The following is a 144,179-nucleotide window of genomic DNA, read 5'->3' on the forward strand; positions in this document are numbered from 1 at the left end:
TTTTCTTTTCTTTTCTTTTCTTTTCTTTTCTTTTCTTTTCTTTTCTTTTTAACAGGCAGAGTGGATAGTGAGAGAAAGAGACAGAGAGAAAGGTCTTCCTTTGCCGTTGGTTCACCCTCCAATGGCCGCTGCAGCCGGCGTGCTATGGCCAGCGCACCGCGCTGATCCGATGGCAGGAGCCAGGTACTTCTCCTGGTCTCCCATGGGGTGCAGGGCCCAAGCACTTGGACCATCCTCCACTGCACTCCCTGGCCACAGCAGAGAGCTGGCCTGGAAGAGGGGCAACCGGGACAGAATCCGGTGCCCCGACCGGGACTAGAACCCGGTGTGCCGGCACCGCAAGGCGGAGGATTAGCCTAGTGAGCTGCGGCGCTGGCCAAGAATTTGTTTTCAAAAGCAAGGGAGCAGGGCCTAGTCTGCAGAGGGCAGCTCAGAGCCCCTGGACCATGATGGAAGCTCTCTATTTACCATGTTCAGCAAGGTCTCCTCTCCCTTCCTCCCTGTCCCCAAGGACACTTAACGTATCATCAGTCTCCTTATTCCAGGCTCTGGCCAGGTCTGCTCAGCACCTTGGAAGCCCCCAGGGTGTGGCACAGCTTTCTGGCACTGATGTTCCAGTTGTCCATTCCCCACTGCACTTCACGCAGCCCACGTCGGTACTGTGGCCACCCGTGGACCACTTCCAGCCAGGCTGTCCCCTTCATCCCTCTGCCCGGAGTGCCCTTGTCCCCATATCCTGCCTGTTGTGGTCCAGCTCCTCTGCCAGGCATTACCCTAAAGGCTTGCTCTTCAAGAATCTGTTTCCAGTTCCCCCGGTCACGAAGCATGGGCTTTTTCCCTGGGGTCACACAGCAAATCTCTCGATTTCAGCCCGTTTCTTTCTCTGCCTTGTCACAGCCTGGGCTGGCAGCCTGTGTCCTCCTCAAGCCTGGGAATGTGGGTCCTTATTCTGTCACTTAGCACAGTGTCTCGCACTTGGCCAACGCTCAATCTCTCTTAAAAATAAACACACCAAACTGGAACGGTTCCGTTGACATTTAATTCGATTAAGATATTAAAGCTCATTTTAGTAAACTTGTTTTGGGAATGAATGCGTAGGAAATTCTACCTCAACCTCAATTCTACCTGCCCCCACCTCGATGACAATCTAATTTCACTGTCATCTGTACCGCAATGACTTCTAAACTTGTTATTAGTATCACTGAGGAAAGACCATTTCGTCTGATGATTGTGTCTGAGGAAACGCTTAATTATTAAAGTCCACACTGATAATTAGGAAACCCTGTGATTTTGCGATGGGGCAGGCACTACCATGCACATAGGCCTCCATTACTTAGAGAGGAGCCATCTCTAAGTGCGCTCAAGTGAAACCTACCACATCAAATAGTGCCCGCTCACCAAGCTACGCTGTGTCATTAGAGATGTAGGACTGTGGGACGAAGCTCCTCCCGTGGCCTGTGATGATGTGTTTTGCCGGGTTAGTGGCTGGTTTGGCTTTGCCCTCCCCTAGGCCTTGCTGGGTTTGAGGCAGACAGAATCAGCCATTTCCAAGTGTGTGTGTGTGTGTGTGTGTGTGTGTGTGTTTGAGGGGAAGGAGGCCTGGTTTAGCTCAGGCCAAGAAGGATTTTCTAAAAGGACCACTTACAGATAAAATAAATCTTGGCGGGGATTGACAGCAGAGGCTGGGCCAGGGCACCAGGGAACCTTGACAGACTGGGGCGAGAAGGAGAAAGCCCTCATTCAGAGTCTAAGGACCCCTCCCAGTGGGAGACTGCTTCTCTCCAACCAGGCCGTGCCCTTCTGCCCTTGACTGTGAATTCTTGCCAAAGCCGGCAGAAGAGTTCATGCAAACCTTCCAGGCCCTTGGATGGTCTGGACTCTCCTAGCCCCCCACCTGGAGCTAGATTTCAGAAAGGGATGGAGCCTTGATGTCTCCTGTGCTCAGCACCTGGGCCTGGCTTCCCTCTGCTCCCAACCCACTCACCCGGGCTGGCTCCACTGACGCCGCCTCCGGGGCGCACTGCCTGCACAGGCGCTGGGCGCTGAATAACTCTTTCAGGATAGTCCTGCTGATGGACTGGGAAAGGAAGCAGCTACAGCCGGGGTCTGCGAGAGCCTTGCCTCCCCCAACAGGAGCTCTGACTCACAGCCTGTTTGGCACTGCTCGGTTCTCTCTGGCTTCCTGACTCTCCCTCTCTCTAATGTAAAAAACCTCCATGGCAGATGTTTTAAAACAATGCTCATAACCATGACGCTGTAATCCACCATCCTCTCTTTGCACCATAGAAACATTTTTAAGTGTTTTTGCAGACTTACTCTGTTGGAGAATCCCATTTTTAGGGCAGGCTCTTGGGGTGGTCCTCCCTGGGGCTGGGAGGGGCTGGGAGCAAGATGGGACTCGCACAAGGGCCTGCGGAGGTCTGGCAGGGCACAGGCGCACGAGGTGGAGGGTGGGCGTGCAGCTAGGGGATTTTACGCCCACCCGCTTTTGGAGGGGAATAGTGGGGTCTGAAGGAATTCGCTGCGGACCAGCAGAAGGGGCTTGGTGCGCAAGGCCGAGTGGCCAAGGCGGACGGAAGGGCCGGCGCACCGTGCACCGAGATGGGCAGCGCCAGCTTCCCAGGCGCAGTGGGCAGAGCTGGGCCGCGCCGGGTGACAGCGGGGGTGGGGTCCCCCGGGGCCGGGGCGGGGCGGCCGCGGCGGGGCGGGCCGGGCCGGGGGCGGGGCGGGGCGGGGCGGGGCGGGGCTCGGCTCCTGCGCCTTCTCGCAGGCTGCGGCGGCCGCGGGAGAGACGTCCACGGCGGCGGCGGCGGAGCGGGCGGCCGAGCAGGGCGGCGGCGACTCGCGGTGAGCGCGGCGCGGAGGGCGGCTGTGGGGGGGTGGTCTTCCGGCCGAGGGGCTCTGCGGCGCGGGGCGGGCCGGTCCCTGACCAACCTTGCCGAGCCTCCCTGGCTTCGACGCCCTTGCAGCCTGCGGGGAGGGAGGGAGCGCGCAACACCGGTCCCGAGCCCTTCCCGGCGGTCCGCGGCCAGAGGTCTGACTGTGCGCGCCACTGCCGCTCTCCTGGAGGACGGCTTCCCGACGGCGTTGCTTCCCCAGAGCGCCCCCTCGCCCCTCCACACTGCCCCCCTCACCCCATTAACCCAGGTAGCTGCTTTCCCTTTCCCACCGCCAGGGGCCCGGCTCCCCACCACTCCCTTTTGGCCCTCCCCAGTCGGTGCACACCTGGGCTCTCGGCTGCCACCTGCCCCGGACGCCCTCAGCCAGCCGGCCAGCTGCTGGCCCAGGACCCTGCCTCCTCGGTTCCCAGAACCCAGAACCTGAGCCCTGAGCTTCTGGAACAATTTGACCCACTTCCCAGAAGGCTGGTCTCAGGCCAGCTGTGCTTTTTGGTGGAGACACCTGTCCCTTTTGCCAGTGGAAGGTCCCAGATGAGAAGCCGCTGTCACAATGGGCCAGCTGGTCCCTGAGTCCTCCTCCAAGCGACCCTGACTTTCTGGCCAGTGTTCCCAGAGACCAGGGCCAGAGGCTTTGTCATTTAAGGCCTCCAAGGTTGCTTCCCCACCTCACCCCACCCCCGACCCTGGTGATCCCTAGAATTTCCAAGCCACTGTGTTGGGGCAGAGGGTTTGGTGCTGATGGGACCACCTTTCTGGGTTCTGGTCCTCGCTTTAGTGCCAGGTCTCCAGGGAACCCAGGGGTAGGGTCCAGCCACTGGAGCTCAGGCCCTCCATCCCTCCCACAGCCCTGTGGCCCTCCCTCCTTGTCCTGCCGGAAACTTTCCCCTCTGTCACCATCTCTAGCCTCTGGATGAGGTCTGTGCCATCTGCATAGCATCCAATCCCCAGTGCAGCTGGGCTGGGACCAGATAGGGCAGGGGCTTGCGCTGGGCCGCAGGAGGAGGGCGGCCCCGAGCCAGATCTGGGCCTGGGGGCTGGGGGTATTAGGGTGGATGGTTGCTGGCTTTCATGGAGCTCCGAATGGGCTTTGAGGGCTGGCTCTGCAGCAGAGAGGAGGCAGAACAGGGGCTGTTTTTCCTGCGTGTTTCTGACTGTCTTGTGTTGCTATGGTGACAGTTTTGCCTCCCTTCGTCCTCCTGACTCTTCTGGGAGCTGGTTTTTATTGGTCTGTTGTCCTGTCTTTTATGGCTCTAATTTCTCCTCTCTACTTGCTCCGAAATAAACAGTCATAAACATGGGCGCTGGGCCCAGGCTGGGGGCTGGCAGGGCTTCACCTCCTGCTGGCCCCGGGCTCCTGGGAAGGGAGAGTAGGGCAGCCAGGCTGGACCACACTCCCTCCAGCTCGCAGCTTTGCGAAAGGACTGGAGCATCCCAGGCCAGGGCACGCAGCGGGTAGCACACCTCCTCCGTGCTGAGAATGGATCCCAAGTGTGGCTGGCAGGGAGCTCGGCGGGTGATTTCCTTCTGTCGTCACAGAAGCGCTGTGGGCAGGGACTGTCCCCATGGTGCAGATGAGGAAACGCAGCCCAGAGCAAGTGAGCGTTTTCACCAGGGCTGCCCTGGCTTTAGCACCATAGTCAGCCCTCCGTTGTCAAATGAATGGACAGGTGATGGAGCTGGCAGACACACGCTGACCTGCTGGACTTCCCACCCTGCCAGGCTCTCTGCTCCTGCTCGCAGAGAGCCCACAGGGCCTTATTTGGTCTAGCCCCCTAAACTCACCCTCCAAGAGGCTCATGGGCAAGGCCCCCGGCATCCCCACCTCTTGTGTGTGCCGGGGGACAGCAGTGGAAGTGAGCTGCCGGGGAATTAGGGATTGTTTCTCAAGTCGTTCCTGCACCCTTGACAGTAGCTGTTGGGGACCCACGCTGAAAGCAGAGTAAAGCCACTTGTGACTTCCTGTTTTCACGCAGCACCAAGAAGAATTGAGTTTGCTCGTACTCCCAGGGCCTAGCTGCAACCGGATGAGCAGGACACCAAGCACCCAGCAGCAACCTTCCTCCCCGAGCCAGCCTTGGACAAGGAGTTCAGAGCTCTCCAGGGCCACGGGGTCACCCACTGTCAGCTGTCAGGGACACGCATGACGCTGGTCCTCTCTTGCTGGTTATTTTTCCCTTTGTAGAGCTCTTCTCTTCCAACTGCCCTTTCTCTCCCTTCAGGTTGCTATACCTTGGTTTGATAAGTGAGCGGGAAAAAAAAATGACAGTAGCATGAAAACCCAGGGAATCAGCAGCCTCATTGTCAGATGTGGGCCCTGGGCAAGTCAGTTTACTCTTGTGGGCCTCAGTTTCCCGGTCTTTAAAATGGAGCTGACAGCATGTGGCTATTGATAGCATTTGATTGTTCTTTTGGGATGCAGTGGAGTACCCTGCAGGGAAGAGCTATGAATGGTCAAAAGGCTAAACCCATGATGTCTTTGTCCTTGTGTTAAAGAGATCCCTGAACCACTGTCCCGGGCATGAGAGCTGGGTTAGGAAAAATTAAGCCTTAAAGTCTCATGGTCAGAGGCATTTTCTGAAGTCATCTTGCCCAGCTTTGATGTCAAACCAGGTCCTGCTTGCTCTTGGTGCCGTAGAACACAGTCTTGTTGCTGCCTTGGCTGGCCTGTCAGTGACCTAAAATGGTTGTAAGCTCACGGTTACAGAGCACCTGTTCTGTACCAAATGCAGTTAGGGGTATGGGGATGACAAAATGAACCCTGTTCCTACTTTCAAAGAATGCAGTGTGGTGGGAGAGACAGATGTGGAAAGAGATCCTTGTAATGCAGTTGGAGGGGTGGTGTGATGGGTGATGTGACACCTAGAGATGGCCGCTTGACTGGGTCGCTAGGTAGCATGAAATCAGCCAGTCTGTGTGTTGTGACTGCAATATAATTGTGCTTCCAGTGCCCCTTGGGAGGACTGTAGTCTGGTCCTCACAGCAATGGGCTGGTTGCCAGAGTCCCTCATTCAGCTCCCATGAATGGAGGGGTGAGATGTGTCAGGGAGCCAGTCCTGGCTTCCTTGCTGAGTGTTGACGCTCGCCCCCATGGTGGCCTCTGTCTGGTTCCTACCCAGGTCTTGGTGAAAGTTCGCTCCTGGATCTGCATGAGTGGCCTGACAAGGCAACATGGTGATGGGAAGAAAGTGGGTTTGCTTTCTGACGTATATTCAGACTCCCCTATTGCTGCGTCCTACCTAGGGGATCCTAAAGCTGTCTCTTACCTCTTTGAATCTCAATTCTAGTGACTGTAAAATTGTAATAGTTCTATTACTTTCTAGGAATTAAGTGATCTTATGTATTTATAGGCCTGGCACGGTGCCCACATCACAGTAGACTTGCTCTTATTTAGTTATATTGATTAGAAAGAAGTTCCCAGTTACTAGGCCTCTGGGTCCTCTTAGAACTGTGGTAGAGTGCTGTTTGGGTGCGTTTTGGCTTTAGAGAGCCATTCATTATCTGGGAAGCTAAAAATTGCCCCTGCTCAGGCTCTGAGTGTTGGTGGTTAATCCTCGAGTTATCTCTCACCAGATAAGTAGTTTGTCTTCTGCTGTAGCACAGTCATGCTCAAATCTCCAACACTTTTGTTCTCTCAAAGGAGACCAAATTGGAAATAGCAAAAGACAACCCAAGTTTCAGAAACATATTTTAATCTGTGAGAACACTTCAAACTGAATGCCCCATACTTTTTTATTCTGGATGTGTTTAGCTTCCTTTCGTTTTAACATTGCCAAATATATGTATATACATTTCCTCAAATAAGCACTATAACTCTGCAACAGAAATAATATTTTCCCCATTTTATAGTTAAGGAATCTGGGAAGGTAAAGTCACTCACATTGTTTCTGCCAGCTAATGAGTGCCAGGGCCAGAATTTAAAACCAGGTCCTGCTTGTTCTTGGTGCCATAGAACAGTCTTGTCATTGCCTTGGCTGGCATGCCAGTGACCTAAAATTGTTGCGTTGGGAGAATGCAAACAGATTTTAATAGGGGTGGAACTGGTCAGTGTTGTAACCCAGACTCATAGTAAATATTTAGAGACTTTACTGAGGTTTTCCTCTTGGCACAGCATTAACGAGGCTCTCTGCTGTTGGCTGAGGTTTTATTCCTGTAAGTGTTGAACCGAAGAGTTTGACGTGTCTGAATTAAGAGAAAACATTTGGTGGTGTTAGGAGTAGAGTAGTGTCTTTCACAAGAATGGGTGGTTGGTTGGTGATTGACATAAACTGAACCTTTGGACAGGTGAAGATTTGCTAATTGAATTTATGAATCGAAAGCATGACAGGTACTTCTTAGGCATACAGAGACAGGAGAAGCAATGATGCCAGAACATGTGGGTGGATGACCCTTCGAATGGAGTGGTGATGTGAATTTGGTCTGTCAGTATCACTCATGTCTAGGAAGATGGTGGGCATATTGAAAAGCAATTATCAGATTGCTCCCTAGCCTTGCTCAGGTAATTTCAAAGCCTAATTTCCCTGGTTTAACAACCTTGTTGCCTCTGCGGATCCAAGTGCTGACAGCGGGTGCCATGTTGGCCATAGCGTGTTTACCAGGTGCAGCCTAGCCTGCAAACAGATGCGTTTCTATTTGCCATTATCTCAGGGCCTGAGTCTGGTGTCTGCTTATTTAATGACTTCACTTTCTAATAAAAATTCTGCATGGCATAGATAATTAGATTTTTTGAAATGAAGCTGGGGAAATGGAATGCCCCCAAAGAATTTAATTGCAGTTTTATGATGGATCAAGCATAAAAATGGGACTGTTCATTCATTTAATGATCATGTACAAGGTGGGTACTTGCCATATCCCAGCATGTGAGGATAGAGTGATCGAAGTGGCACTGTTCCTATCCTCAAGTGGCTCCCAGCCCACAGGGGAAGCAGAGGAGACAACACATGCCCCATGGAACTTGCCAGCATCATACAGAGTGCATGTGTGTGGTGGGGCGGGAGCGAGGAACCTCAATGTCATTGTTTGAGCTCTTAAGACAACAGAACCCAGTTCTTTCCACATGGATGCTATCTGTAGAGCACACCTGACGTGTTGCATGGGGAAGGAACATGGAACAGAGAATCGCGTGTCCTAGAAGGTTGACCACCTGGACCTAGCACTCAGCTGTGCTGCTCAGTTGCGGGGTGGGGCAGGAGCACGGCTCTGTGCTTCCCTTCAGAAAGGCTGGAATGGGAAGGTTGGATGTGATGACTTCAAGGCCTTTCCATGCCTAGCCTGATGATTCTAGTAAGCCCTCTGAGTGACATTACTCTGAGTGACAGGTGAAGAAGCCAAACCTGGGAACCTGAGCAGCCTGAGCTGTGAGCGAGCTGGGGATGGGCAGAGTCCTGGGGGTTCTCAAGGAATCCTATCAGAGAAGGGAAGAACCCTGCTCTCCTTCCCAGAGAGGGCACCGCTTTCTGATTGTGCATCCTGATGGGTGAATGAGAGTCTGAGCTGATGGCAACAGGGAGAGACGAGAAGGGACCCAGGAGCAGAGCACAGGCACCAGCCGACTCCCTGTTCCAGAACCTCCACTGATGTCAGTGTGGTGCCCTGCTTGCTGCACTGTGCTATTTTGAGTTAATGTCCTTTAAAAAAAATCATAGGGTTTGGTGGCTCCCGGGTTTTAAAATAAATTAAAATGCACATTTTATGACAGTGAGGAATGGTGACCAACACACACCTACTCTGACACCCTTCAAGTTCTCATTCCCATTTGCACCCAGACGCAAGCCCTTCTGTGGCAATGAGGAAGCGGCATCCCAGTGACCTGTGTAGAGGCGCTGTGCACTGCAGTGCGGGGAGGACAATCAGAGAGCCCAGAAGACTCAGGCTCTTAGGGCAGTGCTCCCTACTGCCATGCAGCCTGGGCTCTGGCTCGCCATGGTCTCCTCTCTCCGAGTCCTGTGTTCCCCTCGGTAAAATGTGGGCAGCAGCCCCAACTGAGCATAATAGTAAGCACTTGATACCCATGTTTAGCAATCATCTGAAGAGCTTTTGAAACAGACAGTCCCCATTGTCTGGATGGGGAGGCTGAGGTCCAGAGGTGTTCAGGAACCTACATACCGTCACTCATTGAGAAAGCGGCAGAGCTGGTGCCTGCAGCTGTGTCTGTGTGCATCAAAGCCTGGTCTCTCCCTACCACCTACACCATAAGAGCCCTGCACAGATGAGGAGTGTGGAATAAATATACACGTGTCTTGGGTAAAAATCATCCCAAAGAGCTTATACATTCATGTGAGCTAGAGGTCCCCCAATGCCTTAACATTGGAAAAATGGATATAGAATGTCAGTGGTGTTTGATTGCTTCCCTGATCAGACGGACTGACTCCCTTCAGGATGTGCTTTGCTCAGCCCCCTCTGTCAGAGGAGGCACCCAGCAGTGATGAACTGGGCCTAGTTCTCAAATCCTTTTCCCTGGGACAGCTTGCAGTCATGGGGTCTGAAGAGAACTATGTCCTCAGCTAACAGAATGAGGATGAACACTTCCTGTCTAACCTCTGTTCTCCAGAGACTGAGGGAGATTAGATAGATGTGTGGATGGATGGATGGGTGGATGGGAGGGAGGGAGGGCGAGGAGGGCAAGGAGGGAGAGGGGAGGAGGGAGGAAAGAAAGAAGGAGGGAGAAGGGAGAAGAGGAGGAGAGAAGAGTTATAGAGACCAAGAGCAGTGGCTTTTCCAAGGCTGGGATTAGAAAAGTCCCTCTGACTCTTTGGAATCTAGAGGAGTGACATGCATGCATGGAAGTTCTTGAAGACAGGTTTAGAACCAAACAGAACCTGGCTTGGGATCTTGGCTCTTCCCCTGGACAAATTCCTTCTGCCTGCTAAGTTTCCAGATTTGTGAGCTACAGTTAATCATGTTTGTGTCTCAGAAATACTGTGAGGGATAAATGAACTAAATATATAACAGCCTCCCATGTTGCCTGATCTTTAAATGAAAATTTAAAATTGGAAGGTTTTTGCTGTGTCCTTTAGCTTCCTCTTTATATGTGGCTCTGCATGAGAAATGACCTGAAACTTCTTTTTCTGATGACACATTCCTGAACTGCCCCCTGATAAAGCCCCAAAAAGTCCATTTCTCTGGACTTCTGTTTCTAGCTTGTGAGCTGTCATTTTATACCCCACATGAACTCAACTGTGTTACTTACTGGATTGTAACAAGGATAATTTTTCCATCAACATCACGCATGACACAGACCATGTGGTTGGTTTCCTCACCCTAAGTCTTTTTCTTGTCTTCTAAATATGTGCTTTTTTTTTTCTTTTTCTTTTCTGGAGTGTTGAGGTTTCAAATCTGCATCTTTGAATACCTTCCAAAGGATTGAATGGGGTCATAAATTATTTTCTCACTCACATACATTCTCTGATTTTTTTGAGTCCCTAGAATCCAAAAACCTGTGAAAATAGAAAGTTTTTGTCATGACTCTCCTGGAAGTGAAAGCTGGTCTAATCATCCATGAGACTATTTATAGCTCGTGTTTGTCCCACACAGGATGAATGAATGCTTCAGCACAAAGATAAGTGCCCCGGACACTCCTGGGGGTGTGCATGTGATGTGATTTAGGCACTTTGATGCTCTCCTAAAACATAAAAAATTTTGAATTTGAAAGCACCTCTGATCCAAGGGTTTCAAAGAAGGGTGTGTGGGTCCCTACTACAAAAAATTGAAAGGAATCGCAGTGTCCCTTAGGGTGGGAAAAGCAGAGGTGAGTGGCCCCCATTGAATATTGGACGTGTGAGGCCATGATTCACCTCCTGCAATCAGACACCTTAATGGGCAGGTTTATATTTGTTAAGTAATATGAAATGAATTAAATGAGCAGACTGGGAGCAAAAACAAAACAAGAAAGCCTTTGAAAATGCGGGTTCCAAAGTTTTGTTGGAACAAAGCCATTAGAAAACAAAATAAACAAAAAACCCCCAACTTCTTTGGAAGTAAAAATAAGCTGGGAATTTTTGATTGAGTGTGAGTTCTAATCAAGAGGGGACTTTTCAACCTGACTCAACATTTTACCCTTAGGAGGAGGAGGAACCAGGGCGTGAAGAGAGCGTGGAAGTGAAAAGCCCCAGTGGAGCGTGAGAAAGGTCTTGGCTCTCGACCTGATAAGTGAGCTTGGGCCTGTCACTTCCCTTCCGTGACCCCCCAGGAGCGAGTTCCAAAGTAAAATGCCTTCTTCCTTTGTCTCTCTGAGAGTCCAGAACTCCCGAGAGAAGGTGGGAGTTGATGCGCTCTCATAGGCTCTGTCTTGCCCCAGGCTGACTCACAGAGGGGTGGGAGACATCTTCAGGTGCTCGGCGTTGGCTTCCTCCGGGCCCTTCCTTTCTTTCTTTTGCACCACTGATCTGTCCTTGGCTTCAGCTGGTTTGTGGGCCCCGGTGCCTCCACTGCCGTCCACACTGCTGATGCCAGGGAGGGCTCCTGGCTGCTTGACCAAGTGTGGCTGTGGCAGGTGACCCAGCTCCCACAGTGATGGGAATCCCAGCAGTTGTCCTACGGCTAGGCATTGTCAAGGGGGTATCAGAGGGGAGGGTTGGGTGTTCACTGTCTCGCTGTTGGAGAGCACAGACCCATTGCAAGCTGTGCCCAAGGAAATGGAGGAGTCCCTTGTCTGGTGTTTTAGTGGACGAGGTTATGAAGTAAGAGGGGACTTCAAAAAGTTTGTGGAAAATGCATGTCGTGAAAAAAAAACTGTGCATGAATTTAAAAATATTTTTGCACAAAAATGAACTTATCTTTACATTGTCTTTTTTCCATGAACGTTTGAGATATCCTCATGGACATGTGTAGGTAAAGGAGATGGGAATCATTCCCTCTCTCTCCTCCCCACCCCACCTCTCTCTCTTTCTCTCTTTGTCTTTTGAGTCTGTGCTTAATGTATCGTAAAGGTGACCTGTGCCCCATTTGAAATTGAGCATTTCCCTCACACCCGTTGTGGTTGATGGAGTCGGTGGTGCTACCTTGTGGTGGTGGTGGTGGTGGGGTGCTGATCTGCGCCCCTGGAGAATCGACTCACTTAGCAGCAGCTCCACATAGAATCCACCGCTGGAGACAGAAATCGACGTGAGGCCCTTGGTCTGCACAAATTGTTGGAGCTGCCTGGCAGGTGTAATATGGTGCCCCTCTGGGCCTGGGAGGTGCAGGACCCTCTGGGGAGGCCTGATTTGGGTGGGATGTGTGTTTGGTGCAGTGGTGAAGGTGCCGCTTAAGACGCCCGAGTCTCACATTGGAGTTTCTGGGTTCCTGCCCCACCTCCAGGTCCTGACTCCAGCGTCCTGCTAAGGCAGACCCTGGAGGGCAGCAGGTGACGACTCAAGTAGGTCCCTGCCACTCACCTGGGATACCCGGATTGAGTTCGCTGCTCTTGGCTTCTGCCGGGTCCAGTTCCAGCCATTGTGGGCACTTGGAGAGTGAACTAATGTATAGGTGCACTCTGTGTGTCTCTCATGTAAATAACAGATTAGAATTGGACTTGTGTGAGCGGTGTGAGAATGCCTGGCACGTATATGGATGTGTGTGTGAAAGTACATGGTGGTGCCGTGCAGGTGGGTCAGTGTATGTAGTATGTATATGCTTGGTGTGTGTGTGTGTGTGTGTGTGTGTGAGCATAGGTGTGTGCCCGCGTGCATGTGTATAAGGGAGGCATTTTTGTTAAGATCCAGAGAGGTGCTGTCAATGGCAGGCCCCCACCAGGGGCTTTCTGGACAAGGCTCTGCTTCAGGCCTCCCCTGGCTTTTGTACATCTTATGAATGCAGCTGACTACTCAAGTGGCCCTGCCGGCTAAGGACTTTTTGTCTTTCAGGGACCAGTGAACACTGAGAGAGGCCATTCTGAAGTTAAGCAGCAGGAAGCAACTGTGTTTCTGCTTCAGGAACACAGAGCTCGGTACAAGTCTTCTTCTACACATAACTCAGAAAAACCCTCAAGTCATTTGAGTACACTGCTCCAAAATAAGTGAACGAAAACCTAATGCAGGCTTAAAAAAAAAATAAAGGATGAGAATCCAGAAAGGTTTATCTGACGGTCAGCTGGCGGGGTGTGTGTGTGTGTGTGTGTGTGTGTGAGAAATGGTTATGAGGAAGAATGGAAGAGAAGGGAGAAGCACAGAGGGAGGAACCAGCTCACGGCTGCCTCAGCCCCCAAGGAATCCCAGCGTGCCCTGACTTTGCCATGTTTATACCACATTCACGTTCTTTGAGGTGAAACCCTGCCAGCGCTGGGGCTTTGCAGAGGGTGTGGGGAAGCAGGGGCCAGAAGTGGGGACCAGGAACCGCGGCTCAGTTCTGCTTCCCGAGTTGCTGAGTATCAGGAAATGAGCACAGACAGCCAGCGCTGTCCTGGGCTTGGAGCGTGGCTCTGCCTGCGATGCCTGCCGGCCTGACCTTTTGCAAGCCCCATTGCCCTGTCTTAGCCTCAGTCCCTCTGTCTGTAGCTCATAGATCGACTAGGTGGTGTCTAACATGATTCCTGGGCTGTGAGGCAAGCATGGCCCTACGCTCCAGGCCTGGAAGCTCGAGTGAGTTGGAGAAGCCATCTGATGTGCAGCTACGCTGGGCAAGAGCCCTCGTGCCCATGGGTGCGCAGTGGGGTTTCCTCCTGCTCGACTGGGACCAAGTGTGTGAGCTCTAGCAGTGTGGAATGAAGCACTGTGTGCATCTCCCCACCACCTTGAGTGAGTCCCCATGCGCAGTCACCTGCTACTAAGGTAGTGGCTTGTGTAAATTTATCTGTTAGCCCTCAGCTTCAGGAAATAGTTTGAGTAGCTCATATAAACTAAAATAGCTATGGTGAGTTTGTTGTTTTGTGGTGTATGCATGCAAGTTATTTTTTTTTCTAACCTGGTGATTTAAAGGTTGTGCAGTCCTGATGTGGCCCCTGACTTTCCAAAATAGTCCTACATTTTCAACTAGATTAATAGCAGTAATTGTGCTTTTCAGCGTGTATTTAGCACCTTTTAATTCTAACTATTGTGTTAGTTTTTTGTGTATGTTGTCCACTCCACAGGCAGCCTTACAAGAGAGATATTTTTATTCTTTCCTTTTTTTTTAAAGATAAACACACTGAAGCTAAGAAAGCTTTTAAAACTTACTTTAAGACATAGGATTGCAATCGGGGCACCAGGACGCGGCTGAGGTCTGACTCCAAAAGTCCTACTCATTCCCATACCACAGGCTCATGCTGCTTCCAGGCCACAATTTTATTATTTTAGCAAAATAAAATCCTTTTTCCTGCCATGACTGGAGTTTGTAAGCCTGGGAAAATATAATCACAGCTTCATTGCTTTGCCTTTTTCCAGAATGGAATCTGAGGATTCTCCTTCCCTAAATGTGAACTTCATGTAAATAGCATCTTATATTTCTACTTAACAAACTGTTTTTAAGGGTTTATTTTATTTACTTGAGAGGCAGAGTTACAGAGAGAGAAAGGGTAGGGGGGTGGGGAGAGACAGAGAAGTCTTCCATCAGATGTTCACTCCCCTGCCAAGGCTGGGCCAGACCAAAGCCAGGAGCTTCTTCTGGGTCCCCCATGTGGGTACAGGGACCCAAGCACTTGGGCCATCTTCTGCTGCTTTCCCAAGTGCATTAGCAGGGAGCTGGACTGGAGGTGGAGCAGCCCAGACTCAAACTGGTGCTCATATGGGATGCCGGCGTTGCCTGCTGTGCTGCAGTGCTGACCCCTGCTTAACAAACTGTTACCAGATGCTTCCAAAATGCCAGACAATGTTCTAGGAAGTTTCACATGTGCCATTGAATGGGATAAGATATAGCAGTCTCCATTATGTGGAGGAGATAAAGCTAAAACTCAGAGAGTTGTGGTTATCTACCCCACGGCACGGTTTGCTTTGTGAGTCGAGGTTTCTCATGGCTTCGTCTGAGCATGAGATCAGTTTCAGCTGACCTGCAGATTCCCACCTGAATTCGCTTGGCTTCCCCAGCTTCTCTCTCCTGTCCTAACTCAAGACAGCAGTTGTGGAGAAAGGCACGCTTCCTCTTGTCTTTTCCCTTGTTGTGCTGGCCTGCACCAGCGTTGGCTAATGTTGCTGCCCTAGACCCTGTTTTTAGTTTCACACCTCATCGTAGATCTGAAAATCTTATGCAATAGCCTCATATTGCAGAAGAGAAGGTTTAGTGGTGTGATTTACCCAACGTCATACCGAGCTGCATCTTCCTTTCAAAATTTCTTTACCTGCACAGATCCTTTGAAACTCACTTCTAGGATTTCATTCTCTTGAAACGCTTCCCTAAGTCCCTAGTAAATCCTTCCGTGTATCCATTAATCCCCCATTTATCCGGCCATCCACCCACCCACCCACCCATATACCATCCATCCATCCATCCATATACCCATCTATACATCCACCCACCCATCCATCCATCCATCCACCCACCCGTGAGGGATGGGTGGGGGGATGGTAGGGGAAAGAGCTCCTATTTTTAGTAGGACCTTACCAGAAGGCACAGAGCCAAGGATGCAAAAGAAGATGAGCCATGGGGATACTCAGGGGAACCATGCTGCAGGCAAAGGCTCAGCAAGTGCCAGGCCAGGGCAGAGTGTGCCTCGCCTTGGAAGGACCGCGAGGAGGCCAGGAGCTAGAGCCTAGTGGTCAGCTGGCCAGTGGTAGGCGATGAAGTCAGGCAGCCCTCGCAGGCTGGCTGTGCTTTCCACATCTCTGGTGCTCCCTCGGACTGGGTGCTGTGTCCAGTTCAGGGTCAGTCTGTCCCCACATAAGCTTGTGCACCATCAGCCTAGGCCTGGGCTTGTCCTTAATCCCCACATCCCCAGCACTTTCACAAGGCCTGGGGTAGATAGAGGGAGAGCACAGCTTTTATCAACACCGCTGCTCCCTTTTTGTCCGTCTTCTTTTAAGGCACAGGTCCTGATTTGAAGCATGGGAGTTCTGGAGGACTGCCTGCCTTAAATCACCAGTTAGCTGCTTCCTTCTTGGACAACCCCCAGCTGTGGATGCTGTGGGAAGAATCAGGTGCTCGAAAAGGTGGAAGGGAAGGTGGTGGAGGGGAGAGCGTCCTTTGAGTCCCGAGGAAGGCGGCCTCTCCAGAATCCTCTGGGATTAGCAACCCGGCTGCCTCTGTGCTGGGTCTGGTGTTTATAAAGAGTGACCACAGGAAGAACAGGCAGGCTCTCGAGAAACCCTCAGAGCGTGGTGGGATTTCTGCCAGGACTTTCCACGTGCCAATGTGCTGACTCACGGGGGAGCCCGGGTGCCCACAAGACCTGGAAGGCTTAGTCCCTGGAGGTCCTTTCAGAAAGAAAAGCACCGTCTCCCTGGCGGGGTGTTTTGCTCCACAGAGCGGAACGCCCATTTCCCGCGAGGCCCCCATCTGTTCTGATGCAGGAAGCAAACTTAAGGCAGGCAGACGGGCTGTGGAAAGTGAAAGAGGAGGGCTGAAGGGGCACTTGGCCTCTGGTGACCGCCAAGGTCAGGGCTCCCACTTTCCTATGCCCCCCAGTCTGCCTCCTACACCCCTAGGGCAAAAGGAAGCTTCTAGCAACTTGCACCAATTTAAAGTAGTAGGTGTCAGCTGGTGCAGCAGCTCAGTAGGCTGGATTTAAATGCATGTTGCGGCTTTTAAAGAGCAGATATTTTTAAATGATTTATTTATTTATTTATTTGAAAGACAAAGTTGCAGAGAGACCGAGAGAGAGCAAGATCCTCCACCTGCTGGTTCACTCCCCAGATGGCCACAATAGCTGGTGCTGGGCCAGGCTGAAGCCTAGAGCCTGGAACTACATCTGGGTCTCCCACCTGGGTGGCAGGGACCCACACACTATCATCTGCTGCCTTCTCAGGCACATTAGAAGAGAGCTGGATCGGAAGTGGAGCAACTAGAACCATTGTCATATGGCATGCCAATGTCATCAGCGGTGGCTTTTTACCTGCTGGGCCACAGCACAGGCCCCAGAGCAGATATGTCTACAAATTCATGATATTTCATATTAAAAGTATAGATATTAAATGCTGTGTCCACAAACAACCTGCTTAAAGCTAGCCAGTAGCCTCCTGGGGCCTTCAACTCCTCGTCCGTTCATGGATCTCATCCACTTTGCTGCCTTCCCTGCCTGTCCAGGCTATTTTGAGTGACAAGCTTTGAAAGCAAGGTGAAAGCTCTGTGCAGACTGCAGGGTGTGAATACAACGCCTGTGAGGGACCGCTGATCACAGGGGCACCTGGCGAGAGATTTGGGAGGAGGTCTGCCGTTTGCTTGCAACTCAGTTTCTATCAGCTTTGCTCTGCCTGATCTGTCCCCAGTTGCATGTTTGCACTTTCTGTCAGTTTTCAGAACAATGTACTTGGTTTTCTGTTAATACCCCGTCTCTGCCACTCAGTGCAAAGCTACCAAATCATACTCATGTGTTTCTTTACCTGATTGCAGCGGGGTGATCATTTTATTTAGTTGGTACTACAGTCATGGAAGGAAAAGGCCGGGACTGTTGCTCAAGATTGGAGAACTCCTAGTGCTGAATATAAAACAGCATCTAGGAGTAGATAGGGGGAGGGAGGTGACAGGAGCCAGGCGAGGTCGAATCAGGGTGGGAAACCGATGGTGTGCCTTGTGGTGGAAAGCCACACGCAGGGTGCCAACTGCCCCAGCCACCACCTCCCTCCCCCACCGCCACACCGAAGAAGCTGTTGAACATTCAGCTTTCTGCTGAAAAGCACAGCAGCCCCCAAACGCCCTCCACACTCTGATCTGTCAGCAGGCTGGGGCAGACAGCAGAGAGCCCCCCTGGAGTGTGTCTAAATTAATGATCAAGGTGACTCACTGGCCTCCATTGAAAGGAGTGTTTCTAAAAAGGGAAAGTCAAAGGGAAAGCAGGGAATACAGCAAAGAAAAGGAACACCAAGGTTTGAACTGAAAACAATAGGAGCCAAAAAAAATGGAATTAGTCACTTGAGTCAGAGCCTGCGAGCCTTGGTCTTGAACCGCCATTACCTCCCTGACCATGCCTTAAGACCAGGCACTTTTATGTCTGAAATTCATTGTGAAATAGCACAGCCTTTGATGGCTGCCACTTCCGGTGCCCATCCACGGATGGGAGGGGGCTTGCTGGCGTCTTTGCCATGGAGTTTTCCAGAACTGCTGTACTGGGCCCCGGAAGCCGTCCATCTCATGGCCAGAGAGAAGCAGCCGCCTGTCCTGAGTGTGGCCCCATGGGGCTTCTCAGCCTCGGGGTGCAGCCAGCAGCCCCTTGGTTTAATGGAGATGGAGGCTCTGTCTTGGTTCTGCATTGCTTCTGTCGTTTTCTTGTTCTTTGGTTACATCATCCCTGGTATCAAAAACTGGCCCAGAGATCAAAGAAACCCTTGAGATGTGCTAGTTTTCATCCACCTGCAGCTTCCAGAAGAGACTTTCTGGGGAGGGGAGTCAGGCTCAGTTTTCATCGCAGCAGCTGTGATAATGCGTGCCATTGTGCTCCATTTATTCCATCTCTTAGCTGCTTGATTCTGGGCCATAGCTTCATCACTCTGGGGTCTCAGGCACCTCCTCCCTAAATGGGTATAATTCCTTCTTAGCTCACATAATGCCTGTGAGTAGGAAGTCACTTAATCTGAGACATGGGGGGTATCAGTCAGTTGTGCTGCAGTGTGTGAGAACTCACCCCGCATCTCAGCGCTGGGCAGCGCCGAGCATCTCACGTCTGTCACATGATGTCGTGGCCCTGCTTCCTTCTCTCCCTGAGTCCTGGGCTGAGGGGGCTGCTCCTTCTTGGACTGTGTTACAATTTTGATAGGAGAGAGTGAGAAAAGTGGCAGAATCTTTTTTTTTAAAGATTTATTTATTTTCTTAAAAGTCAGAGTTACACAGAGAAGGAGAGGCAGAGAGAGAGAGAGAGAGAGAGAGAGAGAGAGAGAGAGGGAGGGAGAAAGAGAGATATTTTCTGTCCACTGGTTCACTCCCCAATTTGCTGCGATGACTGGAGCTGTGCTGATCTGAAGCCAGAAGCCAGGGGTTTAGTCCATGTCTTCTCACATGGGTGCAGGGGCCCAAGGACTTGGGCCATCCTCTACTGCTTTCCCAGGCCATAGCAGAGAGCTAGATTGGAAGTGGGAGCAGCCAGGACTCGAACTGGAGCCCATATGGGATACCAGCACTGCAGGCAGAAGCTTTACCCGCTACACCACAGCATCGGCCCCGTGGCAGAATCTTGAGGCCTTCTTGCAGCTTGTGCTCAATGTGACATTCTTTATTCTACTTGCATTCTCTTTGTAAAACAGTCAAATCTTGGATTGTACATCAGTTGCATCCTCTTATATCGATTGCATCTGTCGCTCCCCCTCTTCGTGGAGGAACGACACTAAACCCTGCCTAGGCTTCGTATCCGAGTCACGGCACCATTATGTCGCTCCCCGTCTTCGTGGAGGAACGACACAGGACCCTGCGCTGTTCTTTCGTCTGCTCGGCCCTCCCCGGGTTTGCTGCTGGTCCTTCCCGGGTTGGCTGCTGGTCCTTCCCGGGTTGGCTACCATCCCTTCCACCTCCGTGGAAGGGCGGTTCCCCCTGCCACATTCCCCACTTCCGCGGGGGAGCGGCACACCGCCGGCCGGCTCTCTCGGGGGCTGCACAGGTGTTCCTTCAGATAGATGTTCCCCTTAGATGTTCCTGGTGCATGTTGTCTCTCTCCTCCTTTATAGTCCTCTTCCACCAATCCCAACTCTGCTACCCACACGCCGAGTACGCTGCCCTCCTCCAATCAGGAGCAGGTCCTGCTGTTTATTAGTTGAACTGGAGGCAGCTGTGTAGAAGCTGTTTCCCTTCTCAGCGCCATATTGTGGGAAAGCAGATGCATAGAATAAGTCTTAATTCCAGTAACTTAGTCTAGTTCGAGTTGCTCCCAGTTGCTCCCCACATGCATCGAAGAGGAGGTGATACGTGTACAGGTACAAGACACTGCCAAGCCTGCCTAATCTTTTATAATTCAGAAAACAGTGCAGTCGAACCCAGTACTCTAAGTCCATTAAATATGAAGTGTTAGTAGAATAATATTTGATGGCATACTAGGAACTGAGCTTATATCTGGTGTCTATAGTTTAGTGAGAATGTCACAGCTCCATGTGATAGAAAAAATTGTGTGTCAGTTGCCCCTATATTTTAAGGGTACAAGCTAGCACTCTGGGTAGTGGTAGGTATTCAACACATATGGGTTGTTATGGAGAAAGAAGAGACCACAGCAGTGTCAACACACTTGGAACCCAGGGGTCAGATGTGGTCAGCACTTCCTGTCCACAGGATGGACTGCATTTGTTTAGGTTACATTGTTGCTGACATGCACCGTGCAGTTGGTCCTATGTGGTTGCAGTATGTAGACATTTGTTTCTTGTCCACATTTCCTGAACAATATAGTATAATAACTATTTGCAGAGCATTTACATTATTAGATACAAGTAAAGTAGACACGATTTAAAATGTACAGCAAGGCATGCATGGATTATATGCAAACACTATATCATTTTCTCTAAGGGACTTGAACATCCAGGGAGTTGGGTATTTGCAGAGGCCCTGGGACCCATCCCCAGTGGATACTCGGGAATAACTGTCTAATTAATGTCTTTACAGTCTATTTAAGATTAGAAAATTTGGCAAAGCATGTATTTCAACTATCGAGAGATAAATAACCTATTCTTCTTTTTAATATTTACTTATTTATTTAATAGAGTTAGAGAGACAGAGAGAGAGATAGAATCTTCCATCCATTAGTTCACTCTCCAAATGCGTGCAGCAGCTGCAGATGGGCCATTCTGAAGCCAGGAACTTCTTCCGGGTCTCCTACCTGGGTGCAGAAACCTAAGCACTTGGGCCATCTTCTGCTGATTTCCCAGGTACATTAGTAGGGAGCAGGACTGGAAGTGTAGCAGCTGGGACTCCAACTGGCACCCATATGTGATCCTGGCACTGCAGGCAGCAGCATTACCTGCTACGCCATAATGCCAGCCCATCAACATGTTGTTTTCAGTTCACATCTCTGAAGCCTTCTCCCCACTTATGCTGGAACTCATATCATCACCTGGGAGAACTCCAGGGATACAAGCTGATTCAGGGTTGCCAGCATAGGTGATGATCAGTGTCCCTGACAGGCACAGTGATAACATGCCACTTTGGACCATTGTTGCGTCTTTCTTTGGGACTGCCCAAAACACTATTCTTCATATCTCTCTTATTATTATTGTTGTCCCTACTCTGTCTTCCTGGGAGCAATAATAACCTCTTCAATTTGGAGAAAAGACAACCCAGGCACCAGGAGGCCAGGGCAAGGCCAAAAGTCGCACACTGGATATGGCAGATGCTGTACTCCTAAGGGAGTTGACAAGACCACCCAGGCCACCCTCCTGCACTCAGCACTGTGAGGCTTGGGTCAAGTTGCTCAATCTCTCTGTGCCTTGTTATTCACATCTCTAGAAGGGGAAAGCAAGTAGCATTTCCTCACAAGGATGCTGTGAATGTTTAGTAAGGTGGGGTGACACAGGTACAGTGTTTGGACCCTGGTGGGCAGGGGTACCTGCTGGACTTCCTGTGGGACAGAACTTCTAGTCAGTTTGGGCCACAAGCCTGCAACTGCTGTGATGATGGCTCAGGCAGGAGTTTCTCAGCCAATGTTTGTGTGAAGCCCAAAGAGCATCCAAGGACCCACTGATTGACTGTCTGTCCCACACCTCTGGGTTGTGCCTCACGTGATTGGTCAGGCAGAGCCAGTCTGCTGGAGGACCAGAGGTCTCTGCATTGGAGGGATCTCAGGAAACACATCTGTGTCCCACTTAACAAGGAGGGCTTCCAAGACAGAGACAAGTGCCTGGCCTTGGCAGGTGACCCACGGAGCAGGAGTCACCTTCCCCACGTCTAAACCCTTTGCAGACCATCATGCACCACCTTTATGTACTTCACCCTCAGCCCCCTTCAGATAAGGATGTAACAGGTGAGTGCGACCTGCACTATGAACTTGAAAATAATAGCACATCGTTCTGCTTTTTAAAAAGTATGTATTTTCATCCACTTGAAAGGCAGAAGGTGAGAGAGAGAGAGAGAGAGAGAGAGAGATATCTCTATCCACTGGTTCACTCCCCAAATATCCATAATAGTCAGGCCTGGGGCAAGCTGATGCTAGGAGCTCAGAACTCCATCAGTGTTTCCCATGTGGGTGGGTGGGCGGTAGGAGCCCAAGCACTTGAGTCATCACCTGCTGTCCCCCAGGGTGCATGAGCTGGAAGCCGAATGGAAAGTGAAGTAGCTGGGACTTGAGCTGGTGCTTGAATGTGGGATGCACGTGCTCCAAGCAGTAGCTTAGCCTGCTGCACCACAGTGCTGTGGCTGAGGTTTACCTTTTTTCTCACACATTTAAATCCCTGGCACAAGTGGGAAACATGCTGTGTGTAGTTCTGAGATGTGCCTTGTTCAGGGGCAGAGAGAGGCTGATTTCAGGGTTGCTGCCCACCTGTCGTGTCTGCCTCCATCTTCACGGGAGTGAAGGGCACATCTCAGAGAGGCTGATTTCAGGGTTGCTGTCCACCTGTCGTGTCTGCCTCCATCTTCACGGGAGTGAAGGGCACATCTCAGAGAGGCTGATTTCAGGGTTGCTGCCCACCTGTCATGTCTGCCTCCATCTTCACGGGAGTCCTGCTGCTGAGACTTTACTGTTTATGTCCAGTGCGTGGGAAGCAGAGTGAAGACTCCGGGGCATGAGCACTTGGCACGGGGTGTAGTGCAGGTAAGAGGAGGAGCGGGATCGGAACTCCAAGAGGCTGTGGTACAGGTGATTTTAGTCCTTGCTGCAATCAGGTAACTGACAAATGGCAGGACCAGGCCTTAGGCAGAGTCACTTAGATTTCAGAGCCTACCCCAGCCCTGCTTCAAATCCAGTGAGTCATTTAGCATTTGAATTTATGTGTTCATTTCTCTGCTTCATATCACCTGAGATGATAGAGAGCAGCTGAATATCCACTCACTCATTTGCATTACCACAATTAGTGGCTATGGAAGGGAGTTGAAGACTGTACCAGGTGTGCTTTCATTGCCCAAGCACATGAACACATCCCCTGTTACCTGTATATGCACCTGTTAGTCTGGGTTCTTCAGAAAGAAAGAACCAAGTAGGGACCCGTCTAGATAGAGAGACAGCTATAGGATGAGATTTATCGAAGCAGTTAACTCCTATGGTTATGGAGGCTCACAAGTCCCCAGATCTGCAGTTGGCAAGCTGGAGACTCGGGAGGGGCCATGGTGTAAGTCTCATCAAATCCAATTCCAGATGCAGAAGAAAACCATGCCCCAGCTTGGAGACAGTCATGTGGAGAGAGCAAGTTCTCCCTTACCGCACCTCTTATACTATTCAGCCATCAGCAGATTGGAAGATGTACACCACATTGGGAAGTTCAATCTCCTTTGCTCAGTCGATCAATCCAAGTGTTAATCCCATTTACAGACACCCTCAGAAACACACAATAATGTTTAAACAGTATCTGGGCACCCGCAGCCTGGTCAAATTGACATATGAAATTAATCATCACAGAGGCCATTTGAATTTTTAAAATTTATTCATTTGAGAGACTACCAGAGAGAGTGAAACAGATGGACACAGAGTGAGCACTTCTGTCTGCTGCCTTCCCTCCCCAAATGCCTGCACTAGCCTGGAGCTAGGAACTCAGAGGAGTTCTCTCTGTGGGTGGCAGGAACCCAGTTATTTGAGCTATTACCTGCAGCCAGGATCTGCCTTAGCAGGAAGCTGGAATTTGGAGGCAGAGGTGAGCACTGACCCTAGGCATTGTGACTTGGGCTGTGGGTGTCCCAACCAGCAGCTGAAACAGCAGGTCAGTGCTCACTCCGACAGGGGCATCTTAATGAATGTCAGCAGAATCAAGGAAACTGGCAAGTTACAGTGTAACTACACATGTTACGCGTAACCAGCACCACACATAGATCCTTTGCTCTTACAGGGAGGCCTGTGTCCTGTGTTATAGCCACATGGAAATGGTGATATTTGTATGGCCCACAGAAGAGAGGGATGAAGCTGCTTGTGGACACATGATCCTGGCTTGGGGACACTAGACACTCTGATCCCATCAGTTGCCCCTCTACCCTGAGGGCATTAACTAATGCACCCTTGCTGCATGTTGGAAAAATCTGATTTAAAACAAGCTGTCCGTCTTACAGGTGAGAATACTGAGGCCCAAAGAGAGAAAAACTAGAGCAACTTTGTTGTCATCCGACATCTTCCTGCACACTCTGACTATACTTCACAGCCTGTCTTACCATTGTGATAACTTACAGTGTCTGAATTATTCATTGGACATTCATCACAAATTGTCAGAGAAAGCTGAAGAATGTGTGTGTGTGTGTGTGTGCATGTGTACGCACACATGATCTCTTTCTAATTAGGTTATAAATTTTCTGAGGACAGGACCTTTATCATATTCTCTTTCTGTTCCCTTTAAATTACTGAGTATATCCGATTGGGCTTTTGTATGTATTAAAATATAAGTGAATACTCATTCACTGTAAATCTTTTAAAAGAAACGATAGCAGCCTCCTCTTGCTTCCAGAGTCCTTTTTTCTAGAAAAGATTTGCTCATGTCCTTGGCTGTCAATGGTCTCTGCTTGGTCTCAACTTCCAGGGCATTTTCTTGTTGTGTCATAGAGCTTGTCTCCTTTCCTCCTTGTTTGGAGTTGTAGGCGAATGTTGCCCATCTCTCTTTCCAGTTATGTGACAGCCTTGAAAGCAGAGCACGTGTGCTTCATGCAGGGAAGTGGCGTTTACTTAGCAGGCATGCGATTCCATTTCGGCATGACCTGAGGGTCTGCTACGCATCGGCTCCTGCACCAGCTCTGGCACTGAAGGAGCTGGTTTAGATGTCGGCAGCAGCTGTATGTGGTGGCTACTGCAAATTAGCTTCTGCTATTCTGGGAGGCAACTGAGGCCCAAAGAGAAGAGGTACCTGGTTCAAGTCTGTTACTCAGGTTGCAGATGCTACCATGTTGCCTAGGATACTAGGATACTCCCTCGCTTACCTCTACTCATGTTGTGGAATAGCTACACAAGCCAAGGGTCAGTGAGTTGAGTGACGTAAAGGCTGACAAATGGCAAGGGTCTTTCATTTGTGGTACCGGCCAGTGGTTGTGAAAATATTCTGATACTGAGAAAAATGAGGTTCTCAAGGGAAAAACAAGGCTCTCAAGGGTTCTATCTGCCACCAGCCTGTTGTGTCGGAGTGTCTGCAGGTCCCACTGAAATACAACTTGGAGATACACAAATCCTCTCAGGTCCCAAGGCTGCTCGCCTGCTTTCTAACACTGTGAAAATGGCAACTTATATGTTTGCATTTTTTATGTTAATCCATTTTCTTGTTGAGTCTTATAATCTTACAGAGAACACGATCCACAGCTGACCTCTGGGAGGCTGGGCCGTTGTGCTTCCTTGTGATTTGCAGGTGGGGGAGGTGGCAGGGCTATGTGCATCCCACTTTATTTTTCTGCCCTACTTTCTTATTTCCCATAGCAATAATTGACCCCCTTCCATGCTAAAGATCACCCCACCACCACCAAAGGTAGAAGAAAGCATGCACAGTGATGTTGGAATTATCTTCTATGTGATTATCTAAGTGTGGTCTCCACGGAAGTTAGTTCTGGAGCCCAGTTAATTCCTGACTTTAATCAGCCCAGAAGCCCATAATCATGCCTCTGAACTTGGTAATGGCAGTCTCTTCTCAGGCCTCCTGGAAGGAAATACACTGAGAGGAACCTTTTGATGGATAACAGTAGTTAGGCACAACAGTCATGTGCTGGGTGCCTCTCCAGCAGTGTGCTGGGCTCTGGATGGCAGGAGAATGAGACAGGCAAAATCCACGGAGCAGTGGTCATCCAGGGCCAGCACACAGCAAGGTCGGCCCTCCCTGGGTCTTCCAGGTGCTCACCACAGTGTGTGTACCAGGCTGCCGTGATAATGCCCTTTTTGTCAATGTAAACAGAGCCTTCTGTCACCCAGCCCAGGGACATTTGAGAGAGTCTTTCAGATGCCCATCCTAGCTTCCCCATGTCTGGGTGGACACAGCAACTAGGTGGGGTGTTTGGCTCTGCCCTGTATCTTCTCTCTACCTCGGGTCAAACTCTGGCAGCGCCCTTTGCCACATCCAGGTCTGCAGGCAGATGAACTTGACTTTCAGCCATCAAACACCAGCCCAGTATGCACACCAGAAAGGGATGGCTGCTACTCATTCTACCTGGAGCACCGTGCTGTGGAGAGTCCTTTCTAAGAGAGCACTGGTCCTGGCAGGCAGTGTTCAGATAACATTCAGTCATTTCTTCGCTCAGCGGAGAAAATACTTTGACAAGCCTGCATCTGCAGGATATGGTTGTGAGCAAGACTGGTGTGGGCCCAGCCTCATTGTGGGCAGAGGCAGAGCGAGGATATTGTCTTTGTCATATTTTAGAACAAATAAAGGTGCAAAAAAAAATGTGAGATGTAAACAGAACTGTAGAGGGAATGTTTATACACAGTTATTTACCAATTTTGCTGCATTGTGTTTGTGTTTTGACTGTGTGTCTTCGTTTTAAAAGCCATAGCTGTACATTGAAATCTCTTGAAACTTCCTTGGCTGTTGGGGCACAGTGTGACTCTGCTTTTTGGTGCTTCTTTCTTGGTATCCCATAATCCAGGTGGGCTTTTGCATTTTAAGATGGTGAGGAAGATTGTATCTGCAGGCCTCAGCGTCTGCAGCTCCCCGTCTCCCCATGTCTATAAGCTGCCTTTCACTGTGACTAAATGCATTGTTTGAGCTACAGTTCAAAGATTGTTATTGACTCAACCCACTCAGATGTGCATTGGATACATGCCTATACATATTGAGTGACTTTATGCCTTCATGGCTGTAGACACTAGGGGGTATGACACATCAGTGGATTGTGATAGACAAATGTAGATTATAATAACTTTGATTGTATTAAGGTAGAACTGATAGCAATAATACTATCATGACAATAACTTTAAGATAAAAGGAACAGAGTAATATTTACATCTGTATTATAATCATGAGTATATTTATTATTTCTGTATAATATTCATAAATAAGAGTCATAACTTTAAGGTAAAGGTAACAAAGAAAATGGTATTACCTTCCAGTGTATTAAAAGTCAAAAGATGGATGAGAATAAATGCAGTAGAGAAAAGGGGCTTTTCTGAGAGGTGAGGGTGCTGATTTAAAGGTTGCTCAGGATGGTTCTCATGTTAAAGGAGACCTTTGAGATATCCACTATTAAAAGGTGAGGGCATGAGCATACACACTTCTGGGGGAAATGTGTTGCAGGCAGAGGGAAAGGCCTGGGTGACTAACGTGTGTGAGGACGAGCAAAGCAGGCCAATGTGGTGGACCCCGGAGGACAAAGGAAGAGGAGTGGATGCCGTCAGAGGGATCCTGGGCAGGGGAGGCCTTTGGCTTTAGTCCTGGTGAATGACAGCTCCTGGACAGAGGAGGCTCATGATGGGGCACAGGTTTGAGTGGCATCACTATGGCTGCTGACTGGACAGTTGACTGAAGGGGGCAGGGATGGCATCAGGGAGGTGGGCACGTGGACTCCCTGGACTGAGGGGTAGGGTGTGGAGGGACACTGGCTGTATTTTCAAGGTAAAGCCCAGAGAATTTCCTGATGGATTGGGTGTGTGGTGGGAAATAATGAGGAGGATGAGATGACTCAATGTTTTGGTCCTAAGAAACTGGAAGGGTGGAATTGTCATTAAATGAGATGAGAAAGTCCACGGGTGACAAAGGAAGGGGAAGAACATGCGTTCATTTTGGGGCCGTTTGATGTTGGAGTTAGGCATCCAAGTGATGATGAGCAGTAGAGCACTGGTATGGCAAGCAAGGGTGAGGTCAAAGTGAATATGAACTTGGGAGTTGTCAAAATACAGATGATTGTAAAGCTGCGAAACTAAGGCAAGATCACTAAGGGTGTGATTCCAGAAAGAGCAGAGAAGCTGAGAGGCTGATTCCTGAAGAATACTGATGCTCAGAGTTTGGAAAAGAGAAGAGATCAACTGCAGGGCAAGGAAGGAGCAGCTGCAAACTAGGAGGAAAAATAAGAGACTGTTCACCTAGGGATTGAGTAGACTTTGTAGAGGGGATGATGATGCAGTTGTGTCAACTCTTGCTAAAGGACTTAGTAAAGATGAAGATGGGGGTTGACCAGGGCAGGAGTTATTGTGCCCCCACTGTGACCCCCTCGCCCACCCAGCTTGCCCCCTCTGGGTGCTGTGTTGCCATGTTCTGTTGTTGGGGCTGTGCCCACCATCCTGCAAATAGACTCGCTGGTGCATTTATGTGACCTTGACGAGCACCCACCATGTGTCCAGAACTCGTATAGTCTATGGTGACGAACACGGTGCATAGAATCTGCTGCAGAGGAAGAGAGTGATGGAGCTGTGGCGCCTTTACAAAGACACCTGCTCTGGGGGTCGAGGTTGAGTCCATAGTTGAAGTGGTCTTTGAACTTGGTCTGGAAGGACAGATGGGATTTGAAAGTAAGGAGGTGGATTGGAGACAGCATTTTGCATAGAGGCAAAAATTCAAGCAAGGTATACAGGTGAGAAGGATGGGAAGGTGGTGCTTGGCAGGGAGTGAAGGCTGAGGAGGAGGAGGTGTGGAGGACAAGGGATTTGGGCCAGGGACTTGATGAAGAAAGCCTCAGAAATGCGAGACTGGGCTTTATTTCTTAGTCAGTGGGGGGCCAATGAAGGGCTTTGAGCCATGGGATAATAGCTGTGCTGTTTCAGGAAGAGTCCTGCTAACCATGTGTGCAAAACTGTCCCCTTGAAAGTTACCAGGGCCTTAAATTCATGCAGTGGCCGTGGAGCAAAGAGGGTGGGACGTGAGACACTGCAGGTGCAGGACTCACAGGCCACCACACTCAGGAGTGAAGCGGACATGGTGCGGAGCTGGGGCTGTGGACCCTTCCTGAAAACCATATGATCCTCCTGATCTGCAGGGCTCTCAACCATCACGCGCGCCCGCCACTGCCACCCCACCCCGCCCTCTGCCAAACTCCTGTGTACTCCAAGCTTTGCCTTGTTAACCGCATGAAACCCACTTATTTTTGGCGCTCTGTAATTAACACAGTCCCTGCTGTGTTAAGAAACCGGAGCACCCTGGGCATTTCCGGACTCCCCACGTGCGCCCTGCCTGCTGCAGAGGCTCTCATGAAGACCTGAGAGCTGGCACCTCTGGGTCCCCACTTGCCTCCCCTCTCTGATTTCCTCTTGCTTCTGCCCCCGATTAGTCAGATGCAGCATTGTTGGGAGTTTTGGAGCAAAAGCAGCTTTCAAGGCCCAGCAAGCGCAACATACCCGGCTAGCAGCATTGTAGCAAAGGCCAAGTGGCCAGATGGGGCTCTCTGCTCCGCCTCCAGCCCACACCGCTCATTTTCCCTGGAAGAGCAGCCCGAGGAGCATGACCATGGTGCCAGGGCATGGAAACCCTCTCCGTGCCCTGCGATTCTCTCAGCCTGTGGCCCCAGGGCTGGCTGGGACAGAGCAGGTAATGGCCCCCCGGGGATCCTCACTAATTTCAGTGCCGTGGGGGAAGGGCCTGGCCTGCAGCCAGCCCAGCATCCCAATTCCTGTGGCAGTGCAGGGGGAAGCGCCTTTGTGGCTGGCAGGGCTGGCTTCCTCCTGAATCTGCCCATAAAAGGATAAAAGTGCTGCTATCTGGTCGGCAGTGGGTAGGATGGCTGATGATAAATTTTTTAAAAGTGTGGATTTTCTCCTCCCCCCACCCCGTTTTGTAAAGATCTGTGTGCGGGAGTGCTGGCTTTCACACCGTTTGCCGCCCGCATGTGCTAACAGATGGAGTCAGCCTCATCTTTTATCCGGTGTTGCAGAAGATAAAACTGAAACTGGATGAGATGCTGCCTCTTCAATTTAAGAGAGGGGAAAAAAAAAAGAAATAAAAACGCTTTTAAAGGGAAGCCCTTATGGTAGGAAGGAGTGGGCCAAAACGTTGTCTGGCTTTGCTCAAAAGACGACAAACAGCAGAACAGTTTCAAAGCGGTTTTTCTCCCTCCCCTTCTTTGCCATCTCCAAAATATATGATCTCTCTGCGAGAAGTAGGCCAAGCTTGAAGGCTATCATGAATTATATATCAAGGGACATCATAACCCAGGAGGCTTGAACCAGTGCCCCACGGTTTAAATTCCGCAGACATTTTTCTTCACGGTGGCTGCCATTTGTCACTGCTCTCCTCCTGACAGTGGCAAGTGCACAAGGCCATGTGGTGTTTAAAAAAGGTGATGGTGCTGTGGCTGGCACCAGCCCCACCCTGAAGGGCGCTGGCACGCTCCCACACCCCAGGGACCTGGGTCGGCAGCCTGTGTCCACTTGCATTGCCTTATTTTGGCAAGAGGTAAGGCCCTGAGAGTGAGGGCTGATTGAGAATGGGAAGCTGAAACCAGCTGGGCACAGCTACGAGCCTTGGATGGCAAAGGCCCTGCCCTTCCATTTGAGCATCGAATGGGTTTTGCCTCCCCGTGTTTGCTCCGCATTCGGGAAGGGCTTTGTGAAAATCGTCCTTTCTCTGAGGTTGCACACATTCATTGGGTATTTAGGTGTGTTTGGGGGTCTTGGCATTTTGCCTCCATGCCAGCGTTGCACAGTTCGGAAAGTTGGCCCAGGGCACACATGCTGGGGACAGCTGTTCCCAGGGCAGTGACAGCTATGGCTGCCGGAAGTGGACTCTGCTGCCCCCAGCACCTGCCGCCCAGTTCAGTCTCCTGAGGTGGCCGCTGCCCAGGTCCCAGTTCTCCTTGTACTGCCCTGAGAGAAGCCACATTTCTTAGGCAGTGTGGGCTTCTCATCTTTTTAATCTTTAATGATCCTGTCACCAATTGTCTCTCCTGATTCCTGGAACACTTCCAGGGGCTTGGGGGTACATGATGTGTTTCTCATTTGAGTGATGACTTAACCAACAGAATGGAGAAGTAACTTGGCCGAGGCCAGTGGTCCTGGAGCAGCAGTGCACTGTGGGAACAGATATGGATAGAGCTGTGGATACACACACGATGTAAAGGCCAAATATGACAGCATCACCCAGTCGTGCACAAAGAATAAGAGGTAGAGCCCTGGGCTCCCATTCACAGTGTAGGTGCACGTGTGAGGACTGCCGGCTCTCGGTGGTCCACTCAGCTTCTACCTCACAAGATAGTCCTGGCTTCTCTTCCCTCACCTCCCACGCCACCCCCTCATCATAGACTCCCGCCACACCCGATGACGCATCACTCCTCACGTCAGGATTTGGTCACTTCTGTCCTTTTTACTACCCTGTGCCCTGTGTCTGAACGCAGTGCGCTTCCACTGGTGCTGTTTGCCTGGCTAACCCCACTGTGTGGGTTCCAGACTCAGAAGCCTTTTTGCAGCCAGCTGCCCTGATGGGGTGTCTGCGTCAGCCTGAGCTTCCCACTGTAGCAGTTGCCGCATTTATTTAATTGTGTTTTCCTGCACTCATGTAATCTAGGAGCTCATGAGCTGTTAGCACCAGGGCTGAGCTGAACGGTGCTCTCAGACTCTTCCTCCCCCACGTGATGACAGGAGGCCAGTGAGAATCTGCAGGACAGGCCTCGGTGACGTCATTCCTCTGCCTAAACGCCACTCCCCATCAAGGACCCACCCCGCCTGACTGTGCTGTGAGCTGTAGGTGTGTGGCTGCCTCCAGAACCCAGGACGAGGTCAGAACCACTGCCCCAGTCACCGCTGGCTGACTGATGTGCTCAACTGACATGCCGATGACGGAGATGGATTTCTAGGGTCTGGGGAGCTGATCTCGTGCTGAGTCTCCCCAGTCCCTGGTGGGGAAGCAGGTCATTTTGGGAACAGGAGCACAGGACTCAGACTCGGGCACCCTGTGCCACGAATGAGCCCTGTGGTCTCCAAGCAGCCATCTGAGCACTCTGGGCCTGTGTGTCTGCATCAGGAACGTGAGGGGCCTGGTGCAGTGAGAAGGTATTCTGATTATTCTGAGGATGAAGGTTTCTTTTCTCAAGTGCCTGTTCTATAAAGGTTATGCATAAATATGGGCCTCCGCTAGTATGAAACCACTCAAGCCTGCAATCCAATAAATTGGGCGATTATTAATAATATGCTGAAATGGCTACGCCACTGCCCATTGTTCTAGTCCAGTCAGGCTTTGCAAACACGAGCTGCAGACTTGCTGGCTTAAACAAGAGATTTCTGGAGGCTAGAAGGCCAAGATCATGGCACAGGCAGAGCTGTGTCTGCTGAGGGCCTGTGTCCTGGTTTGCCAGTGGCTGATGTCTCACTCTGTCCTCTCATGGTAGAGGGGATGCAGGGGAACATTGCTGTTTGCACGAAGGCCCAGCCTCAGGGTCTACTTTCTCCCAAGATCACTCCTCCTAGTACCATCCCACGGGGACTTTGGGCTTCAGCAAGTGACTTTGAGGTAATCGTTTGGTCCCTGGATTGCTGCTTTAGACATGACAGTTTAAGTCAGAGAAAACAAAAGAAACTGCTTTAAGGCAAGAGCCCCAGAATCAGAGAAATCGATTCACTGTTCAGCCAAGCACATTCCTTTGCTTCTGTTAGCCTGGGCCTGACTTGACCCACCCTGCCAGGATGTGCTGCGAGGACAGAATGGGAGATGAGGTTCAGAGAGGGCAGGGCCTGGCCAAGGGCAGAGCTGGCTGTAGCATGCGGTGGCTTGGACATTTCTTTCTCAGAAGCTGTCCTGCTTCCATCCTGTGGCCCTGGGAACCCCCTGGAGTTGTAACCAGTATAGTGTGAGCAGCACTGTCTGGGGAGGGACTGCAGAGGCCGCAACGGAAACTTCTCTTGGACTGGACCCAGATACCCTGAACGCTGCGCTTGATGGGACAGTGAGCATCTCAATACCAGGCCTGGGTGGGCCCCGCACCCCTCATCCACAAAAAGAAGGGGTGGGGAGGCGCTCGCTCAGGTGGCCTGCTGCTCCGGCACTCCATGAGTCTAATTCATAGTGGAAAGAGCCGTCATCCTTCGACGAGGAAGAACAAATCCTCCTCACCACTCTGCTTCAGTTCTGGCGCCTTTATAGCACCCCAGGTCCTGCCACATCTGGGCTCAGCTGAGCCCTTGGGCCTTTAATTAGAGGGCTTTGCGAGTCAAGGGGTTGTGGTCCAATGCAGCTCTTCAGGGAGACCCCTCACCTATTCCTTTATTTGAGATCAGCTGCCTGTCCCAGTGAGAGGACCAGAATGGGGCGTCCCACAGGACACTTCCAGGAAAGCTTGTGGTTAAGCTCCACTCGCCCCAGGCCCGGAGGCTCAGGGACCACGGGCAAGTGGCAGGTCATTGCCTTTATTCCTGGGAGTGTCTGAATTGTGCCAAGCCGCAGCTCACTAGGCTAATCCTCCACCTGCGGCGCCGGCACCCCGGGTTCTAGTCCCAGTTGGGGCACCGGTTCTGTCCCAGTTGCTCCTCTTCCAGTCCAGCTCTCTGCTTTGTCCCGGGAAGGCAGTGGAGGATGGCCCAGGTCCTTGGGCCCTGCACCCGCTTGGGTGACCAGGGGGAAGCACCTGGCTCCTGGCTTCGGATCGGCGCAGTGCCTGCCATGGCGGCCATTGTGGGGTGAACTACCAGAAGGAAGACCTTTCTCTCTGTCTTTCTCTCTCACTGTCTAACTCTGCCTGTCAAAAAAATTTAAAAACTAAATAAATAAAAAAATAAATTGCGCCAGCCTCTGCCGAGCTCTGCTGTGGTTGCCCGTGCTTGCCGCAACAGCGTGTTTCTTACCCAACACGGTTTCTGCTTCCCCACTTCGGGTGGTTTGTGCTAAATGCGTTGGCAATCCCAAGTGGTTCAGGGAATAAAAGGATTGTCTCAAAAAAAGAAAAAAAGTGGTTTTGAATGTGTGGAAAGCAAGGCTGCCTGCTGTGTCTTTTTAACAGTCGTCTCCCAGAGGAGTGCTTGAAAACCTCACCTTTCAAGATGTTTCAACTTCTACTAGAAAGTGACTGAGGAACATGGCTCTCCTTGGCGCTGGGGTTGGCTGCGCTGGTGGTATTTGTCTAACCCGAGACTCCACGGCTGCGACTTCACACCATTCCTCCTTGCTACGCGCCCAGAGGTGGTGAAATCCCACTCGTCAGTGCGTCGCGGTGGGGGTGTGCACACACTGGAGCAGGGGCCTGCTGGAGACATGCATCATGACTGTTGATAAACCCGTTTGTGTTTGACAAACCATGACGAGCACCTCTTGGTGCCTGGCAGTGCGTTAGGGTGAGCGCCGTCCTGTGCCTCACATAGGCGCTATCAGCCGGAGCGTGCTTTGCCATTGTCTGCACCGAGTGACCTTCCAGGGGTCCTGCAAATGGACCTCAGTCCTCTTTGCGTTCCTTCTGGGCTCTCTTGAGCATCTTCCATCAGGATTTCTCAGCCTCAGCCTTCCTGGTATTTTGGACAGAATGGGTCTTTGTTATCAGGAGCTGTGCTTCACACTGTAGGACAGGAGCAGCGTCCCGGCCCATTGCACCTGACACACCTCAGCTGTGACAACCCAAGATGCCTGTACATTTCCCAGAGGGCCCTTCTGTCCTTTTCACGTGAGGGAACTTAGGGCCAGGAGGAAGCTTGCCCAGGCTGAATGGTCACCTGGGGGTAGAGCTATAGCCACATTCCAAATCTCTTGTCTTCCTAATCCCGTTTCCTCCTCAGTGATGCATTGCTAAATGCTTAATAAATGAGATAAAAGAGAATGATCACATTAGGAGCATGTGCCAGTTCCCAAGGCGTGAGTACTCCCACTGTGGCTGGTTTCCAGGCACTTAGACGACCTCACTGAATGTGAAGTTGGGAAGACATATGGACAGTTGGCTCTGGGGAGATGGTGCTGGCTGGTCCTGGTACCACTGGGCTCATGTGTGCTGCTGTCCACACGGTGGTCTTGCCCTCTCCACGGCCACCTTGTGCCGTGGGAGAAGCATTAGCTCAGGAAGCATTTCTGATCACCTCTCTGGATGACTATAGCAGTTATAGTAGAGTGTTCTCTCTTCAGTTATGTGATAATTTCTCTTGGCAGTCTTTGCACTGAGGAGTTACAGCTCTGGTCTTGGAGCAGAGACCCTAGGGAGTGCACCCTAGTGCAGGATCTCCTGGGCTCCTCAAGCCCTGAGCAGTGACCCAGTCCTGTTGCTCAGCATCAGGATGTTGGCTGAGAGGTGCTTGGGAAGCATCAGAGTGGTGAAGGCCAGTGGGCTGCGGCAGAACGGTCTTGGCTAGAATTTTAGTCCAGACGTGAGCTGTGACTACTGGGAACTGCCGCAGTAATCCCGTTCTCACTGCTGATGTCGAGAGCAGACGAGCCATGGTGGGCTCGAGTTTCAGCTACCTGCCTGCTGGCATACCTGGCCGCTTGCTGGATTGGCTGGCTGTCAAAATGGTGTAAACTCATCAAGCCGGAGGGCTCAGTGTGTCTTGACTTTTTCACCTTGGCCTTGGTTCAGCCGAGGTGCTCCTTGTCATCCTGACTGTGGTCTGGCACTAGTCCTGGCAGCACCTGCGACTGAGGGAAGAGCCCTCAGCTGCTTTTCAGGAGATCTGGGTCCTCGTTCTGCCTTTGGTGCCGTCTCATTGCATAATCTTGGAGGGTTTGGTATGACTGGAATATGGGGAGCCTGGGAAAGGGCTGGGGAGCATGGTATAGCATGTAGCATTTTGAATTTATCTTGAAGGTAGTAGGAAGGGCTCAGAAGGGTTCGGCAAACAAGCCGTATGGTCAGATGTGTGCTTTAGAAAGTTCTTTCTGCACAGTGCAGAGCCATGCCCCGGGCAGGGTGAAACTAGTTAAGAGGTTGGCAACAGTCTGGTCAAGAAAGGAAGGAGCAGCCCATGGATGCTAAACACTGAGGGACCCCACTAGTGCTTTGGAGGCTTCACACAAGGGTGAGATCAGTGTGGGCTGCAGTATTGGGGTTGTCGGAGGGCTTCGTGGAGGAAGGGGTCCTTGAGGCTGGCCTTGAAGGACGGTAGACCACATCCAGGCTGCAGGACAGAGCAAGCCAACCGACAGGAAGCTGCAGACAGACACATTTGGGCTTAGGCGGAAAGATTGTGTGAAGGTTGAGTCTTGATAACTTTGGGCTCATCTATGGAGGGACTTGAGCGCTTGGCTTAGGAGCACGGGTTTTGTTGGAAGGCGGTGGATCTCACAGGCAAAGAGCATCTTCCTGTTGTCAGGTTCTCTGCGAATCTTGCTTTCTTCCAGCCTCCTGTCCGGTGCTGCCACTTCCCCTCTTCCTGTGGCAAGGCGTGGGGTGCCTGGGGCCCTGGAGAGGGTGTGCCCTGTGCTGTGGGAAGGCAGAGTCCCTTTGCATCTTGAGCAGGAAAGCTGAATGCTGATCAGATGACTTCTGATTTGCCTCGCAGCAGGGAGCCCAGAACCAGAGCAGCTGTGCTATTGTTGTCTGCAGCCCATCGCTGGGTTTGTCTGCGCAGGCCAGGGGTGACTGCTGTCAGCATCCTCGATAAGCCGGCTCCCAGCTGTCACAGGTATGTTCACAGTCATTCCTTGTCCTGTTGCCTCTGACTCTGTCCCCCTTGCTCAGAACACGGCGGGCTCCTGTTTCCTTCCACGCCTGCTTTGTGTAAGTGTCTGGCCCTGACCGTGAACGTGAATTATGACCGGCCTCCAAATGTCCTGATGAAATGAGATTTGGGCTTTCTGTGAGGTGCTAGGAAACAAAGCTTTCTGGGAAATGGGGTAAGCTAGGTTTCCTGGGACCCCCCCAAAAGGAAACTGAAGCTCAGAGTGTAAAATGACTCCCTGAGACTGTTCAGACAGACGTCGGTCAAGGCCAGTCTGCCTGGATGTCAGTGTATCCCTGATGGATTTAGGCTGGGGCATTCTGAAAGTGGAGCCCCATTTTCACGGTCTGCATCTGGAGGAGGTTACTCTCACCTGAGACAGTGTGTATCAGAGGTTAGCATCCACCGAACCCTACACTGAAGAACTGTTCTCAGCCCTGAGATTTCCAGCTTCCGAAGAATGCTCATCCCTAAACCCCTGCAATATACAGATGATACTGGGTGACCTGCTCTGAGCTTGAGAGTCAAAGCAGAAAGCAGAGCCCAGATCTTCTCGTCTCCACCCAGTATGCCTTGCCTCCCACCTGGTCTTCTGGTGGAGGTGGGGACTCCGTACAACACCCGCCATGAGCCGCTCAGCTGTGCTCCTTGTAGGTGCTGTTGTAGCTCAGGGCCAATGGGGCACCCCAGGGTGCTCTGTGGGACTCAGGTAGTGTTTTCCATGTGAGACCCCCGTGACTTTGGCTGCATGAGTGCTGCGGGGGTTTGCAGGAGAAGCCGGAGCACACTGAGGTTGCTGGAATCTCGGACAACAGACTGGCTCTCAGAATGTGCTCTGTGCAATACCATCCTGGCACCATTCCCTAGTTCCTTATCCAGGGGTGGCACTGACCTTGAGCCTCCTGACATCCGTCTGCATCTACCAGTCCAGGTCAGCTTGACCCTACCTAATCATCTAGGAGAGTTATATTTACTGACGTGCAAACAGATTGCAGACACTGCACTGGTCAGCTTAAATGCTGTGTAGTCCTAATGACCCTGACATGAAGCTATTATTCAAATTGTACACATAAGGCAGCCTTAACTCAGAGAACTTACAGTACCACAAAGCTGGGCCTGAAGTTCACGGCTGTTGGGCTCAAGACCCCAGGCTCTTTCCACAGCCCCATCCTCCCACTAACACTTAATAAAAGTGCCTGATGCCCCAGCTTACTACTCCACTGAAGAACACAAGCAGAAGCATCCCTGTGTCAAATCCCTCATGGCCTCTCTTCCCTCACTGTGTCTCTGCTGCCTCTTTCCTCCCTCCCTAGCCACACTGAGCTGTTCATTATCCCCCCAGAGAAGCCAAATTTTACAAATGCAGCCATCAGCACTTCTCGTTGCTGCAGGCCTCTGGGCTGGTCACAGTAGCCTGGAAAGACAGACAAGATACAGCCTGTCCCCTTAAGGAAAGTCCCATCCGATGGTAGGGATACTGATGCACACAGATATGGTGCTGCAGAAATGAAAGCTCGTTCGATCTTCACGGTGGTCCAGAGAGGCTTGCCGGTGTGTATCTCCGTATGATCTGCATTTAACATTTATCCCAGCTGAAGCTCAGAGAGAAGTGACCCCAGCATAAGCTGAGGTCTGAGTTGACCCAGGATTCCTTGCCCTCCAGAGGTCATTCCTGCTACACCCAGGGGTGCTCCAAGCTTGTATCACCTGGGGATGGTCAAGTGCGGACTCCACAGTCTGGGCTCTTGTTCTGACTCTGGAGTTCCTGATGGAGACAAGGTGAGGTGTCAGCTGCTGACATTGCAAACCTGCTGAAGTTGTACCCCGAGCCTGCCCCAAAGGTGCCACTTCTGTGGATGTAACCGTGGTGGGGGGAAGGAAGATGAAAATACTCCAGGTCTGGCATTTCACGGTGCTGCCGCCCAGGGTGGTGGCAGTAGAGAAAGCTGACCTCCTTACGGTTCCAGTGTGCCCCCTGCTGCCCACCAGGGCAGAACTTGGAGTACCTGGTCCTCTGAGTGCTGCCTTCTGAGGAAGGCAGCCATCTCTGGCTTTTGTTCAGGGAGTGAGACGTGAACGCCTTGGAAAGCTTGGTGGGGCTTTCTGAAGACCGCTGCCCACTGCCCCACACGTCAGTCATGCACCTCTCAGGACTGCCTAGGAAGACAGAGATCACAAGTACAGGTTAAACCCCAAACTTGGGAAACAGAGCTCAGCGGAGCCTGGGGTTAGAGACCTGGCTCTTGCTCTGGGCCTTCCATGCTGGCCACTTGCAAATGGCTTCTCCACACGTGGCATGGAGACACCCTCTATGAGGGTGGCTTGGACATGCTTGCGGTGGAGCACCGTGGCCAGGCCAGGGCAGGGCCATCAGACATGGGTCCAAACACGTGCTTTGATGACTCTGAACATCAGTAGTCACCTCTCCGAGTCACCAGTTCCTTATCCTTAAGAGATGGGCAGTAGGGCTTCTGGTAGGAATGATCTGAGGGCTGTGCTGAACCTTCCTGTGGTGGTCATCTCACACCCAGCACAGTCAGTGCTCACTGAGTAGTACTCGCTGTTCCTCTGCCCTGTCGCCACCAGCCTGGCTCGCTGGCCTCTGACCGTCTGGGATTGCCTGAGCCAGTGCCACTCCCAGTCGGCCACTGTCTGCTCACTAGCTGCCCCGATGCTGGGCTTCCTGCCATGGGCATGACAGACAGGAGCAAGATGGAGGGTCTTGGCCGTGAGTCTGAGCTCCTTCCATCTTGGCTCTTCCAGCTACTTGCTGGTTGGCTCTGGACAAGTCCTTTCCTTCTGTGACTCAGGTGTTCCCTGAATAACATTAGTGGTCGTCTTAATGATAATAAAAACAGCAGGGATAGCTGCAGTGAGTGGAATGGTAGCTCTTGGGAAGAGAAGTTCATCTCTAACCCTGGCACCTGTGTGTGCCACCTCATCTGGAGAAAGGGTCTTAGCTACCTCTGGCAGAAGCCCTCAGGCAAAACAGATAAAAAGCCTTGCCATCCGTGTTACCATAGGAGGAGGGTCCAAGGCCCTGCCTGACGTCAGGGGCCCCTGGCATGCTTAGCACTGGGGGGCTTCTCTGGTACCCCAGTCCTGTGGTGCCCATGATTGAGGAAGTGCCAGAAACGTCCCCCTCAGAGAACAGTGATGCCCACTGCTGTCTGGCTAGCCTTGTACTTCACCTTGTGGATGGGTTGGGTTTGACCTCGGTCTGATTTCCTGGCTTCAGAAGAATGGCAGTCTATCTTCTTCTTGGCCAGCATCTTAAAAAGGCAGAATCCCATGGAAAGAGCAAAGCAAACACGGGGTTTCCATGCTGCCTCCTTCCTCCCAAGACCTACTGGGGGCAAAGGGGCTGCAGCTCCTCAACCTTCAAGCACAGCGGGAGCCCACTGGCAGCCAGGAAGGGCCAGGCCTTGTCCTAGTCGTGCATGGACCCTTGAAGAAAATGAGTCCCATCAGTGACTGTGCTTCCTCCAGTGGGCCAGGCTGCCGTGGCACCTGCTGCGCCCCATGCAGGTGGGACGGTCAGTTGCCTTAGGCTAACCTACACAGCACAACCACAGAGCTCTTCCTTTTGAGGAACCAAATTAGCACATGGGTCCTGGGCTGCTAAGGCTCCAGGAACCTACCAGTCTTTTTAAAAACATTTCTAAAACCTGCCATCTCCTCACTTCTGCAATCGTGGGCTGACTGCTATGTCATCAGATTACATCAGCCCGTTTCCTATGTATAGAAGCGAACAAATTCAAGTCTGGGGAGCAGTGGGAGAATGAGTTGTTGTAAAGAAGTATCTGCTTGGATGGGGAAACAGAAGATTGTCCAGGAGATTCCTAATGTACACGAAAAACAAACAAAGCCCCATGGGACTGTGGGTGATTCTTTTTTTTTTGATAGGCAGAGTTAGACAGTGAGAGAGAGAGAGAGAGAGAGAGAAAGGTCTACCTTTTTTCCATTGGTTCAACCCCAAATGGCCGCCATGGCCGGCATGCTGCACTGATCCTAAGCCAGGAGCCAGGTACCTCCTCCTGGTCTCCCACACGGGTGCAGGGCCCAAGCACTTGGGCCATCCTCCACTGCACTCCCTGGCCACAGCAGAGAGCTGGCCTGGAAGAGGGGCAACAGGGACAGAATCCGGCGCCCCGACCGGGACTAGAACCCGGTGTGCCGGTGCTGCAGGTGGAGGATTAGCCAAGTGAGCCGCGGCGCCGGCCTGTGGGTGATTCTTGAGTGACCTTATGTCCCCTTGTGCCTGAGACTGTGCCAGTTTGTGCCTGTCGTTACAGCCAGATGGTACCCCTTCATGGTAGAGGGATCTAGGCTTGGATGAAACAGTTCTAAGGTCACCCTTACTATCTGTGAGCCTGTGCATGGAAGTGGTTAACAGCACTAAGTATAGTACAGTGTGGAGAATATGTTCAGTGACAAGAAGTACCAATGTGCTTTGACAGCTGAAAGGTTAGCTGTGGGTTAGCACCACCGCACAGACGTGGGCACGTCCCTGCACGCTTTCACAGCACATGCGGCTTAGAGGTGAGATGGTGGGCCAAAATGTCACAGCAGCAATGGTTCAGATCCGCTCCGCCTGCTAGCTTTGACCTTGCTCGCACTTCTTAGTTTATCTCAACTGTAAGTTAGGAATAATCAAATGAATCGCACAGAGTTGGTATAGTCATTAGATAATCCAGGTAAAGCATCTGTTTGATTGCCTAGCACCCACTGCCATCATTACCACAGAACTGTCGCTCTTCTGGCTTCTGTCTCTCCCTCTGTCCATGAGAGGGACATCCCCTCTCCAGCCCTGTCGCCCAGGCTTTCTGAAGCTAACTGGGTGGCCTTGCCTGAAGCCTGGTGTTCCTGGGAGTGTGAGCACTGCTCATCTAAGCCCTGCAGGCAGAGAATCGCCTGGCCAGCTGCTCTGTCCCTCTGGGACATGCGGTCTGGGTTCCCAGAGCATCATCCCTTCTACTAATGTGATGACCTCCGTCTCTGGCCCTCCCTGCGTCCCCTCCCCGGCCCAGCCACTCCCTCCTCCCTTGAGCGGTGCTGTGGGAACACCAAGACCATGGTGTCATTCCCTGGTGTTGGCTGATGCTGGTGCCATCCCAGGGGCACCAGGGCTCGGATGCCTGCCCCGCCGGCTGGGGAGGGGCTCCCCTTCCCCGGAGGAAGCTGTCATCCATCCCCAGTGCATTCGCATTCTTCTTTTTCTTCCCACTCTGTCACCCCTCCCTCTGCCTCCCTGTTGCTTTGAGGGGGGCATTGTTTAGTGGCGAGGAGCAGGGAGTGCAGCCGTTCTGTGCCTCAGTTTCCCCGTCTGTGAAAGGGAGCAATAATAACGGCCATCCAGTGCAGTTGCTGTGGGGTTTCAGGGAGTTACTAGAGGAACATGCAAAAGGAAGCTTGGCACACAGTAGGTGCTTAATCAGTGTGAGCTGTTTTCATCATCTGACACCTCTCTTCTTGTGTCTTAGTGTCGGTCGGTGCTCTTGGTGTTGTGGGACAGGGGTCACGAGGTTTTGCCAGTTTGTAGTCTGGGCTGTGCTGGTGAGGAACTGGAGGACCCTGAGCAAGAGCACTGTCACACTGGGAGTCAGCCCTTATCTGCACAGCCTGCAGGCAGGAATGCGGCCCTTCAGGCCCTTTCATCCGTTCGGTGTCTACTGCCTTCTCTTCCCTTGGCCTCTGCCCTGCTTCCCACTTCCAGAACCTTTCAAGGGTAGCAGACACACAGCTGTCGAATCTGTCCTTTGGCCCAAGGGCTCTGGGCCACAAGTCAAGAGACACCTGTCTAGACCTGGTTCTGCCCTGTTACCCTGGATAAGTCATTTCATGTCTCAGGCGCTCAGCTTCCCCGTTTAAAGAAATAGACATTTATTTGAAAGACAGACAGAGCTCCCTTCTGCTGGCTCAATTACCAGATGCCTGAATGCCTGCAGCAACTACAGAGCCAGGAGCTGGTAACTCAGTCTGGGCGGGTACCTGAGCCATCACCCTCTGCCTCCTAGGATGTTCTTCAGCAGGAAGCTGGATTGGAAGCATAGTAGTCAGGACTGGAACCAGGCACTCCAGTAAGGGGTGGACCATCCCAACTAGCAGTTTAATAGCTCTTTTTAAAACTGGATAATTACCCCTGTGCTTTGTAACACTCTCAAAATGACCAAAGAAGGTGAGGGCTTACAGCACTCTTTGCTGGTTGTCAGGTGCTGCAGAGGTTCAGTCTTAGAGTGTGGCCAGTGGTGTTAATCTTCTCTCGCCGTGGGCTACAGGGAAGGCAGACTGCCCCGGCCATCTGGAGCTGCTGGTGACAGGAGGAAATGAGTGTTGGTGTGAAGTGAGGTTCAGCGGCTTGTGGAGACAGAGATGGGCGTTCTATGTTCCTTCCCCTACTTGATCTCTTGTCCCTCTAACAGACATCTGGCCCATGGGTCACTCACGCAGCAACACAGCAAACCACCAGCAGCCACTTCAAAAGCTTGGACTCCTCCCAGAGTTCTGCTTACTTTTGCTGCTCTGTGTTTCTTTGAGTGATAGGGATGTAATTTATAGAATCCTGGTCAGAACCCCGGAAGGTTATTAGCTGTAGTCCTTGATGGAGCACTGTTTGTGATCATGTCTGTAAGGTAGGAGGAAGTCGGGTGATGGTGAGAGTTCAGTTAGGATCCATGTGTTCAAATGTTCCTCCAAGGACAGAGCCTGGTGGGTGACACCGGAATTCTCCCAGAAAGTCTTCAGTGATACAAGTTTTTGGGCACCTTGCCTAAGTCATGGCTTCTCATTAGCTTCCCAGAGGCACAGCGGATCTGGGGAAACCACTGGAATGGGGACTGGTATCTGGGGACTTGCCTGTTAGGGGACTCTCCACTCTGCATGCCCTGCCCACTCCCGCTGCCCATCAAGGGGCTGGGAAGTGTATCTTCAGCAGTGTTAGAGTATTCTTAGGCTGTAGCTACTGGAGCTATGCCTTGGAGTGGTGTTTCAGTTTACACTGTGACTGCCATCCTAAAAAGATGTGCATGTGGACTTGGAGAGATTCTGTATGTCTCTGTTAGGAAGTAGAGTGGACCCACGGACAGGAAGCCATGGCAGAAGTGCCCTAGATTCGTGGTCGGGGGAGACCAAGTGTTCTCTTGCACTGGTTTTGTGGTAGGAGGCAGTGGGATTCTGGCTGGGCCCTGTCGGAGGAATTGGTCACACACACACACACACATGAAAAGCATGCTGTAGCTTTGAGAGCACTTGAGAGTAAAGCAGGCTGAGCTTGCTCTCCCTGACCCCTGACCACGTCAGCAGCTTCTAGTGTCCAGATGCCTTGTGATACACTTGGCCTTGGCCTCGGCCAGGAGGGGAGCAGCTGCTCTCACCCCACAGCCCCTCTTTGGGAATCCACTGCTGTCGCTGTCCACACCCCGGGGCAGGGCATCAGCCCCATGTGCGGCTGTGCTCTCTGGGTGGGAGGGGGAGACGGACTCTGGGCACCAAGGCTGAGTCTGGAGAAGATCAGATTCTCTGCCCCGGTGCCGTCGTGACCCGGTTGCTCGCCGCTGTGCATGTTGGCTCAGAGACCACGTTTGCTTCGGGCCAGGCCGGGCCGGGCCGGTTCAGAGTTGCTGTGTTTTCTCGATCATTTCCTTCCCTCCTCCCCCCTTCACTTCCTGTTTGCTTTTCTTCCTCTTTCTCCACCCCCACCCCATCCCTCCTGGCATGCCCCTTGCTGTCTGAGAACAGGAACAAACCCAAGCGAGAGCGAGCAGTTGTTGATGATCACGACTTCCTGACGTGCCCTCTCCCTGTGGCTGCTCAGAACCAGGACCAGCCCTGCTGCCTGCCAGGGGCCACATGAGCCCCAGCAGGGGGGCCTGGCAGGAAGCCTTGGCCTTCAGAGCCCCTGTCTGAAAGGCAACCCCATAGAAACAATCCTTGAGGGCTTTCCGAAGACCTTTCTGGTGCATCCGAACGTCGGGAGCTCTGGACAACTCCTAGAGCCTGGGCCTAATGACTGTAGCCCCGTCAGATGGGCACAGAGCAGACTTAGGATTGTGGACGCTCTTCTGGGTCTGCGTCATATTCTGTGTGCGATTTTGCAGAGCAGCCTGGCTCAGCAAAGCGTGGTGTCCTGCTCTGGGGAGAAACAGACTTAATGGTACCTCACAGGGATTTTTCACAGACAAATGAGGGAAATATTTTATAAAATTCACAAGGCACGCCTTCACGGATATTACTGGCTTAATAAGTGTGAACTCCCGTCTGTTTTTCTATGATTTGATTTTTCTGCTCAGAGGAGTGGCCGTGCAAATGTACAGTAGCCAAAAACAAAAACAAAAAAAAAACAAAACCAAAAACACACAGTCCCGTAATAAGTGCTACTCCTGGGAACTGGGAAGGGAGCTCATGTCTGTTACTATGTTTTCCTGAAACATGGGCAGAGAGACAGAGACAGAGAACCCTCTGGGCCCACACATGCCTGTCACTACGAGATGGAGGCCCAGCACTGTGGTCACAGGTCAGCATATCCATAGCAATATTTCTCCGATGGGAAACAGAAGAAGCTTCCCAACCACATGCCAGAGGTGGACTGTTTTACTCATTTAGCTCCCAGGGGTAAAACTACAAAAAGTACAAAAACAGCAGTCTGGAAAAAGTGCCACCTCCCTTTTTGAAAATCTGGTTAAAAAAAAAAATTTTTTTAAAGGCTTCCCATTCAGGGTCAATGGTCTGTTGTTCGAGAACTCATCCTGGGATGTCTTTTGAAAAGTTCCAAGGGCCCGGGAGTCAGGGACCTGTTCCAATCTGGATTCCACAAACTGTCAAATCCTTGAATGAGGCGCTTTCCTTCTGTGAGCCTCAGTTTCTCCAACTGTAAAATGAAAGAGTTCAGCAAGATTTTCTCCTAGGGGTCTTCCAGCCTTCGTCATCTGCAACCCTGTAACTCTCTGTTCTCCCTAGAAAAAATGTGTGCGAAGGAGGTCGCCCCTCCGAGTGACGAGACACGCTTTCCCTTTTAGCAGGCAGTCCCTGGCGAGGGCCCGGCGGGACAGGGAAGCTGCAGTTCTCGAGGGGCCACAGTCCTGCTTCGGGAGCCCACTTGGCCTTGGCCTGACAGCTGCTCATCTGCTTCATCCCATCAGCCTGGATTGGTGAAACTGAGTCACAAGAGCTATTTCCAGGTAAGGAACTGCTGGCTGTGGCGACGGCAGATAGACAGCAACAGCCAGCATTGTAGTGCAGAGTGTGTGTCACGTGCATGCTTGGAAGTTTCCTGAGGATGGTCATTTTGCCAGGTTTGTCATGTTTGGTTAGCAGCCATGTCTCCTGCCAGCACGCACATCTAAGGACAAGGAGGCAGGAAGGACATAAGTAATCTTCGGTGTGCGTCTTGAGGCAGCTGTAATTTCGAGGTGTGATTAGCTGTGCTCTGGTTGGAATCTGTGGCCCTCCTGAGCCTTCAGTGTCTTCAGGCAGGAAACAGCAGAACTGTGTGTCAGAAAGCAGATTCGAGCTGCGGCTGTGGGATCCTTCTGCCTGCAGAATCCGTGAAGAAGCACCCCAAGCAGAGGGTCCTCCCATTCCTCTGCTGGTCAGATCTGCACAAGCACGGATGCAGTCCTCTGGTTGTCGGCCTGAGATGGAATTTAGCTGTCCTGTCATCTCCTGGTGGAGACCTGGCTGTGATGTTGCTAGAGACAAATGCTTTCTGTGCAGTTATCCAGGGCACTTGAGGTAGACCAGTTGCAGATAACCGTTCCTGTCTCTCCCTTCAGTGACCTGGTCAGTTCTCTCTGGGACTGCTTCCTCTCTCCCTCCTACCACCAGCCGTGGACATTTGCTTCTTATCTATTTATTTATTCATTTATTTGAAAGGCAGAGAAAGAGAGAGAGAGTCAGAGAGATCTTTCATCTGCTGGTTTACTCCTAAAAAACCCTCTAACAGCTGGGGCTGGGCCAGGTCAAAGCCAGGAGCCAGGAACTCCATCCCGGTCTCCCACATGGCTGACAGCAGCCCAAATACTCGGGCCATTTTTTGCTGCCTTCTCAGGTATATTTCTAGGGAGCTGAACCAGAAGCAGGTCAGCTGGAACTCTGACTAGCACTCTGATACGGCATGCCAGCGTCACAAGTGACACCTGAACCTGTGGCACCACAGTGCTGGCCCCCAGTGTGGACCCTTCCTGTGTAGAAGAATACGGCCACACATCCTGGAACTTCTCCTTTGTGCTTACACCTAACGTGGGCTGCCACCACAGTGTGCGCAGGGCTCGGCTCCCTCACTCTGGTACAGAGATGTATGTTCTCTCAGCAGGCCTCGGTACTGACAATTAGGAGACCAGAGATCATGTAGAAATACTGATTCCCCGAGGTGGGCCCACCTCACTCTTTCCCTGGTCTCCAGTCCTGCCTCCTGCTGGCCTCTGTCCTATATCTCAGCTCTTCCAGCTTTGCATCTTGAGTTTCCTTGAAAACTAAAGCCAGAAGCATTTCCTGTAGCCAAGCCTAGGAGAGTGGGTTAGACCATGTGACTTGGAGTGCATTTTCTGGTTCTTGGTGCCCAGCATCCTTTTATGGAGATGTGATCTTTATGGCAGCTTCCCACCTGGGGGAGAAGAGGTTTCTCACGCTTCCTTTATCTGGAGCGGTCCCTAAGGACACAGAAGAGCTTTGGGGATCCAACAGACCTGACTACGGCTCAGCTCTGCTGTGCATTGGCGCAGTGGTTTTGCTCAGATCACTTTAAGTTTCCCGTCTATAATGTGGGACAGGACATTCCAATTTACAGGCAGTGGTGAGGCTAAAAGGACCTAATGCTTTAGCGGTTCCTTGCCTACAGTAGGTCCAGACAAATGTTAGCTCCTTTCTGTACCTGACCTTTTGTGGAGCTACTTAAGTGGAGCCTTGACCCCATATCTAGATTCCATTTGAATGCCATGCTGAAAATCTAAGGGCAAGGCTTATCCACAAATGTGGTGAAGTCCCCTCTGTTACAGAGAGAAGCTGTTCAGAGGCTGCTGGTTTCACAGCTCCTCTTCCCTCGCAGCCTGGGCTTTGCCTCGTTGCTCTCTGCAGCAGGCCGTTTGGGAGGTTTGCTCCGTCGTATCCACCTACTGCTCCCCTAGCCCCTTGGTTCCATCGTTGGTCCCATGAGGCTTTGCCTGAAAACTGACTGCTTCCCAGCCCTGTCTCCCCCTCCAACCAGTGGACTTCCAAGGCCCAGTGGAACAAGCCTGTGGGCTTGGGGCAGGCTCAGCTCCTCTGGGACTTTCCTTCCTCGTCTGCCTTCTCTTTACGGGACATTCATTCTTGCAGTCTCTCCTTCATTCAGCAGAGCGTGTGGAGTGTGTGCTGTGTGGCATCCAACAGGTGGTGGTCATGATGCCAGGGATGCAGCACAGAAAGCAAAGTCCCTGTTCTCAGCTACAAACCCACCTCCACTTCAAAGGCACTATTGAGGATACGGGAAAATGTAAAGCACAGAAAATAAATATTGAAGCCAAGCCAGAGAGTAGGGAGTTGGGGGAAAAGGGCATTGCTTTGTCAGTGGGGTACCCAGGAAGGCCTCCTGGATGAGGCGTTACCTAGGCAGGATCTTAGCAGGGGAGGGTGCCAGGCTGCAAGGAACCACTGGAACAAAGGAACCTGCACGGGGAATGTGCCTGGAGCAGCAAGAATGGGGGGCCAGGGATGGAGAAGGGGACAGAGAGGAGCAGGCAGGTGGGGCAGGGCCTCAGAGCCCACTGTAAGGACTTAGGTGTTTCTGGTCATTGCTTCTCCCCTTTCTGTCCCCTCCCCAGAGCATCTCGAAGTTCTAATCCCTAAAGCCCCACTAGGTGCTGTTACCCAATAGCATGTCCAGTATTTCTACCGAATCCTTTGGCGTGCCTGGCTGTTGAGGCCTTGGAGATGCAGGAGTCTTGACCTTGTCCTTGGAAGCTCAGGGCCTGGTAGCTTGCTCAAGGCTTTGTGGGGAGGAAGTTGCATCAATAAATTAGGTTGACATCAACAGCTGTCCTAAGCTGATCGTGGTAGAAGCAATTTGCTCAAGTAGGAATTTTCCACGGAACTTCCTACAGGTCATTCCTACTACACGTCTTGGAATTCATTTCCATGGTGGATGACTGCCAAGTCTTGCCTTCAGGGTAAAGGGAGGCCCCATCCATTCAGCAAACCCGTGTGTGCCTCTGATTCTTCATTACTGTCCTTAGCTGCTCCGGGCACTGGGGATGCAGGATGGCTGGATTCAGCCCCTGCCCTTGTTCATGGCTTCTGGCAGAGGTAGTACCTACAGGTACCCTATCAGAATTGCCAGAGGAAGGGCCTGTGACCCAGACTAGGAAGCTCCCTGGGGACATGTTGCCTGCATTGAGTCCTGGAGATGAGGCAGGTCAGGCCGGTAAGGGCAGGGAGGCAGGGATCCTGGAAGGGCTGCCCTGGGGGAGTGTGTGCGTAGAGAAAGGCAAGACTCCTGCAGAGGAGGCAGAGGAGGGGACAGTGAGGGACCTTGCAGACCAGGCCATGTGGTTGGAGGACAGCCTAGTGCACGCACTGTTAATAGTTTTTAAACAAACAGAAAAAAAGGATGACCCAATAAGATTGGAGTTTTAGAAAACCAGGAACCTGGTGGATTCATTTGAAATGCTTATGCTCCATCTCCTGCCTGTATTAGTAGCACACGGGTCAGCTGGACAAGAAGGTTGTGGACAGTGGGTGGGTGAGTACAACTGCCCTTCCGCCATCCAGTGCCCACATGAACGTGCCACGCTGACAAGGGCTCACAGGCAGACTTGGGCCCGGGGGCTGGGAAACAGCTAGAACTGAGCTTGTGCCTGATAGGAGGGTGTGGCTGGCCAGAGCTGTCCTAGTCTAGTAGAAATGGAGGGATTTCGATCTCGTTATGTTTCCTTCAGACCAGAAATGAAGTTCCTGTGCACCTCTTAATCCTCTCCCCTCTGAAGGCTAGAACACGAGTGTTCCCTTTGGAAAGTACACATTCATTTAATAGCTGATGTCTGGGTACCTGCCTTGTGCCAGACAGTGTGCCGGGCCTCTGAACATCAAGAAACATCCAACACAGTCTGGAGATAAAGGCAGAGGAGCAGATGGTGTGTAAGAGCCCCAGCGTGAACAGAGTGATACTCCCTGCCAGGACGGTCAGGGAAGACTCTAAGAGGGGCCATGTGAGCTGGGCACTGAAGGGTGAGTAGGAGTTGGGGACTGGACGATAGATGCTCCCAGTACATAGCCACACTCCATCAATAGGAGCCAGCACTCAGTTTTCTGTGAAAGGGGGGAAGGAAGTAGGCAGAGTGTTCATCACGCACAGATAATGCCCCAACTCTGCTTCTTAAAAATGCATTAGTCGCCACCTCCTCACCCTCCCACCTTTCTCCCTACAGTGACTAAAAAGAGTCAAATTGACTAATTTGAGCTGATCTCTTCTCTGACCCTGTGGAGGTGTTGGTGAGAATAGGGTGGGGGGAGGGACCAAGGAACGAAGCAGAACGAAGATCAAGAGGAATCTGTTTCCATCGTCCAGAAATACTGATTTAGCTGCTTGGACTGTGCTGTGGCTTCCTGGGCAAAATGCAGCTTTGCAGAGAGCTGTGTCTGCTCTTTCCACTGACAACTCTAAACCTGTCCTTCTACCTTTCTCTCAGAACTAAACATTATTGGGAGCGAGCTGGATGCAGGTATAGACACACGCACACAGAGAGAGAGCTGCTATATCCATTGGTAGATGCACATGCCCACACGTACATAAATGTGTGTGTGTGTGTGTGTGTGTACATTATATATAGTTTGTTCTAGCACCAGGCACACAGTGTGCAGCTGATTCTCCCATGACTCTTGCTGGCTGGGAGATGAATGGAGGGATTAGGCCCGACCTTGCCACCTGCACACTTCCTTGCTTGTGCCAAGGCCCATGCCCTTCACGGAGGGCCAGGCCCAGGAGCAAAGCAGGCAGGCACATCAGGGTCATGAAGACAGAGCTGACGCGCAGAGAGATGATGTGGCTTCCGGAGGCCCAGCGCTCTAGGAGGTTAGGATTCAGACTCTTTCTTCAGTTGTCCCCTCTGCCACTGTGCGTGCTGTGGACCACCCTGTCTGTGAATCGGTGGCACTTCCAGCAGGACCAGGAGATCCGGAAGGGAAGCGTTGTCCTTGGGCCTGGTTTTCCCCTGGAGCTTAGAAATGCAGAAGTGGGCAGGGTAGCTGCTGACCGGAAGCTGGGACTTGCCCTGCAGGGGTCTGCTCATTTGCTTCGGGAGACATGGAGGTCATTCCCTTACAAGGAAGCCGGTTCCAAGTCCGGACATAGTTGCCTCCCTCCCTACAGTCATTGCTGGGCTTACCCAGGCAGGCCTCAGTTCATTTGGGATAAGCATCTCGGCGGTGAGTAAGTGGCATAAAGGTGAGTGCTTGGCTCTGATGGGACCTCCTGGAGACTCCACAGCCCTGACATGCCCTCCTCCCCATTCCTCCTCCGGGGGAGCCAGCTGTGCTCCTGTAGCTGGGGCTGTCCTGTTTCTCCCTGCTGAGGGCCTCTTCTTCCTTCCCTTGGGCTGGGCTGGCTGGGTTGCCAACAAGAATTTGCTCTGACCCTCATCTCTTAAAAACGCTGGCTGCACTCGCCTGCCCCTCTCCTTGGGCCGGCGCCCAGCTCCAACTCTGTGCCATCCTGAGCTGACCTGCTGCCGTCCTTTCCTGTGTCTGAGGGTCCATGGCCCCAAGGAAGCCTGCCACGGTGCCCAGCTGCAAAGGGCTCCTCTCCTGCCCCAGATCCCAGCACGCCACTGCCTGCCTGCATGCTTCTCAGTGCATCAGGGAAAGATTTCAACGGGAAGAAAAGAAGGGAGGGGCAGGAAGAGATAGGAGGAGAGGAAAAGGGAGAAGGGAAGGGGGAAAGGGAGAGATGAAGGGAGTGGGGAGAAAGAGCTACAGGAAGAGAGAGGAGGAGGGGGGAGGGGGAAGGATATTTAATTAGTGTCTGGGGTTAACTTTGCCCCCAAACCCTGGTATGGATTCATTATTTGACCTTGGACAGCTTCCTCCCTCTTCTCCATTGTGATTCCATCTTCTGCCATCTCTGAACTTGTTTCCAAGAGTTCCAGCCCCAGGAAGTATCCTGAGTCCTCCTGAATCCCATGTGGCAAGGCAGAACCTGGGTGTGGACTTGGTGCTTTAGCGTCCAGCACAGGTAGCCAGCCCCTCTGCAGGGCCAGAGCCCACCCCTCGCTGCTGCTAGTGGCAGACAGGGCTCACAGAACAGCTGATCCAGGTCCCCAAAAAGAGGGGCTCAGCCTGCACTTCACCCTCTTGCCTTCAGGATCTCACTAGGACAGCTCCCAGCCTCTGCTGAGAGCCCTGGCGTGGCTGCTGTCCACTCCAGTCCCTGTCTTTCTGCTTCTCTCTTTCTGTGGCTGGCTGTGCCCCTCCTCTGAGTTGGACCCAGGAGATGCAGCCTGCAGCTGTTTGGCTTAGCCCTGAAGGTGAGCCTGCCCTTCTGTTTGTGACCTGTAAACTGCCAGCCCCGTGGCCCCGGGATGGAGATGTCAACTAACCTGGAAAGTAGGAAAGATCGCGGAAGTCAGGACTGGGTGCAACCTGGGGCCTCTGGGAGCAGCTTGGCCAGTGTGTCCGCTGTACATCCCTCGTTTGGCCATTGGTGCCCCTCGCAGAACTCCCTCCATATCATGGCAGCTCTTTCTCACCTCCGGGCCTTGCATCCCAACCAGGCTGCTCACTAAGAAAAGGGACAGCAACTTGTCAGCTGTCGCCGGTTGCTGTACTGTGCGACATGACAGCCTGGGAATTGGGTGCCGCAGAGGCACATGGGCCTACTTCAGGAATTGCGCGTAACCAGCCTCCTGCTCTCGGTGGGTCAGGTGCACCTGGTTTAAACTGTCCTTTTCCTATCGCAGACTCTGCAGCCAGCCTGCCTGGGTTAGACTCCTCCTCTGCCCCCTACCAGCTGGTGTGCTTAGGCATGCTCTAGAACTCTCCATGCAGCACCGACCTCATCTGTGAACCTGGAAAGCTAATAGCGCCACCTCGTAAACTTGCTGTGATAATTGAACGAGTTAACTTTTTTTTTTTTTTTTTTTTTTTTTTTTTTGACAGGCAGAGTGGACAGTGAGAGAGAGAGACAGAGAGAAAGGTCTTCCTTTGCCGTTGGTTCACCCTCCAATGGCCGCCGCGGCTGGCGCGCTGCGGCCGGCGCACCGCGCTGATCGGATGGCAGGAGCCAGGAGCCAGGTGCTTTTCCTGGTCTCCCATGGGGTGCAGGGCCCAAGCACCTGGGCCATCCTCCACTGCACTCCCTGGCCACAGCAGAGGGCTGGCCTGGAAGAGGGGCAACCGGGACAGAATCCGGCGCCCCGACCGGGACTAGAACCCGGTGTGCCGGCGCCGCTAGGCGGAGGATTAGCCTAGTGAGCCGCGGCGCCGGCCGAACGAGTTAACATTTGTAACACTTAGAGTGATACCTTCTGCTTAATCAGAACTCAGTGTTAGTGACTGTTATTTGACCCTAAAATTTCCGAGAAATTTTTTCTTTTCTTAAGATTTATTTATTTATTTGAATGTCAGAGCAACAGAAAGAGAGGGACAGACAGAAAGAGATCTTCCTTCTGCTGGTTCATTCCCCAAGTGACTACAGTGCCAGGGCTTGGCCAGGCCGAAGCCAGGAGGCAGGAACTCCATCCAGGTCTTCCACGTGGGTGCAGGGGCCCAAGCATTTGGACCATCCTCTGCTGCCTTCCCAGGTGCATTAGCGGGGAGCTGGATTGGAAGCAGAGCAGCCAGGACTCAACCAGCACTCTGATACAGGACGGCAGAATCCCAAGAGGCACCTTAACCCACTGTGCTGGCCCCAAAAGATGTGCTTTAGGAGACCAGGGGCAGGAATGTCCTCTGAGGTTGTCAGGATGGAAAACAGAGCCTGGGGCAGCAGTGACGGAGGTGCCATTTCTGCTCTGTATGCTTTTCGGTGCTGGTGTAGGCATGCATCTGCCTGGATCAATTTTTGCTGTGAATGCTCACAGACCCGAGGTGCACCTCCCTGCACCTGCCCAGCTCTGGTGTCAGGGTGTGCCTGTGCAGGGTCCCCACTGCAAGGGCTGGAGCTGGCGACGCGGCTACTTCCAGGCTGAGTGAGCACAGGCCTGCTCCCCTCCAGGGCCCAACAAAGCCTTGCTTGTTCGCCCCTGACATCAGCTCTCGCCCTCAGGGTGTATCTGTCCCTCTGGGGTAGGATCGCACACACTGAAAGCAGCGGAAAGGAAGAAGGAATCAAAGAGAACACTGGCTCAGGCGTCACCATGCCAACCTGCCAGGCCTGTGGAGCACCATCCAGTTGGCGCCCTCCAGTCCCCATGTGAGCTGCTGCTCCCTGTTAGGAGTGGCACTCACTGCCTGCTCACGCTAACTGATGGCAGCGTGCAATGATGGATGGCTTGTTTTCTGCTTGCTTTCTTAAGTAAGTAAGCATTGCACTTAACCACCTGGATTTTCTACTATAAGGAAGATGTACCTGGAGAGCTGTGCTGGGACATTTCATACAAGCTTACTGTTAAGAGATCAGCTGGTCAGGAGTCTGTCTGATCCTTTTCTCGGTGAGCAAAGCGAGGCTGGGGGAGTGGGAGGCAGTGCTGGTGCAGGGAAGGGCAGGGGTCCTGTGGCCATGCAGTCCTGGTATCCAGGGTGAGTCGCTGTCTGTAACGCACTCAGCCCAAGGCCTGGCTCCAGTGGGGGCTCAGTAAAGCTGCCTTTGGTTTACAGCTTGGATGTGCATGTGTGCCAAGGAGGAGCCAGAGGTGAACCCACTTATAAAACAAGAAGTGTATTCGACCAGTAGGAGGGCAGCTCCTGATTTCATGGCCATGTCCTTGGGAGGTCCAGGATGAAAGGGGTGTTGACAGCCTTGGTGTAGTGCAGTGGCTTTCAAACCTGCAGCACATGGGGTCTGAAAGATCTGAGCTGGGACTTCCGATGCTGAGTTTCTGACCAGCTCCCAGACAGGTGCTGATGCCTGCCGCCAACTCTCCAGGCCACACCGTGAGCAGCAAGAGCCCAGAAAATGCAAAGAAAGAAAGCCAGGTTGTATTTGATGCCTGGAGATGGATTCTGGACAATTCACTGGTGGAGTGTATTTAGGAAGAACAGCTGGTCCTTGCTGGGAGTAGGACATGCACAGTGTAGTGGAGTCACAGACCAGAGAGGCCTTCAGAGAGAGCCAGCATCCTGCTGTGACTCAGTTTCTTTATCTGAACAAAGTGGAAGGACCCACTCATTATAGGGGAATTTTGAGCATCAGAAAGACCCAGCCGAAAGCCTGGCATCCAGCAGGCTCTCAAGGAAGGGTCACTGGGAAGTGGCCTCTGGCAGCTGGCCAAGGCCACAGGGCTCCTCAGTGGCAGGTGAACCCCCCTCTGCACACGATGATCTAAGAATCATTTTGCTCAGTTGTGTTCCCAGCCAGTGTGTACTGAGAAGCAACTGTAGACCTGGTGTTTAAATAACAATTTGCTATCTTCAAGTGGAATAAGAAATAGCCTAAACAGCCCTTGATATGTCTATGAGGCCTGCAGACCCTACAGGGGGTAGCAGGCAAGGTGTTCAGTCTTGCATGGCCACAGATGGCAGGCCTGGGAACCCAGCAATGGAAGGGGGTGGGTTTCAATCAGGTCGGAGTGTGGCTGAGTCATGTGAGCAGCAGGGCTGGGTTCAAAGAGAAACTGGGAGATAAACTTTGTAAGTTTGTTTGGTCTAATTGTGGACTTGATTTATCAATCTAAACAGGAACCTTCCATGGGGACTTTGCTGCCTTCTGTTGTATATTCCAAGTTTCCTGCAGGGGTGTGCTCTGGGGAAGCGACTCATCCTGTCTGCCTTCTCTCTCTCTCTCAGAACCTGCATGCAGATCACCAGTGCAGGATCCCCACTCTCTTCGTTTGCATTTCCAGGATATTTTCCAAATCCGGAGTAGAGTTCTCAGTAGAGGAGTCACTAAGGAGCTGTAGAAATGCATTCTGATGAGCCTGTGATAGGATTTCGGCCTCTTTTTGCTCTCTGGGCTCGGCACCTGGAGTCACGGTGGGTCAGTCACAAGACAGATGTTTTCCTCCGTGGAAAACGTGACTTAAGAAATGAGCTTCAGGGGCTGCAAGGATAATTGCTAAGCCAAACGGCAGAATCTATTCATTTTTCCTTCTCAAATGCCACAGCTCCGTTTCTGGCCAGCTGTTCAAGACGAATGCCTTGGAAATGGCCTTGAAGCTGTTGGTTTCTACGTGAAGTTGGCACTGGCCACTGCAACTGTGAGATGAAACGCTTTCCACTACTGTGGGGACTAGAGATTAGAAAACATTCCGGATGTTGAAATCTATCCCTCTGGTTGGTCCTTTGTCAGGAACTTCTGCTTTTGTTCCAAGTAGCTACCTGCCGGGTCTGGAGTTTTTAGTGTGAGGTGATCCTGCCCCTTAGTGGATAAAGTACTTCATTGCAGCCTCCTCCACTTGGCTGCAGCCAAGGTCTCCATTTTAGCAGAGATACACAGGATAATAACCCTTGAAATCAAACGACTTGCCTGTACAGAGGGTTATCTGGAGAATTAGCGGAGATGATTCGGCTGCAGCACTTGACATAGTCCTAAGAGCAGGTGTCACCCCCAGTCAGTGGCCTCTCTTAGCAAAGTTTAGCCATGAGAATTTGACCTAGATGCAGGCCTGCATGGAAGCAGGAGGGAAGTAATTCTTTTTAAAGATTTATTTTATTTATTTGAAAGAGTTACAGAGAGAGGTAGAGATAGAGAAAGGTCTTCCATACACTGTTTCACTTCCCAAATGGCCGCAACTGCTGGAGTGAGCTGATCTGAAGCCAGGAGCCAGGAGCTTCTTCCAGGTCTCTCAAGTGGGTGCCTAGGAGCCCAAGGACTGGGGCCATCCTCTGCTGCTTCCCGGGTGCATGATAGGGATCTGGATTGGAAGTGCAGCAGCCTAGACTCAAACCGTCACCCGTATGGGATGCCAGCTCTGCAGGCTGGGGCTTTGCCCCGGAAGTAATGTTTGAGTCTCTTTGGGGTTCAGGTGCAGGGCCTTCTGTGTCAGCTCTCACATGTATGAGAAAAGGTGACGGGAAGGTCATGTATACTCACCAGGAGCCACACTCACACCACGGGCCCCCAGCCCATCCCTGAAAATGCACCCAGGATCCTCACAGCAAGGACTTGATGATAAAGGCGCGTCTGTAGACAAAGTGCAAATCCATTTCCGCCTGGTGACCACACATTGTCGTCGGCATGTCCCGGACACCCGCTCCTGCACGCAGCCTCCTGATGCCCAGTGGTGGCTCAGAAGCCTGATCCAGACTGAGGTGTCTCCACAGCTGCTCTTCGTGCACAGGGGTCTCTGACTGCAGGGGCTGGCAGCGGGAGGCAGGTGCTTTGCAAACCCTGCTGTTTTCAGATGTTAACTTGTGCATCATGGAGAACACACCGAGTTTTTCTGAGGACTCAGCTGTTCTTCTTTTCAACTTTGAAGCATGGCATGAGATCCCCGTGTGGGTCTTCCTATGCCAGACCCAGCTCCATAGCTATTAAACTAGGTGAGAGAGTGCAAGAACAAACCTCCTTCCTCCCTCTGTCACCCCTCCTGCTCGCCTTTCCTTCCTATTTTCCCACTCCACGCCTTCTTCTTTCCTTTCTTCCTTTAATCTTTATTTCAAGATTTATTTATTTAGATGAAAGTCAGAGTTGAGAGAGAGAGAAAGAAAGATCTTCCATCTGCTGGTTCACTCCTTAGACGGCCAAAGTGGCTGGGGCCGAGCCAGGCTGACGCCAGGAGCTAGAAGCTTCATCCAGGTCTCAAAACACTTGGGTCATCCTCTGCTGCTTTTCCCAGGCCATTAGCAGGAAGCTGGAGCGGAATTAGTACATCTGTGACTCAAACCTATGCTACAGTATGGGATGGTCTTCAGAGTCGGCAGCGTAACCTGCTGTGCCACAATGCTGGCCCTCCTTGTTTTGTTGTTCTAAGGAATTGACCATCAGAGGGTCATCTGATGTTGGACTTTTGAGTGTACAGAATAGATTCGAGGAGGCTGTGCATGTATTGCTTGTATAGGTGCTTTGGATCCTTCTGTGTTGACTGTGGAACGTTGTGCTGTGTGTGACATCAGATGAGGACATCAGAGAGGGAGTACCTGGACACAGGCTTCCACATTCACACCACCCACTCGTTCATTTGTTCAGCAAGCCACACTCCCTGGCGGCCCAGTCCCTGTCCTGGGGGACGCAGGTTCTAGCAGGAGAGGCATGCGGCTGAGCTGAGTGACCAGGAGCACGGGGATGTGCTGAGAGAGGTCTCTAGGCTCTGGCAGGGCAGAGAACTGTCCCCCAGGACTGGGCCAGGCCTCGTGGGAGCTGCCTTCAGAGCTGCTTCAAAAGCTACCCTGGAGAACCGGTCCCGTGACTTCATCATAACCAGACGCCCGGGATCTACCCTTAGATCTCAAAGCCAGGCCTAGGACAGCTGTCACTCCAGTGGCCCCTCGGGGCTCCCCCTCCAGTGAGGACACGTGATGCCGGCAGAACTTGGAAGATGAGGGCCACTGGTGCCTTTCTCCATAGTGTGCAGCATTCAGTGGCAGGCAGGCATTCACTGGAAGGCCTTCTCTCTTCCATCCACACCCCCTGCCTTTTCTGCGCAGAACCTTCCCAGATTGTCCCAGCCCTGATGCGCTTCCTCCTCTTCTTCCGCACCCATTTCCCCAAACATCTTGCCTTTACCTGGATACTGGTCCTCACCGGAGCCTCCCGGTGATGGTCGTCCTGGAACACAGCTCCTCACCCTTACTTGACTAGGCTCCCACACCACCAAGCTCTGTCTTATTCAAGTTCTACAGAGAGCAAATGCTTACGGATTTCTCCCTGCAGATGCAGTATTAACAATTGTGCCAGATGTGCAGGAAGGAGCACTAATTGAGATCTGCCCTCATGAAGCTCAGCAGACATGTGTGAATATTATATTTGTAATAGAAATGTATGTAAGACACAAGGGTATGTGTAAGGGTACTGCCAAAAGTTCATGGAAAAATGGTTTAAAAGATAAGTTTACTTTGGTGCAGAAAATTTTGAAATCAATGTATGTTTTTGTTTTTCATAGTGCACATTCTCCATGAACGTTTTGAAGCTTCCTTATGTGTAGGGCTATAAGAAGTCAGTCCCACCTTGGGGGTGAAAGGCAATGGTAAGCGGGCTGTGAGATTTGGATGGAGTTGGAAGAACAGCTGGGTTGAATTAAATGTGAGGAGAAATGTGGGTTGATAGAGAACTGAGCAGACTAATAGTTTTTTTCCAACTGTACACAATTTTTGGTTATACTTAGAGTTTCTAGAAACTTTGAAAAAGTTTATGACTCATTCCAGCTAAATGTTGCCATTTCCTGAGCGATGCAATCAGGCCTGTACAGCCTGGGGTCTGGGTTAACAGCATCATTTAGTCTTCTCCTGGAATTTTGTTGAAAGCCGATGGGCATAGCTTAGGTATTTTCAGACTACCCTCAACCTAGTGCCACCGTTTTACAATTTCACTGTCATAATTGCAATGAGACTTAATTTGAAGTCTTGGGGCAGTGAATGAGGCAGGTCCTCAAGTGCTTCTAGAATTCCAAAGGGAAAGAATCAAAATTACTGGAAAATTATGTTGGACTTTTGAGTGTACAGAATAGATTCGAGGAGGCTGTGCATGTATTGCTTGTATAGGTGCTTTGGATCCTTCTGTGTTGACTGTGGAACGTTGTGCTATGTGTGACATCAGATGCTTCAAAAGTATAAATGGGCTTGAGAGAAGCGTCTCATTAGTAGTTTAACCCATTCTCCCTTATTTCTGAATTACTACTTTTTTTTTTAAAGATTTATTCTTTTTATTTGAAAGACAGAGTTACAGAGAGACGTAGAGACAGGGAGAGAGGTCTTCCATCCTCTGGTTCACTCCCCAGGTGGCTGCAATGGCCGGAGCTGCACTGAACCGAAGCCAGGAGCCAGATGCCTCTTCCCAGTCTCCCATGGCCATGCTATCCCAGGCCATAGAAGAGAGCTGGATTGGAAGAGGAGCAGCCGGGACTAGAACCGGCACCCATATGGGATGCCGGCGCTTCAGGCCAGGGCATTAACCCACTGCACCACAGCACCGGCCCTTGATTTACTGCTTTTACACAGAAATAGCCCCTGTAACACTCCCTTTGGCAGCAGTCACCAGTGTGGATATAGCCTGTTGCACTTTAAAGTTCTGGAACTCTGACATCACTATACTTTCTCTTTCACTTTGGATCCAGAAATCTTCAAGCAACAAGCCCACAGGTGCTCACAGAAGTGCCATTGGCGTTCGCTTCTGTTTTGGAAATCAAAGTTGCAGCTCATTTCTAATGAACTTAGCTTGTGGTTTAGCATGGGGTTGCCTGAATATGTATCTGGGAATTGTTGGGTACTCATTGTATAAAACGCTCGACTGCTGAAGAGGGAGGAGTTTCTGTGATGGCCTAGCCTGCTCCTCTTGGGTTATGGGAGTTAAAGGATGAGACTCAGGGCACAGTAATTCCCTTTCAGTAGGCAAATCCTAAATGAGATTACAGCCACTGGTGTTGTCTGTGTCCTTCAGGCCAGGGTTATACAATAACCTCCCAATGATGGCAAAGACCAACCCACATCTCTACCCAGGAGTGTGCCTGCTTCCCATCCTGGGTTGAAGTCTCCTAAAATCAATCCTTAGCCAGTTTCTCTGACCTTCTCTCCCTTTGCTGCGCCCTTGGTGAAGTACGCCTTCTCCTCTGTGGTTTCACGCTGAGCCCCTCATTAGGGCCACATCATCGCATGCATGTCCCCTACCCTGGGATGTCTGCTTCTCTCTCACTCTTGTCCAGATGAGCCTGTTCCTACTTTCTTAGGTCCGCTTCCTATTCTAGCTCATCCGAGAAGCATTCCCTGGCATCCCCTCTATGGATTTGCTCTTAGAATCTGACTCAGTGCTCACACAGTTCAACGCCCAACCCGTTTAATAGGTTGTTGGGTGTGGCCTCTCCAACACCACTGCCCTAATCAGAGGCCACAGGCCACGTCGAACTATTTTCTGTTTCTCAACAACAATTAGTAATACCTCTGCACTCTCAGGCGAGTGGATAACGAAGTGGCTGAGAGTGTCAGTTCCTGTATAATAGCCTGTGTTCAACTCCCAGGTCTCTTGTTAATTAGCTGAGTAACCTTGAGTAAGTTACTTAACTTGCATCAGTGATCTCATTAGTAAATTGGAGACTGTAAGAGCACATATCCTGAGCGTTTGACCTGTCAATTAAATATGACAACATATGTGCAGTATTTTTAAAAGATTTATCTATTTATTTGAAAGTCAGAGTTACACAAAGAGAGAAGGAGAGGCAGAGAGAGAGAGAGATCTTGCATCTGCTGGTTCACTCCCTAAATGGCTGCAACAACTGGAGCTGTGCCAATAAGAAGCTAAGAGCCAGAATCTTCTTCTGGGTCTCCCATGTGGGTGCATGGCCCCGAGGACTTGAGCCATCTTCTGCTTTCCCAGGCCGTAGCAGAGAGCTGGATCAGAAGTGGAGCAGCCAGGACTTGAACCGGTGCCCATATGGGATGCTGGTACTGCAGATGGGGGTTTAACCCTCTGCACCACGGCACTGGCCCCCACATGTGCAGTATTTAGCACAATGGCTCAGACAAGATATATGCTCACTCTGTGAAGTCCCTCCCCCTTTTTTTATTTGTTTGAGAGAGTGAGACAGAGAGACCCTCCATCTGCTGGTTCATTTCCTCAAATACAAAAAGCAGCCTAAGCAGAGGGAACTGGAGACTCCATCCAGGTCTCCCACAGAGGTGTCAGGAACCAATTGATCCATCACTGCTGCCTCCCAGGGTCTGCATTAGCAGGAGGCTGAATCATGAACCAGACCCGGATAGGGAACCCAGCACTCAGATGTGGGATGCAGCCATACTAACCAGCATCTTCACTGCTATGGTAAACACCCACCCCAGCTAGCTGTTATTACTTTCCAGCTCACCAAATAAGCAATAAGTACTCAATTTCATTTTTAAATGGCTGAGAATCAGTACATATTTGCAGAGTGCCATGTCCACCACAGTTCCCTGATACCATGTTGCATTGGTAGCAGTGTGGTGTCCAGAGGGACTCCTTCTGGGAAGACCACACACAGGGCCTGGAGACAGTTCTAGTTAGTGCACAGTAGTAGATACTCTGACCAGTGAGAGTTATACCTGGGGGACTTGCAAGCCTCTTGCAGGAAGACATTTATGTTTTGTTTAAAGAGGAAAAAGCTCTTTAAAGTTATGGGAAGTGTCTCCATGAATGAGTGTCTGTGTTTATTTCACATATACATGGAATTCCTACTACATGTCAAGCCTTATTCTAGGAGCTGAAGGTGCCTAAGTGAATGCTGATAGATATTAAAAAGAAGAACAGGCTGATTGGGGAACAGGGTAGAGTGAAGTACTGTTTGGTACAGTTAGATTGGGCTGCACTGAAAAATAAATCCTGAACAAGACCTAAAGGAGAGCCATGCAGGTAATTGGGGAAAAGAATTCCAGGCAGGAGGGCTAACAGGTGCAGAAGTCCTGTGGAAGAAACATGGGTGATAAATTCAAGAAAGGTAAGTGAGAGGCCAGGGTGACTGATGCGGATTGAAGGAGGAGGGAGTTGCAGGAGATGAGCTGGGGTCTTGCTGACTGTGGCACAGGCCTTGTACTCTTAGATCATTGAAGGGGTTTAAGCAGAGAACTGACACAATGCAGCTTGTAAAGCGTCTCAGGAGCTGCCAAATGAGCACCAACCGAGTGAGTAGGAGGGGCCGGAGACAGCTGGAAAATCCCTGTAGTTGGCTTCTGTGATGCTCTGGGTAAGAGAGAGCCATGGCTTGTGTCTGGTCCAGGGCTCTGGTGATACGGAGTGTGAGAAATTCAATATAAGGGCTAAAAGTAGAGCTCAGGGGATTTGTTAGCTTAGATTCGGGTTTTTAGAGAAAGACAAGAGTCAATAATAACACCAACATTTTTGGACTGAGTCTCGAACATGGAGTTTCCATTTATTAAACAGATAAAGAAAACTGAGTAAGGGACAGCTGTGGAGGGCAGAAGCCCATACTTTGGTATGAGAAGTGTTGATTTCGAGGTGAACATTGGAAGTCAAATCGCCATTTGAATATGTGAGTCTGGAGTTCAAGAAAGGGGGTGAAACTGAAAGTTAAAAAGTTGGGAGTCATCACATGTACTTTAACATTTTTTAAATGTTTATTAATTTGTTTTATTATTTATTTGAGAAGCAGCAAAAGGCAGATAGATGAGTTCCTGCCCACTGGTTCTCTTCCCAGATTCCCACAATATACAAGACTGGACTGAGGCTGACACTGAGGAACCAGAACACAAACCAGACCAGAACCAGGTCTCACGTAAGGGACGGGGACTCAAGTATTTGACCCACTGCCCTGCTCCCAGGGTGCATATTAGCAGGAAGCTAGAACTGGGACAGGAGCTGGGACTTGAGCCCAGGCACTGCAGTATAGGACGTGGGAGTCCCACGCAGTGTCTTAACCTTGATGCAGAGCACCTGCCCCTGAAACTGCATCTGAAGCCTCCCTAGTTAACATTGTGTGGGAAAGAGGAACTCCCCCCACCCCAGGGCCGGGACAAAATTGAAGACCAGCAGATGCAACAGTAAAGATAATCGTGGTAGTGATTATGACCACTCCCATTTATGTGTCTGGATTATTTATGCTGTATGTTGCTAAAAATCCCCCTTGCAGAGGTTGAAACGACCTCTGTGTTACAACGACGCTCAGCAGATAGCTGCCTGGCATGCGAAGGGCTGATCAGCAACACCGCGCCAGGTCTTCCCGTCTCCACAGTTCATGGTCTTGATGCCATGTGAAGCATCAGGAACCAGACCACAGCTCAGCGTGAGAAGTGCGTAGAGCAGATTTTCTTCCTCTAAAAATACAGCTTGGATGACAGTCGCTGCCAGCCCAGGGGGATGGTCCCACTGCCACCCCTGCAGCCTGGCCTGAAGCTCAGGCATTACAGATACCAGATGAATTGCACCTGCAGGCACACCTGGTGTGCCAACACACAACACCCAGAGAGAGCAAGCGTGATCGCTTTGGAGCAAAAGAGGAATGAGACATCAGAAGAGAAAGTCACAGTTCTGTTTTAAACGCTGCCTGCTGCTTAAGCAAAGATGTTGCCTGTTGGTTTCCTTGCCTCATCCCGGAGGTCAGGGGACAATGCTCGCCCTGCAGTGGCAAGCAGAGAAGGAGGGGAACAAGCAATCGTATGACACTGGCTGAGTGACAGACTCTGTCCAGAGCGGGTGATCTCCTTTAGCCTTGCTGCAGCCAATCCAGTGTTTTTGGACACCCCCTAGGAACTAAGGTCTGAGGGGTGTTGATTTTTCCGAGGTCCTGTGAACAATACAGTTACAACTGAGATGTTGAGAACTAAATCCAGACCCGAAAGCTATGCCCACGATGCTGCAGTCTGTAGACTAGGAAGGGACAACGAGCAAATCTGTGGTGCCTGCTCCTCTGGGTTCCCTGGCGTGCACTTCCACGGATGGCCGCCAGAGGGGACCGTGCGCTGAGTTTGCGCAGCCACTGCCTGAAGCCATGTTGAATGAGCAAATGTCTGCAGCTGCCTCTGTGAGATCTAAACGTCTCCTTGGCAGGAAATCCGCGAGGAGCACGGCGGGGTTGTGCAAACAGCCTCACAATGTCCGCTTGTGTGTGTGCACTTGGCTTCTCCGGCGTCGCCCACAATGCTCTGTTTTCATTGGATAATAGGGCTCGGTGGCCCCATGTGCCTTGTCATGCACTGTGTTTGTCATAAATGGGCTCTTGTATGATTAATCACCATGCGGAGGAGCCACTGCAGCCGCGAAGCCCCAGCTCACTTCTTCACCCAGGCGGCGCTCTGCGTCCCTTCCCTGGCCCTGCTGCCTAGCAACCGTGCAGCCTACAGCTCAGGGGACATGCGTCCTCTGCCTTGCAGCTGCAATGTTCTACATGCCAGGCAGGGGGCGAGGTTGGCACGTGCTTGCTGCCCCGGGCTCAGCCGGTGCCAGATACTGCAGTAGTCGCTACCCACATCATCTTACTGAGTTTATGACAACCCTGGAAGTGTTATGATTCACATTTTACCCACGAGGAAATCGCGATTCGGAGAGTCAGGTGACTCTCCCAAGGCCTCCAAGGCTCTTGCTGCTTCCTGCATAGATGGCTCAATCCATTTGGAAATGCTCTCCTCCCTCTGAGGGATTGTCAGCAAATTGAAGTCTGTGACGGTAGGTAGGTAAGGGACTTCCGTTCTGGGCTTCGTACCTCCAGGAGATGTGTCAGGCTGCGCATGCGTGCGTTTTTCTAGAAGGCCAGTTTTCATCAGATTTTCAAAGTAGTCTATGACCCTAAAATGAAAGGGTCAAGCACTAAAAAATATTTTTATTTGGGGAAATGCTTTTTTTCTCTGCTGGCTTCTCTTCCCAGGACTATTATGGTTGACATCTCTGCTGTTGCCGCTATGCAAGGACAATTTTTCCATTTTTCCAGCGCCCCAGTCCATGTCAACACATGTCAGTGGAGTGCTGTGGGTGGGCCCTGTGCTCAGGACGGCGACACACTGCAAGTGAGTCAGACGTGCACTGCAGGAAGGGCTGGTAATTCTGCCTGGGGGTCTGGAAGGAGGTTTCCGGGAGGAAATCCTATTTGATTTGCTTGAAAGATTGATGGTTGGCCACAGGCAGAGAGGGAGAGGGCATTCTAGGCAACGGAAATGGCATAAGCAAGCAAACAGAGCCCGGAGGCCAGAGACCCTGGCACAACCCAGCGCCGTCTCCTGAAACCAAAGTAGGGTCATTCAGAAGAGCTCCACCAGAGGCTGCACTTGGAAGAGTCCCCTGATGGCCTTGAATCCTCCTGGGTGGAGAATCGAACCCGCCTTCGTCAGCCAGCGCTGAATGAGCCCTCCCTTGCCCCCTGGCTGCTGTCCTGCCTCTCCCCTGCACGGCCCGCCTCCTCCCTCCTCTGTCAGCTCCGCCCTTCTTGTCCTAGACTTAGGTTGATGGTCTTCACCGCTGTTTGGGGTTCAAGCCAGGACTTTTATTTTAAAATTGTTAGTTTCATTCCCAGTGAAGCGTCCTTTGGAATCAAGGCGATTGCTCCTTTCAGGAACAGGGAACAAAAGCAGATCTTTACCTTCCTCTGAGATCTCAAGTAAGGTTTAGGCCCTTTGGACAGTCTCAGTGCTTGAGATATAAGGGAGTATGCCAACCCCCTTGGCCCCAGATTCTTCAGTGTTTTTTAGTAGGTGAAATTGCTTTTGTTAGAATTTTTTTTATACTTACATAATTTTTGACATTCTGCACTCTCCAAAGTAAATCTGACCTAGGAACGAATTCCTCTCATGCTTTTCTTGGTACCCAGGTGGACCCCAATTTAAGAAAACACAATATTTTCAAACCTTGACCTAGAAATTGGGTCCATCCATGGCCCTGGGCTGTTGAATTCTTCAGGGGACTTTTCCTTCACAGCGGGGCTCTTTGCAATAGTACCTGGCTTTCCTGTGCCCTGACCTGATTGTTATAATTCACTGCCTGACAGAGCAGGATGGAGGCCGAGAAACTGCAAGAGCAAATCTGTGATGCAGCTGCCCGTGGAATGAAAACCAGACAGAGACATGGAAGAAGCCTGATTTGGGGTGTGGGATTCGTTTAGTGAATTTGGAGCTTGTGTCATTGTTATATTGGAAGATAACAGGAATGAGAGAGGTTTAATTTATTCATGACATTTCCTGTAGTATGTGTAGAGACTGGGGGATGTCTGCAGTCTGAAGTGTTTGGTGTTGGGAGGAGGGAGAGGGGTGGGTACTGCTTGAGGACGGGGAGACCAGCAGGAAGGTAGGAATGGTCGCATCAAGGAGAGGGCAGAGAAGAGGGATGGATCTCGGGGAGATGTGGGGCGTAGACGTTAACTTGGGAGAGCTGGATGAGAGAATCGTCTAAGAGCTGCAGTAGGTGGCGAAACCTCAGGCGACACCCAGGGTCTGGCCAATATTATTAGATGGATGATGGTGCTTTTCATTGTACCAGGGAAGGACAGAACACGAGGGTATCATGACCTTATCCATGAATTTCTCGTGTGGGAAATTCATGTAGAATTATGGGTGTGGAGCTGAGGACAGAGGCCCATGTTGGGACTAGCTGTTGAGAAGTCATCAGGACATGGCTGGAAATTGGAGTCAAGAGGGTCTCACCAAGGAGGCTGGGAAGGGGTGTGAAGACTGACATGTAGCAGACTGAGAAAGTAGAAACTCAAGGAGGAACATTCAGAGGAGGGGGTGGGGAGCTAGCGGGCAGGTGCTCAGGAGGAGGAGTTGGTCAGCAGTGCACATGGCAGGCCCCTCTTGCAGCCCTACCCTTGGAGGCAAGGGTCCCAGCTGTGGTTATTTTAACACCTGAGAAAGAATTCTGGAGAAAGGAAGTTTGTAATCCAAGAGAACTGACAATCTGTTTCACCTTATTCATGGCCTATCAGACAGCCCAAATGTTTGGTCATTTTTAGACATTTGCTTTCATCTTCTAGACTGAAGTGGAAGGCACTCCTGGCGGGGGGGGGGGGGGTGGCAGGGGGGCAGCTTGCCCAGCATAGCACAGTAAGTGACCTGTGTTTCCAAAACTAGCTCTTGTGTCAGTGGGGCAACTTGCTCCCTTCGAAGTCTCTCGACTTTGGAAATGTGGCAGAGCTGGCCTGGGTGGGCTGGGACTGTCAGCTCTCCTGGGTCGGGAGCAGACGTGACGAGCGGTTTCCTTGTAGCCATGTTCTTGATTTCACAGTAAAAGGAAACAAATTCACTCATAATTTCTCGGCGGTGGGCTGGTCCAGAGCTAAGCTCCAGTCTGATTGCTTCCATATTCACCAGCATTTGAAATTTGACTTCCAGTCCATTCCCTAACAAAGAATCAAATTTTGCTTTCATTTCTTGAAGACTTTTTGCTGCTGTCCTGTTGATATTTGTGGGAAAATTAGCTTTGATGAGGAAATAGTCTGTTTTAGAAAGTTGAATCAGATATTGAAAAGACTATTTTAAACATGTACTTAATTTTTCAACGCCATAATTGTCTTTTGGATTTTGTTTTTGGTTGTTTGCTTTTGAGAATCCCATGGATTGCCTTAAAACTGGACTGTAGCAGCTCTCGTATTCCACAGGGAATGCCAAGCCCTTTTGAGAGACACCATGGCATTAATGATCGATGAGAATATTCAAGGCGTTTTCCCATTTGAGCACCATTACTTGTGGTGTTAAAACGTTTTGAAAACACATTTTAGCCATTAACTCATTTTTATTGTCAGACGAAAGTGCTTAATAGACTCACTACACTTCAGTTTTCTTCCTTCATCTTGGAATGAAATCATCTGTTGGATTCTTGGCAACTCATTCCACCACAGAACAGAAAACCTCATGACTTCATTGCAGAAGTGGCAGCTGAGGAAGGGACTTGCAGCCCTGCCCCACTATCTGAAATTGCAAATCTGGTTTTGCAAGTTCAGGCTCCTGGAATTTATAAATTGAGTTATTTCATTCCATTGGTGTGTTTTTTAATTCTAGAGTAGAAGCTACTTATGTCACCTAAGAAATGTATTTTACTTTAGAAGTTTTTTTTTTAAATTACCTAGTTTGTATCTGATATATTATAAGCTGGCCGTCAAGTGGAAGCTGGTGGCTTGCTTTGCATGTAATTCAAAATATTCAGACAGTGTAAATATTGTATGAGAGGTCTCTGTAGTTAGCAGGGGAAGGTGACTCTGAGCTATTTTAGTAGTGCACGTGACAGCGCTGAGCCCCTTCTCCAAGGACAGCTCCCTGGATGCCAGCTGATGGCTTGTGGTGGGAGCAAGAACTGTTGCTGGCCTTGCAGGCGCCCTGTGTCACCTGACCTCCCATCCTGACTTCCCCAACTCTAAACCTTGTTGATCAGCTTGAGACGTAGATTCTCCTGCCTGTGCTCCTAAGATGACATCCAGTCCACAGAAAAATTTCTAAAGCCCAAAATGCACTATCTCCTTCCGTTCTTTGGGAAGGTTGTGGGGGCAGAGGGCCAACTTCTTTCCAACCCATGAAGGTTCAATCATTGAGTCGCAGAAGCAAACTCCAATAACAAGAGAAAAGATTCCCAAATGTATGAATGTGCAAATGCATAGGAGTCACACAAAGCATGAAATTCAAAGAAGGGTCAGACACTGGAATCTTGGATACCCTTTTCCTAGAGGAAAGGGAATTTTGGAGGAAATGGCAGTGGTTTGTAGGGGCCATGAATGGAGCAGAATAGGCAATAGACTGACACAGAGCTCACGTGGACTCTTGGTGTGATGTTGGTCTTCTGCAGCATCCAGTCTTTAGGTAGATAGAATAGCTGCAGAGACAGCCTCTTCCTGAACTTCAGGAGGGAGAGAAGGGCAAGAGATAGGAACAGAAAAGGAGGGTAAGTTCAGAGGATTCTTTCCCAGGGTCCCGATGTCCACCCTTGTACTTGAAAGGGAATGTGGGGAGACTGTTGCCAAGAGCCGATTCCCTGAGGTCAGACAGAATGGGATTCCAGACATGTGACCTTCAGCAAATATTTAGAATGTAAGAATATTTATCTGTAAAAGTAGGATAGCAATCGTTACTAACTCACCTGCTTGTTCTGAAAATCAGAATGTGATAATACATGGAATGACTCCCTTGCTGTGGCCTTCAGATCTTTAAAAATGAAGCAGAAGAACAATATGTGCAAAGGCCCTGAGACATACGGATCAGTTTCCTTTTAGGGAAGTGCAGGGCCTGGCTAGAGTGGAGCAGACAGGGGGAAGTAGGCAGAGAGGGTACAGAGGAGATGACCAGAGGCCAGAAGCCAGACTTTGTGTGCCTGGGGTGAGCACTTGGATACCTTTTATCCTGCTGTGGGCACTGTTTCTTATTAAACAAGAAAGTAACAGAATCAGATCTGTGTTGAGAAAGAGGTTTTCCAGCTGTATGACAATGAGTGGGTGGGGGACAAGGCTGGAATCAGGACAAGAAGCTCTTTGTAGGACACAGCAGGATCTGCTGTGGGTCTGAATTAGGCTCGTCCACGTGCAGAGGGAGAGAAGTATGTGAAACGGCCCTGAACCCCAGTGAAGACACCCTTGTTAGGGACAGGGAGCGTTTGGAGCTCAGCGTGCTCCGAGAGACCCTGCTAGCAGGGGGCAGAAACCCTCTGGGGACAGCAATCCACTGTGCCTTTATTCCTGTTTTAACGCATGGGGCGGATATCCCGTGTCCTTTTTGTGTCAGGAGCCAGAGCGTGAGACAGAGTCATGACATCTCGATTTTACTCCCTTCTTTGACCCTACTGTGCTGTGAGTCCTTCAACTAGAATTTTTTATAAAATAAAAGCTTTTAAAAGCTGACCCCAATTCTAATGTGGAGCGCACGCTGGTGAAATTTGGAGATTCAATGTGACTATAGGCTGGGAATTCCAGGATCTTTAGAAGATATTAGGAAGGAAATTAACTACTCTTGGGTCTTGGAGTTCTTCTCTGTAAAATGGCACTAATAATACCTTTCCTACCTTTGACACCTGTTTGTGGGAAAGGCAAATGCAGCAAGCCACACACATCTTTAAGGAAAACATGATGTGATATCAATATGGGTGTGCTTCAGAACCTTTGTGGAAAACAGAATTAAAAGATAAGTTTAGTGTGGTCCAAACCTGTTTTGAAATCAAAGCGTAGTTTTTTCACAATACACATTTCACAATAATTTTTTGTGGTACCCATTTGTGTTATTACTGGATGTGAGGTCAGTCTGGTTTCTATGCTGCATTGCCAAAAACCAAAAACCTTAGATCAGTCGGATTTCTTCAGTTATTGATAATCTGAGTGTTTGATTTCTTGAAAGCATTGTACTGGGGTGCTAAGTATTGTAGAAGCTGGAAGCTACTGGTACATTCACAGTGCCGACATAATCTTACCCCTTGTACTAGGGATATTGAGAATTATTACCTCAGACATTAAGAAAAATATTAGAGAGGCAAGCATTTGGCATAATGGTGAAGGTAGTGCTTGGGGGATTCCCTGGATTCAAGTCTTAGCTCTGCTCCTGATTCCAGCTTCTTGTTAACGCTTGCCCTGGGAGCAGAAGGTGGGGGATGGCTCAAGTCGTTGGGTCTCTGCCACTCGTACTGGAGACCTGGATTGAGTTCCTAACTCCTGGCTTCCCCTGACCCACTTCCAGGCATTGTGGGTATATGAAAAGTGAACCACTGAATGAGAGCGCGTTTCTCTCTCTCTCTCTCTCTCTCTTTCTCTCTCTCTTTCTCTCTTTCTCTCTTTCTTTCTCCTCTCTGTTTCTCCCTCTGCATCTCAGTCTCCATTTGTCTCTTATCCTCTCAAATACATTAAATAGAAATTTTAAATATTTTTAAAAAGAAAAATATTAGGAAATAAACCCTAGTAGGGCTACTCTTTTGTTTGTTTTCTTACTTTCTGTTCTTATTGGTAAAAAGTTGTATTGACTTAAGAATTCTTCTTTCAGATAGCCATGAATTAAAAAGCAGTCTTCTAGTGCTTATTACCTATTCATGAAAGGTGAACATTGAGATGCTGGTATACACAGGCAAAGGCCACTATTGACATTCACCTGCACGCTCTTCCTACAAAGTCTGTTATGTCTTGTTTATAAGCAACTGATGCATTCCCACAGAATCTTATGATCAGACCTTCCTAAAACAAGTTCTCATTGGTCTCATTTGGTTTTGCACCTGGGAATGTAGCTCATGCTATCATTGAAGTTTTTTTCTTCCAAGCAGAGAGTTCCAAATGGTCAGGAAAAAAAAAAGAAAGAAAGAAAAGAAAAAGAATATTTGTGTGTGTGTGTGTGTGCGTGTGTGTGTTTCTGTCCTCTTGGTTGAAACAGGAAATGTTAGCAGAGAATGTTTAATGCAGTCATTGTTTCCCAGTGAGTAGCCTCAGTGTCAACTCCCATGCGAGTGGTTTTGAGCTGCAAGCCAAGAAAACGGCTATAGACAGTGTGATGTGCTTACCCCAAGTCGTCCTTCCTTGAGGACGAGTGCCTCCCTTGGCAGGGACACACTGGCAGTATTTAGAGTCACCGTTACTGATCTTAAAGTCACTAACACCCTTCCTCTAGGCTACTTGGGAAACAAAAATTGAAAGGCCCAATTTCAAAATAACAGACATTAAGGAACAGAACTTCTGTTTTGGAAGCGAGAACTTGATGCCTCACCCAACACTGTTCCCTCCACACTCCTGCTGTCCGCCTCACTGGGGACTTCCCTCAGCCAGCCAGATCCCTAGGATCCTGACTGTCAGGGCGGCAGCTCCATTCTTCTCTGATCCAAGGTTTGCTGAAAGACTTCAGCCCCCATGGGATGGTCTCTCTTCTTTGCGTCTCCACAGAAATGTGGCCTTCCCTGTAAGTGCCATTAAGCAGTCCTGGTGTAGAGCACGCCCCTTGGGGATCTGATGAAAGCTGTAGCCTCTGCCCCCCTGAACAATGAGTATATGCATTCAATGATGTGATAGCCTGCCTACATTTTCAGTGAGCCACCTGCTCTCTGAAGTCCCCAGATGGAGCCTCTTTGGAGTCTGGAGTCCCAGGTCGGCAGTCTTGTGCAAAAAAAAAAAAAAAAAAAAAAGAAAAGAAAAGAAAAAATAGACTTTGGGTTCGTGGATTTTCAAAGTTGAGTGTGACTCTATCTTTGGAAAGTTGTTTAGCTATTTTGAGTCTCTCCCTGCCCCCAATCAATGTGAAGATAATTATAGCAACCTGAAGGTTACTGCAAGGTTTACATGAATAAAGTATATGAACGCTCCAAGTATGCTGCCAGTTAATTAAATGCTAATATTCTTATGTTTCTCATATATGATATAAAAAATAATAGCCATAATCACTCGGATTGATACTCAGTACACATATGTACCTGATACATACTGTTATTTTCATGTCCAATTAGCATCTTTGAGCACTTGCTATTTTTCAGGAATCTGTAATGTGCTTTCAGGTAGATTGCATTCTTAAAGCTGTGCTCGCTCCCTGCATAAAATGTGCATCATTTGAAAACAGAGTCTGTGGCTTTCCATGTCGCATGCCCAACCTGCACCAGCGCAAGGAAGAGGGCATTCAGCAAGTAATTGATTGGCTCTCTCAGGGCAATTGTTATAAGTGACATTTCTGTTAGAAACTCAAAGGAAGAGGAAACTTGCCACCAATGTGTTTTTCTTGAAATGAGAGTTGCATCTTTGCTTGGTTCTTAGGTAGGTCACCGTCACCAACACAGGCAACCTGGAGGAAGGAAAGCCAGATCTCCCCTGGTACTGAGTGGCCTGCAGCCCCAGGGCCCCTCCTTTAGCTTGCTGGCAATTCTATGTGGACCCTTTGTCTTTTAGCATTCATTTTGTTCCCATAGAGGCATTTCATGACCACTTTGGTTGGGGTTTCATCATTAAATATTTCTGTTTTCCTTTGACTTTATGCTGTATTTATGAAATGAGGTAAACATTCATGTAGTTGCTTAAAATTGCAGTTTTTGATGATATTTCTGAGTATTTATTGTACAAGTGATCTTACAATCCACATTTTCAAAACCAGTTGTTTGTGCTTAAGATTTTTACATTGAAAATGAGCAAATAGAAATACCTGAAGAACGCAGCCTCTAATTATTACAATCTTACATAGACATTGTTCTTTGGAAAATTTAGTTTGCTTTCATAGTTTTATATTTTTTCAATCAGTTTCTTTACTAAGTTCAGTAAGTTTTCTAATTGCTAAAAATTGTATCTTTCTCCTAGATTTGTTTTTGACAAGAAAATAAGAAAATGTTTGTAAAATATCATGCCTTATGTAAAAAAACCTCTTTTGGCTTTAAGCATTGACCTGAATATAGCTTGGTGTGTTAAGAGAGGTACACGGAGCTTTGGAGACCATACCTGAAAGACAGAACATGCAAATATGATTATGAGAGTGTTATGGATTTTTAATTTTCTTAATATCTTAAACCATGGATGAGTTGTGATGGTGAATAATTACAGCTAATATTTTCACAGTATTTTCCAGTGCACGTCGCGCTTTTACATTCATTTACTTAGTTTTTGTAAGGGTTCCACACAGGAGGTATTGTAGCTGAGGAACCCAAGACTCACAGCCAGAATGACCTGCTATCGAATAATGAGGCAATTAGAGGGGCCTTATGTTTGTGAGGCCCCTGCAAACACTCTTTCTAGTGGGCTTGTCCGTTCACTGCTTTCACTGGGCATCTTTGGAACATGTTAGTTGGCCAAATTGTTATTTTGGCCTACTCTGTGTTTCACATTCTCAGTCCTGTGTCTTTACAAGTAATCCCAGCTTACAGTGCCATGGAAAATAGGCCGAATCAGCAGCTGAAGCCAAAATGCCAAGGACCCAATGAGCAGGTGCTTGCTCACCTTTGCTGTGGTAGCGATGGTGCCATTGTAGGTCCAGGCACAGAGGCAGATGGGTGCCTCTATGAATCAGAGGCCATCCAGAGTGCTCACAGGTGGAAGAATGGCCTCCTTCCAATGCTGGTCTCCAAAGCAGGGAACATCTCAACTAACGGAACCCAAGAGTTTATTTTCAGGGTACCTTGCATGATTACTTTTCCAACTAGTACATCGCTTCCTGCCTCTTCATCTGCTACCCAAAACCTTGTACTCTGTCCTTGCCTACTCCTCCCGTACCCTCTCTGCAGTAATGAACTTAGGTCTTGGAACCATCATGTGTACTACCGTGGCTACAACATGTACCAGTGAAGATTTCAGTCCAGAGATGGTCTCTGGAGATGCCAGGGGAGTCATCCTGCGTATGCCCGTGGGTTGTGTTGTTAGCCTTCACATTATAAGCAACTGACTAGTTTTCAATAATAACATGCTCTACAGATGGCTTACTGGGACTCTTACACCTCTTATCATCATCCTTTATGGAATCTGTTTCTAAGGTTTTTGTATCTACATTTTTTACCATACATTTTTTTCTTCAAATAGTGATTCCCCTCTTTTATGATTGAGGAGACCTCGAATTTACATAAGCAATGTCTTCTCCTATGGGAACTGCCAAGAATCATCTTTCTTTTAAAAGATATGGATCAAGATCTTCCTTGTGGGCTCAGGGCTCAGTGGATTAGTCTATTCACTTGGATGGAGGCTCCACACTTTCAGGAAGAGGCAAGTAGCTGGCATCCCTTGGAACAGAGCAGCAGCAGGTCACATTATTAGGTCAGCCATGAAGTTCCTGGACAGAGCCTGTTATCCAGAATTCCCAGCTTTGAAGAATACACCCAGGATTGCCAGGTCAGCCTGTCCCTCCACTACGTGGCTGTGAAACCGTTGCTCTGCCTGGGGGAGCTCTGCGACTGAGCTCATCCGCAGGTGTGACTTCCCCTGCACAGTAGCCTTTAGCCTTGGCTGCAGGAGATGCTCTGTCTCAAGTCACTGTTAACAGAGATCACGGTTTAATCGTACAAATAAGGACCCTCTCCAGAATATCCTGCTTATTCTTACTTTCTGAGCACTAGTTCTTGGAGGGGACTGTTTCTTTCTTCTATGTTTTGACTCTACAGAATGTGAGATCCAAATGCATAAGCCCCCATGTACCCTCATGTCCTGCTCACCTTTTTATCTTCCCCTTATGATTACTGCATTCTTTTTTTAAAGGTTTATTATTATTATTATTATTATTTTGACAGGCAGAGTGGACAGTGAGAGAGAGAGACAGAGAGAAAGGTCTTCCTTTGCCGCTGGTTCACCCTCCAATGGCCGCCGCGGCCGGTGCGCTGCAGCCGGTGCACCGTGCTGATCCGAAGGCAGGAGCCAGGTGCTTCTCCTGGTCTCCCATGGGGTGCAGGGCCCAAGCACTTGGGCCATCCTCCACTGCACTCCCTGGCCACAGCAGAGAGCTGGCCTAGAAGAGGGGCAACCAGGACAGAATCCGGCGCCCCGACCGGGACTAGAACCCGGTGTGCCGGCGCCACAAGGCGGAAGATTAGCCTAGTGAGCCACGGCGCCGGCCATGATTACTGTATTCTTATGTTTAATTCACTTTTATTATGTTTCTGCATTCTCAATAGCATATAGTAACTTTTCTGAAATTCTTCTGTTGAAGACAAAATATTTTTAAAATAATGACTGTGCAGGTAGGTAACCATGCCATCTCACTAGGAGTGTGGTGTCCAGCAGTGTAGATTGTATTCACTAAGGAGCTGTTTGAAATGATTGGAGAGTCTCTGTCATGAAGGATGGAGTTGAGGGCCCTTTCCAAAAGGAGCCCGAAAGCTAATTAAAATGCCATTAGTCTCTACATGGTAAGCATGCGCATGATGCATCAACTAAGATACTCCCATGAATTCTTATCCACCCTGGAAGGAGCAGTAAGCATCACAATTTTGCCGTAAAAGAAATGGGATGAAGTATTTCTATATGAATTCACAGGGCACTTGGGTTTGATGCACATATTTTCTAGATTCCAGAGGATGAGACTTGACCCTTGTACTATGTACTATCCCACAGCTATTCCAGATGTTACTGTGTGAAAGGGGACACATCTTGAATCCTGGCAGTTCCAGGTAATTGACTTTGGTTGATGTTACAATCATATTCCAAAATATTTGACCATGCCAGTTAACCAGCTCAGAAAACCTTTTGGAGAGCAAAATTCTACAGCTAATATTTATATTTTTTTCACATGTGTTCATTTCAGTCTATTACACATTTCGAAGGCTTGACATATTTCCCACCCAAGTACTTTGACTGTAAGACCACACACAAGACTGAATTTTAGGAGAAAATGAAAATCAAACAGGTCTACAGTGGCATGTCTGGTTTGAAACTAAGAAATTAAGAATATTAACATCCATCGAACACTTTGTTTTGAAAGTTGAGCCTGCTAACAAACAGGAGAAGCATCTTCTAAGTGCCTATGGGTCTGAGCTGGCATTTCTGAATAAGCTGGTAACTTCCTTTACCGCCAGCGCCGCGGCTCACTAGGCTAATCCTCCGCCTGCGGCGCCGGCACACTGGGTTCTAGTCCCGGTTGGGGCGCCGGAATCTGTCCTGGTTGCCCCTCTTCCAGGCCAGCTCTCTGCTGTGGCCTGGGAGTACAGTGGAGGATGGCCAAGTCCTTGGGTCCTGCACCTGCATGGGAGACCAGGAGGAGGTACCTGGCTCCTGGCTTCTGATCAGCGCGATGCACCGGCTGCAGCGGCCATTGGAGGGTGAACCAACAGTAAAAGGAAGACCTTTCTTGTCGCTCCCCCTCTTTGCGGAGGAACGACACTGGACCCTGCGCTGTTCTTTTGTCTGCTCGGCCCTCCCCAGGTTTGCTGCTGGTCCTTCCCGGGTTGGCTGCCGATCCTTCCACCTCCGTGGAAGGGCGGCTCCCCCTGCCACTTTCCCCACTTCCGCGGGGGAGCGGCACACCGCCGGCCGGCTCTCTCGGGGGCTGTTCAGATGTTATCCGGATGTTCCTGGTGCATGTTGTCTCTCTCCTCCTTTATAGTCCTTTCCACCAATCCCAACTCTGCTACCCACACGCCAAGTACGCTGCTCTCCTCCAATATGGAGCAGGATCAGCTCCTGCAGGTCAGTCAATCAAATTGGCGAGAGGCAGCTGTGTAGAAGTTGTTTACTCCTCCCCAGCGCCATATTGTGGGAGAGCAGATGCATAGAATAAGTCTTAATTCCAGTAACTTAGTCTAGTCCGAGTTGCTCCCCACACTTTCTCTCTGTCTCTCTCTCTCACTGTCCATTCTGCCTGTCAAAAAAAAAAAAAATTCCTTTCCTAGAGACCTGCAAGAGTTTGTGAGTGTGATCCAGCAGCAGGAATGGCCTGGACTTTGGCAGATCCTGCCTCAAACAGGCTTGCTCAAAAAAATCTGGAAGGAAAATGTGTATAAAGTCAGAGGAAGAAATAATGAAAGAAAGGACAGGGGAGCTTCTCTTGGAAGAGAAATATATGGTGTTTGCCTGTGTGTGCATGTGTCTGTGTGTGTGTGTTTGCACATGTGCATGTCCACCTTCATACAACTCAATGCAGGGGAGGTCTAAGAAGTAGCTAGTCCAGCCTTCTGCCCAACATGTTATGATTTTTACAACCCTGTGGAGGGCTTATATAGCTAATGGTTCTGTTTAAATATAACCAGTGAGATAAGGTTCAGTATCTCACAAGGAAAATCGCTCAGTAGTCAGACAACGCTAATGGTTAGAAATTTTTATTCTTGACATTGAATGAAGATCTTCCTCATTATTTCCTCACTGGTCTTAGTTCTCTTCCCTGGAGGCACATGGAGCCTATCTAATCCATCTTCCATTTGAAAATCCGAAGTGAGTGTTTGAAGGTTGTTGGAATGGTAATGATGAATGGTGATGATGATGGTGATGATGGTGATGATGGTGATGATGATGGTGATGATGGTGATGATGGTGGTGATAATGGTGATGATGGTGGTGATGATGGTATCTTCAGTAATAGCAGCAGCTTCACATCTCTTGAGCACTCCCTGTAAGTGCTGTGCCAAGCCTTTTACGTTCTTATCTCATTAATTCTCACAGCTTGATGAAATAGATACTTTTCAAGAATTTCTTTTACAAAAGAGGAAACTGAGGCTTATGGAGATGAAATATCTTGCCATGAACAGCAGGGGAGCAGGAAACAGCTGGGGTTAGGATCAGACAATGTGACCTGGACTACAGATTCCTTAGGCAGACTCCTTCTGGCTTCACATTAGTGAGTTGTCCTGTGGAGGACATGTGCAAGTGCAGGAGTGTTTTCTCAGAGGAGAATGGTGGAGCCCAGATTACTCCACTTGCTGTGATTTTCATGCAGATGTCTTTGCATGCATTCTTTTCTCAACACATCTTTATAACAGGAGCATAGTCTTAAAAATTCCTTGTGTTGGAACCAGCATTGTAGTGTAGCAGGTAAAGCTGCCACCTATGATGTCAGCATCCCATGTGGGTGTCAAGTCCCTGCTGCTCCACTTCCTATCCAGCTCCTTGCTGATGCACCTTGGAAAGCAGCAGAAGGTGGCCCAAGTACTTGGGCTACTGCACCCATGTGGGAGACCTGGAAGAAGCTCCTGCCTCCTGGCTTCAGCCTGGCTCAGCTGTAGCCATTGCAGCCATTTGAGGAGTGAACCGGCAGATGGGAGACCTCTATCTCTCCCTCTTTCTGTAATTCTTCCTTTCAAATAAATAAATAAATCTTCAAAAAATTTCCTTGCATCAACATTAGCACTCTTAGAAGCCGAGTGCGTAGAAAGTTTCCTCCCTGGGGTTACCTTGCAGTGGTCTAGTGGTTTTTCAGACTAATCTGTCACAACTGAGGTAGCGGAGTCACAAGAGTGCACTCACAGCAGAGTTGGATGGATGATTCCCACAGAGCCCAGGTCTGGTGTCTAGTCGCTGCTCCCTTAGGGTGTGTCAAACTGATGGACGGATTCACGGATGAATGGCCTCCCTTAGAAGACAATTCAATGTCAGGAAGCTAGAACACTTGAATCTGCTAATACAGTGTTCCCTGGTGGTGTTGTTTTTAACATAATGAGTGAAGGCAAAGTCCAAGTGTATTCGCCACAAAGACCTCCTGACCTTCACATCATTGTCGTGCTCTGTGTGGTTTAAGCCATGTGTTCCTGAGTTTAGGGACCCAGCACCTCAGAGATACTTGTCTGCCCCCAACTAGGGTTGAAAGCAATAGAAATTTCCCTGTTTACTTTAAACACACAAACACACCATGCTATATTTTGCCTATTTTTTTTTTTTTGGTTCGTAACTGCAGACATAATACAAATTTCTATTTCTCTGTTTATCTGATTCACTTTTGCAAATGTTTTAGGCCACGATTTCTGTTGAGAATAACTGGGGCCGGCGCCGTGGCTCACTAGGCTAATCCTCTGCCTTGCGGCGCCGGCATACCGGGTTCTAGTCCCGGTCGGGGCGCCGGATTCTGTCCCGGTTGCCCCTCTTCCAGGCCAGCTCTCTGCTGTGGCCAGGGAGTGCAGTGGAGGATGGCCCAAGTGCTTGGGCCCTGCATCCCATGGGAGACCAGGATAAGTACCTGGCTCCTGCCATCGGATCAGTATGGTGCGCCGGCCGCAGTGTGCTGGCTGTGGCGGCCATTGGAGGGTGAACCAACAGCAAAAGGAAGACCTTTCTCTCTGTCTCTCTCTGTCACTGTCCACTCTGCCTGTCAAAAAAAAAAAAAATCCTTAAAAAAAAAAAAAAAAGAATAACTGTTTGGATTTTGTGCCTTTTCATTTTTTTGCTTTGTGAAGCACCCAATCCCCTGTCGTGGTACAAAGACTTCTAACTTGCCTAGGAGTTACACCTCTGAGAAGTTTGGTCTCCTCCGCACATTAGCAGGAGTCCCTGGGACTCCGTGTTTACTAAACTCTGCACCTCGCTAACTTGAAGATTACCTTTCTGGGTAGATATTTCTGAACACCCTCTTTGCTGTGCTTGTCTGTTGATGTGATAGCCCATGTCAATGGAAAGGAAATGAAACACAGCTGACACAGTTTCTGTTAAGGAGTCAGGGGATTGCGAAGGAGCAAAGGGAAGCATTTCATAGAATGTATCAGTAACTAAAATACTTGATTCTGCGAATACAATGTTCTTTGTTGTTTTTATTAACATTGCGAGTGAATGCAAAGTGCAAGTGTTTTCTCCAGACAGACATCACGACCCGCTCATTATTGTCATGCTTTGTGTGGTTTAATCCAGCTGCCCTAAGTTTGAGGGATCCAGTACCTCAGGGGTGTTTGTCTACCACAACTCAGGAGTGAGTTCTATGTTATTCCTTATTTCCCAGGGTGGAGATGCTTGCCTTCTGATCTTGAGCAGTAGCTCTCAGAGGTCCAGGGTATTCATACAAGTCTATTTTTATGTTGCTAATGGTTTTGTTTCTGTGTTGTCTTTGCTAGGTTTGCTGGGATGGGAAACCTGCTCAAAGTCCTTACCAGGGAAATTGAAAACTATCCACATTTTTTCCTGGATTTTGAAAGTAAGTTCCAAAGATTACAACATCATAATGGAAACTTTCCATTTCTTTATAGCTTGTTGATAAAGAAGTTACAGCATAAAGATTTTATGTGATATTTAGACCAAACCCAAATGGTTCTGTGCATTCTTTCTGAGATCATTTCTGAGAACATTTTCCTTCTTTATTTTTTTTAGAAATTCAGTGGAAAATCATTTTAATGTGTCCCTGGTTTTCTTTGAATTTAGAAATAGTCAGCTTTTGCAGGCCTTGCATAAATCATTATTATGTATTTTTCCAAAAATGCTTTATGAATTAGTAAGCATAATAGTTTACACAGCTTAATATAGAAATATCACAGGAAAGAAAATAGTCACTACGAACAGAAATAGGCTGAGAGTTTCTTTTTAGTCATTTCCATCTTCTCTTTATGTATTATTTGAGTGTATAGAATCATTTTAGGGTTTTGAGAAATATTAGTACATATCCCTTATTGCTACAAGTGTGTTTCTTTTATCAAAAACTTGACAGTGTTTTCTTAGGTAAAAACAGCATAAGAATCATGACTGCATAAATAAGTAGATTCTTTTTAACTTTGTTTTGTTGATTGATTTATTGACTTACAAATAATGGACACGTTCATGTTAAATCAAACTAAATCCATATTTCCACCTTCTGTCTTGTTCAACCCTTTTTAAAATTATCATTCCCCAGTATCACATACAGTTAATGGCTTTTTCCCCAGCATTCGCCATCTGTTGCACTCTTTAATTTCCATTAAACTTTAATTTTTCAGTATTTTACTTATATTGTATATAATAGTTGGAATTTCCTTACATGCAGATTAATAAACTTCCTAACAGACGTTTGCTAAGTAAGTACGAGAAGACTGCTCCAACAAGCAACAAACCAAAAGACAAAAGCTCCCTGTGTGTATCTCTTCATTCTATTCACTGTGCTTGAAATGGTTACTGGAAAAGTGTCCTGAAAGCTCATCTGCTCTTTAAAATAAGTATTTTAGATTTTATTTGAGGAAAGATGATTTAACACAGTGTGTTGTGGGTGTCGTTGCTGTTGCTGTTGGGTGTAGCTCTGGAAGGGGTAAAGCTTAGAGCTCCAGAGCCAGGTGCATTTGATCCTTGGGAAGGAACGGGCCTTTCTGATACTTTTGCTCCTCTAAAATGTACGTGAGGGCATTCTATAACATTTATGGAAAATTGGTATTAAAAGATACATTTGCTTTGGTGCAAAAAAAGAAAATTGACACCCATGTATATGAGAGGTGTCCAAAAGTTCATGAAGTGAGTATTATGCAAAAACTATGCCTGGATTTCAAAAATGTTTTGCATGAAAAATAAACGTATCTTTTAGTTCCATTTTCCATGAACTTTTTGAAGTATCCCCTTATATTTTGTTGTTGTTAAAATAATGATGCGTTAATAACTTCAAAGAAAGTTTCTAAAATAGTCTATAATCTTGCCACCCGTATTTTACTGTTTGCCTTTTTAAGTGCTCTCTATTTCTTGCCATGCCTTCTGTGCTGTTGTCTTCAGCATCTTCAAATGTCAAAACAGTGGTAAAATAATGCTCCCCTCTTTCAGGGCTGCAGAAGCATGTAAGTACTTAGAAGAGTTATGCCCTTGTTCTTTTGGGGAAGCCCTGCATTCCAAATGCACCCGTACATGCTCACATGGTCCTACTAGAGTTCTGAACACCCACTTGGCTGTTATGCTGTACCTGGTTTCTTGGCTCTCTACAAAAACCAATGTTGACTTATTTGTCAATTCTAATATTAAAGTCCTTTAATTTAATTTAATAAAATCTACATGGATTACAGCAATGGTTTTCATTTAGGATCCTCTAGGGCACCAGGCATGTGAGGCTCTGCCTTGGGAGTCCCCTCCCCCACCTATATCAGGCAGGGGAGGGTTGATGACAGAGGCCTCTGTTCTTCTCTCTGCACTCTGACAGCACTGTGATCTGTTCAGTCTTTGGACATTTCCCTAACATCCTATTTAAAGAGAGGTCACAGTGGCTAAATAAAGCATTAAGAAATCTTGAATGTGGATGATGTTTATGGTATGAAAACTCCATTTGTGAGTCAACAGTTTATTCAAGATCAGGAAGTTTGCCTGGATTCTCTGTCTAGTAGCTCCTTAGTAGGACTAGAGCTATAAGATTTAAGGAAAAGACAAAACTAAATTTAGAAAAATATATAGAATTCTATTTACTTCCCCTTTCATCCCAAGGAGATTTACTTTGTTCCACTGAGATTCTGAGAAGATAACTAACTTCATGAAGTCACACAGAGAATGGTTAGGGAGCTGCCCTTAAGAGCTCATCACAAGCCTCTTCCTAGAAGCCGTCATTCTGCCCCTGACTGCAAGGAACAACTTAGTTATCTGCAAACTAAGACCACTCATAGGGAAATAAAGTGATTTTGTTTTTTCTGATTGAAAATCCTGTTGTCTAACAGGACTTTTCAACAAAGAATGATGATGAACTAGAGGGATAGGGAGGTGGGCTGTGGTCACAATATTTCCAGGAGTCTATAGATTTAAGCAAAATCCAGTAAGGGTGCTTTTACCATGGTTGTGACCATCCATGAAAGCCAGACCACATCAAGATTCAGAGTTAAGCCAGAGCAGTCATTGCCTTATAAACTCTTGGGCTAGAATGAAAGATAAGATAGGCACACAATTTAAGACAAAATAATGGACTTAAGAGAAGCACAGTGTCTAAGGAACAGAAAGAAGTCTGATTTATAAGTTCTTTTTTAAAATATTTGTTTATATATTTGAAAGGCAGAGTAAGTGTGTGTGTGTGTGAGGGGGGGGGGCTTCCATCTGGTTATTCATTCTCCAGATGACTGCAACAACTACAGCAGGGCCAATCCTACATAGTGGAAAAAAATAAAAATAAAAATAAAAAATAAAATCCTAGGGCTGGAGCTGTGGCACAGTGGGCTAAAGCCCTGGCCTGAAGCACTGGCATCCCATATGGGCGCCATATGTTCAAGACCTGGCTGCTCCACTTCAGATCCAGCTCTCTGCTATGGCCTGGGAAAGCAGTAGAAGATGGCCTAAGTCCTTAGGCCCCTGCACCCACGTGGGAGACCTGGAGGAAGCTCCTGGCTTCAGATCGGCACAGCTCTGTCCATCGTGGCCAATTGGGGAGTAAACCAGCAGATGGAAGACCTCTCTCTCTCTCTCTCTCTCACTCTCTCTGCCTCTCCTTCTCTGTGTAACTCTGACTTTCAAATAAAAAAATAAATCTTTTAAAAAAGAAAAAAAGGGATGATGAATTGGGTGGTGAGCTGCCTCTGGTAGCCACGGGGAGCACAGATTCGGGACTGGTTACAGTGAATACAGGGGCTGGTTTGTAAAGAGTTAAGGAGTAGGGAGTGGAGGGAGGAAGGTAGGTTGATCAGCATGTAGTCACAGCTTAAAATGAATGTGAAGCTTCTACTTCATCTCCAAGATCCTTTTTGAAGTTGTTGATGGCATATAATGGAACTGGGTCAAAGAGGTGCAATTAACCTGCGTCAAAACAGAGTACAAAGTTAGACCCATCTGTGCATAAGCTTTCCAGTTGGAAAGATCTGATTCAAATTCTTGTTGACTTTTGCAACAAGTTCTACATTTTATGCTCAGATTTCTCCACAATCACTTAACATTCTTCATTTCTTTATCCCTCTACTTTTTCCTTTTTCTCTATCTCCTTGTAAGGTTAGATGACAGGAGAGAAATGAAAGACCAATTCAACCACCTCCCTCACCTTTCATGGGTGATGATTTGAGGGAGAGAGTACAGGTGGAAATATACCTGAAGCCGTGCTGATGGCTGCTCAGCCAGGTCTACTGTTGTGGCTCCTAGTGTGGTGCAGGCACCACCCATGCAATGAAGGGGTTCCTGTGCTTCCCAAGGCAAAATGATCATTAAAAATACCTGGGTCGGTATCCCATCCTAGTGTAAGCACAGCTAAGCCAAGTAACCATTCAGGTTCCAAGATCTAGAGCATGGAGTGGAAGGTTGCCAAAATAAGTAGAAGTTCAAATAGATTAAAATCTGTGCCTCTCTCTCTCACTGTCTCTTGCCAATCAGCAAACAATTTGATTTACCAAAGAGATGTTAGTAGTCATTTCTGCAAAGATAAGCAAATTGCCAGTAAGCACATAAAAACTTGTTCACTCTGATTGACCATGAGGGCAATGCAAATCAAAACTACAATGAGCTAGCAGTTCACACACATTAGGATTGTTCTAATCAGAGATAATAAGAGGTGCTGGTGAGGACCCGAAGGGCTTGGAATCCTCATACACTGATGCAGGAATGTAAAATGGTTAACTTGCTTTCCAAAGCTTCTCCAAATATAAAGTTACCATGTGATTACCTATTCTGTTCCTAGGTATATACACAAGAGAAACGAAAATGTGTGCCCACACAAAGATTCATACACAGATATTCATAGCAACATTATACATAGAAGCTGAATCACAGCAAACATCAGCTGAATATCAGCTGATGAATGGGCAAGTGAAAGTGGTTTATCCATTTGATGGACTATTATTGAACAGTATAAAGAAATGAACGCTATGCATGCTGCAAGAAGGACAAACCTTAAAATCATTAGGCTGAGGGAGAGAATCCAGTCACAAGTCACATATTCTATAACTCCATTCATAAATGTCTAGAATCCATTGCGACAGAAAGTAGATTAATCCTTGTCTAGACCTGGAGGTAAGAGAGAGGGTTATGTCCAGTGCTAGGAATATATTAAAAATTGTTGAATTACACATTTCAAATGGGTGAGTTAAACTCAACAGAGCTTTTATGCATAAGTCAAAACAAAAGATTCCTTTGGAAGATCCTTTTTTTTTTTTTTTCTGGTTAATGTTGATACCATTCCATCTGCCCAAAACATATGATGTCTCTTCTTTGCTTGACTGCCAGTTTCTAAAATTTATTTTTTTGAGACATAATGCACATGCATTAAAATACATAGATCTTAAATGTCTATTTTAATTAATTTTTACAAATGCCACACTCTCTCAAGACTCAGAGTATTTGTATTACTCCAGAAAGTTCCAGCATTACCTCTTCTCAATCTACCCACTGGTCGGATCTGTTTTATATATCAAAAGACTAATTTAGCTAATCCATAAGTTATTGAGCTTCATATAAATTTAATCATATGTGGGCCTGCATTGTGGTGAAGTGGTTTAGGCCATAGCCTGTAACACCAGTATCCTTTATGGATGCCAATGCAAGTCCTGGCCACTCCACTTCTGATCCAGCTCCCTGCTAATGGCCTGGGAAAACCCACAGAAGATGGCACAAGTGCTTGGGACACTGCACCCATGTGGGAGATCCAAAAGCAGCTCCTGGTTCCTGGTTTCGGCCTGGCCCAGACCCAGCTGTTGCAGCCATTTGGAGAGTGAACCAGTGGATGGAAGATTCTCTCTCTCTCTCTCTCTCTCTCTCTCTCTCTCATCCTCTCTCTCTCTCTCTCTCTGTCTCTTCCTCTCTTTGTGTAACTCTGCATTTCCAATAAATAAATCTTTTCAAAAATTAATCATATAATATATATTTTGTATATGAGGGCAATTCAAAAAATCTGTGGAATTAAAAATAAATTTATTTTGATGGAAATAAATGTTGCATACAATGATGTCTTAAAAATTCATGGAAAATGTGTATTAAACTACTATGCATGCATTTCAATTTTTTTGTACTAAAATAAACTTGTCTATTAATTGCATTTTTTTCACAAGCTTTTTGAAGTACCTTCATACCTTTTATGAGTGTTTTTGAGATTCAGCCATGCCACTAAATATAGGTAACTTTTCCCTTTTGCTTTCTATTTTTTCCATTCTATAATGGTTTATGTACTCATTGCCCTGTTGACAAACATGTCTACTGTTTGTAGTTTTTGGGTATTATGAGTAACCTAACTGTGAGCATATCTGTGAGTTTCATTTTTCTCGGATAAATGTCTGGCAGTATATACTAGGTAATAGAGTGGCTATTTGTAGCTTTTCAGAAAAACTATGAAGTAGTTTTCTAAATAGAACGCACTATTTTGTATTCCAACCAATAAGTAAGGAGCTTAGGTGTTCTAGTGGTCCACATCATTGCCAACCTTTGGTATTGTCAGTCCTCTTCTTTTAGTATTCTGGTGTTGGGGTGGTATCTCATTGTGATTTTACATTTTTGTTGTTATTTATTTGAGAGGCAGCAGGACAAAGAGAAAGAGAGGGAGAGAGAGAGGTTGATTCTATGTAATATTCCCAAAATATCCACAACATCTGGGGCTGGACTGGGCTGAAGCCAGGAACTTAGGAACTCAAGTTGGCCTCTCATCTGGTGGCAAGGACTCAGTTATTTGAACCATCACCACTGCCTCCCGTGGTTTATGTTAACAGAACCTGGAATCAGGAGCTAAAGATGAACAGGTACTCCACTAGCCTAAATGCCTGCCTTTCATTGTGAGTTTAGTTTGGATTTCCATGATAACTGGTGATGTTGAGAACTTTTTCATGTGCCTATTGCTTATCTTTTCAGTAATATGTCTGTCCTTTGCCCATTTTAATTGTTATTTTTCTTTGTATTATTAAGTCATAGTTCTTTGCTATATTCTACATTTATTATATTTCAGTTTCTTGTATTTTGTGAGGTTCATCTTTTAAATATTTTTACATATTCATTAGCTTACCTATTCATTTTTGTAATTTCTTTTCATGAATAGACATTTTAAATTTTGAAGTCCAATTTATCATTTATTAATTATATGCTAAGCACGTGCTGTATCCTATGTTCTATAGAAAATCTTGTCCTAACCCAAAGTCATAAAGATACTCTATTATGGCTCTTTCTAGAAGATTTATCATTTTAAGCTTTATGTGTAGGTCAATGACTGATTTTGAACTAATTTGCATATAAATTATGAGAGTGATATTGGGTTTATTATTTTTGAGATGACATAAAATTGTGGCCGGCACCGCAGCTCAATAGGCTAATCCTCCACCTTGCGGCGCTGGCACACTGGGTTCTAGTCCCAGTTGGGGCGCCGGATTCTGTCCCGGTTGCCCCCTTCCAGGCCAGCTCTCTGCTATGGCCCGGGAGTGCAGTGGAGGATGGCCCAAGTGCTTGGGCCCTGCACCCTATGGGAGACCTGGAGAAGCACCTGGCTCCTGGCTTCGGATCAGCGCGATGTGCGGGCTGCAGCACGCAGGCCGTGGTGGCCATTGGAGCATGAACCAATGGCAAAGGAAGACCTTTCTCTCTGTCTCTCTCTCTCACTGTCCACTCTGCCTGTCAAAAAAAAAAAAAAAGACATAAAATTGTAGCATGGTTGGATTCTTTTAATGCTCTATCATATGTCAGTTCACTGCAATAAGTATGGGGCCACCTCTGGATTCTGTTCTTTCATTGCTCTGTTGTCCTACCTTTCACCAATTAATATCAAATACAGCATCTAAAAAATACTGATTCTTCCTGCCTATTAATATGGTAGATCTTTATATTTAGTTGGGGATTCTTTAATTTCACTCACTAATATTTTAAAGTTTTCAGCACAGAAGTCTTTCACATGTATTGTTGGATACATCCCTAAGCAATTCATATTTTGAGTATACCAGCTTTGTTATACTTGGCATGGTGACTGTTTTCCAAATCTTTTGCTTTCATCCTATTCGTGCTTTTATCATTACAGTGTATTTCTTACAAACAACACATACTTAGCCTTAGCTTTTTCATTCAGGCTGATAATATCTACCTTTTAATTGGAATGTTCAGTCCATATACATTTAATTCATCATTACATGTTTAATTAATGTGTATATGTGAGCCTTCTATTTAAGTGTGTGCAAATAATTATAATATTACATTTAATTAATGTTTTTCAGTCTATCTTGGTGTTATAGTCACTTGTTAAATCTTTGCTATCTTTCTCTCCTAGTGTTTTCCCTCCTTCTGATTAAATCAAATCCTGGGGTGTGTGTTTTCAGGTTTTTTTATTTTTTTGTATTGTGTTTTGTCTATTGACTCAGTAGTCTTTTGTGTGTGTCTGTATGTATAATTATAACAGGCTTTTTATTTTTACTGTCACATTTATATATTTTGGTGTCCACCATCCCTTCTTACATCTTTGGCATCATTGAACCTCAATCTAATAACTTCTGTTGTGTTTCTTCTAGTTAAAGACTATCGGGAACAAATTTCTTCAGTTTTCATCTAAACATATTTTCCTTTTAATTTTAAAAGATACATGTCTCTGAATATAGAATTCTAGATTGGCAGGACTAGACTTGTTGCTGATATTGTGTTAGTTGTTATGCTTTGTTTTCTTAAAGCACTTGAAAGAAGTTGTTCCATTGCCTCCTGGCCTCATTGTTTCTGATGGGAAATCAGTTGTCATTCATATCATTGCTCTTTTTCTTCTGGGCTACTTCTTGCATTTATGAAATGTTGTTTGACATGTCTTACAGATTTCATTGTTAAGATTCTTTTTTATCTTTGTATTAAAATTTGTGTGATTTTTATTGCCCTGCCTTTAAGCTTACTGTTACTTTCTGCTGATGATAAAGTCATCAAAAATTTTGTGATATTTGATATGGAATTTTCCATTTTAAGTGTGTCTATTTCTTACATATTTTAAGGATTTGCTAAAATTCTCCATTTGTACACATATATTGGTCAACTTGTTTTTAGATCCTTTAACATGTTTATCATAGTTGTTTTAGAGTCCTTTTCCATTAATTACTACCTCTGAGATTTCTCTATGCCTCTTTATATTGAATCTTTAATTTTTGATGATATTGTCTCACTTTGTGTTTTTATGGTCACTATTTGTTGAATGCCAGGCAGTATGTGTTAAGGACAGTAGTAAGAGATGTGTATATTAGGTGCACTCATTAAATGAGCTGCTGCTGCTTCTGTCAGGCCACAGGTGTGAGTGGCTGTGTCCATCCTTCTGGATCCATGAGCTACATTGTCTCTTAGCTTATACTCAGTTCATCTGAGGAAGGATTAATAGACAGTCACCGTTCTCTCTGCTCCTACGAGTTTGAGTATTTTACATAACTCAAATGAGGGCAATCATGCAATATGTGCCCTTCTGTGACTGGTGCATTTCATTTAGCATAAATCTCCATCATATATATTGTTGGGTATGGCAGTAGTCCCTTCTTTTTAAGATCTCAAAATAATATCCCATTGTAGAAGTTGAACGTTTCTTACTGCTGCTCAAACAGTAAAGTCCTACAAATATCCCCAATCTGAACACCTCACAAATCTGAAACACTTCTAGCCACAAGCATTTTGGAAAAGGAATTCCCAGCCCATATGTTGTATCTTTATTCATTTTCTGTGGAAACAGAACCCCTCATTGCAATCACTCTGATGCACTTTTTCAGATGATCATGAAGGACATTTTCTGTGCCAGGCAACTGCTAGTTGTGGTGTAAGTACCTACAGGTACTTTAAACTTTAATCTACTTAGAGATGCAGGCATGCAAACCACCATCTGCCATGTGATGTTGATAAATGATCTGGCAGGGACACAACCTGTGCTGTAGGATTCATAGGAGAGGACAATGTATTTGACCTAAGATGAGATGGAAGAGAACGCTAGTGCAGAGAAAGTCTTGGAAGACTTCCAAAGATGGATGATGTGATAGCTTCAGGGTTGTCTTCTGTTTAGGTAAACCATTCTTTTTTTTTAAAATATTATTTATTTATATTTGAAAGTCAGAGTTACATAAAAGTGAGAAAAGGAGAGGCAGAGAAAGAGAGGGAGAGAGGTCTTCCATCCACTGGTTCACTCCCCAATTGGCCACAACAGCCGGAGCTATGCTGATCTGAAGCCAGGAGCCAGGAGCTTCTTCCAGGTCTCCCACGCAGGTGCAAGGGCCCAAGGACTTAGGCCATCTTCCACTGCTTTCTCAGGCCATAGCAGAGAGCTGAATTGGAATTGGAGCAGCCAGGATGGGAACCGGCACCCGTATGGGATGCCGGTACTGCAGGGGCAGCTTTAACAGCTACGCCACAGCACCAGCGCCAAGGGATAACTTTCTTATTCATACGGGTTGTTCCTGAGAAGTAGTCTATGTTCATTGTCACTTGGTTGCATGGTGACTGTGCTTATACTGTTGTTCTAAGTTGCCATTGATTGTATGCAACCAACTTTCCTTGAAGATATTCATCTCCCTGGTCACCTGTCATCATGGCAAGCATATAAAAAGTGAACAGTAACAGAAAGACAACTACTGGAGTCTCTTATTCATATGTGAAAGCTAAAACACTTGATCTCATGGAAGTCGAGAGTAGCACAGTTGGAAAGGGGAGTGGGAGAGGGAGTAGCAAAGAGTTGGTTAACAGGAACCAGAATGTTGTTGTAAAGGGGGATTAAGTTCTAGTATTCTAAAGCATAGTAGGGTGAGAAGTGAATAATAATTTATCCCATATTTCAAAATAACTAGGAGAGAGGACTTTGAATGTCCCCAACACACAAAAAAAATCACAAGTATTTGAGGTGGTAGATAAGCTGTTATTCTGATTTTTATCATTATGCATTATATACATTTATCAAAATACCACACTATGCCCCATAAATATATATGATTATGATATATCAATTACTTTTAAAATTAGAAAAAATTCTCAGTAGATATTTTCCAAGTTGAATGATCCTGTCTTCACCTTCCTCACATCCTTGAGAACGATTATATTTTCAGTTCTTTATCTCCCAAAAGTGCCTGGCAGTGCCACAGTCACATAGGAGATGCCCAGTAAATATATTTGATGGATTTCCCTATTATGTCATAATCTTTTTCTTTCTATTTGCAGTGTTGGATTTTTCTTTTACCTTTACTGGGCACTATTTTGGAAATGTTGACTATTTCATCAGTGTGTTAGCATGAACTGTGGAGAAGAGTCAGTGTGTCAGCCCCAGGAGCCTGTAGCACTTCAGCATCCCCTATGTGAGACAGCATCAGTGATTAGACTTTGTTGGTTGTCTTCTAAAATGTGTATTTGTCTCCTCACTGGTGGGTGAGGGCTTGGATAACATCACATGCCTCTATTATTGTGTGTCTTACTCAATGTCCAGCATTGGGTTGGATGGGAAGTATCTGCTTAGTACCACTGGTTCTGATGGAAGCAAATTGGGTAAGAATATGCAGAGCTCTGGCTACATTTTACAGGAAGAAGCAGTGGCAGTGGAGGGAGATTCTGAATGGACCAGAGAGGCCTGGAGGGGTAAGATCCAGGAACGTTAGGAGAACACGACCTCTTCTTCAAGGAGCTTGTAATTTTGTTAGGAACACAAGATGCGTGACCATTAAAGGGGCAACTGTACAGGTATTAGGGAAGAGAAAGGTAACAGAGCAGAGAGCAATTAATATACACTACAAGACGTGCAGGTTTTAGTCTGGGATAAAAGGGGAGGCAGGATCTTAGAAGAAAGTGGCTGAAAATGGTTTCCTTATACAAGAAATCCACATGTGTTAACACAATAGGAACATGAGAAACAGTAATAGTGTGTAGTCATAGGAATTAACAAGGAAACTCTAAAGTCTCCAAAACACTGTACCCTCAACAGGGCTCTGGATCTCTTCACCCATGCACTCCAGTCACCTACTCTATAGAAAGCGGTGTGGTCTGGCCAGCCTGTCATCGGCAGTTTTCTTATTGACTCAGATGCTCCCTGCACTGCTGCTGCCTTCCTTCTTCTGTTCTTCCCCGCTGCCTTCCCACTTGCTAAGGCTGCTCAGAGGAGGCTGGGTAGTCTGGGGCAAGAAGAAAAAAGAAACAAGAAATACCAGATGATCAGATGTGTTCAGTCCAGTGTCCTCAATTGACAAACAAACAAAAAGAACAGAACTGGGGAAAAATTTATTTACATCAACATAAGCATTCAGTGACAACGATGCCTTGAGTTGCTTACTTTTTTTTTTCTTTATAAGTGTTTTTAATCTATGCCAGTGTCCTCATTATGACCCTATAGGTAAGGAGGGTGCAGGACTGTCATTCGTTTCCTTCTCTTTTACCAAGAACTAGTCTGGGTCCCCAGGAGATTACTTGGTTTACCCTGAAGTCTAATAGATAATGAGTGGCAAAACTGGCAGTTAGACTTGGTTTCAAGAAGTTGATGTTAGAATGCTCGCTTTGCAGGGAATCCACTGCATGTGAATGAACCTTCCAGAACCTTGACCCTACCTGCTCTTTTCAGTCCTGATGTGCTTGCTCCATAGGAAAGTGCTTTAAGCTCTGGTGTGGACGATTAATGGCTAACATCCTGCACAGATAAATATGTCAGCCCAGTCACGCTTGTAAGTTCCCATGGACCTTTGCAATTTTATGCTGTTTCTGAAGGCAGTGAGTATTCTGCTATAAATCATTATTGCTTTGCTTCCCCAAATGTTATTAATAGATAATTATTTATGCTTCGTAGTTTATCCAGAAGAGGAGAAGGATTGGAGGAGTGAGGAGTGGTGGGGAAGAATGGCTATGGATTTTATTTATGGCCTTAGCAAATCCTTTTTGCTGTACTTCTCTTCAGTGTGTAACACATTCATTGGACCACAGACAGAGCTTTATGTCCTAATGAAACGCCAGGGCTTCCTTCCAAACCAAAGACATCTCTGTATAAATTATGTTGTCTGCCCAGATTGTCTTAGTCTCGTTTGACTTTCTGTCAAGTTTTCCATGCAGCACTGAATAGGTTGTTAGGAGAAGCTGTGTGTGTTCTTAAAGACGTGGGGAGTTCTTGGCTGATTTTCAGATAGGAAGGCTTTGACGCTTTGGTATGACGCCCTTCTCCAATCCGAGCCCTGCTCTTGTGCCCTGGGGTGGGCTCACCAGCCGTCTTTTGGACAATGCACTGCCTGCCTTCCTGTCCATCAGCATGGTGGATTTCCAAGCATTCTGCTTTAAATTAAATGTCATCACCCTCCATGCTGAGACTTTCTACCTTGATGGCAGTTAATATCTACCATCTAACATTTCTAATACCCACCAGAATGGTATTCCAAAGGAAGGTCAGTGTATCCCCCTGCAAACAAAATCCACACTGTTTATCCATCTTAATTAACAAGAGGCTATTATATCTACTGAAATTCGACTGAGTTCTTGACAATAGATGTATGACTGCAAGGTCACAGTGCCCATGATACATTTTCATACTTTCCGCAATGGCGGGTCCAGAACAGGCATTAAATCATCTCCCAGATAATGGCCGGGATGCACTTGTTCCAAGGCTCCTAGAAGTATTGGTTTCTGAAACGCCTGTGTAAATCACGGGGATTTTTAACAGCTTCATTGTGAGACATGTGTAACCTCAGCTGCATGTAACCGTTCTCTTCAATTTCAATGCAATAATTGGCAATGCTAGAAAGCTTAGAATGTGGTTCTTAGAAGAAACATCACCAAAGAATTCAGTCTGCAACTGGAAATAGGGATATATTTGTATCTGTAAGATTATTGGGGTGTGTGTGAGTGCATGTGTGGTGTGTGTGTGCGTGTGTGTGCCCGCCTTCCTTTGACTAAAGGTCAATCTTTGTGTTAAAAATAGAAAAGCAAAGCCCATAGTTCAGAGTTCCTGTTCACTCAGCAAATGCTTGAAGGGGTTGCTGATGGGTTAAATATAGTAACCTTTGCAGTCACTAATTCTTCACAGTTCCTTTCAAAGTGTCTTTCGTTTTGACATCTGAAAACACAGTAAATTTTAAGAACATGATCACCAGTTGAATCTAAATTAGGAGAATGCCAAAGGTGTAGACACCAAAGCCTCTCAAAGCGGTTTTCCAGAAAACAAAAATGGTAACGCTTTTACGATTGGAGGAATAAGCCTAAGTGCAGTTTTTTTGACTCTGCCAGACGGAACAAATGCCCTTTTAGAATGTTAACCACACTGAGGCAATATTGAGGCATAGATGAACAATGGGTGATTTAAGAATTCAAATAGTGATGCAGGTGTGAGTGACCAGTGTGATTGTAGGCAAGGCAGATGTTTTACTGTAGCAGGGAGAAGTGTAGCAGCAGAAAAGCTACAGGAGGAGAAGAGACAGAGAATCTGGGAGTAATAGGGCCTTTATTTCATTGCTACTCAGCACCCACCATTCACTGCCACCTGACCCATTTCCTCATTGAGTCATTAATCTAGTGTGTGTTTACTGAGTGTCTCAAGTGGATAGTGCATCATGTAAGCACTGACTGCAAGAATACAGACCTGGTATCAAAAGAACAGCCATCATAAAACACAATATGTTTAAATATACTACATATAAAATGAAATTTAATGTACTTAAATCATTGATTCAACTAATTCTTAAGCAACTTTTTTATGAGTATCTATTATGTGTCGGGCATTGTCCTGGATGTCAAATGAAGCAGATATGGGTGGAGTCCTGTAGCTAAGGCATCCAATTGTCATTGATTACTTATGACTGATCACTGAGCTGGTGAATGACTGTAAGATGAGTCACAGACTTCCCCAGGGATTTTGGTGTAAGTTCAATGTCACCTCGAGTTACACAGTCCTTTTTTTAAAAGATTTTTTATTTTACTTGAAATTCAGAGTTATACAGAGAGAGAAGGAGAGGCAGAGAGAGAGGTCTTCCATCCACTGGTTCACTCCCCAACTGGCTGCAATGGCTGCAGCTGTGCCGATCCAAAGCCAGGAGCCAGGGGCTTCTTCCAGGTTTCCTATGTGGATGCAGGGGCCCAAGGGGTTGGGCCATCTTCTACTGCATTCCCAGGCCATTAGCAGGGAGCTGGATGGGAAGTGGAGCAGCCAGGACTAGAAGCAGCATGCATATGGGATGCTGGCACTGCAGGTGGCAGCCTTACCTGTTACGCCACAGCACCAGCCCCTACACAGTCCTTTTACTCCTGGAAAAGAAAGACCAGAGCTTCTCCCAGCCATCCCCTGAGAATCCAGTAGCACTCTGGCCAAGAAGGCAGGATTCCATGGCCAGCAACAAGGGCCTAATTATTGGCTAGAAGAGGAGGTGACTTCAGTTCTGCAACAGGGATGAGGGAGGAAATAAGACATCCAATAAGACTCACAAATTATGGAAGAAAATGAGCTCACAATTTCTAAGCTCAGATGAAGTGAGGGAAGATGGATTGGGTTCCTCCCACTCCACCACTGCCAAAGAGAACCACATGAGAACTGTCTCTAGTAAAGCACAAGGAACAGTTGCCCAGGGAGGGAGGCTGGGCAGTGAGGGTGCAGCTTCCCAGAGCCTCCAGCTGTGTAAAGGAAGGAAGCCATCACAGCCCCCCACCCAAGTCTGGGAGAGAGGCGACACCATGCCCTGGGTTCCCTGTCCAACGTCATGGTCACATAAATGCCAGTGTTATTCACCTGGGGTGGAGAGAGGCTGTGGCCTGTTTATAGCCCAGCTTCGCTCTCAGGACATCTACTGGAAACTTTCCTTTCTGAAGCACTTGAAGGCCTCTATGTTAAAAACTGGCTTGAACTCTCTCTCCTGCTGCATGTGAGTGATCAGGGCAGGATGTTTCCTGGATTGTCCAGCCTCCCCTCTGAGCTCACTTAGTTCTGCATCTGTTGCGTCTACAACTTATCAAGTGGTGACTTGCTGGGACAGAGCCCGGTGACAACCCAGATTAGAGAGAAGGCTGCCCTTGCTGGCCTCCCAGTGCGGCACACTCCTTTATAATTTATTTCATGTAGTCTTAACCATCAGATTCTTGGTCATGAACTTGAGTTTGATTTTCCTCTTGCTCCTTAGGAAACTGTCTTTGTTTAGCTTGTGATTTTCTAACACATTCATCAGAAAGAGAAAGGATTTCACTTAAGGACTGTTTGATTTGTATTTGATTTCTAAGATCTGTATTTTGAACTGTTTTCTTCCCTGTCCCTCCTCTTACTTGCAAACTGCCAGCATTTGCCTAGAATTCCACTCCAGCAAAACCCTTCTTCCAGTTTCAGTTCCCAGCTTATGGGATTTTCGGTTTCTGTTGGAGACATCCACGGCCAGGAAAGATAACAATATAAAGTGATTGATGTTGTGAGTAACATTATACCTGAGAAAATGTACTGGAAGCTGTGGAAAATGATGGAAGGGTGTGAAGAGGTGAAGGGGCAGTAAGTTTCTTTGTTCTCCTGTCTCCCAGGCTAGACTGGCCCCGTGTTGTTTCCTCTGGCTGCCTCTAAGCACTTGCTTCAGCTGCAGTCCCATTCCTCACCTCCAACTTCTTGCATTCCTGCCAGCCCACCCCGCTCTTTCCCTTCACTGGGTACTGATGTGCAAGTCCTTTAGGACTCCCTTATTCCCTGGTTGAAATCATCTCATTCCTACGTGGTGCAGCAGGTCTGGCAAATGAGAAGTTATGGAGACGTTTGGTGCTGGTGGTTGCATAATGTTATGATTATGTGTAATAGCACTAAACTGTACATTTACAAATGGTTAAGATGGTAAATTTTATATTATGTATAGTATACAATAAAAAAAGAATGTTTTAAAATAAGATACAATAATAATAAAAAAATACGGACCCCAAAAGACAATATTTATTCCCTCTATTACCCAGTGCTTCATATGTAGCAGGTGTGCAAAACAATATATTCAACATAAATAAATATCTACAAAGTTTCCAGTAAGGTGGTGTATGTGTGCAGAGAGATTGTTGAATATTTTGGACTGAGTAAGGAGCAGCAGTTGTGTTACTTTTCCCTATCTGGGAATAAGATAGGATTGTCCAAGAGGTAGACTTGAATACCAGTCCTCTTCCAGAACCCTTTGTAAGCACGAATGTCCTGTGTCTCTTGGTGTCGATCCCACTTAGATGCTCAGCCAACAGAGGGAGAGAGAGAGATCTGGAACCAGATCAGCGCTGTCCTCCAGGATTCCGAGAGCATCCTTGCAGACCTGCAGGCCTACAAAGGGGCAGGCCCAGAGATCCGAGATGTACGTAAGCCACTGATGGTGCCGACCTGACAACACCCTAAGAGGAAAAGCAAAGCGAGAGAGAGGGAGAGGAGACATGAAGTAATAGCCCTAGTATTTCCTAGAGTTCTAGGAAGAACAAGGAGGGTAATGTGTCCTTTAAAACAGTGTATGAATGGCTGCTTTTATTCTAGGACATTCATCTGAGCACGTGGTGCTGTAGAACATGTGATATATTAGCTATTTTCATCTCAAGTGTATAGTTAATATTGCAGAGTTCGCATTTAAGCAGTAAGATCAGTAGAGCACTTCACTTAAGCGAAGTATGCATACGGTGCCTGTGAACAGTAGTGAAGGTATGAGTTGTGAGGTCTGGGATGACATGTACTTTGGAACCTGTGGTAATGATCGTGATGGGTTCTGTACAGCAGATTTATCATTTTACATGTCTTAGGGGGTTCTTTTTTTAAAGTGAAAAATGAAACAACCAAAACAGAAAAGAAAATTGTAAGTTTGATTGTTGAGACTTTATAATGTCTTAAAGGCAAAAATCTTCACACTGCTTTTACTTGCGAGTGTTAGTTTTCTGGAAATAGCAATACATAACACACACGCAGAGTGCTGTCACCATCCTTCTGTGATTCTGAGGGGAGCTTCTGTCTTAATCTTCCATCTACTGAGCCCCAAACAAGGAAGCATTTCTAGGAAAGTATCGGTCTGTAAAGAGGCAGTTTTTCTACTTAGGGGCCACCACTTAATTTAGGTAACTTAGCTGTAATACAGGCTTTAAGAAAGTAATCCATAGTACAGAGAAAGGAAAATAGCTACAAAATTTGCAATTTGTAATGAGCACTAACTCACTCCACTTTAGAAGAATCAAATGGTGATGGGGACGGCTGCAAGTTTTCCATTTTGGATGTGCTCTCTTTGTGTTTGAGAAACAGAAACAAGTCAGATGACACAGAATCTGAATCTAACTGTAGAGCCATTTGCCTTACATTCAAGGGCTAACATCTCCATTCAAAATTAGTATCTTGGAGGACAATCCAATGAGCCAGTGTCAGTTTAACCAGTACATGTCAGCAAGGATAATAGTTTTAAACTTTTTTTTTAACTAAAATTGTTTCTCAGTCTTGGGGCAATTTAATGTGGAGTTTGTTGCTTCTTATTAAATAGCCAGTTCTACCATGTTTTTGCAGGCGATTCAAAATCCGAATGACATTCAGCTTCAAGAAAAAGCCTGGAATGCAGTGTGTCCTCTGGTTGTGAGGCTAAAGAGATTTTATGAGTTTTCCATAAGGCTAGGTGAGTATGTGTTTGTAGTTCCCATGTCTTATGTGTGAAGTTCTGCGTTGGCCTTTGAGAGTTGCAGAAAGATCTTAGCATTTTGGAAAAATGGCCCACATGCCTCTACTGCAGGTTGTTCATGCTAGACCTCAACTCTTGTCATTTGCATTTCCTTCAACCCATCTGAGTTTGTTCCCCAGAAGTAACTGACACATTTAGAATGTCTCTAGTGGCGAATGTCATTTTAGACTTATCATCTCTGTCTAACTCAGTAGTTTTATCAAAAGCTGAGTATGTATCTGAGTAACTTAGAAGACCCAAGTTACTTGCCAACCCCAAAATGACTTTGTTGGCTGGAATCATGTGATAAATTTAATCTAGTAAAATGCAATAAAAATAAACACAGTGTTTTGATTTTAAGCAAAGCTTTAAAATAGAACTGTGTAGTAAGTGCAGGATAGCTTTGCAGAGTCAGAGAAAAGCCAAGTCTGGATGACAACAAGCTGAATGTCACCAGCAGTAAGACGACTATTATCTCCCACAAGAAAGCTCTGAAAGGTTAATAGAGTGTATCTAAAATAAGGGAGGTGATAGTCATATCCTGCCCTATTTTTGCCATAAAGTGAATGAACATTTCAAGAGAAAAACAGAGAATTTGAGATACTTGGGAAGAGTGATGGTCATGTTGTTGAGAGGACTAGAATCTAGGACCAAGGGGAGTAGTTTAATAAACAAAGCCATTTCCTGTTTCCTCAAAACGTAGACCCAATGAACCAAAATCCTCAGAAGCCAAGTTTCAGTGCGACAGAAGGGAAAAGATCTGTCAATCAGATGAAGCCAGGGTAGAGCTGGCTGCCTCAGGAGGCCGTGTGTTCCTGTAGACGGAACAAAGCTGAAGACATCTCTTGTAAAAGTGCTATAAAAGACAAGCTTTCTTGTGAAGTGCCAGAGAGTAAATATTTTAGACTTGTGGACTGTCCTGTCGTTTTTGCAACTATTGAACCCCACTGTTACAGAACAAAAGGAGCCCTTTCAATGCATACAAGAATGAGAATATCTGTGTTCCAATAAAACTTTCAGTACAAAAATGAGCGATGGCCCTGATCTGGCCTATAGCCCATAGTTTGCCAAGCTCTGCTGTAGAAAAGTAGGTGAAATGATTCATTGCTGTTATAAATATATTGAAGAAAGAACTGTATGGAATATTTAGAAACAGACAAGTGGGTGTAATGAGATATTATAAGAGCAATAATGGAGGTAAATGTGGCAGTGGGTTTGTAGAAAAAAAATGTTCCTGGGATTGGGTTAGAGTTTAGATGCATAGAAAGACTAGAAAAAGGTCTTTTCTTGCACAACAGGTAATCTAACCCATGTGTTCATCCTGTATCATGCATGACTATCTCATGTGCAGGATCCCAAAGCACATATTTGTGGTTTCCCAGCGAGGTTAGTGTCTGGAACTACTAAGTATGTGAGGGTCCAGCTAAGCTAGGAGAGACACTCACAGACGACATGGCTGTGAGGGCTCCTGCAGGGGCTGCAGCCTGCTTGGGCCTGGGGGATGCCTCTTCCCGGTCCACGTGAAGCAGTACTCATGCAGTTATGGGGAAGCCCATGGTCAGGGAAGACCCAAGCAGGTTCTCCCTGCGACTGTCTTCTGGGGCTGAGAACTGTGCTCACCTTACCCATCTACAAGTGATCCCTTTGACTTGCAGAAAAAGCTCTTCAGAGTTTATTGGAATCTCTGACCTGTCCGCCCTACACACCAACCCAGCACCTGGAACGGGAGCAGGCCCTGGCAAAGGAGTTTGCAGAAATCTTACATTTCACCCTTCGATTCGATGAGCTGAAGGTTAGGCCACATGTGCTGTGAATATGGAACAAAGTTGTACTGAGTTTATAGCTACTCTGCTAGGACCATGGGTGGGGGTGGGGAGTATAGGGAGAGGAGTCAGATGTGGCTCCTGCCCCGGAGAGACATACATTGTGGTGAGAGTTTGCATTCCTTGTGGTAAAAGCAATTTAAGATGATGATTTGTGTATGGAAACTCAGAATCTGCCAAATGAAGTAAGAGCAGACTTTTTTAGTGTCTGTTCCTCCTTGAGAACAAATACACTTTCTCTGAAATCTCGCCCACAGGAGAAGCAGGGCCTATTTTGAAATAATGAAGCTCTGGTCATTTCTCGCAAGAAGTTTCTTTGGCTCTTGAGTGACAATGGGAAGTCCTGGCATAGTCACAGAATCGAATGTCTGGGCTCCCAGTGTCTGAGGCTGCAGGATAACCTTGCCTTGATTCTGAATTTCAGATGAGGAACCCGGCCATTCAGAATGACTTCAGCTACTACAGGAGAACAATCAGTCGCAACCGCATCAACAACATGCATGTGAGTCCGTGACTCTCCCTGGCCTCTGCACCCCTGCCCCAGGCTCTGTTGCTTTCCGCATCAGGCAGGTCCCTGGGGGAAGACGGAGTGCGGTCTCTAATTCAATTTCCAAAGGAGGGTCTTTTGAGATTTTTGACTTCCACTTCATGACTGCATCTTCTCTTCTTCTTTCCATCAGCTAGACATTGAGAATGAGGTCAACAACGAGATGGCCAACCGAATGTCCCTCTTCTATGCAGAAGCCACGCCAATGCTGAAAACCCTTAGCAACGCCACAATGCATTTTGTCTCTGAAGTGAGTGAAGTTGAGCAACGTGGTGCTTGTTTTTCTTTACTGCACGTAGAAGCTGCTAGCAGGCTGACCCCCCCATGTGTGTCTCCTCTTTAGAACAAGACCTTGCCAATAGAGAACACCACGGACTGCCTCAGTACAATGACGAGTGTCTGCAAGGTCATGTTGGAAACACCGTAAGTTCCAAAGGCTGCACGTTCATGAGTTGAGCCAGTTTGCTGGGATGATGATAATGATGCTGATGATGACATATACATATGTATATGTCATATGCCATTTGGGTCAGCACATTAACATTTACATGTATGTCATCCGCTTTAATTTCATAAAGATAAGTGGCAGGTGCCCATTTTATTCCCATTTTATAGCTGAAAAACTGAAGTTGAAATTGGTTGACTGACTTCGCAAAGTTTGCACAGCTTGTTAGGACCAATACTCAGGTCAAAAATTCTGTGAAGATATATGATAACGAAATGGATGGGTGTATTACCTGAACAGGTATTACTGGAAATATATTGGGGAAGAGACTTAGAACCAAGACTAGGCATTCTAAGGGAGAAGGAAATGCTCATTCTGTGTGTGTGTGTGTGTGTGTTCTGTGCATCTCTTTCTCTGAAGTTTCCCTGTAGCTAACTTGATTCCTAGTTGCTAGGTCTACCAGATGGTTGAGGTGTTTGGAGATGAAGCAGTGTGGGAATGGGGAAAGTCTGAGCTCTACTTATGGCTGTCACCCCTCCTGTTCCTTGTCAACAAGGTCCCTGACCTCCCTGGGCTTTGACTTCCCATTCCATGAAGCTCCCACAATGCCTTCTACTTTAGAATATTTGAGAAGTCCACAGGCATCAAGAGTTCCTTATAAAATCTGATGATCTGTTCCAGCATAAGATGACATTAATTTCAAATATTTCATTTATACCAAGTTAGGATTCATTCCAAGACACAAATAGTAATCACATTCATTTTGGGGCCAGTTTGTAATGAAATGGGTGCTAAGAAAGCCTGGTGAATTGGCCTAAATCATCTGAATCATCAACGACCCTGTTGAGGCAAGTGAACAAATTCGAAGTCCGCAAATACTCTCAGTGCAGTGAATGGTACATAATTTCTTTCAGGTATCTTTGCCAGTCCAATTCAATCTGCAGCCTGTATCTTAACAAAAGAAGTTACTCTGGCTGGAGACATGATAGCTGCTCGGTGGAAATGAGCCTGGTTCTTTTTCTCTGTAATGAAGTCATTATTCTCTATAATCTTGGACAGCCAGAGGGACCTGCTATAAAATATTCAAGATTGATAGGCAGGGGGCGTGATGTACATGATGAGCTGGCCCCACTGAAGGGCAGAAGAGAGGAGAATTTACTGCCCTTTAATTTACTTTATTTTTGCACTGAATTGCTGGTTGGATAGATTCAAGGAGAATTATCATCATGGGTTTCTTCAAGAGCAAATTAACCCGGTTGCTGCAGATCTGCAATTGTTCTCAAGGGAGACTTAGAGGAGGAACCAGTGTGCAGCCGAAAATGCGTGTTCTGTGACAAGGCAGTGACGCCACTGTGGTTGCTTCTTTCTTGCAGGGAGTACAGGAGTAGGTTTACGAGTGAAGAAACGCTGATGTTCTGCATGAGGGTGATGGTGGGGGTCATCATCCTCTACGACCACGTGCACCCTGTGGGAGCCTTCTGCAAGACGTCCAAGATCGACGTAAGAGCCATTGTGAAATATGTTTAGCAAATAGTCGCACACATGTGTTGCCAAACAGAGCTTGCTTCTTTGCCCTGGCCTCCATCCCCCACTGAGAGCAATCTCTTCAAGATGCATGCCCCACCAGGACAGCTGTCCTCACAGCCAAAAGTCTAGTCTTTCCTGTGTGCTGACCACAAAACAGCCAACCCCAAAAGCACAACAGAAAGTCTGAGATGCCCAGAGTGGAGCTGAGCCTCAAGTCGCCCCTCCTTTACCATGTGCCATACCAATAGGTGCTTCTGTTTTGTATGTGTCTTAATGTGCAGAGCTGGGAGATAGCAGACTCCACAGCACATGGTAATCAAACCCCAGAGGACCTTCCAGCTTCCTCTCCAACCACTGCCACTCAGTGCTCTTCCCAGTTTCCTGCCTTTTCTTGTCATTTGAATTTGCATAACCCTTCCTCCTGCTCTCTGATGGCTGGGTTCCTTTCAGACACTCTTCAAATGTCACCTTACCCAGGAACACATTTCCTGTACCTCATGGATCAAGCATTCCTTCTCTGGTCCCTAGAAAACTCACCATTTTATATTTTATTTTCTTAAAGAAAATTAATTTTTTGTTTGTTTTAGAGACAGAGAGAGAGAGAGAGAGAATATTCCAATAGGCAGGTTCACTCCCCAAATGCTCATGATGGTCAGGACTGGGCTGGGGCTGGAGCTTGAGACCAGGGACTCAATACAGGTTTCCCAGGAGGTGGCAGGGACCCAGTTACTTGCCTCCCCAGGTTGCATTAGTGGAAAGTTGTAAGGAGCCAGAGCCCGGTTGTCAAACCCAGGTTTTCCCCTATGGGATGTGGCTGTCCTAGCCAGGGTCTTAATCATTAGGCTAAATGCTCCCCCACCCCCTTTTTGTATTTTCTGACTGCCCCACAGAAGGAGGTTTTTGACACGGAAGAGACCCTGATTTATACACCCCAAGTCTGCCCTGGTGCATAGTGCATGGCCCTCGGTAGATGCTTTTCTGAGTTCTTGCTGAATGAATAAATACGTGAATGAACAAAGACATGATTTGGGTGTGCAGGTGCATTCCTGTGGGTTGTGGGATGAAACACATATCCCCTTAGCCCAGAGTTTGCCTGCAGCACCAATCCCAGAGGTATCTAGTGTATTCCTATAAAGCTTTTTAAGTGCAGAGCAGGCCCTGCTAGGACTAAGCAGTTCTGACATGGCTGAGTCTGCCCGACACCCTCCATGTTCATTCAGCCACACAGAGCTGCAGCTCAAATACCCCATCCCCAGGGGAAGTCCACTTGCATGGAGGGGCCATGATTCTGAACAAGGCAAAAACATTTATCAGTGAAAACATAACTGGGGTTAGGTTACTCATTTTTAGGTTCTGCGTTCCTAGAATAGCTAGGCATGATAACTCATAGAATTGTCATGATTTTTATTATATCTACTTGCCAGGAAAATCAATATTTCCTACAAAAAATATAGGAAATCAAACTAGCAAATTAAATATATAATAACCTCACCAAAGACAGATAGCCACTGTTAATATGTCAGCATCCATATGTTCCTTCTGTTTACATGGATGTTTTTGTGGACACATGGTTATCTGTCTGTCTGTCCTTAACAAATGGTATGCATGCTATTTTAAAATGTATTACATTTGCATAACAGTATATTGTGTGCATTTTTTAATATGAGTAAATATTTTTAGTGTGTTCTTTGTGAAGCTGCAACATTTTAATTCAATGGATTGAAGAAAAATAATTATATGAATAGCTAAATATTGAGTATGGTTGAGTTTGTTGCCTGGTGCTCATAAGACATTCTCATTTACTATAGCCATTTATTAAATTGTCACAGAGTGACCAGTTAAAGACATGCTAGATCCAATTGTGCCTTATAGCCCTAATTTTTTTTTTGTTTACTTGTTTTCTTTTTTTTTTTTTAAACTTTTATTTAATGCATATAATTTTCCAAAGTACGACTTATGGATTACAATGGCTTCCCCCCCATAACGTCCCTCCCACCCACAACCCTCCCCTTTCCCACTCCCTCTCCCCTTCCATTCACATCAAGATTCATTTTCATTTCTCTTTATATACAGAAGATCAGTTTAGCATACATTAAGTATGGATTTCAACAGTTTGCTCCCACACAGAAACATAAAGTGAAAAATAATAGATGATTTTTTTAAATGATGATGAAATCAGAGCAGACCTATTGTCATGTTTAATCCCAGTGAGAGTCAAGTTGGGAATTAATTTTTTTTTTTTTTTTACAGAGGATCAGTTTAGTATGCATTAAGTAAGGATTTCAACAGTTTGCACCCCCATAGAAACACAAAGTGAAATATATTGTTTGAGTACTCGTTATAGCATTAAATCTCGATGTACAGCACATTAAGGATAGAGATCCTACATGAGGAGTAAGTGCACAGTGACTCCTGTTGTTGACTTTACCAATTGACACTCCTGTCTATGGCATCAGTAATCTCCCTATGCTCTAGTCATGAGTTTCCAAGGCTATGGAAGCCCTCTGAGTTCTCCGACTCTTATCTTGTTTAGACAAGGTCATAGTCAAAGTGGAGGTTCTCTCCTCCCTTCAGAGAAAGGTACCTCCTTCTTTGATGACCTGTTCTTTCCACTGGGATCTCACTCGCAGAGATCTTTTGCCAGAGTGTCTTGGCTTTCCATGCCTGAAATACTCTCATGAGCTTTTCAGCCAGCTCCGAATGCCTTTAGGGCTGATTCTGAGGCCAGAGTGCTATTTAGGACATCTGCCATTCTATGAGTCTGCTGAGTATCTCACTTCCCATGTTGGATCACTCTCCCCTTTATTTACTCCATCAGTTAGCGTTAGCAGGTACTAGACTTGTCTATGTGCTCCCTTTGACTTCCAGTCCCTTCACCATGACCAACTGTGAACTGAAATTGATCACCTGGAACAGTGAGATGGCATTGGTACATGCCACCTCGATGGGATTGAATTGGAATCCCCTGGCATGAACAGCGAGTTCTGTTCGATCTTTGCAAGTCACCGTGAGGAAGCCAGTTGGTTCATGCAGGTCGTGCTTAGAAAGCTTTGTTGTACTGAAGTTCATATGCAGCCCTGAGCAAATTTCAGGTTTACGACAGCACATATTCAGGATGGGCCGTTTCCTCCGACGACAGAGAGTCTTCTTCCGATACCAGTAAATCTGCTCTTGTGGGCACTGGGTTTCTAAGTCCTCAGGGTGTCAGCATCAAGGAAGAAGCAAACAAGCGCTTAGTGTGAGGAGCTGGAGGAAGGACTGTGCACCCACTGACCAAGGGCTTGCAGGAGTGCGGAATAGGCATGCAGTGAGCTTCTCAGGTAAGGGAAGGTCGTTTTGCATGGTGACAGAGACAGAGGATGGTGTCGGAGATGGACCTGGATAAAGATGCCAGGTTTTCCCAGATGGACAGAGGAAGGAAGAGTACTCCAGAGAGAGGGAAGCAACAGAGCAATGTGCCCGAGGCCTCCAGGGATGAGTTCTTCTGAGAAGAGCTGCTGGAAGTGGGTGCCAGCAAGGAGACGGTGCTTCCAAATGACCCCCTTACAATCGCAGGAAATAACAAGGAAGCGTGCCTTAATCCCTGACTTCGCCCAGATCCCTGACCCCACTTCCTATGGACACCTGAAACACGCCCAGCCCCAAAACTAAAGTTTCTTCTTTCCCCATCACTCTGTTCCGACTCCTGGGTTCCTGCCACAGGCAGTTCAGCATTCACCAACCTGGTGCTGTCTAAGCCAGAACCCTAGAACTGGTGCCCCCAGGAACCTGGATATTGTCTTCACCCCTGAAACCAGTCAGTCACCGAGTCCTGCAGGATCAGCCGCAGAGCCACGCTCCCGGCCTGCTCACTGCTGCTCCCACACCTCAGGCCCTCAGGTGCTCTCACTGGGCCTCTTCTCCCCTCCCGCTTCCTCCTGGACCATTCCATTCAACCACATGAGGAGACAGCATCGCACCTACCAAGGGCGCTGCTGAACCCTGAATGTGGCCCTGCCTGCATCCTTGGCAGCCCCTGTTTCTTCACCCCGCAGCGCTAATCTTCCTGAAGCGGAGCTGCAGAGTCCCCGGAGTTCCCACAGCTCTGCCACCTCCTCCTCCACCTGTTTCCTCACCGCCCCTCTGGTCTTCTGCAGGCACACTTGCCTCACCGTGGTAATCAGCTTTCTCTCCTCCCACTGCACTGTGAGCTCCGTCAGGGGCAGGACAGCATCTGCACGTCTGAGTCCTGGTGCCACTCCAGGAAGCATCTTCTAGCTTCTCCAGGCCTGGCCAACGAGAGGCATCTGTGACTGTCATGACTGCCTTCCTGATGAGCCTACATGTGACCCTCAGATGATTCTCAGTCCTCTGTCTGGCTTTCTCCTTCAGTTCATGGGAGTCTGTCAGGCCTTTAAGATAGATCCAGTGTAAACCCACAGAAAACGTTTGTAAGCGACCTTTATGAGAGACCCATAGCCCATAGTATAACCAAATCTAATACATCCAGCCCATGAAAATCTGACTTTAAAGTGAGTGATCGGCCGGCGCCGCGGCTCACTAGGCTAATCCTCCGCCTAGCGGCGCCGGCACACCGGGTTCTAGTCCCGGTCGGGGCGCCGGATTCTGTCCCGGTTGCCCCTCTTCCAGGCCAGCTCTCTGCTGTGGCCAGGGAGTGCAGTGGAGGATGGCCCAGGTGCTTGGGCCCTGCACCCCATGGGAGACCAGGAAAAAGCACCTGGCTCCTGGCTCCTGCCATCGGATCAGCGCGGTGCGCCGGTCGCAGTGCGCCGGCCGCGGCGGCCATTGGAGGGTGAACCAACGGCAAAAGGAAGACCTTTCTCTCTGTCTCTCTCTCTCACTGTCCACTCTGCCTGTCAAAAAAAAAAAAGAAAAAGAAAAAAAAATTAAAGTGAGTGATCATCTTCTGTGCTTTGCCACAGATTCTCATTTTGCCAAAAATAGCACTCCAGGATATTCATAGTATAGTATAATCAATGTTAGTTTTCACACACTGCCCAAATTATGAATAGATTATTCTAAGGTCACAAAATAAACTTAAAAAAAAAGCCTAGGTTCATGCAGTTACCAAAAAGGAAAGCATGCATCAAATCTAAGCATTTATGAAGCTCACACTCTTAACAACGGCGCTTTACCAAATCCTCTCAAAGATGATCGAATCATAGATGTGCACCCTCAGAAACACCGGGTCTAGGACAGGAGACAAACCTGAACCCTGCACTCTCTAAGCTTCTCCGATCAATGGCAGAGTGGCATTGGGAACACAAAGAAACGGTGCTAGCTTATATCTGGTGAGCTAGTGAGGTCCAAAGAGCCTTCTATAGTTGGTGATCTCCGGTACTCAGTAAAGAAAGAAAAGGCATTAAGGGATTTCAAGTGGAGCAGGTGAAGAGGGGTAGCATTCTGGGCAGAAGAGTGATACAGAATCGTCAGGTTGGTAATGCAGTCAGTAAGTCTCAGCTGAGACTGAGCAGAGGGAACGCACTGCACCTGGCTGTGAAGTACAAGACAAGAAGATCGAAGCCTCAAGTCTTTGTCCCCAAGTGCCAGACACGTAAAATGTGCAATTGCAGTGCAGTATAAAAATTGACAATGACTGTGGTCATACAGAATTCTCTTGAAACTCAGAGGGAGGAAGAAAGCCAAACTCATCTCTCTCTTTAATTTCTATGGGCAAGAATAATGTGATAACCTTATGAACAGGTTTTATTATGGATAGATATTATATGGACCAGATTACAAGAATATTGACGCAACATTGTGTTTTCTTCTAGATGAAAGGCTGCATAAAGGTTTTGAAGGAACAGGCCCCAGACAGCGTGGAGGGGCTGCTGAATGCCCTCAGGTGAGCCCAGCTCGGTGGTAAACTTACATGGGGCAGCCAGCCCTTCATCAGTCAACCTTGGCTGTATTTCCACATGTTTCATCTTCCCAACAACCTATTGAGGCCAGCACCACCTTTAGCATCCCCTTTTTACAGGTGGAAGAAAATGAGATTCAGAGATGGATGCCATAGAGTAAATGGCTAAGCTAGACCCTACCCTTGCATCTGTGGGACCCCACAGGTCGTGGGCCCACCAGACTCGGCCAAGATGCTTTGGGAGTCGTGTGGACATCTTAGGAAAAGCAGTCTTTGGGACTCACTTTCTGTCTTGGTCGGTGATTCCCAATCCTGGCTGCACCTCGGGATTGAGGAATAGCCTCAGGAAACACTGAGACTAAGTATTGGACCCAAAGTGAATAAGAGTCTCTGGGTCAAGGACCCAGGCACCCACACCCATTGTGTGTGTGTGTGTGTGTGTGTTGTCTTGTTTGCATGTTCACATGTATGCATGGTTCACATGTGCAGCTTCAAGAGTTGAGAACTCTGCTATATACTGTCCAAATGCATAAATATTTCACCAGCCGTGGCTTATTCCAGCTCCTCACTCAAACAAGTAATGCCTAAGTGCTTGATCTCTGTCTTTTCCCAAGGAGGCATGTGCTTCATCCTCCTCTGAGAGGGGATTCTTATTTTTACCTGTAGCACATCTATGGGAATTTAATGAATCATACCGTTGTGCAAATAATCTGGAGAGTTTATGGTTCCTGCCAGCTTATTCCCCTTTGGTTTCCCTCCATCCCACCTATATTGTGCATGCACAAGTGTTCAAAGAGTGTAAGTGGAATGGGTGCAAAATTGTCTACCTATATACAACACACGCGATATATGCTCCAGTTACAACCACATTGTTCCCCTCAACCATCACAACTCAGATGTAAGGCCAATCAATTTTCCCCTTTAACAAATGAAGTAACAGAGATACACGTGAAAATGAACAGGCTAGACAATGAGCTTGAGCCTGTTTTGCCACGTTACTAAGTCATCATCCTTCAGAATAGTATGATATTCTGTATTATTATCAGTATTAACATTAGAGCCTTCCAGATCCTTGGATAAATCAACATTTCTTCTATTGATGCCTATTACAGACCATGCTGGCTTACCTACACACTGTAAGAAGGCTTTAGTGTCTAAATGTTTTCAAAGTCCCAGCTTCATCCAATCAAATAAAACTTCAAGGGCAGGGCGCAGTGCGAGGTGTTAAGTTCCCCCTGAGCACTCAGGGAGACATGTGGTGAACCGGAAAGAGCTGGCGTTGGAGGCAGCCGGACCAAGGTTCAGGTCAGAAATCACAAATCATGAATCGGGGCACCTTTGTGGTCTGGAGTGGGCCACCTCTGGATCTCAGTTTCCCATCTATAAAATGAAGGCAATAACCTCACTGCCAAATTATTGTGAGTGAATTGGAAACTTCTGTGGGATGCCTAGGACCTGTTCGTTCCTTTCTTTTCTTTTGCACAAACGATATGGACACCAGTTTCGAGGCTGCAGATGGCACCACCTTTTGTTTGTTCACCTGCACTTGTGCCCCCTTGCGGTAACCATGAGGATAATAGTTGCCATGGAAATAGAGACCCACAGACGTTTTAGAAAAACCACATTTGTAATCTGGTTCTGCAGAGGTAGCCTCGCTGCCCAGAATTCTACACTCAGTCATATGATGTCTACCTCCTTGGAAAATTAGACTGCTTATATGTCCCGTGTAATCATTTGGCTAGGTAAAATTTTATTTATTTTTTATTTTTTATTTTATTTTTTTTTTTTTTTGACAGGCAGAGTGGACAGTGAGAGAGAGAGACAGAGAGAAAGGTCTTCCTTTGCCGTTGGTTCACCCTCCAATGGCCGCCGTGGCCGGCGCGCTGCGGCCGGCGCACCGCGCTGATCCGATGGCAGGAGCCAGGAGCCAGGTGCTTTTCCTGGTCTCCCATGGGGTGCAGGGCCCAAGCACCTGGGCCATCCTCCACTGCACTCCCTGGCCACAGCAGAGAGCTGGCCTGGAAGAGGGGCAACCGGGACAGAATCCGGCGCCCCAACCGGGACTAGAACCCGGTGTGCCGGCGCCGCTAGGCGGAGGATTAGCCTAGTGAGCCGCGGCGCCGGCTGGCTAGGTAAAATTTTAAAAAAAATTAAAATCTACTTGGTTTAATAATGATAGTATTCCTTTGGCCGTGACCACTGCAGCACATGGCTTTTTGTATAAAGACTCAAGCTCTCATTGGATTTGTAAACATCACTTGTATTTCCCAAGGTAAAGATGGGCAGGGAGTCATTCCTGAAGCGTTTGCAGAGTGCCGTCTGCAAGCTGACCTCCGTCACTCTCTCTCCATCCAGGTTCACTACAAAGCACTTGAATGATGAGTCGACTTCCAAACAGATTCGAGCGATGCTTCAGTAGAGCTCTGCTCAGAGAAGAGGATCTATGTGCTGACCTCAGAAGATGTATATGTTTACATAATTTAATACAGATTGATGTTAATACTCGTGTATTTACATAACCATTTCCTTCTTGTCACTGAAATATATGGACCTTAATTTGTATCCTGACTGACTCAACCCAGCAGAACATAAATTGACTTGAGAGCCTTACCTTTGATGTTCAAAATGAAATCCCCTTCTCCAAAGGCAAAATTTGGAGACTTTGATCTTTGCTACTGGAGTCCTTTAATCACACCTGTCACAGTCAGAAATTCCGAATAGTTTGTGGTAGTGCTTTAATTCTAGATGTGTTATCTCTCTGGGAAGCATAGCTTATAGAAACACGAAGTATTTGATTTCCTGTGTCAGCTCAGCTACAGGAAACACAACTGTTATCCTGATGGAGAAGAGAAAAATGCACATGGAGAATCCAACCCAACTGTTCTGAATTCAGTACACCCGCTCTCTTTCCTCAGACAGGAGCCACACGTGCAGCTTTTCTGTGGGCATGTGTTTTATTAATCAGCATATTCCTTTTCTGTCTGGTTTATATCTCTCCAATGTTCCCTTTTAATTCCGCAAGAGGAAAATCACCTCTGTTTTAATCAGTTCGAGAAAGCAGCAGGAATAGATAGATGTCTATTGCAGCTGAGCTGATACAGGTGGTTGTGTTGGAAGTGGGGGACAGGCTAGAGGAGGGGACATGCAGGCAATAAAACATTTCATATCCCTGCTTCAGCCCTGTGCCTGTAGCGACAGGGAAATGGAGCCCCAACTTTGAGCCTGTGGGTAAATTTGCCAACCTTCGGAGTGCCAGGTGCACAGTCCTCCTGATAGGAGCTCTGTTCTCGGTCCACCATGCATGTGTTACCATTTTCTGGTTACCTGGTGTTTAATAAGCAGCTCCTCCCTATTCTACCTGGCTAGCTTTTCGAAGAATGAAGACTGAGTACCTGGATGGAGCCCTAGCCCTACTAATGCTTTACAATGTGACCTTGGGAAACTTGCTTAAGCTCCCTGCATCTCACCTGCCTCATCTATAAAATAGGCAACTAAAACAGATCATCTCCATGATCTTTGGTGGCTGGGAGCCAGTGAAATGACTACTCTGCCGTTTTTCCTTTGTGAGTAGAGTTCAGTGAGCAGCTGTCCACTTTCTCTTGATAATGAATGACATTCCAAGGCCTGCAGTAATTCTGTGGATCAGAGCTGAATTGGAATAGAAGCTTGACTTCCTTCTATTCTGACCTCCAGTGGAAAATGATACCAGGAGGGTGTGGTCAGAGAGGGGGTGGGTGGCTCCCACACAGTAGGCCCTGAAACCCAGGATATGTCCTCCTGACTCCAGGCTCTTCCTTTGTCACCATGCAGCCTGTGAATACCTTCTGTGGGATGCAACTGGACCCTCTGACATAACCCCTCAGTCTGGCCTGAGTTATTACTTGTCTGCTTCCACAAGAAGGAAAGACTCTCCCTGCAGTTATGAATAATAAGTCTAACCCTAGACTATTGGTTTTGATTCATCAGAGTTTCACATCATTCCCAATAGCCCAAGAAATGAACTGTAAGATTCCAGTGCTTTCTGGACTGTAGTGGCCAGCCCACATTCCTGTTAGTCCTGTAAGAAAAGGGAAGAAGTGTTTGTTTTGTTTTAGCAAAGAAATGCAGTCAAGTGGCAGGAGAAATTCTCTGGTCTATATCTAAACATCGGTCAACAGAGAGAGGTAAAGCCCTATCCTTGTGGGGATTTCAAGTTGAGTAAGCACAGCTGCTTGGAATGAGTTTCATCAGAACACAAATCTACTGAATGGCCTCCAAGATTTTCTCACACATAGGGATCCTAAAACCTTGGAAGAAGCCAGAAAATGTGGTAACACGAGATGAGTAAGGTCATTAAATATTCACCTTAGGAAGTCTTCGATTTAGCAGCCCTGATTTCCACTTGGGCAACAACTGTCAGGATTAGAAATAGATATGCAGTGTTTAGCATGGTCTCGTCCCTTGTCCTCCTTTATCAGGTGACGGGATGAAGGCTTGAAGAGAAGAAAGGGTTTTTCAACCCCTACAGGGCTCTTGAGGCATCAGGGACTTGAATCCAAGTCATGCATCTCATAGGCCACAGCTGGCTAAGTGGGAAAATGTTAAATTATCTGTCGAATTATGTATATGTATATATATATATACATATATATAATATATATAATTTGAAAGATAATATGTATTTCAGAGTAAATAGTTGAGCACATTTATAATTTTTAATTACCCTATCAAATAGGACCAAACATATATGAGGGGTTGCTGGCTTGTTCCAATTAGCCAGGCCTCTGTTTTTCAAAGCCAAGATATACCAGTAGATGGATTCTGGAAAGTCCAGGGTCTGAATTGTTGCCTCTGATTATCAGGAGGACAGGTTAACTGAATGTCTGTGATCACTAGCTGGTGAGAGGCCTTGGGTCCACATCAGAGCTGTTGTGGGAGACATATTCTTTTAACAGACTGTCCTCCAGGCATCAGGAGTCCGTGAACAATCACTTGTTTCATGCTGCATGCACGTGTGTCCAAGCCTGTGGGTGGTTTAGGGGAAAGTGCTAGCGACAATGTCAATGTCAATATTTCATATTTGATGTCTCATAGTTTTCAAATAAACAGTGTTTTCCATGACTCAGATACTTATTTTTGGGTAAACAACAAAATGAATATGTTTCTCAGATACATTACTACTTTGACGTTATAACTCTCTTCTCAGAAATTTTTCACATGCCACTAGTAATTGGCAAAAACAGGTGGAAACTGGTATTTTGAATTATGCTGACCCATTAAATGGCTGGAGTGCTAATTAACAACCAGAAAGGAAGACTTGGATGTTACCTTTGAACTATTAATATCATGTTTCATCAACTTTCAGTCATCGCAGTCATATAACGGCATTAATCGTAAACTGAGGCTTTTGATACATCATCACATTTAAGGAAAAATTATTTCATACTTCCTCAAAAGAAAAAATGAAGGCTCATCAATCTTGGGATCCAATTGTGCAGTAGAATTCAGAGACTTCTTATTCAATCTTGTGTCCTAGACAGCTATAATTTTTTTCTGGATGTGAATAATTAACACTGCAATTCTATCTTAAAGGGCCCAGAACATTGGAACCCAATCTTACTGCTACATCTGTATAAGACTTTTGCATTCCCAAAACTGTTGTCATACATTGTTTGCTGAAGTCATTGTAATCTTTCTGCCTGCTTTGCCTTTTTTTGTACAGAAGTTTTGAGTGTGAAATGAAAATTAAAGTTTGGTACATATATTTAAAAATACACCTCTATTTTATATGTTGAAGGTTGAGTAGTAATAAGCACATGATGATTAATCCACATAGACATTTGTTAAACATCTGCTCTTAGGAGAACTTGCCAGCTGCCCTTCTTTTCTCTGCACCTCAGTTTCTTCAAGTAGAGCATGTAATATCCAAGGTGTGCTACTCTTGGTACCAGCTGTCCCTTACTCATTTCAGCAGGGACTGTTCAGTATAAAAAAGGCAGGAAGTGAACAGAGACAGGATTAATATTTGGAGATACATGAGACCTCCTTTCCCAGGGATACTTAGAAACCCTAATAAATGCCCTTTCATTCTTTCTTTTGAGTGCACTAGTACTTTACGGATTTTGTGAGATCAGCAAATAACCTATTTTGCATAGGTACATTTGTCCTACAAGATAAGCACTAAAACGATTCTTCTAGATATTCAGCATTGAAGTTTTTCCAGAGCACCACTTTAAATCCTCACACTGAACACCTGAGACCTAATTGTGTGTGCTTTTAATGGTTCAGACACCCAAAGAGGACTTCCATGGTGCCCTGTGCAGAAGACAAAGGCATAATCATTACAGTTGTTTGTGGTGCAAAAGGAAATGAATAGGAATGGGAAATAGTGAGTTGACAATGGACAAATTGAATGGACTAAAGCTGGGAGGTGAGAGAAGGAAAAGGGCCTTTGAAGAGTGGAGAGTGTGTGTCCCTAATTAAATGAGTGTGAAGAGGCAAAGGCAAAAGACATGAAAAAATGAGGAGCACAGAAGTGCCTCTCAAGAGGAACACAGCTAGTGAGGAATCAGGGATGTGTGATTCAGATTACCCTTTAGGGTCAGGTGTTTGGCACAGCAGTTAATATGCTGCTTGGGTTTGAATACTGGCTCCAGTCCGAATTCCAGCCTCCTTATAATCCACACCTCAGGAGGCAGCAGATGATGATTCCAGTCTTGGATCCTGTCGCCCATGTGGGGAGGACCCAAACTGAGTTCCTGACTTCTGTTATGACAGGCATTTGGGGAGTGAACCACAGGACGGGAGGGTCTCTGTGTTTTTCTGCCTTTCAAATAAAAGGAACAGAGGAAGGGGAGAAAGGAGTGGAGGGAGGAGAGGGGAAGGGAGGAAAGAGAAAGTATTTCATACTAGCTAAAAAGTTCTATTGAAAGAATGGTGATGAGGAGCTTAGCTGGGGATGTGCTTGAAATCCGGTGAATATTTGTGAACTGTATTCACACCCCTTGTCCTATCAGTTGAATAAGTAGAATTTCTAAATGTTTGCTGTTTTCCATATCTGTGTGACACACTTAGTCATCAAAACCTAAGTCAGTTTTAAATAATACTAAATAATATCAATCAGTTTTTAACTAACTTTCATTAAATACGTTAACCTATCCAATACTGAAATCCTGATGGAGACTAATCTAAAATCCTTCTGGTCGCCTCCACTTGTAACTCTTCACAGGAAATAAAGGGAGTTCTCTGCTTTGTCTGTTTCTGCTCAAAAGTCAAAACTCCAGAGAAGGGGGCTCTTGTGTCTGGGTCACATCAAGCTCCTGGGGCTGCATTTTTACTGCCGTGGCTCTTCCTTTGCTTGTTTCTTTAACACAAAAGTCTGGAAATCTTTCAACTGTTGAAAATGAATGTGCTGAAAACATGTTCAGAATGCCCTTTTAAAATATGGTAAGTGGAATGTTAAATCAACCTCACTGTTTAGTTTTAAAGGAGACTCATGAACAAAGTTCTTGTAAATTCAGTCAATAAAGTCTTTTCTCTATGAAATCTTTCCATTTTTACCATCAAGTATCACACTTTAAGATTCTTCCTCCCTCTCTGCCTCCTCTGCCTGCACTTTCCGTTCATTTTTAAATTGGCCTTGTTAGTATCAAGACAGATTTTGTTACAAATTGGAAGCTATACATTATTAACCATTCCTCAACCACCCAGGAGCAAAGATTATCAGGGCTGAGGTTTGAGGACTAGAAGTTTTAAATTTTTTATTTATTATTTATTAACTTGAGAAGGGGAGGTAAGGAGAGAGGGAGGGATGGAGGGAGGGAGGGAGGGATGGAGGGAGGGAGGGAGGGAGAGAGAGAGAGAGAGAGAGAGAGAAACTCCGTCTGCTAGTTCACTTCCCAAATGCCCACAATAACTGGCTATACCAGGCTGAACAGACAACCAGGAACTCAATCCAGGTCTCCCAAATGGGTGGCAGGGACCCAACTTGAGATGCACTTTAGCAGGAAGCCAAAGTCAGTAGTGGAGCAAGGACTTGGACCCATGTACTCTGATGAGATGAAGCTATTCTGCACTACCACCTTAACTGCTAAGCCAAATGCCCACCTCAGAGGGCCAGAAATTTTAAAAGGATCCATATACCTTGAACAAGCATGTCTCTGGGAAATACCAAAAGTACTCTAGGCAGACTGTTGAATTATTTTCTTCCAACTATCAATATACTTGAAAAGATGCTTCTTTCTTTTGTATGAGAAAAATAATGTGATTGCAGTGGGGAAGGTCCCAAGGGTAGTAGTTTTTTAAACTGTAGGAGGAAACAATGAGACACACCATATGCAGAAACAATAGGAAGCTCTAAACTGAACTACATATCTTCCAAATATGTTGTGGGAACCTCCATTCCCATAATACTGTCATCTGTGCACACCCTCTTCCCATATATTTGAAGTCTCCATGTACACCAAGGCCCAAGTCATTCTCTCATTTTCTCTATGGAGCTTTCCCAACTACTACAGTGCATGCCAATCCTCTTTCCTTTGAAGCTCTAATCCATTTAATTTATTTGAAGCTAAATATCAGCTACTGTACAGTACCTCAAAATATGTTTGTTTTTTTTCCACTGGGGGGTAGAAAATATGTCCCTTAGAGTTCTGAGCTCCGTGTAGACCAATGGCCCAAAGAAGTTCCCTGCAAAAGTGGAATGTCAGGGTCCTGACATCTAGATGTGCTGAAATAAAATCCTGAGAATCAGTTTCTCCAACTCACCAGCCATCCATAGTAACAAATTATCTTCTCCCTTGGATGATCAGTTTTATTCCTATAGGAAATGTTTACCTGTCAGGATATTTTTAAACTCTGTAGATACAGAGAGCTTCTTGAAGCTTTGGCTGATCTTCCAGGAGTCCACATGAGAAATCAGACTCCTCACTTGATCAAAAGCCGGGGTCAGCTAGTCCTGAGAAAAGCAGGCAGCCAATGTGCTAGGCAGTTGATATCTTGTTTGGTCTGGGCCAAGGCTGCTACTCTGTCAGAGAGCTGAGCTTGACATAGTCACAAGCAAAAGGGCAACCCAAGCACTGATTCAGATCACAAGATGAATCAATTCAGCACCTTGGATAGCGATCTTGGCATCTTGCCCTATCAGTGCATAACCATTTATTCTGAAATCTGCAAGTGCTGTTAGTCAGTTCAGCTTTGTCTCTAGAACATTGGTTGTCAAAGATAATATGTTCCTTCTAAAAAATTTTTTTTGCTGGGTAGCTGGAAATGTATTTTTCTTTTTTATACACCTTCTGAATATCACATGAAATGGAGTAGTTTGGGAAAGGCCCAGAAATCATCTTGGACTTTACATTCATATTGTTTTTGCTTTATTTTATTTTAAAAACTTATTTGCAAGCAGATAGATAAGCAGACAGAGCTACCATCTGCTGGTTCACCTCCCAAATGCTCACAATAGTCTGAGCTGGGCCGGGTCAAAACTAGAAGCTGAGAACTCAATTTATGTCTCCCATGTGGGTGGCAGCAATCAAACCATTTGAACCACCACCTGCTGCCTCCCAGGATTCATATTAACAGGAAGCTGGAACTGGGAGGTGAGCCAGGACTTGAACCCAGGCATATAATATGGGATGTGGGTGTGCCAAGTAATGCCTTAATCACTAGGCAAATAGCCAAACACCTACCCCATTCATGGTGTATTTAGATTCAAACCAAACTTACAGGAAAGATTCTTTCTTCTTTAGTTTCATACTTCTACTCAATCATTAATTCCTGTCACATATTCTTCCTAAAGAGCTCTCTAATGGAATCAACTTCTCTCCCATCTTTCTTGCATTATTTACTCCATCATCATCTACCGAGACAAGCACCCATGCTTTAATGTCTCTCCAATTCCCCACATCTCCAACATTCATTTATCTGACTATATTAGTGTCTTTAGCAAGTTTCCTGAAGTATAAATATGTTCTCATGGATGTTAATTGGTGTGCCATGAAGGTGGAGGGGAGAAATGTCAGTTTTCAAGTGTTTGTGAAACAAGGTTAAAGATACTAATTTAGGCGCTGGCACTATGGCTAAGCCTCCACCTGTGGTGGTGCCACCACTCTATATGGACATCAGTTCATGTTCCAGCTGCTCCACTTCAAATCCAGTTCTCTGCTTATGGCCTGAGAAAGCAGTGGAAGATGGCTCAAGTGCTTGGGCCACTGCACCCATGTGGGAGACCTAGAAGAAGCTCCTGACTCCTGGCTTTGGATTGGCTCAGCTCTGGCTGTTGTGGCCATTTGGGGAGTGGACAAGGGAATGGAAGACCTTTCTCTCTGTCACTCCCTCTATCTGTCTATAACTCTGCCTCTCAAATAAACAAATAAAATCTTTTTTAAAAGATACTGTTTTATTCTTTTTACTACAAGATTTTATATAGAGAGAGTAAATCTCCATGGAGATTGTGAAGAGTCATAATGCTTTACATTTATGTGTTTGTCTTTTCCTCACTGGACAGTGGGTTCCTTGAAAGCAGTGCCTGTGTGTATGTAATGTATCTCTCTACTTTCTATTCACCATCACCTAACAGAATGCGTGCCACTCAATGTGCATTTGGGGCATGTTTAAATGCACTTTATCTCACCAGAAGCTGAGGCTCAGGCTATGCCATCACTTAAAGCAGATGAATATTTGTGCTTTGGGACAAATGAAGCTCTGCCTGTTGGACTCCCTCTGGTGAGGGCTTTACTTTGCCAAGAACTCTGAATCAAGAACATTATACATGTTTTGAAGCAATGACAGTGCTAGTATGGTTCTTGCTGTACTCCAAGTCCTGATGCTGGCCTGGGACATGTTAGTCTGGAACAAAGAAAAATTTTTTCATGTGTTCTCACAATAGCAATTATGGGCTATGGCAGCCATGTCACAGGCTATCCAGATCATTAAATCCCTGTTATTCCTGCCATTGCATTTGGTTCTTAGTTCTGCCACTCTGAGCAATATAAATATCCCCAGAACTTTTCAATAATATATTGATAGGATGTTCCAATAGGACTGTTTCTCCAAGATGTTCAGACTAAAGCAGCTGTTGCATATAGGTTATTATTTAGTGAAACTTTTGGGCAAAGGAGAATAACAAGACCTAACCACAAATGGCCATCACTGCTCTCCTTAATACAACCAAATTCAAGAGTAGAAGGGTGGAGACTAGATTGAGAAACCTTAACTGCAGAACACTGCTTGGACCATAGTAAGGGCATTGAAGAGCCAGATTCTACATACCTCCACAGGCCCTGACATATCATGGAGCCCCCAACCCAATACAATCATGATTATGACATGTAGGCACAATTAACAGGCAACAAAATATTTAGGATGGCTGGCCTAAAAAGTTGAATTTGTCCTTAATAGAGGGAGAAATATAAACATGCTGGTGCATAAGGAAATAGATTTTCACTATGTGAAGTGCACTTATTTAGAGAACAATGCTTTGATTTGACTTTTAAAAAAACTTCAAAATTCTTGGGTCAGCAAACACTAATGACTGGTATACCAAGTGAGGTGATGGAGGATTAATACTGGATCATGGCAGAGACACTAAATACACTCTCAAGGGTGGACCCAGATCCTGTGGTCTAGAATATGCTCCTAGAGCCTCAGCTTGATAGAAGTTGTGTAGGGGAGACATCTTTTAAAAAATAAACACTTCAAAAGCAATTCCCCACAATCTAACACTTTAAGAAATGACAATATTTTGGCATGTTCTCACAAAAATTAAAAGAAAAAAGAAAGGAAGAAATAAAGAAGGATGGGAGGGAGGAAGTACCATTAAATTCTTAGAATTGTATCTATGAACTACATGAAATATGTTCTTTTTATATCAATAAACATTTTGTAAATGTTGGAGTCTTTTCATTCATTAATTTTTGTCTGCCTAAAATAGATTCTTATTTTTGTGAAATAAAATTATATTGTATATCCTTGTGCAACTTGATTTTTCATTTAAAATATACAATTAGCACTTTTCTAGGCCAGTGTGTATTCCTATAGATATGGGGAATACACCTCCACATGCACTCTCTCTCTCTCCTGCTCTCTCTCTCTCTTTCACACACACACACACACACACACACACACACTTACTACATAAACGTATTTCATTTTCCCATATTAGTGACCCAATTTATTTTATTTTACTTCTTACACAGATTTATTGAGATTTGATTGTTGCACAATAGATTTATTTAAAATATGCATCTATTAGTTTTGATACATACACATACTGTAATTGCCACAGTGTGGCCTCATATTAGTATGGTGACACATCTACTATCTCTAAATTTCCACATTCCCTTTTGTTTCCCTACCCTATTTCCTCTACCCCTACCATTCTTAAGCAACAACTGATTTGCTTACTATCACTAAAATTAATTTATCTATTCTAGAATGTTTTTAAGTAGAATCAAACAATGTATATTTCTTCTTGTCATTTCACTTACTTATCTTAAATACTTTGAAGTTTGTCATGTTTTTACATGAACAAATTAATTTCTGCTTTTTTGTTCTTAAGTACTTATCTATCACATACATAACGCACATTTTACTTTTTTTCCCAAAGAAACATTTTATTTAAGGAATACAAACTTCATGCATTTCATAAGTACAACTTTAGGAATATAATGATCTTCCCACCCATACTCCCACCCCTCCACCTCCTCCCTCTCCCATTCTCAGTCCCCTTCTCCAATATGATCCATTTTCAATTAACTTTTTTTTAAACTTTTATTTAATGAATATAAATTTCCAAAGTACGACTTATGGATTACAATGGCTTCCCCCCCATAACGTCCCTCCCACCCACAACCCTCCCCTTTCCCACTCCCTCTCCCCTTCCATTCACATCAAGATTCATTTTCGATTATCTTAATATACAGAAGAACAGCTTAGTATACATTAAGTAAGGATTTCAACAGTTTGCTCCCACACAGAAACATAAAGTGAAAAATAATAGATGATTTTTTTTAAATGATGATGAAATCAGAGCAGACCTATTGTCATGTTTAATCCCAGTGAGAGTCAAGTTGGGAATTGATAATTTCTTTTTTTTTTTTTTACATAGGATCAGTTTAGTATGCATTAAGTAAAGATTTCAACAGTTTGCACCCCCATAGAAACACAAAGTGAAATATATTGTTTGAGTACTCGTTATAGCATTAAATCTCAATGCACAGCACATTAAGGACAGAGATCCTACATGAGGAGTAAGTGCACAGTGACTCCTGTTGTTGACTTTACCAATTGACACTCCTGTCTATGGCATCAGTAATCTCCCTATGCTCCAGTCATGAGTTTCCAAGGCTATGGAAGCCCTCTGAGTTCTCCGACTCTTATCTTGTTTAGACAAGGTCATTAACTTTATACACAGAAGACCAACTCTATACTAAGTAAAGAGTTCAACAATTTGCACACACACACACACAAAAATATGTTCCTCAACAGTCAAGACAAGGGCTGTTCAAAGTCATTGCACCCTGAAGTTAATTTCACTTCTTTTTTTAAAAAAATAAACTTAATTAGTGTTTAAAGAAGCACCCAGAATGTTAGATCTTTTGTGATCACTTAGACATAATTATAATACAAATCTTTGAGGACTGAGGTCCTGCATGGGAAGTTAGTGCACGGTGACTCCTGTTGTTAATTTAGCAATTAACACTCTTATGTATGATATCAGTGACCACCCAAGACTCTTGACATGAGCTGCATTGGCTATGGAAAACTTTTGAATCCACAAACTCCATCAGTATTTGGTCAAGGCCATAAGCAAAATGGAAGTTCTCTCCTCTCTTCAGAGAAAAGTACCTCCTTCTTTGATGACCATTTCTTTCCACTGGGGCTTCTCCCACCAAGGTCCTACATGTAGGATATTTTTTGCTACAGTGTCTTGGCTTTCCATGCCCAAAATGCTCTTGTGGGCTTTTCAGCCAGACCACAATGCCTTAAAGGATGATTCAGAGATCAGAGTGTTACTTAAAGTGATTGTCATTCTATGAGTCTGCTGTGTGGACTGCTTCTCATGTTGGAGCATTCTCTCCTTTTTAATTCTATTAATATTATCAGGCCCTTAATCCTATCCATATGATCATTTTAACACTTAAGATGGTATTTTTACAACCCAGCTTAAAGGGATTTGGGGTCCCCTGGCAAGTTTTTAAACTGTACCCTTAGAAGTAAGTCTGTGGGACTCTATGTAGAACTATATAGCTTTACAGTTACAAACTTCATACACTTCATAATTACAACTTTAGGAACATGGTGATTCTACCACGCCCACCTCCCCCCACCATACTCCCATCCCTCTTGCTCCTCCCTCTCTTGTTCCCATACTGAGATCTATTTTCAATTTACTTTATACACATGTTTAACTCTATGTTAAGTAAAGAGTTCAACAAATAATATGAAAAAATCTGTTCTTGAACAGCCCTGTCTTGACATTGAGGAACACACTTTTCCTATGCATTCTTCATGTACTTGATTTGTTTGGCTATCACAAGTAAAGCTGCTATGAATATCAATTCTCAAGTTTTTGTATGGACATATCCCAAATTTACTTAGCAATAACATGGTTAGATCATATAGTAGGAATACTTCAAATTTTTAAGAAATTATTAAAATGGTATTCTTTTTTTAAAAAAATATTTATTTTATTCAAATGGCAGAGTTACAGAGAGACATGGAGAGACAGAGACCGAGAGATGTTCCATCAGCTGGTTCACTTCCCAAAAGGTCACAATGGCCGGAGCTGGGTTGATCCAAAGCCAAGAGCTAGGAACCTCTCCTGGGTTTCCCATGTGGGTGCAGGGGCCCAAGCACTTTGACCTTATGGGTGCTGGTTCAAGTACAGGCTGCTCCACTTCCAACCCAGTTCCCTGCTAATATGCCTGGGAAAGCAGTGGAAGACAGTCCAAGAGCTTGGAGCTCCGCACCTATGTGGGAAACCCATATCAAGTTCCTGCAATGGAAGATGGCCCAAGTACTTAGGCTGCTTTCCCAGGCCATCAACAGGGAGCTGGATTGGAAGTGGAGTAGCAGATGATACTGAAACCAGCACCCACATAGGATGCCAGTGCCACAGGTGGAGGCTGAACCTATATTCCACAGTGCCTGCCCCTGAAACTGTTTTTCCAAAACTGATTACACCATTTAAAATTTCTATCAGCAATGTATTATGAATGCTCTATTGCCTTCAAATCATTACTAACAAATGATACAACCAGTATTTTCTAAATTTAGCTATTCTAATAGATTAGATGGATATCTCATTGTGGTTTTAATTTGCATTTACCTGAAGACTAAAGGGACTATTTCATGTGTTTTATTTTCTATCTATATATCTTGTTTGGTGAAGAATGTGCAGATTTTTTGAACTTTAAAATTGTGATTGTTTTCTAATTATTTAGTATTGAGAGTTATTTTGGTTTTGGATAGAAGTCCTTTATCAGGTATGTGATGTTCAAATACTAATGTATACTCCAACTCTGCAATTGTCATTTTATTGTCTTTACAATAGCTTTTTTTTTAAAAAAAAAGATTTATTTATTTATTTATTTGAAAGGCAGTGTTAAAGAGAGAGGAGAGAGAAACAGAGCTCTTCCATCTGATCGTTCACTCCCCTAAAGGGCCGCAATGGCTGGGGCTGGGCAAGGCTGAAGCCAGGAACCAGGAGTTTCTTCTGTGTCTCCCACATCAGGTTCGGGGGCCCCCAAAACTTGGGCCATCTTCTTCTGCTTTCCCAGGCTCATTAGCAGGGAGCTGGACGGGTAGTGGACAGCCAGAACTGGAATCAGCATCTGGATGGGATGGCTGTACTGCATGCTGCAGCTTAACCTGCTGCTCCACAGAACCGGCTCTACAAATTCTTTTGGTAAGCCAGTCTTCTTCATTTTGATGAAATCCAATTTATAGCACTTTTTAATTTTTGGATTGCAAAAATTTTGGTGTCGTATCTAAGAAATTTTCTTTAACCCAAATTCACAAAGGTAGTCTCCTAGATTTTCTTCTAAAACTTTACCATTTTAGTTTTTACACCTAAATCTATGATCAGTTTGAGTTAGTGTCTGTATATGGATGTTGGGCATGACTTGAACTTCACTATTTGCGTAAGCATTCAATAGTTCCTACACAATTGTGGAAAGGACTGCCTTGTCCGCTGAAATGTTTTTGTCCTTCTGTCAAATGGAGACCCAGATTGTCTTCACGATTATTGACCTATTTTCTAACTCATTGTTAATAATTACCACACTCTCTTGGTCAGTGTAGCTTTATCATAACTCTTGAACTCAGATAATACAAATCCTCCAAATTTACTTTTCTTTTTCAAATTAGTTTTGATTATGCTATGTCCCTTCCATTTCTATGTGAATTTTAGGATGAGCTTGTCAATTTCTACTTGAAAACAAAATCCTGCAGCAACTTTTATTGGGACTATTTTTAACATATAGATTAATTTGGATAGAATAGGTATGCCAATAGTATTAATCTTCTCATCCTTGAATATAGTAAAACTCTTGATTTGCTCAGGATTTCTACATATACTCTCTGCGAGCAAAAAGAGTTCCTATCTGAACCCCTTTTATTTGTTTTTTCTTGCTCTGTAATACTAGAGCTCCAGTAGAATATTGAATAGAAGTGGTGAGAGTATACATTCCTATCTATTTCCTGATCTTGAGGGGATGCATTTCATTTTCATCATTAAGAGTGATTTTTAGCTGTAAGTTTTATGTAGATGCTCTTCATCAAGTTGAGGAATTTATTTTTGTACTTTGCTGAGATGTTTTTAAGATATGCATTTTATATTTTGTTAAATATTTTATATGAATCTATTAAGATCATTTGTCCTCTTTAGTGTTTTAATGTGATCAATTATATTGATTAATTTTTGAAAAACCAATTTTGCTCTACTGAAGTAAACTCCAAAAAGTGATATTTTATCATTTTTTAAAAATTTTTTATTTAGTAAATATAAATTTTCAAAGTACAATTAATGGATTACAATGGCTTCCCCCCCATAATTTCCCTCCCACTCACACCCCTCCCATCTCCCGCTCCCACTCCCATTCATTCACATCAAGATTCATTTTCAATTATCTTTATATACAGAAGATCAATTCAGTATATATTAAGTAAAGATTTCATCAGTTTGCACCCACACAGAAACACAAAGTATAAAATACTGTTTCAGTACTAGTTACAGCATTACTTCACATTGAACAACACATTAAGGACAGATCCCACATGAGGAGTAAGTACACAGTGACTCCTGTTGTTGACTTAACAATTTGACACTCTTGTTTATGGCTTCAGTAATCTCCCTAGGCTCTAGTCATGAGTTGCCAAGGCTATGGAAGCCTCTTGAGTTCACTGACTTCGATCTTATTCTGACAGGGTCATAGTCAAAGTGGAAGTTCTCTCCTTCCTTCAGAGAAAGGTACCTCCTTCTTTGATGGCCCCGTTCTTTCCACTGGGATCTCACTCGCAGAGATCTTCCATTTAGGTCTTCTTTTTTTTTTTTCCAGGGTGTCTTGGCTTTCCATGCCTAAAATACTCTCATGGGCTCTTCAGCCATATCCGAATGCCTTAAGGGCTGATTCTGAGGCCAGAGTGCTATTTAGGACATCTGCCATTCTATGAGTCTACTGTGTATCTCACTTCCCATGATGGATCTTTCTCTCCCTTTTTGATTCTATCAGCTAGTATTAGCAGACACTAGACTTGTTTGTGTGATCCCTTTGATATTTTATCATTTTTATACATTTAGTTTTGATTTTTTAAAAATTTGTTGAGAATCTTTGCATTTGTGTTTATGAGAGAGAGTGTGTGTAGTTAGCTTTCTTGTGATGTCTTTCTCTGGTTTTGGTGACCAGACTAGTGCTGGTCTCATAGAATAAATCAGGAAGTTTTCCCTCCCCTCAGATTTCTTGAAGATTTTGAGTGGAGCTCACCCTGCACCAATCCCATTGGCCTTCCATGTCCATCACATCTTCTTGTATTAGCTAAATGTCAATTTCTTGGGAAACTTCATGTAGAATCTTTAGATTTTTATGTCCTCCATAGGTACATGTTGATATTGACCACTATATTTCCACTTTCATTAACATGTATTCCACTTATAATTGATTTGCCATCATTGACTTTCTTTGCTAGACTATAATCTTCATAAAGTTAGGGTTTCCTACTAGTCTTGCTCACTACTCTATCACCCCTGTTTCATAATGCCTAATCCATAGATGGCCTGGAAAACTTCTTTGTTAAGTAAACTAATGGGTTTTTAGTCCATGCCTGTGTGAGTGTCTAATGGGGGAAATCAGATAAAATGCTATTAGTAAATAAGACAAATTTACTAATGCTATGCCATTCGTATATCCTGAAATTATGTAATTATTTGCAGTGTAATAGTGCATACTGTTGTATAATTATTTACAGTGCAGTAGTGCATAGTATTTACTTGTCCTTACTTCAGTTATATTTAGTATTTATATCATTATTAACAGTGTTATTAGTCTGTTGTGTAAGTGTGCATGTTCATGATCTTTATTACAGAGTTTAAGTGAGAGTCCTTTAAAGAATCAGAGAGATACATTTCTTTTTTCACTCTAGAATTTATTTTTAAACTAAAAAATATATGTTGTTTGAAGACGAGAAACAAGAAACTATTTCAATACTAAGTCTGTAAGGAGGTATTCTCAATCAGCACTCTCAGCTTCTCCTAGTTTTGTGAGCTTGTTCATGCAGTCCACACATTTCTTTTTATTTTAAATGATTTATATTTTTACAGAAAATGATAAATGTTATACACATTTAAAAAATTCAGTAAAAAATTTATAGATTAATCTTTTTACATTTTTATTATTTTATCTTTTCTTGCAATTATAGCCACTTCTTTGGAACTAATTAAGTTTGTTTGTTTTTTAATCTTTATTAGACAAGTATGGGATTTATCTGGGCATGTGTGACTACTACAAGAAGTAGCTATGGAGGCAGACACTATGACATAGCGGGTTAAGCCACTGCCTGAAACACCAGCATCCCATATGGGCACTGGTTCCAGTCCCAGCTGCTCCACTTCCAATCCATCTGCTTGCTAATGTACCTGGTAAAGCAGCAGAAAAATCTCATGTGAGAGATCTAGAAGAAGCTCCTGGTTCCTGGCTTCGGTCTGTCCCAGCTCTAGCCATTGCAGCCATTTGGGGAGTGAACCAGCAGAGGGATGATTTCCTCTCTCTCTCTCTCTCTCTCTCCCCTTCTTCTCTCTCTGACTTTCAAATAAAATAAATAAATCAGAGAGAGAGAGAGAGAGGGAGAGAATAGCTACAAATAATAATGGATATTTTAAGAGAAGGGGAGACATTTTAGCCTTGGTTTTCATTCAAGTCACAAGACTTACTAGATGTGTTACTTTGGACAATTTTGTGCCTTAATTTAACAATTGGTAAAATGATGTGAATTATAAAAATGTAACAAAGAAAACCTTGACTACAGTAACCAGTCAGCGATTTGAGCCCTTGCTTATTGTTGTGTCCTCACATGGTTGAAGGAACAGAAGGGCTAAAAATGCCTAGTTAGTTCCCACCCCCACCTTTTTATGAGGGCGCTAATCCCACTCCTGAGGGTTCTACCCTCATGACTACAAAAAAAGCCCACCACTTAAAAAGCCCACGTCTAACACCATCACTCTGGAAGTTCAGGTTGTAACAAATGGATTTGTAGGGGACACATACATTCATTCTGGAGCCACAGACCACTGGCAGTGTCCACTACAGCCACTTTTTACACCAAAGACAGCCCGGGGAGTCTGGTTGTGGTGGCGGTGGTGGTATGATATTGCTTTACACATACATTTTTATGTGTAATGTTTTATGTTTTCTGGATCTTTGAGTCATTGTTTCCAGTCTCTTATTCTGATCTTGTACTGAGTGGAAACTCAATATGTCACAAGGCAGACAATTCTATTTAGTAATATATAAGAGTATTATAATTTTTAAGAAAGTTAAGCATGGGGCCAGCATTGTGGCTTAGTGGATAAAAATGCCAACTATGCTGCTGGCCTCCCATTTGGGCCCCAGTTCCAGCTGCTCCACTTTCCATCCAGCTTCCTACTAATGCGCCTGGGAAAGTAGCGAAAGATGGCCCAAGTGGGAGGCCTGGAAGAAGCTCCAGCATTTGTGGCCATTTGGGGAGTGACCCAATAAATGAAAGATCTCTCTTTCTCTCTCTCTCCCTCTTTGTTCTATCTTTCAAATAAATAAATAAATCTTTAAAAAAAGAAACAGAAGCATACTTTTATGTTTTTTTATTTAACAAGTGGTAAATAGCTGTTCACATTTTTTTTATATACATGCAGAGTGGACAGTGAGAGAGAGAGAGAGAGAAAGGTCTTCCTTTGCTGTTGGTTCACCCTCCAATGGCCGCTGCGGCCAGCGCACCGTGCTGATCCGACGCCAGGAGCCAGGTGCTTCTCCTGGTCTCCCATGGGGTGCAGGGCCCAAGCACTTGGGCCATCCTCCACTGCACTCCTGGGCCATAGCAGAGAGCTGGCCTGGAAGAGGGGCAACCAGGACAGAATCCGGCACCCTGATCAGGACTAGAACCCAATGCGCCGGCACCGCAAGGCAGAGGATTAGCCTATTGAACCGTGGCTCCGGCATTGTTCACATTTATTTAGATAAGAGCTTATTCATTTAAAGCTAAATCTTGAAGAGTAAATAATTCTTTGGTATTAAAAATAGGTAGAGTTGATGCATTTGGAAATCATTAGCATTAGTAATTTCCTAAAAATGCATTACCTTCTTTCCTATTATTAGAAATTATAACACTGAGCTGATAGAGCAAATTCTTATCCAAATAGAAATGAAAATGCTGTAAGGAAAATTTGTAATATTGTAGGATGAGAGGGGGAAACTGGATTGCTTCTCTTTAATTAACAGATTTATTATTTTTTCCTTGGTTTTAAGATAAATTATTATACGTATACAATTGCTGAATAATAATTCCCAAAAGATTTTTGGTAGTCTCATAACATGATAAATCCAGAATAAAATTAATTATGGCAAGTAAGAACATACACTTATAAAAACAGAAAGGGGAGCTAAGTAGAGTAGATAAAGAACATCTAAAAATATTTAAGACAGATGATGGATTAACACTGCTACTGGTAATTGGGGTTCTTATGTAATATAAGATGTTACAGATGGTAGGAATTATGGATATGAAAGGTCTCATTTTGACAGACTTTGCCAGTGTTTTTAATAAATGTCCCATTCTAGCCTTTGTCAGAGTTGGGTCGTTTGAGAAGCAGCCATGCAATGTATATTGATTTAAACTACCTGTTACTCAGTTCGTAGCCTCAAGATAGCTGGATGACACCTGTAGACTTGTAGCTTTCCATGTGCCATATTCTCAGAGCCTGTCAGATTAGCATCTGTAGATTCCTGTGGTTGTTAAGCAAAAATCCATGACCCAGAATAAAGGGAGAGACTCTTAGTGGAAACATTCTTCATTTGTCCTCCTGAATGGTGAAGTTACTAAATTATTCAGTGTAAGACATGCACTGGGGGCCAGCACTGTGGTGCAGAGGGTTAAAGCCTGGGACTGCAGCAATGGTGTTGCATATGGGCACTGGTTTGAGTCCTGGCTCCTCTTCTTCTGATTCAGCTCTCTGCTGGAAAGTGGTGGAAGATGGCCCAAGTCCTTGGGCCTCTGCACCTGCGTGGGAGACCCAGAAGAAGCTACTGGCTCCTGGCTTCAGGTCAGCTCAGCTCAGGCCATTGTGGCCATTCGGGAAGTGAACCAGCTGATGGAAGACCTCTCTCTCTCTGTGACTCCACCTCAAATTATTAGAGGACATTGCTGATACCCTACTAGACATTGGCACAGATAAAGAGTTCTTAGAAAATACCTCAGAGGCACAAGCAATCAAAACCAAAATCAACAAATGGGATTACATCAAACTGAGAAGCTTCTGCACTGCAAAAGAAATAATCGGCAAAGTGAAAAGACAACAGACAGAATGGCAGAAAATATTTGCAAACTATACAACTGATAAAGGATTAATAACCAGAATATATAAAAATATCAAGAAACTCAACAACAACCAAACAAATGATCTTTATGAAATGGGCAAAGGACTTAAACAGACATTTATCAAAAGAGGAAACCCAAATGGTCAACAGACATATGAAAAAATATTCAGAATCGCTAGCTGTCATAGAAATGCAAATCAAAACCACGATGAAATTTCACCACACCCCCATTAGAATGGCTTTCATACAGAAATAAACAAAAAAAATTCTTGCAAGATTGTGGGGTAAAAAGATACCTTAATCCACTGTTGATGGAAATATAAACTGGTAAATCCACTATGGAAGACAGTCTGGAGATACCTCAGAGGTCTGAATATAGACCTACCATATGACCCAGCCATCCTACTCCTGGGAATGTACCCCAAGGAAATGAAATCAGCATATGAAAGAGCTATTTGTACGCCCATTTATCACAGCCCGTCAATTGAAGACAGGATAAAGTATGGGATATGTACACCATGGAATACTACACAGCAGTTAAAAAAAGGAAGTCTGGTTATTTGTAATAAAATGGATGAAGCTGGAAAACATCATACTTAGTGAAATAATTGAATTCTTTTTTTTTTTTTTTTTTTTTTTTTTTTTTTTTTTTTTTTTGACAGGCAGAGTGGACAGTGAGAGAGAGAGACAGAGAGAGAAAGGTCTTCCTTTGCCGCTGGTTCACCCTCCAATGGCCGCCGCTGCAGCCGGCGCACCGCGCTGATCCTGGCAGGAGCCAGGAGCCAGGTGCTTTTCCTGGTCTCCCATGGGGTGCAGGGCCCAAGCACCTGGGCCATCCTCCACTGCACTCCCTGGCCATAGCAGAGAGCTGGCCTGGAAGAGGGGCAACCGGGACAGAATCCGGCGCCCCAACCGGGACTAGAACCCGGTGTGCCGGCGCCGCAAGGTGGAGGATTAGCCTATTGAGCCACGGCGCCGGCGTGAAATAATTGAATTCTAAAGGGATAAATTCTATGCATTCTTTCTGACCTGTGATAACTAATAGAGCACCTAAAAGGCAACATGTAGAAGTGAAAATGACACTTTGAGAAGCAATGATTTTGAACATCCCTTCGCGTAATTGTTGCAGAACAGCCTCATATTCTATTTTTTATCTTTTCCTTTATAGTAGCTTCCTTATCTTTTACTCTTTCATACAATTTGTTGAATGCCATATTTAACATAGATTTAATCATATGTGTACAAAGTTAATTGAAAATAGATCTTAGTAAAGAATAAGAGTGAGAATGAGAAAGGGGAGAGGAAGAGGGATGGGAGTGTGGGTGAGAGGGTGGGCACAGTGGAAAGAATTACCAAGATCCTAAAGTTGTGACTGTGAAATGTATGAAGTTTGCAACTGCAAAGCAGTATAATCCTACATACACCCCTACAGAATTATGTCTAAGGGCACAGCTTAACAACTAGCCATAGGACGCCAAAATAACTTAAGCTGGCTGGTAAAAAGAGCAGCTTAAGTATTATAAAGATCAAATGGATAGGAATAAGGGATAAAGTGACCATATAGATAGAGTCAAGTGTTAAAGTGATCATATAAATAGGACTAAGTGTTTGGAAATAATAATAGACAGAATTTAAAAGGAGTAAAGGCTCCAACATGGGAAGCAGTCTATACAGCAGACTCATAGAATGACAATCACATTAAGTGGCACTCTGACCTCAGAATCAGTCCTTAAGGCAATCCAGTATGGCTGAATAGCCCAGGGGGAGAATTTCAGGCATGGAAAGCCAAGACTTTCTGGAAAAAAAAAATGTCCTACATAAAGGACCCCTGTGGGTGAAATCCCGGTGGAAAGAAGTGGCCACCAAAGAAAGATGTAGTTTTTTCTGAAGGGAGGTAAAAACTTTTGCTTTGCTTATGGCCTTATCAAGCTAGTGAATCCAAAAGTCTTCCATAGCCAAGGCAGCTCATGTGAAGAGCCTTGGGTGATCACTGATGTCATACATAAGAGTGTTATTTGTTAAATAAACAAGAAGAGTCATTGTGCACTAACTTCCCATGCAGGACCTTTGTCCCCAAAGAACTGTATCATGAGACTTAATAGTAAATCTTGTTCTCAAGAATCACTTCCTCTTAGTGTATTAAAAGGAGGATATTATTTTGTCTCATAAATTATAGCTATGTCTAAGAGCTCACAAAAGATGTATCATCCTTGAGTTCTTTAATTTAAAGACAATTAAGTTTCTAAAAGGAAAGAAGGAGGAGGGAGAAAGGAAAAGTGGAAGTGTGGGGTAAAGCGAAATCACCTTTGAGAAGCAATAACATAGAACAGCCCTTGTATAGCTTGCTGAGGAACAGTTCTCTTAGTTTTTTAATTTGGTTCTTTTTTCTTTCTTTCTGTTTTTTTTTTTTTTTTAATTTATCAGACTAAACAGGAGAGGCAGGAGGAAGTGGGGGTGAGTAGCTGGAGGGAAGGGTGGGTATAGTGGGAAGAATTACTATGTTCCTAATGTTGTATTTATGAGATACAAACAAATTTAAAAAAGAAAAAACCTTCTGAACAGCTGCCTACAAATCAGATTTCTGAGTTTTATTGAAGAACTACTGATCAGAATTTCTTTGCAAGGAGCCAAGGAATTTGCATTTTTTAATATTAATTTGTATGATTTCTTTTATGGAACACTGATATAGATTTTTGATTGTCTACATTTTTGTCTACTTCTCAAACAAATATTTTATCTAGAGTCCCAGCATGTAAAACAAAGAACAGTGGAACAGTTTGAAATGTTGGGGTGATGGCTTAAATCCATAACACACTGCCAACATTATGGAACACCTCAGAGAAAAGCTAATGGATTTCATTCTTTGAAAATGACTAGTCCAGGAGCACGTGTTGTGGCATAATAGGTTAAGCTGTTGCCTGCTATGCTAGCGTCTCATATGGGTGCCAGTTTGGGTCTCAGATGCTCCACTTCCAATCCAGCTCTCTGTTAATGTACCTGGGAAAGCAGCAGAGGATGACCCAAGTTCTTGGGCCCCTTCTACCTCTCTGGATGAAGCTCCTGTTTCCTGACTTCCACCTGGCTTAGTCCTGACCATTGTGGTCATTTATGGAGTAAACCAGCAGATATCTTTCTATCTTTCCCTCTCCCTCTCTAATGCTTTCAAATTATTTAAAAATTATTTTCAAGAAGAAATTTAAAAAAAAACAATTGGTTCAGAGGTTATGGGAGCTCTCTAGCAGCTCTGTGGACTCAACTTACTGCTGAATAGGAAGACTGATAAAATAAATATTAAATTATCAAGGCCAGCACTGTGGTGTAGTAGCCTAAGCATCTGCCTGCAGCGTGGACATCCCTTATGGGCATCGGTTCACGTCCTGGCTGTTACTTTTTTTGACAGGCAGAGTTAGACAGAGAAAGGAAGGCTGCTATTCTTATGATCCAGCTCTCTGCCATGACCTGGGAAAGTGATGGAAGATATTCCAAGTACTGAGGCCCCTGCACCCTCGTGGGAGGCCTGTAAGAAGCTCCTAGCTCCTGGTTTTGGATTGGCCCAGGTCTGGCCATTGCAGCCATTTGGGGAGTGAACCAGTGGATGGAAGAACTTTCTCTTTGTCTTTCCCACTTTCTGTCTGTAATTCCACCTCCCAAGTAAATACATAAAATCTTAAAAAAAAAGAGTGCCATCTCTTTTATCTTCTTATCAGAGCCATCTCTCTGGAGCCAAGGATTCATAAACTGGGTCTAGAAACGAGTCTGTGTTGAATATGGGCATATATGCAGCTAGTAAGTACAAAGTTTTTAAGATAGATGTGTCCCACAATAGGCCTAGCTCAGTGACAAACCATCCTGGTGTTGATGAGACATAACGGCTTAGGTCAAATAGCTCTTTGTCAAGCCTCTGATGATGAATGAACCCCATCAGACATCTGATCTTTTTCCCAACGTGCTAGTTCTGGGAAGCTGCCAAAGTAATCTAAGTAACTCAAACGTGAATCTTAAGGGATGAGAAACAGTGACTTCTGTCAATCTCAGATGTTGAAAGATTGAATGCAGCTCACGTTAATCAAAGTGCAGGTTTCCAAGGAAGGGGGGAAGATAGTTTTTCCCAATGCACCTGAGATCCTGGCTTGTCATCAGGGCGTGTTGCTCCAGGTTGGATAATGTCTTGCTGGGTGTCTGCTGCTGACCTACTTTCCTATAGGAGCCAGTGCAGCTGCATTCACATGCAAGAAGCACTAGGGATGGAACTTTTTATCAGTTAATGAAGGAATGTTTCTTAACTTGCTTTGCAATCTGTGAAACATGATTGCCACATGGTAGTGGGGGAGACAGGCATCAGATCTCTCTCATTCTACAGCCCAGGCTCAGCTTAACAGCCTTTGGCAGCTACACTGAGCAATTCATCCAAATATGTCAGATAATGTCTATAATGCCAGCATTATAGCTACAGCATCGTAGATGGAGTCCTTTATCCTTAATGAAATGCAAGTGCTTTTGGCACAAAGTGATTCCTACTCAGAGTGTGCCATGGTTAAACACTGCAGCAGATCGTCATCAATGCACAGAGTGCTTACCAAGTCCCATCCATTGGCCTGGATCCTTCCTGTTTTGACATTTGATAGCATGTGTATTAAGTTTTAGTGAGGTCATTGAATGAGTATATGAATGAATGAATAAAATTCCATGGAAGAATGTTACTCTTTTAAATTAAATCATTTTTCCTAGGGTTTCATTTGTAAACTACAGGGTATGTCATATTTATTTAATTTAATCTATCAGAATGACACTTCATTAAATTAAGAAATTTTAATTAACTAATGAAGATTTCATGGGTCTACTCTTTTTATGTTCAAATTAGGGTAGGCCATTTTGATGACAACTTTTATAGCTGTAATTAAATATTTCTAATAGATTTAGTTTAAATTTGCAAATAATAAGGAATATATCATCTTTATTTTATCATTCGTGACATATCCAATTTAGCCTGTGGTGATCATCCAGGCTTTCTGTGTCTTCTCTTATTTCTTTTCACAGTCTGAGCTTTACTTTAGAGAAATGCTTGAGGTAATGATAGAACGATGTTGTGATCTCCATGAGATTCAGAGATGGTCCCCTAAAAGAGTGCTCTTTTTCTTGCTTTGGTATATGGGGTAACGGCATCCCATGTGGCTTCCCCACATATATATCTCACAGTTTCATCAGCATTAGTCCAAATAGCCACAGTTACCCAAGGCATGTGTTCCCTGGTTTCTATGGCGGTCCAAAATGCTTTTTATGACATTCCTAAAATGAAACATTGTGCTTCTCTGCATACCACAATAGCAGGAAGCTAATGCCTCTGAACAGTACTATTTAATTAACTATTTGATACCACCTTTTAACCAATTTATAGGAAGCCACAGTGTGCCCTGTGTTTACTTTTCATTTGTTTTATTCTAGATATGTCTTTTGAATCCACTCATTCATTCAATCAATCAGTTCATTTACGTTCATTCCCAATTCAATCTCTGGAATGTATGTAAATTGGAGGCAATTAAACCAAGGTTACCACTGCACCCAGAGACCTGAGGACAGTGATGAAGCCCCTTCTGTGCTTCTCTGCTCTACCCATCTTCAGCACTCCCTCACATGACACATGGTCCAGCTTCTTCACCATCCTCATCTTTTCTCTTGTATGTGGTGGAGACTGACCTGCTATTGAACAGCACTTCCTTTATTACTAAAAATATAAAGCAAAGCCTCTGAGGCAAGCATGAAAGGAGAATCTCCTTATATGGAAGGTCAGTACACCTCTTCAGCCCAGATTGTCCCCATGAGTCACTCTCCAGATCTCTTAATTGACTTTCCAGCCGGAGATAGGCTTAGCATTCATAGGATGGACCCAGAGCCAGACTGAATCAGATGTTGGTATCCCTCAATCTGCATAGGAGTACAACATATTAGACATTTTCAACTAACCAACTACAAATGATAAGCCTAAAATGAGAGTCCAAAAGGCAGAATAAGCAGAGCCACAATTCCACTTTATACTGATTTAGATATAGACAGCCTCTCTGGGAGAGCTTGGCAGTCCCTTCCCTAGCATGCTGGTTCCCAAATCCTCCAGGAGGGCAGTTTGCATGGACTGAGCACTAAAGGACTTGGAACTAAAAACCTAGACTCTCAGACCTAGAGGCTGCTACAGGTTGCCTATGCAAGTCCCTCATCCTGCAGGCAGGTTCCCCAGAAGGAAATGATTATCTAAGGGCTAAGCCATATTTCTTGACCAGAACTCCTGGTTAGGATACTCTTGTATTTTGCCAAAACACTGTCATTGTGAGATGAACCCATTGGTGAGTGTTGGCCAAATGCATCTGGGCAAGAGCAGATTTCTCCTGAAAGTGACAGACTTTCCCTTATTCTAGCACCTCAGATACTAGGTGCTATCCTCCAACAGGTAACCAGAATGGACAATGAAGAGGCTAATTTGCAGCTGTGGTGATATCTAGTTCTTTGAGATTTAACTCTCTTGAATCCTGACACCTGGGAATAAAGTGCAAAGACAATGCTTACTGCATACAAGGAGCAGGAAAGAGGTATCATCATGCTGGGATGACAAAGTGGTACCGGATACATTCAGAGCCAGTGCCCTGTCAAGCCTGGAGCTGCCGTAGGGGTCTGGGTGGCATTGGCCAATTTCCCTCCATGTGTGGTCCTAACTGGTGGCCTTGCTTTCACCCTGGGAAGAAAGGCTATCTCTCCCACCAACACCTGCTTGGTTTTCTTGTCCTCCTTACACCGATGCATCTCTCCAGCTCAAACCAATGTCTTTCTCCTTCTTTTCAAGGGACAGTTTTCTCACTCCCCCAGCCCATCAGAGGTCCTCTCCTCTGAACACCGCAATTCTGTTTTTCTTTTTAAATTTTATTTAACTTATACAAGTTTTATGTGTTTCATATATACAGATTTAGGAACATAGTGATACTTCATCCCCTACTCTCCCTCCGCCAATGCTACATCCCTTCCTCCTCCGCCCTCTCACATTCTCAAACATAATTTTTTATCAAGATCTGTTTTCAGTTTACTTAACTGATTGCTTATTTATTTGGTACCTTTCCAATTTGTTCATGTGTGGAAACAATTGCTATAAACTTTCCACTTAACACCGCTTTTGCTGTATCCCATAAGTTTTGATATGATGTGTTGTCATCTGCATTTGTTCCAGAAATTTTTTTTATTTCTCTTTTGATTTCTTCAATGAAGAACCTGTTGTTCAGTCTCCGTGTGTTTGCATATGATCTAGAGAATTCTGAGTTGTTGATTTCCAGCTTCATTCCATTGTGGTCAGACAAGATGCATGATATAGTTTTGATTTTTTTTTTTAATTTTCTCAGAGTTGCTTTATGGCCTAGCATATGGTCTATCCTAGAGAAAGTTTCAAGCAGTGATGAGAAAATCAGCCTTCGTATACACAGGTATTGCATTGAATCTATAAATTGCTTTTGGGAGAATGGACATTTTGATGATATTGATTCTTCCAATCCATGAGCATGGAAGATTTTTCCATTTCTTGGTATCCTCTTCTATTTCTTTCTTTAAGGTTTTGTAATTTTCATCGTAGAGATACTTAACGTCCTTGGTTAAATTTATTCCAAGGTATTTGATTGTTTATTCTGCAACTGTGTGGTCAAAAGTTCTGTAGATATCAGTTAGATACATTTGGTCCATTGTGTTGATTAGCTCTGTTGTTTCTTTGTTCTTTTTTTGTCTGGTTGATATGTTCAATGATGAAAGTAGGGTGTTGAAGTCCCCCATTACTATTGCATTGGAGTCTATGTCTCCCTTTACATCCATTAACATTTCTTTTAAATAACCAGGTACCCTGTAATTGGGTATGTATGCATTTATTATAGTCACATCTTCCTGTTGAATGGATCCCTTAATCATTACATAGTGCCATTCCTCATCTCCCCCTCTTTTTTAAAGACTTATTTATTTATTTGAAAGACAAAATTACAGAGAGGCAGAGGCAGAAGCAGAGAGAGAGGTCTTCCATCAGTTGGTTCACTCCCAAAATGGCCACAATGGCTGGAGCTGGGCCAATCCAAAGCCAGGAGCTTCTTCCGGGTTTCCCACATGGGTATAGGGTTCCAAGCACTTGGGCCATCTTCTACTGTTTTTCCAAGCCATAATTGAGAGCTGGATTAGAAGTGGAGCAGCTGGGACCTGAACTGGTGCCCATATGGGATGCCAGCACTGCAGGCTGTGGCTGAACCTGCTGTGCCACAGTACCAGCTCCTCTTCATCTCTTTTAACAGTTTTTATGTTAAAGTCTATTTTGACTGATATTAGGATGGCAACACCTGACCTTTTTGTTTTCCATTAGCATGGAATACTTTTTTCCATACTTTCACCTACAGTCTGCATATATTTTTGTTGGTGAGATGTGTTTCTTGTAAGCAGAAAATAAATGGGTTTTGATTTTTAATCCAGTCTGTATTTTTTAACTGGAGTTGAGGCTATTTACATTCAAAGTGACTATTGATAAGTAACGATGCTATCTCTGTCATTTTTCTATAAATATTCCTATTTTTACTTTGGATTTCTTTTCACTGTTATTGGGGGATTTTCTGCTTTCACATTCTTTCATAATGATGGCTATATTCATGTGTTTCTGTATGTAACACATCCTTAGGCATCTTTTGTAAGGTTGAATGAATGGTGACAAATTCTTTCAATTTCTGTTTGTTATGGAAGGTCTTTATTTCACCTTCATTCATAAATGAGAGCTTTGCAGGGTCCAGTATTCTGGGTTGATGATTTTCTTTCTTTTAAGACTTGAACTATTTTTTGCCATTCCCTTCTATCATGCAGGGTTTCTGATGAGAAGTCAGCTGTGAGTCTAACTGGAGATCCTCTGATAGTAAGCTGCTGTTTCTCTCATGCACATTTTAGAATCTTTTTTTTTTTATGTTTTACTGTGAAAAGTTTGACTACAATGTGTCGTGGTTAAGATCTTTTCTGGTCATGTGTATTAGGAGTTGTATGGGCTTCCTCTACCTGGACGTCCCTACTTTCTCCAAATTGGGGAAATTTTCTGAAATTATTTCACTAAACAGGCCTTTTAGTCCATTCTCTCTTTCTACACCTTCAGGAACTCCTAAGGCCCCCAAATTAGGTTGTTTGACAGTATCCCATAAATCTCCAACACTGCTTAAGGTTTCTTTTTCTTTTTTTTTTTTTTTTTTTTTTTTTTTTTTTTGTCTGAGTGTCTTATTTCCGGTAGTCTTCTGGTTCAGTTATTCTTTCTTCTGATTCACTAAGTCTGCTGTTAAGGCTTTCCAGGAATTTTTTATTTGATCTATTGAATTCTCCATTTGTAATATTTCATTTTGATTTCCCTTTAAAATCCCAGTTTCATGGGAAAAATTTTCATTCATGTCATGTATGGTTTTCTTTTGTTCATAGATTTGCTTCTGATTGCTTTGAGTAATCCTATGATTAATTTTTTAATTCCTTTTCCAGCATTTCCTCGATCTCTTCATCTTCACATTCTGGTATGGAAATGTTGATGTGTTCTCTTGGGGGTGGGGGATCATGTATTTTTTATTATTGAATCCTGAATCCTATTTTTGTTTTTAGGTATTGGTGGATTTGATTTTTTTTCCTCTTATGACTTTTATCTTTTATCTATGCCTCTGTTGCTTAGTGGAATGTCTATGCTTTCAGTGACTTTCAAAGGGTGTGTGGTAGGTGTGGCCAGGGAGCTCTGGTCAGTGCTTCAGGATGGGGTGAGTATCCAGGATAGACCCAAGTTGGGCCTGGTAGATCTCAGTGTCTGGGTGTTAGCCATCAGTGAGTTCCATGCCACCATATAAACAACACAAATGCGCAGTCCTCCCTGTGAGCACAGATCCTGCTGCAATGACCTGTTCTAGACAACCAAGAAGCTCCAAGCCTGTGGAGCTGCACCCAGCGATTGCCCAGAGACCCAGCTGTACCCGCACCTTCTCAGGTTACCACGAAGTCCTCATAGTCTCAGAACACAAGGCTGCCAACGTTGCTGGGTGCCGGGATTTCTTTCTGCCCTGCCAGCCTGTCCAGTCAACAGAGAAGCAGATGTTTCCCAAGATAGCTCCACCTAGGTGTCTTGATCCTGGGAAGCTGTGGATGCCTCACCGTCCTATGTTGTTGCCCAGCAACCTCCTAGCCAGGCTCAACGTCAGCAGGAACTGTGGATTTTCCCCCTGGATTACAGACGTACACAATTGCCACTGGCCAAATGTTGCCTTCTCCCCACCACCGCCACAAGTACTGCCTAGAATTGGGCATTCTGTCTCAGAAAGTTTCTGTGTGAACACACAGTCTTCCACAGCTCCTGCCCAAACCCAAAATGGTGCCTGCTCTCAGTTGGACAGCAGATACTGTTGTGGGGAAGTTGAGGGTGAGATCAATGTGCCCCCTCCGCTTCCACTGGGGTCCCGGGCAACCACTAGTCCCCAGGACTCTAGTCTAGACTCATTCCATTCTTTCCCTCGAGCTGTATCACCACAGGTTGCTGCTGTCCCATCTTACCGTCGTCTGTAAGCTACCATATTCTCCGGCTCTCAGATACTACAGTGGTGCTTGTGTTCACATTAGGGCTGCGTATCTGCACTGTTCACACAGGTCCATGGCGTTCCTCTTCCTCTTGTAGGATTTCCAGTGCAGTTTTCTCTCCAATCCTTCCCTGAGAGTTCACTTCCTACATTTTTTTTTTAACTGTTTATCCCTAGCCTAGGGCAGTATGCTGTTCCCTAATCTGCCATCTTGGAATCCCTCAATAGACAGCTGCAGTTCAGTTAATGCTGCTTATTTATTTTAGAGTTCCAGGATAGCGGATAGCTGTCTTACTGGGATTCCTCTTTTATTCACTTTTCACTTGGGTTTACATGTCTTTCTCTTCAGCAGGGTTGGAGTCTTCTAGGGAGAAGATGAGGTCCAAAATTCTTTGTAAAGTATCACAGTGCAAATCCTTGTTTCCTGTGGACTCAGAGTTCCCAGGCTGAGGTGCTTGATAATGCAGATCCATCAGCTGGGACTGGAGTGCCTTACCTACAGGAATGTTCAGAAACTGCTCTGTCCCTGGGCCCCTCTTCCTGTGAATTTCTTGAGTCTGCTGGGTTGTTGTGGAACTCTGTGAAGCCAAATTGTTTTGCCCAGAGTATCATATCCTCTTCCACTCAATCATTAAAAGCCTCCTCTGCTGTGGATGCCCTTTCATGGGCATTCATATGGAAAGTAAACAACTTAATGTCTCAGTCTGCGTTGATTTCAAGGGGCCCATTGACAGACCTCTCCCTCTAACTTTCTTGTCACCAATCTTTCAATCCCATGTGTTCCAAACTGTCAGCAACTGTGCATGAATCAATGTAGTTCTCACTTCTAGCACAGTGGATAGCCAAATGTGCTACTCTAAGTTTTGCCCACCAAGAGCGTTTCCTTTATCACCAGCCATCAAGTTCAGCCCTGGGTGAGACTGTGCTACCTCCTGCCATGCTTTTGAATGTTTCAGCACAATATGTAGATAAATATGTAAGTCCTGAATTTTCTCTGTTTTAATTGAGTGACCATAACCACTTCAAGAGGCCATAGTCATGGTTTGAGAGAGAGAATGGAAGGCGACAGGAATCAGTTTGGAAACAGGCTGAACCACCTAGGTGTATAGCCTATTTGTACCCTCTAGAGTTGTCCAAGCCTTTCCTATTATATGCAATTTCTATTTGTTGTTGGGTGTTTACTGTACATGATGAACCTTGGCTAGATATATCACACTATGCTTGGTGGCTAATGAGAAGCACAGGTCTCATGAGCACTTGAGCTACCATGGCTGGATACCGAGTCTCTACCAAAACCCAACAACAAGACAGAAACTATATCTCAAAAGCACACCATGACATGCAAAAGAGAGCAAGGATTTGCTCCTAGAGGAGCTTTCCAGAGGATCAATACAGATCCCTGTTTTTAATGGACATTTAAAATATTCCTGGACCTGTTGGGTCATAAGGAGCAAGTGGTAGAGCAACCCTTACTCAAACCAAACTTGAATATGAGTCTTCTGTTGCTCTTTTCCACATTCAACTCTAATGGCCTTACATGTGACACTGAATATAGATCAACATGGCACATCTAAATGTGCTATATATTGTCTCCAAAATCCAAAATGGCACATTATGGTGTTGCGACATAGCAGATAAATCCAGTTCCTGTGATACCAGCATCCCATATGGGTACCAGTCATTGTCCAATCTGCTCCACTTCCCAAAAGCTACCTGCTGGTGGCCTGGGAAAAGTGGCAAAAGATGGCCCATGTGCTTGGGCCCCTTCCACCCATGTGGAAGTTCACTTGGGGAGTGAACTAGCAGATAAAAAATTCTCTCTCTCTCTCTCTTTCTCTCTCTGTGTGTGTGTGTGTCTGTAATTGACTTTTTTTTTTTTTTGACAGGCAGAGTGGACAGTGAGAGAGAGAGACAGAGAGAAAGGTCTTCCTTTTGCCATTGGTTCACCCTCCAATGGCTGCCACGGCTGGTGTGTTGTGGCCTGCGCACCGCACTATCTGAAGGCAGGAGCCAGGTGCTTCTCCTGGTCTCCCATGTGGGTGCAGGGCCCAAGCACTTGGGCCATCCTCCACTGCCTTCCCGGGCCACAGCAGAGAGCTGGCCTGGAAGAGGGGCAACCAGGACAGAATCCGGCGCCCTGACCGGGACTAGAACCCGGTGTGCCGGTGCCACAAGGCGGAGGATTAGCCTATTGAGCCGCAGCGCTGGCCTGTAATGGACTTTTAAATAGGTAAATAAATTTTTTTAAAAGTAGGTGAAAGCAGTTCTTTTCCTTTTTCTGCCTCCAGTACGTGGTTTTTTGTTTTTTAAGATTTATTTATTTATTTATTTATTTGACAAGTAGTTACAGACAGTGAGAGAAAGAGACAGAGAGAAAGGTCTTCCTTCCGTTGGTTCACCCCCAAAATGGTCACCATGCCCGGAGCTACACCCATCCGAAGCCAGGAGCCAGGTGCTTCTTCCTGGTCTCCCATGGGGGTGCAGGCATCCAAGCACT

The 144,179-nt window shown here is 46.2% G+C and overlaps 1 protein-coding gene across 8 annotated transcripts; it reads left to right on the forward strand.

Annotated features, from left to right (window-relative positions):
• The first annotated feature begins 2,739 nt into the window (after nt 1–2,739).
• Nucleotides 2,740–114,813, forward strand: CYRIA (CYFIP related Rac1 interactor A). Of its 8 annotated transcripts, XM_070069747.1 has the most exons (14): nt 2,794–2,847; nt 10,959–11,045; nt 36,340–36,462; nt 45,513–45,674; nt 80,543–80,622; nt 97,413–97,534; nt 98,713–98,818; nt 100,516–100,652; nt 101,108–101,185; nt 101,364–101,480; nt 101,574–101,653; nt 103,049–103,175; nt 108,977–109,047; nt 111,418–114,813. In XM_070069747.1, the coding sequence occupies exons 5-14, from the start codon at nt 80,553–80,555 to the stop codon at nt 111,479–111,481; spliced, it is 972 nt and encodes a 323-aa protein (XP_069925848.1). In that variant the 5' UTR covers nt 2,794–2,847; nt 10,959–11,045; nt 36,340–36,462; nt 45,513–45,674; nt 80,543–80,552; the 3' UTR covers nt 111,482–114,813. The 8 variants fall into 8 exon arrangements, with proteins under 8 accessions (XP_051696083.1, XP_051696101.1, XP_051696114.1 ...); XM_051840123.2 differs by lacking the exon at nt 10,959–11,045 and having other exon boundaries at nt 2,740–2,847; XM_051840141.2 differs by lacking the exon at nt 10,959–11,045 and having other exon boundaries at nt 2,740–2,847; nt 45,516–45,674.
• Nucleotides 114,814–144,179: the final 29,366 nt, after the last annotated feature.

Source organism: Oryctolagus cuniculus, chromosome 2 (genome assembly GCF_964237555.1).
Source record: "Oryctolagus cuniculus chromosome 2, mOryCun1.1, whole genome shotgun sequence".
Taxonomy (NCBI): Eukaryota; Metazoa; Chordata; class Mammalia; order Lagomorpha; family Leporidae; genus Oryctolagus; species Oryctolagus cuniculus.

Bases quoted from the DNA above. Each gene is read 5' to 3' on its own strand.
- CYRIA (XM_051840123.2), top strand. From the start codon at position 80,553: ATGGGAAACCTGCTCAAAGTCCTTACCAGGGAAATTGAAAACTATCCA. The intron at 80,623-97,412 runs GTAAGTTCCAAA...GATCCCACTTAG, and splicing joins TTTTTTCCTGGATTTTGAAA to ATGCTCAGCCAACAGAGGGA. The intron at 101,654-103,048 runs GTAAGTTCCAAA...TCTTTCTTGCAG, and splicing joins AAGGTCATGTTGGAAACACC to GGAGTACAGGAGTAGGTTTA.